The sequence below is a fragment of the Primulina eburnea genome, chromosome 18 (assembly GCF_022965805.1).
Source record: "Primulina eburnea isolate SZY01 chromosome 18, ASM2296580v1, whole genome shotgun sequence".
NCBI classification, from domain to species: domain Eukaryota; kingdom Viridiplantae; phylum Streptophyta; class Magnoliopsida; order Lamiales; family Gesneriaceae; genus Primulina; species Primulina eburnea.
In genome coordinates, this window is record NC_133118.1 from 1,490,325 (window position 1) to 1,611,433 (window position 121,109).

General features: G+C 35.4%; 8 protein-coding genes and 1 pseudogene across 15 annotated transcripts; 4 read left to right on the forward strand and 5 right to left on the reverse strand.

Annotated features, from left to right (window-relative positions):
* Positions 1–17,173: 17,173 nt before the first annotated feature.
* LOC140819429 (berberine bridge enzyme-like 22) lies at positions 17,174–18,976 on the forward strand. Its single transcript, XM_073179516.1, has one exon. The coding sequence runs from the start codon at positions 17,262–17,264 to the stop codon at positions 18,909–18,911; it is 1,650 nt and encodes a 549-aa protein (XP_073035617.1). The 5' UTR covers positions 17,174–17,261; the 3' UTR covers positions 18,912–18,976.
* A 122-nt stretch (positions 18,977–19,098) lies between these two features.
* LOC140819431 (peroxidase 60-like) lies at positions 19,099–20,496 on the reverse strand. Its single transcript, XM_073179517.1, has 4 exons — positions 20,235–20,496; positions 19,943–20,122; positions 19,714–19,873; positions 19,099–19,607 (listed from the first exon to the last, which is right to left on the reverse strand). Exons 1-4 carry the CDS (start codon positions 20,460–20,462, stop codon positions 19,195–19,197), a joined length of 981 nt encoding a protein of 326 aa, XP_073035618.1. The 5' UTR covers positions 20,463–20,496; the 3' UTR covers positions 19,099–19,194.
* Positions 20,497–24,931: 4,435 nt separating this feature from the next.
* On the reverse strand, positions 24,932–86,113 carry LOC140819432 (uncharacterized; the record flags this gene model as incomplete). The annotated part of the gene is made up of 4 exons (XM_073179519.1): positions 85,989–86,113; positions 85,734–85,827; positions 84,300–84,354; positions 24,932–25,032 (listed from the first exon to the last, which is right to left on the reverse strand). Coding segments are annotated over exons 1-4 (345 nt in total), but the record flags the coding sequence as incomplete, so codon positions are not given.
* Positions 53,929–55,056, forward strand: LOC140820119 (peroxidase 60-like). The gene is made up of 4 exons (XM_073180442.1): positions 53,929–54,192; positions 54,305–54,484; positions 54,554–54,713; positions 54,818–55,056. Exons 1-4 carry the CDS (start codon positions 53,965–53,967, stop codon positions 55,054–55,056), a joined length of 807 nt encoding a protein of 268 aa, XP_073036543.1. The 5' UTR covers positions 53,929–53,964.
* LOC140819745 (dolichol-phosphate mannose synthase subunit 3-like) lies at positions 63,180–64,844 on the forward strand. 5 transcript variants are annotated; one of them, XM_073179935.1, is made up of 3 exons: positions 63,180–63,384; positions 64,423–64,600; positions 64,675–64,844. In XM_073179935.1, the coding sequence occupies exons 2-3, from the start codon at positions 64,499–64,501 to the stop codon at positions 64,753–64,755; spliced, it is 183 nt and encodes a 60-aa protein (XP_073036036.1). In that variant the 5' UTR covers positions 63,180–63,384; positions 64,423–64,498; the 3' UTR covers positions 64,756–64,844. The 5 variants fall into 5 exon arrangements, with proteins under 5 accessions (XP_073036036.1, XP_073036034.1, XP_073036032.1 ...); XM_073179933.1 differs by having other exon boundaries at positions 64,488–64,600; positions 64,675–64,842; XM_073179931.1 differs by having other exon boundaries at positions 63,181–63,384; positions 64,494–64,600; positions 64,675–64,838.
* Positions 72,191–75,435, forward strand: LOC140819430 (berberine bridge enzyme-like 22; annotated as a pseudogene).
* Positions 86,114–86,676: 563 nt separating the features above from the next.
* Positions 86,677–89,571, reverse strand: LOC140819645 (O-fucosyltransferase 30). Of its 2 annotated transcripts, XM_073179812.1 has the most exons (3): positions 89,447–89,571; positions 89,273–89,375; positions 86,677–88,478 (listed from the first exon to the last, which is right to left on the reverse strand). In XM_073179812.1, the coding sequence occupies exon 3, from the start codon at positions 88,319–88,321 to the stop codon at positions 86,825–86,827; it is 1,497 nt and encodes a 498-aa protein (XP_073035913.1). In that variant the 5' UTR covers positions 88,322–88,478; positions 89,273–89,375; positions 89,447–89,571; the 3' UTR covers positions 86,677–86,824. The 2 variants fall into 2 exon arrangements, with proteins under 2 accessions (XP_073035913.1, XP_073035914.1); XM_073179813.1 differs by lacking the exon at positions 89,273–89,375 and having other exon boundaries at positions 89,447–89,523.
* A 486-nt stretch (positions 89,572–90,057) lies between these two features.
* Positions 90,058–97,602, reverse strand: LOC140819344 (protein PSK SIMULATOR 1-like). The gene is given in 15 exon segments (XM_073179386.1): positions 90,058–90,610; positions 90,612–90,849; positions 90,930–90,974; positions 91,554–91,630; positions 91,761–91,877; positions 92,058–92,152; positions 92,891–92,960; positions 93,101–93,198; positions 94,072–94,165; positions 94,628–94,708; positions 94,806–94,911; positions 95,044–95,369; positions 96,463–96,615; positions 96,617–97,004; positions 97,374–97,602. Coding segments are annotated over 14 exon segments (1,917 nt in total). The 5' UTR covers positions 96,779–97,004; positions 97,374–97,602; the 3' UTR covers positions 90,058–90,355.
* A 1,398-nt stretch (positions 97,603–99,000) lies between these two features.
* On the reverse strand, positions 99,001–103,790 carry LOC140819547 (protein-tyrosine-phosphatase PTP1-like). 3 transcript variants are annotated; one of them, XM_073179682.1, is made up of 8 exons: positions 103,411–103,789; positions 102,561–102,657; positions 102,394–102,476; positions 102,158–102,292; positions 101,572–101,706; positions 100,806–100,954; positions 100,590–100,731; positions 99,001–99,465 (listed from the first exon to the last, which is right to left on the reverse strand). In XM_073179682.1, the coding sequence occupies exons 1-8, from the start codon at positions 103,633–103,635 to the stop codon at positions 99,379–99,381; spliced, it is 1,053 nt and encodes a 350-aa protein (XP_073035783.1). In that variant the 5' UTR covers positions 103,636–103,789; the 3' UTR covers positions 99,001–99,378. The 3 variants fall into 3 exon arrangements, 2 of the variants coding, with proteins under 2 accessions (XP_073035783.1, XP_073035784.1); XR_012115234.1 differs by having other exon boundaries at positions 99,371–99,465; positions 100,590–100,726; XM_073179683.1 differs by lacking the exon at positions 101,572–101,706 and having other exon boundaries at positions 103,411–103,790.
* Positions 103,791–121,109: the final 17,319 nt, after the last annotated feature.

The following is a 121,109-nucleotide window of genomic DNA, read 5'->3' on the forward strand; positions in this document are numbered from 1 at the left end:
ACATGTTAAAAGAATTTCCAGACCCACACGAACACCACACATCAGGGAACAAGTAAATGGCTTTACTAAATCTGTCATGGGTGTTTTAAGGGTTCGGGTTTCATGTATAGAGGCTGGTGTGGGTAGCCAGGGTCATGGTAGGAGTCAGGGGAGAGTCCTAGCCACGCTAGGACTCGAGTTAGTTGGTTAGGGAAGAGCCCAAGAGCACAAGGACTCTTCCCCATGCCACCCGTGAGATGCAGAGAATTAAGGGTGGCGTAGGTTGCTGCTGTGTTGCAGGGAAGGAAAGGGGTGGCTCGCGGCTGGCTTGGGCGAGCCAGGCTAGGTCCTTAGGGTCCCAGGATGATGGGCATGGGTCGGGCCAGGGGCTGGGACAGATGGGTTGGCTGCTGGTCCAAGGAACGAGAGGATAGATAATGGCAGTAAGCTTGGGCGAGGCTGCTGTGCTCTTGGGGTGGCTCGCTGCGTGGGTTCCAGGGGCTGGGCTGGTCCGGGCTGGGTCTGGGCTTGGTCCAAGGAAGGTCAGGGTCATGGGGGCTCAGGTAGTTCGAGGCTGGAAGTGGTCCTAGCCTAGGTAGGAGTCCTAAGATCCCAAGGTGCTACACGCACAAAGCAAACAGAAATTGGGTCAAGTTCAGTAGGCTCTTTGAACGGGTTAGGGTCATGATTTTTAGCTGGGCTTGCACAGTAAGGTCCCTAGGTATGTTGGCTAGGTTTTGGTTCAAGGCGGCTCGGGCGTAGCTCGGGTAAATTAGGAGATGGCTCGGTGCGTTCGATAAGGTGTCAAAACGAAAATTAAAAAGCTAAATTTGATTCCATGGCTTCACGGGTGCGGTTCATGACTTGGAAAGGGAGAATAAATCTTAAAAATGCTTTGTTTAAAATTTGGGGTCAAAATAATGAGTTTTGGTATTTATTCGGGATTTAATCGCCGCACGAAACGCTAACGAACGAATTAAGAGAAATGCCTAGTTTTAAGCTTTATAAAATCATGAAAAATTAGGTTTAAGCTTAATTAATTATTATAAGTCCAAATTTCTAATTTGGGAATTTTATGCTAAGGTTTGGTTTAATTCGGGATTTAAACGCATTAGTACGTCACGTTTCAAGATTAAATTAAAAAGTCCGCGTTTTAAGCTAAATAAAAATATGAGAAAATTCATGTAAGCTTAAATAAATATTTGGGACATGTTATAATCAAGAAATCAAGAAAAAAAGTCAGAAACATAAAATGTCACGTCCAGGGGTAAAACGGTCTTTTTACACCTAAAATTAGTAAGGTCATGGCAGTGCCCTAAATGCAGTTTTTATGATATTATGTGCATTTTTAAATGCTTATGAAATGTTCATGATTTATTTATGATTTATTTTAAATGTCCATGAAATTTTATGATTAAAATTGACATTTAAAATACATGGTGCACGTTTGGTTTCAAAAGAAAATACATTCATGCATGATTTTATAAGATGATGAAAACATGAAAATATTGATGAAAGTGAAGTAATTGTGACTACGAGGATTTGAGGTTATGATCAAGAATAGGCCAAGGCTCAGTTGACGATCTTGTGTCGCTGATGTCCCCGCCGCCCAGTACTGTGGTTTCATGTAGATGGTACCATCGTCATGTCATGTCATGTCAGGAATTGAGGATTTGAGGTTATGATCAAGAATAGGCCAAGGCTCAGTTGACGATCTTGTGTCGCTGATGTCCCCGCCGCCCAGTACTGTGGTTTCATGTAGATGGTACCATCGTCATGTCATGTAATGTCACGTCAGGAAAGTCACAATTAACGATCTGAATTCAATCAAGAGAAAGATAATGTTATGATCATGAAAAGAAATCACGTCATCACGTCATGTTATTATATCATGTTATGATCAAGGAAAAAGGTAAAGGCTCAAGTTCATGTTATGCATTTCAGGAAAATATTTACGAAAATGTTCATGCTCAAGTTTATGCATTTTCATGAAATGATATTTTAAGTACAAGTATTTTCACTGTGCATGTGATTTTATATCTATTACTCGTTACAGAGATTTGGTGTGTTGAGTCATTAGACTCACTAGGTGTGATGGATGCAGGTGAGGTTGAGGAAGGGCTTGACGCATGAGATGACTGGACTGAAGGTGCACACAACCCGAGGACCAGCGCTTCTACTGTTTTTCCGCACTCATGATTAGGGATTATGATTTTACGTTAAAAGATTTTAAAATCATTTATTTATGCTTTAGAGTGGTTTTGGAGAGGAAAATACGTTTCACGATTATTGTTTTTTTTAGGTTCAGTAACTCATGCGATGATCTGATTTTTATGCCTATTCACTTGATTTTGAAAATGCTAGCTAGCGAATGTTCTAGATCATGGGAAAAATATTTTATTAAAATATTTTTATGTTGTCCGAAATTTTAAAAAAAAAAAAAAATCTAGTGCATTTTAAACACAAGAACACGAGACGAGTTAGTTGGTATCAGAGCCAATGGTTCTGTAAAGGGTTGTGCCACCATCAGTGCCGGGAAGATCAGTCGTCAAGCCTCAAAGTTGTAAGTTTAAATGCTTATTATGATTTTATGATGTTACCTACACGTTTACATGATCTATATGTTTGAGCTACATGTGCATACACGTTTTGAAGTGAATGACGTTGGTGTTTAAGGTTGCATGGTAAACGATTTTCTTCCTGCATAGTTGCATGACTTTGTTATGCTAAAAGATTATATGCTTCATGATTTTTATACGTGTTACGTTGCGGAATAAGAAATTATTCTATTTCAACGCATGTGGGATTTGTGGTGGAATTGGACTACGTTGATTTTTGGATTTTAGTATTGACATTCTACTTTTGGGTCATAAGTTAATCGTGAATATTATGAATGCTTTGGGGACACGTAGATTTTTTTTAAGAAAATATTTATGAATCATGGTTACTAGTCGAATAAATTTTTGGGAATTACTCATGAGAAATAATGATTTGAGGATTTGCAATGACTTGAAAATAAGAAAATGTATAAATTGGAATTTTAAGTTTTGATGGCATGTAAAATTTGTTATAGTCATTGATTTTTGAGTAAATAAGTTTAAATTTATTGAAATTATGTTATGGGAAACCGGTAGAAAGAAATTAAGAACGCCTAAATTTATGGGTTAATCATAGGATTTTCGAAAATTAAGGACCAATTAGGATGATTTTTGAGGAAATTAAGAATTGATTTTGCAAATTTTACGGAATTTGGGGACTAGCTTAGCAATAAGCAATACTTGAATGGGTTAACTGATAAGAATTGAGTTGATTTAGACTTTTAAAAATATTCAAAACCTTGGGTTATCCTGGTTTTAGTATTATAAGAAATTTTAGTCAAGCATTAGCGGATGCGTTTGGGATTTTAAGATTTAAATTTGATAAGTTGATGAGTATTTTGGTAAAAAAATAAGAAAGTAATTTACGATAAGTTTAGTTATCCATCTTTTATTAATGAGAATTTTAAGAAAAAATGAAAATTCGAGGTTATAATAGTATAGCATTAAGTAATTATGGGTCTTTTTAAGTTACGATTTAGAAATAAGGATTTAGAAGGTAAAATTAATTGGGAGCTAGTAGACGTAAGGACATTCTAGAACATAAGTTTTATCAGAGTAGCGCAGTGGAAGCGTTGATTTTTTTTGGGATACTAGAACTAAGTCTAAACTTTTGATTATCGAGGATAAGCGAATTTCGAGGACGAAATTCAATTTAAGGGGGGGAGATTGTAACGTCCCGAAAATTTAAAGGTCCACGCGAACCACATGCATTTGAATTATTAAATTCTTTGGTATTTTTAAATAAATATTTTAATTGCATGAGTTATTTATGTGGTGCATTTTGACATGTTTAAAATATATTTTCTGCATGGTTGCATTAAACTGTATTTTTAAAAAGATATTCAAGTGACGATCGAGGAACGGAGACCGAGGGCTAAAAAAATGTTTTAATTAAATAATTAATTTTAATTATTTAATTTAGGGGAGATGGCTTCTCGTATTTTTGAAAACTAGGAATTTTGCGGTGATTTTATACGCCGGGACTAATTTTTTTATCGGTGTTGGATTTTCAACTAAAATGCGATCTTTTAAGCCGTCCGGCTATTTAATTAATTATCGATTTTTATGAAAACCATTTTATAAATTGATTAAAAGCCTAGCTTGCACTAAGTGGGCTTAATTAAAAGTTTATTAGGCCTTAAGCCTATTTAACAAATTAGTTAACATATAAATAACAATTTAACCTAAGCCTAGCGCACATCAAACTCACGCCACTCACTGATACACGCCGCACAAAGGATTTTCAGAAAAAAACAAAACTCTCCCTCGGCGCTTCAGTAGTTGCTGCCGTAGGGGAGATAGCCTTTTTCCCTTCAAAGTTTTGAGAGTTACAAGCTTCGGTTCTTCCCGTTCTTCGTCGCCGTCGGTATATCGTGCGTTTACGACGCAAAGGCACGCCAATATCTTCCTTTTCTCGTCCATTACATCATAGTATTGATTTAATTTATGTATGTGCGAAGAACATGAAGTCTTATTCCAGAAAATTCGGTTTTTACGTATACGTGCTACGAACTAACGTTTTCATGTGTCGATTCATGTCTTACATGTTTCATGTGTTTAAAAAGGGCTGCCATGATGTTAAGAATTGATAAAATTGATGTCTATACATGTTAAAAGAATTTCCAGACCCACACGAACACCACACATCAGGGAACAAGTAAATGGCTTTACTAAATCTGTCATGGGTGTTTTAAGGGTTCGGGTTTCATGTATAGAGGCTGGTGTGGGTAGCCAGGGTCATGGTAGGAGTCAGGGGAGAGTCCTAGCCACGCTAGGACTCGAGTTAGTTGGTTAGGGAAGAGCCCAAGAGCACAAGGACTCTTCCCCATGCCACCCGTGAGATGCAGAGAATTAAGGGTGGCGTAGGTTGCTGCTGTGTTGCAGGGAAGGAAAGGGGTGGCTCGCGGCTGGCTTGGGCGAGCCAGGCTAGGTCCTTAGGGTCCCAGGATGATGGGCATGGGTCGGGCCAGGGGCTGGGACAGATGGGTTGGCTGCTGGTCCAAGGAACGAGAGGATAGATAATGGCAGTAAGCTTGGGCGAGGCTGCTGTGCTCTTGGGGTGGCTCGCTGCGTGGGTTCCAGGGGCTGGGCTGGTCCGGGCTGGGTCTGGGCTTGGTCCAAGGAAGGTCAGGGTCATGGGGGCTCAGGTAGTTCGAGGCTGGAAGTGGTCCTAGCCTAGGTAGGAGTCCTAAGATCCCAAGGTGCTACACGCACAAAGCAAACAGAAATTGGGTCAAGTTCAGTAGGCTCTTTGAACGGGTTAGGGTCATGATTTTTAGCTGGGCTTGCACAGTAAGGTCCCTAGGTATGTTGGCTAGGTTTTGGTTCAAGGCGGCTCGGGCGTAGCTCGGGTAAATTAGGAGATGGCTCGGTGCGTTCGATAAGGTGTCAAAACGAAAATTAAAAAGCTAAATTTGATTCCATGGCTTCACGGGTGCGGTTCATGACTTGGAAAGGGAGAATAAATCTTAAAAATGCTTTGTTTAAAATTTGGGGTCAAAATAATGAGTTTTGGTATTTATTCGGGATTTAATCGCCGCACGAAACGCTAACGAACGAATTAAGAGAAATGCCTAGTTTTAAGCTTTATAAAATCATGAAAAATTAGGTTTAAGCTTAATTAATTATTATAAGTCCAAATTTCTAATTTGGGAATTTTATGCTAAGGTTTGGTTTAATTCGGGATTTAAACGCATTAGTACGTCACGTTTCAAGATTAAATTAAAAAGTCCGCGTTTTAAGCTAAATAAAAATATGAGAAAATTCATGTAAGCTTAAATAAATATTTGGGACATGTTATAATCAAGAAATCAAGAAAAAAAGTCAGAAACATAAAATGTCACGTCCAGGGGTAAAACGGTCTTTTTACACCTAAAATTAGTAAGGTCATGGCAGTGCCCTAAATGCAGTTTTTATGATATTATGTGCATTTTTAAATGCTTATGAAATGTTCATGATTTATTTATGATTTATTTTAAATGTCCATGAAATTTTATGATTAAAATTGACATTTAAAATACATGGTGCACGTTTGGTTTCAAAAGAAAATACATTCATGCATGATTTTATAAGATGATGAAAACATGAAAATATTGATGAAAGTGAAGTAATTGTGACTACGAGGATTTGAGGTTATGATCAAGAATAGGCCAAGGCTCAGTTGACGATCTTGTGTCGCTGATGTCCCCGCCGCCCAGTACTGTGGTTTCATGTAGATGGTACCATCGTCATGTCATGTCATGTCAGGAATTGAGGATTTGAGGTTATGATCAAGAATAGGCCAAGGCTCAGTTGACGATCTTGTGTCGCTGATGTCCCCGCCGCCCAGTACTGTGGTTTCATGTAGATGGTACCATCGTCATGTCATGTAATGTCACGTCAGGAAAGTCACAATTAACGATCTGAATTCAATCAAGAGAAAGATAATGTTATGATCATGAAAAGAAATCACGTCATCACGTCATGTTATTATATCATGTTATGATCAAGGAAAAAGGTAAAGGCTCAAGTTCATGTTATGCATTTCAGGAAAATATTTACGAAAATGTTCATGCTCAAGTTTATGCATTTTCATGAAATGATATTTTAAGTACAAGTATTTTCACTGTGCATGTGATTTTATATCTATTACTCGTTACAGAGATTTGGTGTGTTGAGTCATTAGACTCACTAGGTGTGATGGATGCAGGTGAGGTTGAGGAAGGGCTTGACGCATGAGATGACTGGACTGAAGGTGCACACAACCCGAGGACCAGCGCTTCTACTGTTTTTCCGCACTCATGATTAGGGATTATGATTTTACGTTAAAAGATTTTAAAATCATTTATTTATGCTTTAGAGTGGTTTTGGAGAGGAAAATACGTTTCACGATTATTGTTTTTTTTAGGTTCAGTAACTCATGCGATGATCTGATTTTTATGCCTATTCACTTGATTTTGAAAATGCTAGCTAGCGAATGTTCTAGATCATGGGAAAAATATTTTATTAAAATATTTTTATGTTGTCCGAAATTTAAAAAAAAAAAAAAAATCTAGTGCATTTTAAACACAAGAACACGAGACGAGTTAGTTGGTATCAGAGCCAATGGTTCTGTAAAGGGTTGTGCCACCATCAGTGCCGGGAAGATCAGTCGTCAAGCCTCAAAGTTGTAAGTTTAAATGCTTATTATGATTTTATGATGTTACCTACACGTTTACATGATCTATATGTTTGAGCTACATGTGCATACACGTTTTGAAGTGAATGACGTTGGTGTTTAAGGTTGCATGGTAAACGATTTTCTTCCTGCATAGTTGCATGACTTTGTTATGCTAAAAGATTATATGCTTCATGATTTTTATACGTGTTACGTTGCGGAATAAGAAATTATTCTATTTCAACGCATGTGGGATTTGTGGTGGAATTGGACTACGTTGATTTTTGGATTTTAGTATTGACATTCTACTTTTGGGTCATAAGTTAATCGTGAATATTATGAATGCTTTGGGGACACGTAGATTTTTTTTAAGAAAATATTTATGAATCATGGTTACTAGTCGAATAAATTTTTGGGAATTACTCATGAGAAATAATGATTTGAGGATTTGCAATGACTTGAAAATAAGAAAATGTATAAATTGGAATTTTAAGTTTTGATGGCATGTAAAATTTGTTATAGTCATTGATTTTTGAGTAAATAAGTTTAAATTTATTGAAATTATGTTATGGGAAACCGGTAGAAAGAAATTAAGAACGCCTAAATTTATGGGTTAATCATAGGATTTTCGAAAATTAAGGACCAATTAGGATGATTTTTGAGGAAATTAAGAATTGATTTTGCAAATTTTACGGAATTTGGGGACTAGCTTAGCAATAAGCAATACTTGAATGGGTTAACTGATAAGAATTGAGTTGATTTAGACTTTTAAAAATATTCAAAACCTTGGGTTATCCTGGTTTTAGTATTATAAGAAATTTTAATCAAGCATTAGCGGATGCGTTTGGGATTTTAAGATTTAAATTTGATAAGTTGATGAGTATTTTGGTAAAAAAATAAGAAAGTAATTTACGATAAGTTTAGTTATCCATCTTTTATTAATGAGAATTTTAAGAAAAAATGAAAATTCGAGGTTATAACTCTCATTTAAATGGCTAGAATCTCTCATGTGGTTTGATTATGTGGGATTTTGTCTAACGACCTTCACCCCCTCTTTCAGGACTCAGCATCCTTGCTGAGGTTTACATCATCATCCCAAACCCACGCGGAGTAGCTCTGATACCAAATGTAACGGCCCAGCTCACTTGTGAAATTGTCCGCTTTGGCCTGTGGCCTCACGGCTTTAAAACGCGTCACAAGGTGCGGTGTCAACACACTGGCTCTGATACCAATTTGTAATGGTCAAGCCCACTTGTGATATTATCTGCTTTGGCCCAATTTCTCACGGATTTAAAACCCATCACAAAGTGCGGCGTTAACACACTAGCTCTGGTATCAAACGTAATGGCACAACCCACTTTTTATATTGTCCGCTTTGGCCCAGTGTCTCACGAATTTAAAACGCGTCACAAGGATTGCTACACGCTCATTTAAATTCCCAACATCTCTCCCGTGGTTTGGCGATGTGGAATTTTGCTTAAGAGCCAATGTAACGGCCCAACCCACTTGTGATATGAAGGCCCTTAGGCGAAATCCACATTGCCAAACCACGGGAGAGATGCTGGGTATTTAAATGAGAGTGTAGTAACCCATTGTAACGTGTTTTAAATCCGTGAGACACTGGACCAAAGCGAACAATACCACAACTGGGCTGAGCCGTTACCTTTGGTATCATAGCTAGTGTGTTGACTCCGCACGTTATGATGCATTTTAAATATGTGAGGAACTGAACCAAAGCGGACAATATCACAAGTGGACTGGGCCGTTACATTTAATATCAAAGAGACTCCGCATGGGTTTGGGATGGTGGGGCAAATCTCAGCAAGGACGCTGAGTCCCGAAAAGGGGGTGAAGGCCCTTAGGCTAAATCCCACATCGCCAAACCACGAGAGAGATGCTAGGTATTTAAATGAGCGTATAACAACTCTTTGTGACGCGTTTTAAATCTGTGAGGCTCTGAGCCAAAGCGGACAATATCACAAGTGGACTGGACCGTTATATTTATACTTGACAACGTGATTCATTTGCTTGTGGTAATAAACATGTAACAATTGTAAGGATTTATTTGTTTAATTTTCCATGAAAATATAGAATCTGTCCAAAGATAGGTTTCTTGTTTGTCATGTATTATTGTTAATGTTTGATTATTAAAAAAAGAGTACCACTTGTAAATGATATTATTGTACAAAGACATGATATTGATGTTGTACTAGGTATCTTGAGATGAGATTTGCCATTTATTTTTGTTTTATTTGAGATGAGCGTGTTATTTATGTTATTATTATGTTCTCTTTTCGACAAAAGTTGCTACTATGTCTGCTAATGTAAGTTCATTGCTGATCCTTAACGAGACAAATTTTAAGGATTGGAAGGAGAACATTCTTATTGTTCTTGGCTGCATGGATCTAGACCTTGCGATCAGGACAGAGCAACCTACCGCTCTTACAGATTCTAGTTAAGAGTGACATACCTAACCGCACGAGTTTTATGATCATTAAGCGTGGCATACCTAAGGCTTTTAAGGATGTGGTGTCCGACAATGTGACCAAAGCTAAGGAATATCTAAATGAGATAGAGAAGCAAAAGCAATATGGCGGAAACAAGCACAATTCTGAAGAGCTTGATTTCCATGAAGTATAAAGGCAAGGGAAATATTCAGGAATAATTATGGAAATGTCTCACCTTACATCATAGTTGAAGGAACTTAATCTTGAATTGTCGGATGACACGCTTGTTCATTTAGTGTTTATTTCTCTTCCAAACCAGTTTGGTCAGTTCAAGATAAGTTATAACTACCAAAAGAAGAAATGATCTTTTAATGAGCACATTTTATATTGCATTCAAGAGGAAGAGATATTGACGCAAGACAAGACTAAAAATGCTCATTATACAAGCACCTCAAAAGATAAGGGCAAGAAAAGAGTGAATGAGGCTGCTAATGACTAGAAACAAAAGCAAGATAAAGACAAGAAAGGTTTTTTCTCCTAGAATAAGGATGATCATGTCAAGAAAAATAGTTTTAAGTACCATGCATGGTGTGCAAAGAAAGGTACACTTTCAAATTTGGTATATTCTGAATTAAATTCAGCTTCGGTACTAAGAAACACTTGGTGGTTAGATTCCAGTGTTACTACCAATATTCGTTTTTCAATGCAGGTTGCCTGAGCTGTCGAAAGCCAAGTGATGTTGAAAGATGAATTTATGTAGGTTATGGCAATTCAGTCAAATGGAAGCAATAGGGCTTTTCAGATTTTTATTAAGTCATGGTTATTATTTAGACATAATAGATACTTTTGTTGTATCGTCGTTTAGACGGAATTTAGTTTCTGTTTCTAATTTGGACAAATTAGGTTTTTGTTGTTCCTTAAGAAACAGTCAATTTAGTTTATTTATTAATTCTAATATTGTTGGAACTTGTTCACTTATAATTTTTTACAGTCTATATATGCTTTTATAAATGCTTCTTATATTGAAACCCAAAATGTGGAATCACGTGGTACTAAGCGTAAATTTAATAATGAAATCTGGTGCATTATGGCACAAGAGATTAGGACACATCTAGAAATAGAGTTGAACGACTTGTATCAGATGGAAGTTTGAACTCCATTGATTTTACAGACTTAAAAAATTGTGTTGAATGCATCAAAGGCAAACAAACCAAAATAAAGAAGGATGTTGCATATAGAGCCACAGAAATATTGGAATTGATATATACAGATATTTGTGGACCATTTCCAACATCTTCTTGGAATGGTCAACAATATTTTGTATCATTTATTGATGATTACTCTAGATATGCATACCTAATTCTTATTCATGAAAAATCACAGATATTGGACATTTTCAAGTCATTTAAGGTTGAAGTCGAGAATCAACTATACAAAGAATTAAGAAAGTCAGATCTGATCGTGGTAATGGATGCTACGGTAGGAATGACGGTACAAGTGAATGATGTCTAGGACCTTTTTCTCAATACCTAGAGGAATGTGGAATCCTCCCATAGTACACCATGCTAGGCCCACCAAGCACGAATGGTTTAGTTGAACGACGAAATCGGACTTTTAAAGATATGATAAGGAGTATGATAATTCATTCAACCTTACTACAGTCACTATGGGGAGAAGCATTAAAAACAGTAGCTTACATTCTAAATAGAGTGCCAACTAAAGCAGCTACTAAAACACCTTATGAGCTTTGGACATGACGAAAGCCAAGTCTAAAACATTTTCATATTTGGAGATTTCCGGCTGAGGCTATGCCATATAAACCACATGAAAAGAAACTGGACTCTAGAACAATTAGTTATTGGATATTCTGAGCGATCATAGGGCTATAAATTTTATTTTCTCAAGGATGATTGTGTTCTTCAAGAGGAAATGGTTCATATTCCTATGATTGATACCAATACTGTTCAGAATTTTATTCTTCTCATTGATCAAGATGTGATACAAGAAAAAAAAAAGACATTGTCAATCAACTCCCAAACGAACAAACTCAACAACCAGCGTCTGAACGACAAATGTCTTTACGGAGATCCACTAGAGAAAAGAAAGAGTTCTATACCGGATGATTACATAGTGCTATTCCAAGAACATGATAAAAATAATCGTATGGGGAAGATGATCCAATCAACTTTCGTCAAGCCATGCAAAATTCAAATTCTCAAAAGTGGGTCGAGACAATGAATGAGGAGTATAAGTCAATGCAAGACAATAAAAATTGAGAACTTTCCCATTACCAGAAGGTTTGAAACCCATTGTATATAAGTTGATTTTGAAAACCAAATGGGATTTAAACGGTAATGTGGAAAGGTTTAAAGCACGCCTTGTAGCTAATGAGTATACTCAAAAGTATGGGATTGAATTTAAAGAGACATTCTTAAAAATGAATGAAAATGAAGTATACATACACCTTTATTCAAAATTTTATAGTTCTCTAATTTTTGAATATTTCTTCTGTGAACCGGTCTCATGGATATATTCTTAAGATGGGCCAATCCAGTCAATTTTCGAAGTGAAAAACAATTGTTTTTCATGATTAGGGTCGAATATGAGACATGTTTCATGAAAGCCTCATAGGAGTTTTGTGGCAATTTTTTTTTTTTTTAACTTGAGTAAATTAACATCCATTAATAACGTAAATAATACACGACTAATAAATTTTAAAACTGTAATAAAATTGTGTGATTTTACAAATATGTTCTTATCTTCGTTAAATAATATTAATAAATACATATATTTATTTCATTTTCATGAGTTAGTAAATTTTATAATAATTGAAGAAAAATGAAATTTTATTTTTTGAATGAAATTTATAGTCTTTTTAAAAAAAAAAAAAAACTATATCTTTAATGAAATTTATAATAAGCGACATAATGTCAGCAGCTTAACTCACGAGAACTTCTCAGTAGTTCACTCATCCCAGTACTACCATCACTCATGCACGTTTAACCCAACTAAACTGGATAATAGTGAAAGATTTATCTTTTAGTTCGAACGTTTCTTAATCTTCAGGTCAAAAGTTATATCTGTTACCCAAGACACGTTTTTGTTTTCTTATAATTGTGATTTATCTAGGTTAAGAAAAATCCTTATTCGTTCCGGGTAATCCATCGATGTGGAGTTTCTATTTCTTGTTTAATTTCTGGAATTGAATCATGCATGATTTCAAAATAATTTTTGTTCGTGTGGTTGAGGTTGTCTCTATTTTTCAAATTTTGTACCGAGTCAACATTTGTAAAGACTAATTTCTGATACTTTGTTCATATAGAGTCTATCATTCTTTATGAATCAAAAGATAAATTAACTTTTACAAAATGAGGATTTTTAAGATCGTTCTCAATGTATTCTTGGATTGTCACACACAAAAAAAAAAACTATATCGATAAAGTGTTTAAAAGATTTGGCATGCAAGGTTGCAAGCCACGTAACAGCTCAGTCGTTAAAGGAGACAAATTTAGTCTTAAACAATATCCTAAAGAAAGCCTCGAGATTCAGGAAATACAAAAGACTCCCTATGCTTCAGCTATAGGAAGTCGTATGTATGCACAAGTTTGTACGCAACCTTATTATTAATTGATTTTGTTAATAAAATTAAATGTAGGTTATTATTAAAATATTATTTTATAATTAAATTTTTTTCAAATAAAATTTATAATATATTATGGGTCTTCGACTCTCATCGATAATTATCATGTGATGTTTAATTTAATTATTGTTTTAACTTTGCATCGGATAATGTGATTCCAAAATTTACGACGATTCTAGCTCAAAAATGATATTTGAACTTCAAAACATCAATGAAATCTAGTACGCACCTCCAGCAGCTCAATCACATCAGCCACACACAGAAAGTAACCACATGGACAAGTTACTTTACCATAATGTTCTATGTTTTTTCTTGGGACTCGGCATTATCAACAATAGGAAACTATTCATAAAACTAATTTATTAATCTTTTTAAAAAATAAAACTAATTTATTAGAAAAAAAGTTAGATGTCGAATTTGCCTAAACACATCCAAATTCAACAAGACATGTGTGGGGACTCGGACACTAATCATAATCATAATCGTTATTGGGACTAATTAATCAATTATAAAACAGGGTCTAAATTTTTTTAAAAAAAAATGCAAAGCGGAAACGTAATGTAATTTACTTCAAATTACATATTAAACATAAACATACAATCATGTGTTATCTACAAGAATTCAACTAGGTTCACTACATATCAGTGTTGAATCCTAATTTGCTTCGAAGCCCGGATCTCCACGCTATCTAGTCCAGCCTCGTTCTCTTCTTGACCCTGATCCTATCCCACCTGTTGCCATGCACACATACAAACAAGACAACAGCCGGATAACTCCGATGAGAATTATATTCCCAGTATAATCAACGAAACATGCAATCGTATAAACAATATAAAGCATGTAACAGACATTCATAACATGTATCCAAATCAGAACATAAATCCATATCAAGAATAAATCATATTCTAAACATGTACCATCATCAGGAACATTAATCAAAATGAATCAATATAAACTGTCACTTAGACTGGTGACTCCACATTTTAGACTAGACTCAATCCTAGCCTAGGGATCCCGGTTTCCAGATGTGGTATTCCTATATCGACCAACAGTAATAGAAAAGACTCCAGTTCTATCCAAGTCGATATAACCAAACATCCAGTGTCCTGACATATCCGTCATAGACTGTGGTCTATCGCCAATACACTATCTTGTGACATCGTGCAATGTACCCGTGGTTACCTGCCACTATCAGGTACTTCTGTCACAAGATTACTCGTCTAATACATGCTCCTATAACTCCATAGAACAAGCATTTAATCAAATCATTAAACGCAATGATAACCATTAATAAGTATGTGATTTAGGGAAACTCAAGTACATCCTACTTGAGTCGATGTCCCATACACATTGACTTATACCTTTATCTTCTCGGTCTGACGAAGTCGAAGCCTCGAAGTCGAATTTGTCCCTATCAAATCTGAAATAACAATATCGAATAGACCGTGTCAATATACCGCTCAATTCAAAGCCTGTTCTGATCAATATACCAATCAAAACATAATCTGATCACTATCGAATTAAGACACAATCTAATCCATATCGATGATATCACGATATAATCGAAATCACTACTAAATCTGATCATAATCAATCTACTGATGTTTCAACGGTATAACAATACAGTTTCAGGAATCCCGCCAATTTCAACATCACAGATATAATAATTCAGCCCATAATCAATATCACTACGAAGTACAATCTCAGTTCTGTTCAGTCTCGCAGTACTGGCAATACAATATAAGTATATATGCACCAACAACTCATCTGATCCAAATCTGACTAATATCAATATATCCAGTGATACAGTATAAATCAGATATCAATTCCAGTACCACAAACTCGATAATACCATAATTCTGATATCAAATCGGTATAATTACAATCGAATAAACTTTGAAAATTCATAAAATTTCATACGGTATCTGTTCTTCAATCCGGTTTCGATTATACAATGTCTGATATCGCAAGAACAACATATATGAATTCTTATTCAATTCTGACAATACCATAATTTCAAAGCATGTCAAAACGTAACGAAACTTACGTCATGTTGTAGCCTACGTCGATAGGATCACAGTACTGAAGTCGAATTCAAAATCAGACGGGCGGATTGAAATATAAAGGCGTAAGGATTTTCTCCGAAAATCCTCGAGCTTCTTTCTTTTCAATTCTACTGAATTTTGATGGATTTGTACGTATATATACTCAGTTGCATGTATATGAAACGTGGCTCATGTTTCTTGAATCCCCGTCGGCGCTCGAGCGGTCGAGAATTACCGCTCGGGCGCCGAACAGTCTGTTCGGTTACTTGACTTGTTATCTATTGGCGCTCGGGCGGTAACTTTCTACCGCTCGGGCGCCACACTTTCTGTCTGAATACCATTTTGTTGAACACTGGCGCTCGGGCGGTAACATTCTACCGCTCGGGCGCCACACGTTCTGTCCAACTTCTTGGCTTATTATGCACCAACGCCCGGCTTTTCCTTTCACATCTTATTTTAACTCCTAAAATTTCTATTCTGTCAATTAATCAATATCTGATTACAGTGATTAAATATCGGGCATTACAACATGAATTATATGGTATCTATAGTGCAATCATTTCTAGTTTTAACTTATCTATTTCTCTTTGTGAAAGGAGAAATCCTGTCATCGTCTTATATCAAGATTTGTGTACTTCTGTTGGCATCATCAATTAATTTTTTTTTGTTCTGTTGGCATTGAGACTTGGACGTAGGGACCTGTTTTGTGTTTTTTCTCTTTACAAAAACAATAATCTTGTTATCATCCATCTGAATTTGTTCATTTGCACGGCCATACTCTATTTTTTGAGTCTCAATTGTATTTTTGCTCCGAGATTTGGTGGCGTGACCTTGTTTTGTTGAACTTATCCTACTTTCATCAATGTGGTTTGAGGAGTTTTTTTTTTTTTTGTTGAATTACCTGATTTGTTGAGTTTTTGCAAGGACTTTCTGAAATTTTTCAACTATAATAGGATAAGTTGCATTATTAGTCTGAGTCATTTTATTAAATTTGAAAATAAAATTGTATTCACCTTTTTTCTGGCATTTCAAATCATTTAGTATGCTGAAGCATTTGTATCCTGCACAAAACAAAACATGTTTTAGTTATAGAGTTTTAAAGTTTAGATGTTATTGTTAGTAGTGTGATTTGAACTAACCTCGTCGACTAAGTTGATATAATCTTTAATTGTACAACCAATAAAAGCAGCAGTCACTCTTCAAACATTATAATTCTTGCCTTCTCATTATCTTTTTCGACATTTATCGTCACTCGATATCAGTCCATGTGGCAGTATGATAAAAATATATTAATCTATGCTATTGTATTGTGTATCTTGGCACTGCTTTGACAATTATATTAACGCATTTGCTACAAGTTGTCACATCTTTTGTTTTAATAACTGTCATCGAATAACTGTTATAAGCTTGAGAAACTAATGTATAACGCAGTTTGCTCACCATATATTTAATTAACTTTTCTGATTCGGTGCATGGTGGGGTTTTGAAATATTGTAGTGGTATATATAGTGTTCTAAAAGGCGTCACCTTGGATCGTCTAGGCATTATGCAGTTGTCCACCGCTCCGATTTTTAGACAGTTGATATCTCTGGGTGTTATTAAATTAATCGATCGTCTAAACCTCCTAATTACCGCTTAGGCGGCTCAAAATCTGCTTCGGCAGCCGCGTAGATTAATATATAATTTTTAAAAAAATATTATCTGATATATTTGTCCACCAATTTGTATCAAATAAAGATAAAGATGTTATGAATTTTGTGTTTTAATTAGATAAAGATGAATTTTTAGTTCTGTTACTGATTCTTTAATTGCAGTTATTACTTATTAATGGTTTCAAGGAAATTACAAATAGTAACCATTATCACTCAAATCTTTGAAATTGTGTAATGTGTTGTGAATCTTCATATCTAAGTGAAGATGGGAAGCATCGCAATCTTTATGTCTTCCATTCTTTTCCTTTCAGTTTCATGGAGAGCTACATCCCAATTGCAAGTCGAAGAGAGGGTCTTTCTCAGATGCTTGTCACGCCAATCATCACGTCGTGGCGAGATTCTGCAAAATGTTTACACACCAAAGTCTTCTGAATACATATCGCACCTGGAATTTGCGTCGAAAAATCCAAGATGGTTCAATGAAACTAGCCAAAGACCATTTCTAATCGTGGAACCTGTGGAAGAGACAGACGTTTGGACTGCCGTCAGCTGCAGCAAAAGGCACCGTCTCCAAATCAGGGTCAAGAGTGGTGGCCACGATTATGAAGGCCTGTCTGTTCGCTCGGTGTCCCCTTTTGTCATGATTGATCTCAGCAATCTCAACTCCATTGACGTTAATCTTACAGATGAAACGGTCTGGGTTCAGGCAGGGGCCACTTTGGGACAGTTATACTATCATATCGCCAATAAGAGCAAAACTCATGCATTCCCTGCAGGATTATGCCAAGGCTTGGGATTGGGGGGGCACATCAGCGGTGGAGGATTGGGAACGTTGGTGAGGAAATACGGGCTTGCATCAGATAACGTGATCGATGCCCGATTCATGGATGTTGATGGTTACTTCTTTGACAGGAACGCTATGGGAGAAGAAATATTTTGGGCTCTCAGGGGTGGTGGAGGAGCAAGTTTTGGAGTGATACTCGCATGGAAACTCAAGCTTGTTCGAGTCCCCGAAAAGGTTACAGTTTTCTCCTTTCGTCGTAGACTGGATCTTGGAGATCTAAGTCTTCTCCAAAAGTGGCAAAACACCGCACATAAGCTCCCGAGAGATATCTTCATTCGAGTCCTCGTACAGAAAATAGGAAATGGTCGAGGGGACGCAAGTATCGTCCAGGTGACTTATAACGGCATGTTTCTAGGGCCTGCTGCGCAACTGGTAGAACTGTTGAGAGAACAGTTCCCTGAATTCGGCCTGGAGACCGAAGATTGTTTCCGGGCACCCGTTAAAGACAGTAACTGCAGTAGTATGCCATGCATCAAGAAAGAATGTTACGAGGTATCCTGGATTCAATCTGTGGTGTTTTTCAGCGGAGGGAAAACCGACCAGCCTGCAGATACATTGCTCGGTAAATTCAAAAACACCCGGTTCTTCAATAAGGGGGCATCTGATTTCTTGAAGGCTCCGATTCCTAATAAGGGATGGAGGATGATACAAAAGATGTTCTTGTCCGAAGATGGTCCTATCATGATTATTGATCCTCTCGGAGGATTTATGGACAAGATTGGAGAACATGTTTTCCCTTTTCCGCATAGAAAAGGAAACTTGTTCAACATACAATACCTGATAAATTGGTTTGGTGACAATAGTGCCCAAGTTGCTGAAAAGCATCTAGCTTGGAAGAGATCTCTCTACAAAAAAATGGCGCCATATGTGGCTAATTCGCCAAGAACTGCGTACTTCAATTACAAAGATCTCGACTTGGGCGAAAACGACAAGTACTATAACTACACTGTGGGGAAAGTGTGGGGCGAAAAGTATTTCAAGGGAAATTTCGAAAGACTGGCAAAGATAAAAGGAGGGATTGATCCACAAAATTTCTTCCGAAATGAACTAAGCATTCCAGTTTTGAAATAAATTCAAACTGAAACTTAAAATGGTGTAATTTCTAGTAAAAAATTGTCAATGTTCTGAATGAAGAGAATTCTGAAAATTGTATTATTTACCTGTACGTGTATCCTTTCGTGTGCTTGGTTGAATTGTTAACTATTTAGTGAAAAATATCTTAATACACGAACACATACATGATAAATTCAGAGAAAAATACCCATATAAAATTATCCATCTTAATTAACTTTTAGTGAAAAATATTACATTAACTTTCTTCCGTTATTCATATCAAATTCTTTACTGGTGAGGCTCAGTTATTTCTGTTGCAGAACCGTCTGATCTCTCCTTGTTCTCCGGTGAGGACTTGGACCGCACCTAGCTTGATCATGGCTTGGCCGAATCCCGTGGTGAAGTCCAAACCTTGGGCAATGGCGTCCACGGTTGGCCGAGTCCATTGATCAAGAGCTAATTCTTGATCAATCTGGAGAATTCCTCTGTTCGAAAGGATCTGTTGGTAGTAGGAATTATCTACGGTTGATGAACTTGAAGCATTTTGATCCAGGTCCACGGTGTTCTCATCACTGTCTGAATCTTGTGGGCATCTCGCGAGTAGCGTGTCACGCAGCGTAGAATCCATGGTTGGGTCAGGCTCCCCTGTGTTCTGGAAGTTGTATAGACGATCCTGAAAAGTCGAACAACGAGCAACGCCGATGGTGTGACCGCCTACACACGACAGTTGGAGTCAAATATATTGAATCTCATACAGAAGAAATATGAACAATTAATACTTTTAACGGAAATTAGTCGATGGCAACAAGTAGAAGTATACCTAGAAGATAAACCATGTCAGTGGGACTAAGGCCCTTCTCGCCAAAAACTTTGATCGAATCCGAGACAGATATTGAAGAAGCTGGCATATTCACATCAGTGGCGAAAGAGACGGTCCCATCCCGCCTCCCTGTCTGCACGGTGTATCGCCCTCCGCCACCCTGTATGATCATAAGCCATGAGACATTTATCATTCATGCATGCTTATGAAATATCTTATCTTTCATCACCAGGGAAACTGCATCTCTTGTGGCCATGACGATGATATCAGCACACGAAACGACCCCGGGGCAGACGGCTTCCACTGAGGATTTGGCGGCCTCGATAAGATCGTAACCTCGAATCATTCGATTAGACGATGATGTTTTCTCACTCTCGGGTCCGTCCAGCAGAATGGATGCATCGCATCCCTTGTTCGAAAATTATGATCATTATGCATGGTTTTTTAGATGATATAAAATTGAGAAATCACTTATCCAATTAAATAGTGATTGAGATATACTATTATATTGTTAATCTTACATGAATGAAACAATCGTGGAACTGCAAGCGAAGGAGAGCGGCAGCAACTGTGGGATCACTGTCGTAAAACGAGGCAACGACAGCTCCTACGGCGGCCTCAACGTCAACGTCTGCACATTTGCCATCGTAGAAGCCGACCTGAAGTGGTGGTGTGCCACCCTCCTCGCACCGCCCTCTCGAGGCGGCGCAAACCAGAAATGCCAAAGCCATGATGATTAATTTTGCCATGTTCTTTCTCACTGGAGTGGATTTGATTACTCTTTGGGTAGCTATTTATAATACAAATGGCCGTGAAGATGCATGCATGGAATTTGCATTGCATCCAATTTTTGGAACGATATTGTAATATTTGATAGGAACATAATGTATTATCCAAAAGCATGCCTAACACAAAGTAGCTAATGAAAGCAAAAAGTATTATTCACAATAATTAACAATCATGTGTCTTGTCTAGGTGAATATATAGAAAAAGGCCATATTATTGTAAACTAATGTACCGTCTTATACAATATTTTTTTATAATTCATTTTATTTATATTTAAATGATGATCAAAATGTAATTATGAGAAATGGTGATAGACTACATTATAATTTCAATATATGAATTAAAAAATAAATAGAAAAAAAAGAAAGGGAAAAAAGACCAAAGTAAGAATTGAAACTACAATTTAATGTATAGGAGACAAAGACTCTATCTACTAAGTTACATGTGACTTACTACTTTATTAATATATTTCATTATTAAAACAGACCATGACACCAATATTTAATTATTAAAACAGACCATGACACCAAAATTTTGACATCTAACGATCTCAAACTTAATAATATAGTATAGATAATTGGGCTTAAAAAAAATCCATAAAAAATTATAAAATTTTATCTATAAATCTTTTATTTTTGTAATAAAAAAATTTAAAAATAATGAAACTATATATATCTAAATCTAAATTGGTAAATTGACAAATTGGTTCATCAACTATTGTAAATTACTTAATTGTACATGATGCAATTAAAAACTCAATTTTACCCACAATCTAAATTGCTTTTTTAGCCCAGTTATTATTATTATTGTCCAAAAGCATGCACCTACACAATTAGAAATAGCTAATTAAAGTAAAATAATAACAATTATTGACAATAAAGACAATTATGTTTTCTTGTTCGGGTGAATATATAGAAACCGGTCACATCATTGTCATGTCATAATTTAATTTTCATGCAATGCATCTTATATTATATTATATATAATTATATATAATATAACTAATTCATAAAACTAATTAAAAAAGTTAGATGTCGAATTTGCCTAAACACATCCAAATTCCACAAGACATGAATTATATGGTATGGCCAAAAGGTCAAATAATTGATGGGAATATGATTGATTGGTTTTTTTTTTTTTTTTAAATGGGGATTCCATGCCTATGTGCATGGACTCAACTCATCAATAGGGTTTAACATCAAAAAATAGTGATGATAGGTTTCATCGTCATAAAAAAAATAATAGACTGACTTTTTTAGATGGAACAACGTGATGGATATTTTTCATCGACCATGGAAACTGATGAAGTGAAATTAATTTCTTAAAATCGTAAATTTTGTTTTAAATAATAAACTTTTTTTTAGCCTAATAATTTCAAATGAAAAAGGTTTTCACATTTTTTTTTAACATTATATTGACATCTAGTTATACGAAAAATGTACACTGTTTTATCATATTTTCAATTTGATATTTTATGAACCAGCGATTCGTGAAATCGAATTTAAGCATTATATTTTATTTCCAATTATTAAAATTTGATATTGAAAATTTTAAAATAGATTTTTTTTGGGTTAAATTTCGATATACCTATGTGACACTATCAAAGTTATATAATAAATATTACATATTGTGCAGTGAAACATAAAATACACTTTAGTGTCACGTTGACACACCAAAAAGTAGCTGCAACGAGGTGCTAAAATATTACTTCATATGTTCCAAATATCAATGTCACGTTCTTTTTTCATCACGGGTTTATTTCTCATATTTGTATCTTCAATGAAAAATATTAGTTTTTATTTTAAATATTAGCAAGGTTGATCTGTCTCACGTCTCACAGATAAAGATCCGTAAGACTATCTCACAAGAGACTTGCTCTTCTTTTTTTAGTCATCTCAAACATTTGGTTTCAGTTTTCATATTTAATGTTACTGTATATATTCTTTTGCAAATATATCTTTATCATTAACTACTTCTAATAATTTTTTTAATCTTATTAAAACATTAATTACATAAATGGTAAGATTAAAAATTTATTTCAAAATTTTACTTTTCCAATAAATTCATACACGTGTTTTTACATGCTCACATAATTTAATTATTTTAAAAAATATAAGATATGAGAAAAAGACATGTGAGCTTCAAGATAAATAGAAAAGAGTTGGAGAAAAAATAGTAAGAAAATTACTAATTATGAGTGGTGTTATTTAACACAACAAAATAGTTACTAAAATATGTTCAAGTATTATAGAATTATAAATATTTTTAAATTTTTAATTACAAAAATAAAAGATTTATAGATTTTTTTTTTTTTTAAGAAAAAGCCTTGCAGACACCCATCATCCGATCCCCTATATAAGATGTATTAAGTGAAATAAAAAAAATTATTTCAGAAAGGTGCATTTTTAGTAAATTTGAAATATTATATTTTATTTTTTAAAAAAATCAATAACAAAAATCTTGCATGTGGTCGGTTCTTATCATTTATTGTAACTAATTTTGCTCCTTTTAATTAGATGTATTTTACTTTGCTTGGCTACTTATGTTAGGTGCATCCTTTTTTTATATAATATTTTGTCCCGTTCAATTTGTATATCGTTCCATAAATGAGATGAAACCAAGTTTCAATGAAAATGTATCGGGACCTATCGTGCTAAGTCGGAGTGTAAACGAATCGAGTCGGTTCACAAGTTTTTCGAATCGGGTCGAAAAATATTTGATTCGTATTTAAATTTATAGAATTTAGGCCGAACTCGAACATGTTCAAACTTTTCATGTGCTGATTATATCATTGTCATGGCCACATGCAAGAGATGCAGTTTCCCTGGTACTAATGTTATCAGTCAGATATCTGATTAGATATTTTATAAACATGATAAATGACTCATGGCAGATCATATTATGATAATACAGGGTGGCGGAGGGCGATACACCGTGGAGACAGGGAGGCAGGACGAGACCGTCTCTATCGCCGTGGATGTGAATGAATATGCCAGCTTCTTCAATATCTGTCTCAGATCCGATCGAAGTTTTCGGCATACACCATCGGATTTGCTAGTTGTTCGTCTTTTCAAGAACGACTCTACAACTTCCAAAACAATGGGAGCCTGACCTAACTTGTAATCATCTTCTCGAAAAAAATAAAAAAAAAACATTATACTATATTGGATCAGAATGAGTATTATAAATTCAGTGCAAATCGTAGGAGTTAAATTATTAGATAGAAATTAGTTTTTTTCCCTCAAATTTACACTTTTTGATCTATGTCTAGCTAAACAAGCCACTATTTATATTGAAAAAAAAATATTTTTTCATAATATTTTTTCATGAGTCGGATATAATAAGATATCTATGTTACAAAATTGACTCATGAAACTATCTTATAAATTTTTTTTGTGTTTTTTTCTTAAAAAAAACATCGAAATTTATTTACTTATTTATTTATTTGACTAATCAACTATTATTGTTAGAATATTTTTCGTTGGATTTCTAATAAATGTTGTTTATTTGTAAGCTGCTTTAGCTAGGTTGTCTAGTCCAAAACTAGGATAGTGTATATTTACAGAAACGTTGTATGAAATATTATTCGCCACTGGAATTTTATCACCATACATTAATTGTGAAGTGATATAATAAGGAAGGGGATCGAAAAAACTAGTCATCGGGAGCATAGCCAGAACCATATGAAAGAGAGCTCATGCCCGTGAATTCTTGTGAGTGAGAAACAAAATCGATCTTAATCCAACGCCGACGTGAGACATCTAACAAATTTGAATGATATAAAAAATCTACTTATCAAGCTTGTTTGGAGTCACGAAATTTTCTAACCCATGTACATTCTCCTACAATCACTGTTGCAGACGTCTAAACAGGCTCAATCAATAAATTAGAAGAAACTATATCAGTAGGACTCCTGGATGAAAGGAAAGATAAGTCAGCGGGGAACCACAATCACACTACTCATTTTTCATCTTCGGTGGCACGGGGCAACCGCCATCCTTCTTAATTTTTCTATAGGTTTAGCCGTCTAGGTATTTTACATACTCCATAATAAATCAAACAAATATGACTTAGCCTCCCATATATTTTCCAAATTTCAATTTTTGTACCTCTTACACGAACCTCGTGGCTCCTAAACCATCATCAACTTTTGACAAACTAAAGGAACAAAAGATCTTCCACCATAGAACAAGAATCATGATCCATAATGGTATGATCCTGTGAAATTTGGTACGTACCTGCTGCAACAAAATTGCTTCATGTGGGCAAGTTGGAAATTGCATCAGGCCAGCTCCAACCATTAATAGGCCATAGCATCCAAGGGATACAATGAAGTACAGAGGCAGAGGCAGTTGTTACGCGTAAATGATAAGAATGGTACATAATGTATGATCAAATAATACAAGAGAGATTGTAAGAAGCTTACCAACCAAGTGTAGCTCCTTGGAATTATGGATGCCTGAAGCAGGCCAACCCAAAGAGCTGACAGGGTTACCAGCAATGTCAAAATCTTTACAATGTGCTTCATTGGATCTGCAACTAAAAAATTGATTCACTTCAATCTTTCTAAGCAATTGTACGAACATAAATCACAAAATACAATTCTGCAGTTAATATCTTGGAAGATCAGACACCTGCTGTTGTATCATATTTTACAGTTATATCAACATTGTAACTCAAATATTTAATGTTGCGAGTAACTCAAGCGCCACTGGCCCACTCTTTTATCACTGTCTCACATGACTAGCCACACAGAACAATGGCAGTAATTGTTGATCATATGAAATCAACAATCTCTCCCAACAATTGCTCGTAAAACTAATGAAAATTGAGCGGATAACTTTAGCTCTAAACACCACTTATAGGATCATTCATGCCACACAGAACCAAATGTTATACTAATGGCAATGATGTAATTCAAATCTTAACCACACAATATTTGGAACATTATGTTTCAATCAGTGTATTACATAAACAGTCAAACAAGACATTGAGCTCAAACATACCCAACATATCTTGTGTGGGAGAAGTTGGAGAAGCTATGCGACTCGTTTACTCAGTTTTAGACCCACTAAACCCACCCTTAACCTTTAAAAATTTGCATTGCCATAAGAAGGGATAAGTATGCATGTAGTGTCACTACCCCTTCCCATGCCTGCATATTCCATGGAGAAAATCAATGCTATAGTGCAATGACTAAACGTCATATGGCAGCTTAACTTCATCTTAAAGACACATTACTCGAGCTAACACGAGCAAATAATTCCTTTCTAATTCCCATCTCTTAATGATGGATCTGATTGGATTATTTTGTGCAAAGGAATAATGCAGATTGCTAGACAAAATTTCACATCAAAACATTTCAAAATCCCATGTCATATTATACATCTGATAAAGATAAAAAATTATAAACCAACAAAATATCAAATCTTTCTTAAGAACCGAAATCCGGATAAACACCTTCACTAAAACAAATCAACAAATAAGTGAAAGTCTGATTAATTTCATAACATAATCATTTAGATCGGTATTCAATCTCGCAAATGGAAAAAGTCAAACCATACCCAGAAAAAAAAAATCAAAAGAAAAATTAACAAAGCCCCTCAGGATCAAAACAAAAAACTGAATAACTACAAGCTAAACCACATGGAAATAAAAATTTTACCAACTCAAACAAAGGAGGTGTACCTTAAAGAGAGCAGAAAGAAACTAACACGAGGGCGTCGATAGCATATACAAGTGATGGGCCTCTTTTCGTGTGGGAACCCAATTCGATGAGAATCTTATAGGGTGGCGGAAGTAGTGGTGGCGCCGCCGTGTTTTATGTGGAAGGCTTTCCATTTTTCTTTTTCGTTCTTTTTAAGTTTGTATCGTTTCATTCAGTAATTCTTAATTTTTTTTATATTATGTACTTTATATGTATTAGTAGCATTTAATTATCATTTACAAATTACAACATATATTACATATTTTTGTTTTTATAATTTTTTGTGTAAAAAATTCTACCTATTATATTTAAATTAAAAAATTTAAAATAGTTTTTAACGATAGTTTCATTTCCAATTGGCGTATATTTATTTGAGTTAATATTGAGCGAGATACGAATGTTATGTTCTTTTGTGCCAAATCGGACATTGGTATGGAATGTAGTTTTCTTGATCGGCTTATTGTTGTTTTTTTTAGGTCGAGAGTCTTGAAGTAAAGTCGATATTGGATTATCAAGTTGGTATAGGTATGTTACAGCTCGGTAACATACGACGGTAAAACATAAATTATGTTTAAATGTCATTCTGTGTTGCACTGATAGTATCTATGACTTGTTGACTGTTGTAATTTGTTAAATGTCTTCGTTGTGATATATGTTTATTATTGTGACATATTATTGGCATTTAGCATAGGGCATACTGTTATGACATTCATGTTGAGCCCTATCATTTTTGTTAGCCTATTGTTGATATCCATTGTTATCTGACACTGTTGTTTATCTCGTGATCATAATGTGGCTGATAGACCTATACACATGAGACCGTAGATGCGATTGAACAATCCCGTGGTTAGTGTAACCTTTTGAGATGAGAGCTATGATTGTGTCATCTAGTTCGTTCTGTTGTGCCATCCTGTTATCGTATCAGCTGTAGCATACCTCGCATACTTGGCAGGGCGGTTTAGCTACATGACGATGTAGCTCCCCCATGTTGTTGCTCGAGCATTATTCCAGTTGTTATCGTACCATTTATTGGCTTCTGTTATCCCGATTATTCGTTGAGCCTTTCATGCATTACATATTACATTTTATTATATGATTATGCATGATTTATGTTTATTGTTGTTATTGTTGGACTGTTTCATACAAGAATCCTAACCTCAGTTGTTTTCTGTGGGGTGGGGGGGGTGGGGGGAGAACGGGGCTGATGTGGTTGCTATTGGGCACCATGGTAGATCTCCCGATTCGTTTTGCAGCATCAGGCCGAGGTTCCGCCAGTGGAGCTCGGGATTGAGGTTGGATTACTTGGTTATGTTCAGTGGAGTCTCCCAGTTAGTCTATATGTATGTCATGAGTATGTTTCAGTCTTGTATTATAGTTTATTTTCCGGGGAGATGCCCCGTGTATCTGTAGTGATATTTGGTTGTTTTTGTGATGTTCTGAGTCGACTCTGTGGTTCTTATGATCTGGTGAGTATTTGGTAAGTTTAATTTCTGCTTAGACCTGGCCAGTGCGGCTATAGGTTGTTGTTTGACTTCGGTTTTTGTTTTAATAACTCTACTTGGAGTATATTTTGATATAAACTGTTGCTTGAGGTTTTCGGGATGTTCTACTTGAAAGGGGATCGGTTACGGTGACCGGAAGCGCAACGGAAGTTTAAAATTTTTAATTTTTCATACAAAAATTCGGCCACCACAATCTTTGTGTAGCAAATACAAAAACACAACTATGTCATACATAGGGTGTAAGAAAATCGTTACCTATCAACCTATTGAGGTTGATGATGGCACCAACCAAGTTGTAAACAACTTGGCTCTTGAATGGAAGATAAATCTACAAGCTCTCCTCCTTTCTTCTTAAATCTTTCCTTCAAATTAAGCCCACCACAAACTAGGTAGATCCCCTCATATTTTGCACTAGAAAAATATGAGGATTTTTCAAAGAGAAGTGATTTCTTTCCTCAACAATTGAAGAAGAAAATTGAGAGAAAAATGAGGGAGAATGGAAGGTGAAATTTCGGCCATCTTGATGCTAGGAGAGAGGGAGGAGAGTTTTCTTGGTTGTGTGAAAAGTTGTGTCTAGCATGTGCAAGCCATGCCCTTGGTTGTGCAAAAAGTTGTCTCCCAACCTTTCAACTTCCTAGCATGCAAATCAAGTGGGCTTGTAACAATTACAAAGAGCCCATGGACTTTTAATTTAAAATCAAGTGGGCTTGTAACAATTACAAAGGGCCCATGGACTTTTAATTTAAATTGTCTCAAACACATTTGAGCCCAATTAATCCTCACTTGATTTTACTCAAGCCCACTAGTTTAATAATTATTTCCAATTGGGCTCTACAAGGCCCAATGTTATTTAATTAATTCAACACTTGAATTAATTTAATTATTTGGACTCTACTAGGCCCACTAGTGTTTAATTAATTCAACATTTGAATTAATTTAATTTAGTCCATAATAATGTCTATGAAAATCACAATTTTCAAATACATTATTCACTTGGCCAAATTTTAATTTAGGAACACTTCCATAAATTAAAATTTACATTTCTCTCATAGAAGTCATACTTCTATTTTTTCTTACGCCTATAAACACATTTATAAGCCGTTCAACACAATGAACTATTTTCTCCTTTATAGAAGTCATACTTCTAATTTTTCCTACGCTTATAAACTCTTTTATAAGCCGTTCAACACATTGAACTATTTTACTTCTCAACGGGATCTAGAAAGCTAGCACTTGTGTGGCCCTCAATGGTTCATTGATACAACTAGCCGTGGGTTCATATCTCCATGTGATTCGGACTAAACATGTCCTTATTCGAGCATACCCCAATTGCTCCATTCTTACTTATCAACTCCTTGATAACAAGAACGTCAGAACTCAAGTCTGATAGTACCCAACCAATCATGTTAAACGCCTAGCAGCATCGCTTACATGATTCCCTAGGTATCAAATGATAGTGTCTGCAAGAACCATTCAATTATGGTTAGCGTACAGTACGGTCCCTTCAACTCATATATCCCGACTGATTCGACAACCATTGGTATATCGAGAGTTGTCAATGAATCGATACTATGTGTCATGTCGTAGTTGCATCGATGGTGTAATCTATGAAACCCCTTTCATAATTACCACCATACTCTGGCCAGAGATTTCAACCTACATACACATGATAACACATATGATATCTATACCCGAAGGTAAGCAGTGAATCCCCGACTACAATGCATCGACTCCTATATGTTTCGACATGACACCCAACCTTGCCACCTGATGACCCCATAAGAGTCGGTAAACAAGTCAAAGTGAAACGCTAGCACATAGAGTTTCAATGTTGTCCCGGGTCATAAGGACTAATGGTGTATAACCATAAACTAGGACTTTTCCACTCGATAAGTGAGAACCACTTGGAAAGTCCTTTAATGGAGGGTTGTTCAGTGCACTCTACCAGGAGCACCTATCTGCATGCTCGGACATCACAATGTCCCCTACCAATGAAACATGGTACTCACATCGCAGATACTAGTCTCTAACTCGAGCGGCCTATATCCTTCTTAGTGGCGGCTGAATCGACTAGGAACTTGTTTAGAATATACAGTATTCCAAATATGAGTTTCATGATACTCATCATATGAGCATCTCATATTCTTTCTACTATTTGTAGATTCAAGGGTTTTATCTATGCAACTAGCATGGGTATACATATAAAGATGCGCCAAAATAATAATTTCAAATATTATTAAAATAAAGATTGCTTATACATAGAGTTTCATTGTGAACACTCGGCCAACACTTGGCTCGACGGGCACCTACTCCAACACTACTTAAGGGGAGATCATGCCGAAATTTTTCTAGGCTCCGAGGTCCGTTGTAAAGTATTTTAAAACTTTTTCCGCTGCAGCTTTAAATCAAATAATTATTGTTTGATATTTAATTGTCATTAGGATAAATGAGCCTCACATTCTCGGAACAGTTTTATATCCATCAAAATTTCTTTTAAATAGTAATATATATTCTTTATATGTTGTAAAATCTAGTATGAATGTCAAATATTCATCGACATCACTATTTAGTTCATATCATTTCAAGGAATTTCAGGGATGTAGCCAGAAATTTTTTGAACTCTGGGCCGACTAATCGTTAAAGTGATATAAATTTAATTTTTTAAAATAAAAATAATAAAAGACTAAATTATAATTAAGAAATACTTGCAAAAAGTTTAATCATAACTACAATATTGGTATATTATATACTGACGTGAAAAAAAATTATAAACTACTGAAGATATAATGTTTCAAGTAAACTAACTCTGTATAAAATGTTTGTGGTTGTTAAAAAAATTATAAGTTTCGTATATATAATATATTAAATTTTCTTTGTCAATAGAAGACATCCTTACAATATACTCAGAATAAAAAATATATATGATATTTCAAATAATAGAGTACATCTTGAAAACGTCAACCACTCAAAAATTATCTCATTAATTATGATAAAAGAAATGAAAGAACTTTAAAATGCAAAAATTTCCGTTTCCTAAATAAAACCAACAAAATTTATAAAATTCACAAGTAAATAAGAAAATGCAAAAAAGACATATAACTAATTTAAAGCCCACTTCACATCTAATTCCAAAAAATCCCACGGTTTCACATATCTATGAAATCAAGCAATTCAAATTGGCAATTCAAAAAACCATATTCAAATTGGGAATTTGAATATGGTTTCAACAGGAAAAACTTAGATAATTGATTTTCTTTCATTTCCAATTGACGGATATTTATTTGAGTTAATATTGAGAGAGATACGAATTTTATGCTCTTTTGTGCCAAATCGGACATTGGTATGGAATGTAGTTTTCTTGATCGGCTTATCGTTGTTTTGTTTAGGTCGAGAGTCTTGAAGTAAAGTCGATATTGGATTGTCAAGTTGGTATAGATATGTTACAGCTCGGTAACATACGACGGTAAAACATAAATTATGTTTAATTGTCATTCTGTGTTGCACTGATAGTATCTATGACTTGTTGACTGTTGTAATTTGTTAAATGTTTTCGTTGTGATATATGTTTGTTATTGTGACATATTATTGGCATTTAGCATAGGACATACTGTTATGACATTCATGTTGAGCCCTATCGTTCTTGTTAGCCTATTGTTGATATCCATTGTTATCTGGCACTGTTGTTTATCTCGGGATGATAATATAATGTGGCTGATAGACCTATACACATGAGACCGTAGATGTGATTGAACAATCCCGTGGTTAGTTTAACCTTTTGAAATGAGAGCTATGATTGTGTCATCTAGTTCGTTCTGTTGTGTCATCCTGTTATATCGTATCAGCTGTAGCATACCTCGCATACTTGGTAGGGCGGTTTAGCTACATGACGATGTAGCTCCCATGTGTTGTTGCTCGAGCATTATTCCAGTTGTTATCGTACCATTTATTGGCTTCTGTTAACCCGATTATTCGTTGAGCTTTCATGCATTACATATTACATTTTTTTATATGATTATGCATGATTTATGTTTATTGTTGTTATTTTTGGACTGTTCATACAAGAATCCTAACCTCAGTTGTTTTCTGTGGGAGAGGGGGGGAGAAGGGAGCTGATGTGGTTGCTATTGGGCACCATGGTAGATCTCCCGAGTCGTTTTGCAGCATGGGACCGAGGTTCTGCCAGTGGAGCTCGGGATTGAGGTTGGATTACTTGGTTCTGTTCAGTGGAGTCTTCCAGTTAGTCTATATGTATGTCTTGAGTATGTTTCAGTCTTGTATTATAGTTTATTTTCCGGGGAGATGCCCCGTGTATCTGTAGTGATATTTGGTTGTTTTTGTGATGTTCTGAGTCGACTATGTGGTTCTTATGATCTGGTGAGTATTTGGTAAGTTTAATTTCTGCTTAGTCCTGGCCAGTGCGGCTATAGGTTGTTTGACTTCGGTTTTTGTTTTAATGATTGTAGTTGGAGTATATTTTGATATAAACTGTTGCTTGAGTTTTTCGAGATGTTCTACTTACGGGGAGATCGTGCAGAAATTTTTCTAGGCTCTGAGGTCTGTTTTAAAGTATTTAAAACTTTTTCCGCTGCAGCTTTAAATCAAATAATTATTGTTTGATATTTAATTGTCATTAGGATAAATGAGCCTCACATTCTTGGAACAGTTTTATATCCATCAAAATTTCTTTTAAATAGTAATATATATTCTTTATATGTTGTAAAATCTGGTATGAATGTCAAATATTCATCGACATCACTATCTAGTTCATATCATTTCAAGGAATTTCAGGGATGTAGCCAGAAATTTTTTGAACTCTGGGCCGACTAATCGTTAAAGTGATATAAATTTAATATTTTAAAATAAAAATAATAAAAGACTAAATTATAATTAAGAAATACTTGCAAAAAGTTTAATCGTAACTACAATATTGGTATATTATATACTGACGTGAAAAAAAAAATTATAAACTACTGAAGATATAATGTTTCAAGTAAACTAACTCTGTATAAAATGTTTGTGGTTGTTAAAAAAATTATAAGTTTCGTATATATAATATATTAAATTTTCTTTGTCAATAGACGACATCCTTACAATATACTCATAATAAAAAATATGTATGATATTTCAAATAATAGAGTACATCTTGAAAACGTGAACCACTCAAAAATTATCTCATTAATTATGATAAAAGAAATGAAAGAACTTTAAAATGCAAAAATTTCCGTTTCCTAAATAAAACCAACAAAATTTATAAACTTCACAAGTAAATAAGAAAATGCAAAAAAGACGTATAACTAATTTAAAGCCCACTTCACATCTATTTCCAAAAAATCCACGGTTTTACATATCAATGAAATCAAGCAATTCAAATTGGCAATTCAAAAAACCATGTTCAAATTGGGAATTTGAATATGGTTTCAACAGGAAAAACTTAGATAATTGATTTTCTTTCATTTCCAATTGACGGATATTTATTTGAGTTAATATTGAGCGAGATACAAATTTTATGCTCTTTTGTGCCAAATCGGACATTAGTACGGAATGTAGTTTTCTTGATCGGCTTATTGTTGTTTTGTTTAGATCGAGAGTCTTGAAGTAAAATCGATATTGGATTGTCAAGTTGGTATAGGTATGTTACAGCTCGGTAACATAACATACGACGGTAAAACATAATTTATTTTTAATTTTCATTCTGTGTTGCACTGATAGTATCTATGACTTCTTGACTGTTATAATTTGTTAAATGTCTTCGTTGTGATATATGTTTATTATTGTGACATATTATTGTCATTTAGCATAGGGCAAACTGTTATGACATTCATGTTGAGTCCTATCGTTCTTGTTAGCCTATTGTTGATATCCATTGTTATCTGGCACAGTTGTTTATCTCGGGATCATAATGTGGCTGATAGACCTATACACATGAGATCGTAGATGTGATTGAACAATCCCGTGGTTAGTGTAACCTTTTGAGATGAGAGCTATGATTGTGTCATCTAGTTCGTTCTGTTGTGCCATCCTGTTATATCGTATCAGCTGTAGCATACCTCGCATACTTGGCAGGGCGGTTTAGCTACATGACGATGTAGCTCCCCTGTGTTGTTGCTCGAGCATTATTCCAGTTGTTATCGTACCATTTATTGGCTTCTGTTATCCCGTTTATTCGTTGAGCCTTCATGCATTACATATTACATTTATTATATGATTATGCATGATTTATGTTTATTGTTGTTATTGTTGGACTGTTTCATACAAGAATCCTAACCTCAGTTGTTTTCTTGGGGGGGGGGGGGGGGGGGGGGTTGGAGAACGGGGCTGATGTGGTTGCTATTGGGCACCATGGTAGATCTCCCGAGTCGTTTTGCAGCATGGGGCCGAGGTTCTGCCAGTGGAGCTCGGGATTGAGGTTGTATTACTTGGTTCTGTTCAGTGGAGTCTTCCAGTTAGTCTATATGTATGTCTTGAGTATGTTTCAGTCTTGTATTATAGTTTATTTTCCGGGGAGATGCCCCGTGTATCTGTAGTGATATTTGGTTGTTATTGTGATGTTCTGAGTCGACTCTGTGGTTCTTATGAACTGGTGAGTATTTGGTAAGTTTAATTTCTGCTTAGTCCTGGCCAGTGCGGCTATAGGTTGTTTGACTTCGGTTTTTGTTTTAATGACTCTAGTTGGAGTATATTTTGATATAAACTGTTGCTTGATTTTTTCGGGATGTTCTACTTAAGGGGAGATCATGCCGAAATTTTTCTAGGCTCTGAGGTCCGTTTTAAAGTATTTTAAAACTTTTTCCGCTGCAGCTTTAAATCAAATAATTATTGTTTGATATTTAATTGTCATTAGGATAAATGAGCCTCACATTCTCGGAACAGTTTTATATCCATCAAAATTTCTTTTAAATAGTAATATATATTCTTTATATGTTGTAAAATCTGGTATGAATGTCAAATATTCATCGACATCACTATTTAGTTCATATCATTTCAAGGAATTTCAGGGATGTAGCCAGAAATTTTTTGAACTCTGGGCCGACTAATCGTTAAAGTGATATAAATTTAATATTTTAAAATAAAAATAATGAAAGACTAAATTATAATTAAGAAATACTTGCAAAAAGTTTAATCGTAACTACAAAATTTGTATATTATATATTGACGTGAAAAAAAAATTATAAACTACTGAAGATATATTGTTTTAAGTAAACTAACAATGAATAAAATGTTTGTGGTTGTTAAAAAAATTATAAGTTTCGAATATATAATATATTAAATTTTCTTTGTCAATAGACGACATCCTTACAATATACTCAATATAAAAAATATATATGATATTTCAAATAATAGAGTACATCTTGAAAACGTGAACCACTCAAAAATTATCTCATTAATTATAATAAAAGAAATGAAAGAACTTTAAAATGAAAAAATTTCCGTTTCCTAAATAAAACCAACAAAATTTATAAACTTCACAAGTAAATAAGAAAACACAAAAAAGACATATAGCTAATTTAAAGACCACTTCACATCTATTTCCAAAAAATACCACTGTTTCACATATCAATGAAATCAAGCAATTCAAAAACAACAAAATCTAATTTAAAGAAACACAAAAATCCATACAATAATTGAACATTTGGAGCTCTTGAAAAAGAACTTTGAATGAGAAAATGACATGAAGAAAGGGAAGAGAGCTTCATTTGAAAACTAATTTAATAAATTACATATATAGTATAAATTTATTATTAATTAAAATATATATTGAAGCATGGGCTGAAACCCACCCAACCTTCTTTAGGTGCATTAATTTACAATAATATGGCATTTTTCTATATATTCACATGATTGTTAATTATTGTGAATAATACTTTTGCTTTCATTAGCTACTTTGTGTTAGGCATGCCTTTTTCTATATATTCTGTTCCTATCAAATATTACTTCCAAAAATTAAATGCAAGCAAATTCCATGCATGCATCTTCACGACCATTTGTGTTATAGCTCCCCTGTGTTGTTGCTCGAGCATTATTCTAGTTGTTATCGTACCATTTATTGGCTTCTGTTATCCCGATTATTCGTTGAGCCTTTCATGCATTACATATTACATTTTATTATATGATTATGCATGATTTATATTTATTGTTGTTATTTTTGGACTGTTCATACAAGAATCCTAACCTCAGTTGTTTTTTATTTGGGCACCATGGTAGATCTCCCGAGTCGTTTTGCAACATCAGGCCGAGGTTCCGCCAGTGGAGCTCGGGATTGAGGTTGGATTACTTGGTTATGTTCAGTGGAGTCTCCCAGTTAGTCTATATGTATGTCTTGAGTATGTTTCAGTCTTGTATTATAGTTTATTTTCCGGGGAGATGCCCCGTGTATCTGTAGTGATATTTGGTTGTTTTTGTGATGTTCTGAGTCGACTCTGTGGTTCTTATGATCTGGTGAGTATTTGGTAAGTTTAATTTCTGCTTACTCCTGGCCAGTGCGGCTATAGGTTGTTTAACTTCGGTTTTTGTTTTAATGACTCTAGTTGGAGTATATTTTGATATAAACTGTTGCTTGAGTTTTTCGGGATGTTCTACTTACGGGGAGATCATGTCGAAATTTTTCTAGGCTCTGAGGTCCGTTTTAAAGTATTTTAAAATTTTTCCGCTGCAGCTTTAAATCAAATAATTATTGTTTGATATTTAATTGTCATTAGGATAAATGAGCCTCACATTCTCGGAACAGTTTTATATCCATCAAAATTTCTTTTAAATAGTAATATATATTCTTTATATGTTGTAAAATCTGGTATGAATGTCAAATATTCATCGACATCACTATCTAGTTCATATCATTTCAAGGAATTTCAGGGATGTAGCCAGAAATTTTTTGAACTCTGGGCCGACTAATCGTTAAAGTGATATAAATTTAATATTTTAAAATAAAAATAATAAAAGACTAAATTATAATTAAGAAATACTTGCAAAAAGTTTAATCGTAACTACAATATTGGTATATTATATACTGACGTGAAAAAAATTATAAACTACTGAAGATATAATTTTTCAAGTAAACTAACTCTGAATAAAATGTTTGTGGTTGTTAAAAAAATTATAAGTTTCGTATATATAATATATTAAATTTTCTTTGTCAATAGACCACATCATTACAATATACTCAGAATAAAAAATATATATGATATTTCAAATAATAGAGTACATCTTGAAAACGTGAACCACTCAAAAATTATCTCATTAATTATGATAAAAGAAATGAAAGAACTTTAAAATGCAAAAATTTCCGTTTCCTAAATAAAACCAACAAAATTTATAAACTTCACAAGTAAATAAGAAAATGCAAAAAAGACATATAACTAATTTAAAGCCCACTTCACATCTATTTCCAAAAAATTCTCGGTTTCACATATCAATGAAATCAAGCAATTCAAATTGGCAATTCAAAAAACCATATTCAAATTGGGAATTTGAATATGGTTTCAACAGGAAAAACTTAGATAATTGATTTTCTTTCATTTTCAATTGGCGGATATTTATTTGAGTTAATATTGAGCGAGATACGAATTTTATGCTCTTTTGTGCCAAATCGGACATTGGTATGGAAGGTAGTTTTCTTGATCGGCTTATAGTTGTTTTGTTTAGGTCGAGAGTCTCGAAGTAAAGTCGATATTGGATTGTCAAGTTGGTATAGGTATGTTACAACTCGGTAACATACGACGGTAAAACATAAATTATTTTTTGTTAGAAATGAATTTTATTGTGGCGATGATAACTAAGACCAGCAGACCAGCAGACCAGAACAGTAGAATAGCTTATCAGAAGTGGCTGATCTAATAAAACTAAACCAGTAGAAAGGATAGTAATACAAATCCAGTAGAGGACGTTTCCTAACGTTGTCACCTTTATTGTTACCGTTAAAAAGTTCCTAGTACTAGTATTAATTGCAGCATTAAATACTATACGGAGTCATTTAATGCATTTTACCCAATTAATTATAAAACAAGACTGATTGTTTTATAGCATTTCTGTAGGAACCTTTTTTTGGTAATAAAGCTGATTGTATCAGTTATCTGAAGACTTACTCTGATTGTGAACGTTGAACTCAGTCGATTATATATACTTGGATCAAATCCTTATACGACACGACAGTTCGCATAATATCATTTTTCAAGGAACAAAGCTACTCTCTTATCAGACGAATCTCGAAATTCCTTGAGTACTTAAAGTTCAACTCAAAGAAAAGTAGCACACGCTTCATAGCTTATATCTGATCTTTTGAAAGATCATCTCGTGATACTGATTCTTACACTCTTCACAATCTTTACATCACTTACTTTATCAGGAAGAGTTTGTAATCTGAAAAGAGTCTTTTCAGAACTTTGTGTTTCGCATTTTTGTGAGTTGAGTAACTAAGAGTTTCAGTAAGGCCGAGGTGTAAGTCCTTCTGAAGTGGGTGTGTACAAGAGTTGTACTGTAATATCCAAAGTCTTTTAGTTATACCTTCTGGAAACAGGAGAAGGGGAGACGTAGAAGAGTTTATCTTCGAACTTCCATAAACAACTGTTGCCTACTGTTTTATTGTCTTTCAACTATTTCATCAGATTGTTTCCGCACGTTTTTTATTGTAATCAGGTGGAAGTATACACACAAGATAAACTACTATCCCTAACAGGATTTTAGTACCTCATCAGAAAGAAAAAACGAGTAGAGTTTATTCACCCCCCCTCTAAACTCAACTTCGATCCTCAACAATTGGTATCAGAGCGGGTTATTCTTGTTTGTGAAAAACTACAACAAATGGCACACTTCAGCAAGATTCTTATGTTCTCTAAGGAAGATTTTGATGACTGGAAGATAAGAATGCAAGCTCATCTTGCAGCACAAGATGATGACATGTGGTATGTTATCACAGATGGTCCACTGAAAATTTTAAAGCCTAACACAGCTGTTGCTATTACTGACGGTGCACCACAGATGGTCGAAAAATCAAGAAGTGAATGGACCAGTGAAGATAAGAAGAAGGCCAATCTTGACAATGTGGCGAAGGATATATTGTATAAAACTCTTGACAAGAACACTTTTAGCATGATCAAAATGTGGTCTACTGCAAAAGATATTTGGGAGAAGCTCATCCAGATATGTGAAGGAAATGAGCAAACGAAAGAAAACAAACTGTCTGTAGCAATGCAGAAGTTCGAAAATCTAAAAATGAGAGCTGGTGAAACTCTAAACGAGTTTGATGAAAGATTCAGCAGCCTGGTAAATGAGCTAACAGCTCTGGGTAAAGAGTATAACAACAGAGAAATAGCCCTCAAAGTAATGAGAGCTTTACCCAGAGAATGGGATGTTAAAACAATGGATATGAGAGTATCCAAAGACTTGAACAAGTTGGAACTGCACGACTTATTTGCAGATCTGAAAGCCTACGAGTTTGAATTGGAAGTGAGAAGTGGAGAAGAGCCTTCAAGCCTACCCACCAAGGCTCTTGCTGCTACTGCTACTGCTTTTACTGCTACTGTCACTACCTCTTCTACTGCTGCTGCAGTTGTACCTCAGGCATTACCGACTGTGATCATTGACAATACATTGGAGAAGACTGCTGAACAAATCAGTAGTGATGCTATGTTCTTATTTGTAAAGCAATTCTCCAGGTTCATGAAGAAGAACCATCGAACCTATCAGGGTCCCAATCGCAACTTCAAGAAAGATTCACCATCTGGTGATATGGGATGTTTTAATTGTGGAAAGATAGGTCACTTCATTGCAGATTGTCCTAAACCAAAGAAGGATGACCAAAAGAGAAAGGACCACAAGAGAAATGACAAAAAGTCTAGAAGAGATCGAAAAGCAATGATTGCCGAAGTAAGCAAATCCAAATGGGCGGACTCTAGTTCTGAGTCATCTGACTCAGAAAGTCATTCCAGTGACAGTGATGAAGAAGAAATCAAATTTCTCATGGCAGACAATGACTCAACCTCGACATCTGGAGAGGTATTTGATTTTGACTCTAATGAATTTACACGAACTGATTTGATTGATGCACTACATGAAATGGTAAAAGATTATTCCAGACTTTCTCAATCATTTGAAGAAGTTAAGATCGAAAATCAGAACTTAAAGAATCAGAACAGTAAGTTAACTTGCTTGCAAGTAGACAGCTGTAATGATTTACAAGTTAAGATGAGTAAATTAATAACTGAGAATGAAAGAGCCAAAGCAGATTATCAGAAGGTGCTTTCTGAAAACCAGAAGTTGTCGCTACTGGTGAATGCTTGGAACAAGTCTTCTGTTTCATTGGAAAAGATGCAAGAATTACAAAAACAGTCAGGAGATAGAAATGGTCTCGGTTTTTGTAATAATGAAGGCACTTCTGAAACGAATACTAAGCCAACGCTGGATATGTGCAAAGGGAAATACATTCACTTTGTGAAATCCAGCGTGGTACAGGAACCAGAAATACCTACTGCTTCAGTTGAAAGGAATGTAAATCAGACGAACAGAAGAATGCACTATGGTCTGGGTTACGTTAAACCTAAGGAAAAAGTTGACCAGAGTTCTAGATTCAGAAAAGAATTCAACTCTGGAAGACAATATCCTATGAAGGTTAAAAACTACCAGTACTACAACTCTAAAGCTGTTCAGAAGAGATACAGACTGGAAAACAGAAACAGAAGAGAGGAACAACATTTTAATATGCATACTGTTAGAAATAACAGACCTTCTATTGCACGTACATCTTTGGATACCCGAAGTACAAGGTCACCAAGAATTATACAAATGTGGGTCCCCAAAGGACTGATAAGGCTTGGACCCAAATAGATTTGGGTACCAGATACTAAAATTTATGTTTGCAGGAACAGCAGGAGAAAGCAGAAGTCAGTAACTCTACATGGTATCTGGACAGTGGATGTTCCAGACACATGACTGGACAGAAAAACCTACTTTCCGAGATAGTAAGTTGTACTGGACCAAAGATAACTTTTGGAGACAACTCAAAAGGTAAAACCATGGGTAAGGGTAAGATTATCCATGGTAACATAACTATTAATGATGTGTTATTAGTTGACAATCTTTGTTACAATCTAATCAGCATTAGTCAACTATGTGATAATGGTTATTCTGTAGCCTTTCAGAAGCATTCATGTATAGTTAGAAATTCTGCTGAAACTACTGTGTTAACCGGAAAAAGAGAAGGCAACACTTACAGAGTCTCTTGGAACTCTAATCATGTCAATACTCCTACATGCTTAGTTGCTTCTCTTAGCAATAAACACTGGCTATGACACAAGAAATTGAATCATCTGAATTTCAAGTCAATCAATTATCTCAAGAAGCAGAATATGGTTGATGGATTACCTGATATTAATTTCGTTAAAAATCATGTTTGTTCTGCTTGTCAGCTTGGGAAACAGATAAGATCCAGTTTCAAGACCAAAGATAGCAAATCAACTTCAAGATGTCTGGAACTACTGCATATGGATCTATTTGGTCCAATCCCCATCACGAGCTTAGGGGGAATGAAATATATTCTTGTTGTTATTGATGATTTTTCTAGATTTACTTGGGTAATATTTCTCGCAGGAAAAGATCAAACCAGTAGCCTCTTGATCAAGCTTCTGAAAAGGATTCAAAATGAAAAATCTACTACCATCATTAAAATCAGAAGTGATCGGGGTACTGAGTTCACTAACAAGTATCTTGAGTTATATTTGAATGAACAGGGGATTCATCATGAATATTCAGCTGCCAGAACACCTCAACAAAACGGAGTAGCTGAGAGGAGAAATAGAACTCTAAAAGAAGCAGCTAGAACAATGCTAGCAGATGCAGACATTTCTCAGCGCTTCTGGGCTGAAGCTATCAATACTGCTTGTTACACGCAAAACAGATCTATGGTCAACAAAAGACATAATCTGTAACGTACCGTACTTTTCATACTCAAAATTTGCGGAAAAATTAAAAATTTTCTTAAATACGAAAATAAAATCAATACGGTCGTCACTACATCATCCATTCCCAATAAAGATTTCGTTAAAAGAAAAGTTTTCTCAAAACATCTCGCATCAAACATAGAATCAGAGTAATTTAACTTTTGCATAAACTTAAACATTGCGGTCCTCGGGTTTAGCCTCCCGCTCAGTCCAAGTCTGCCCCTTGGTCGCCACCTCCTGTCTCCTCAACAACATACTTACCTGCATCGACCAAGTCTAGTGAGTCTAAAGACTCAATACGTATAAACTGGAAATAACGAGTAATACGTAATAAAACCACATGCAACTTGAAAATATGACATACATACTTGGAACTTGAACTTGCATAATAAACTTGAACATACGTACGTACATAACTAGACGTGCCATCAACATAAACTTTCATAAACATACTGCATACTTGAACATACATAACTTCATCATTTTGCGTAGAGGCATGTTTCAAAGCAAGTGACCCTTAACATAATAAATATCTGATCAGACAAACCACAGTACTGGGCTGACAGGGACGTATCCACTGCCACATACATGAGATCCCCGTTCATAATTTAACGGGCTGGTTGGTCCCCGTTCATAATTTAAAGCTTTCCAACCACGATCTAACCCGTTCATAATTTAACGGGCGGATTGGTCCTCGGCCACGTTCACCGACTTCCAAACTCATTCATAATTTGGTCACAAGACATTTAGCATACCTCAAAAAAACTTAAAACATTTTCTTTGCACGTCATACATACTTACTTGCTTGGCGTTGAGGGATTCGTTGGACTGCGATCGGGGTCGTTGTTGCACATACTAACATGAATTTTTAAATACTTAACTTGCATGTCTTAGACGTAGGTACTCGAGCTCACCACCAAAGTGAATAAGTAGCTTATGACATTCTAGTTCGCTCAGGACTTGACCTCGCATAATCATCGTACTAAACTATGGCATAAAACCACAAAACAAATCTTATATTTTACATAAATAAATTTTAACCAAGGTGCTAAACCATGATATAAAACCCCGAAGCAAATCCAAAAAAAAAAAAAAAAAATTTTAAATTTTTTTTTTTTTAAAAAGGGTGTACACGGACCCCGTGTAGGGGTCCGTGTACGGGTCCGGGTAGGCTCTGGAAATTCGTATTTTTGAAGGAAAGAGGACACGGACTCCGTGCCGGGGTCCGGGAAGAGGTCCGGGTACCCTCTGGACTTGCAAACTCACGAAAATTCACTAACTTAACCTTTCACACATTCAATCCAATCCTAAGGACCATGAACCAACATCTCTAGACTCATCCTAGGACGTTATTACATTGATTCAAACCCATAAAAACGCCCCAAACGTCCCTAAGCATCAACAATTAATTCCAACACAACAATAACTCGTAATTAGGCATCGTTTAGCTTCCTACGACTTCTATTACATCCCAAGCCAAACCCGACCCGAACGAACCACCAAATAACACCTAAATACATCTAGTAACATATATAAATGCAGTAGCACCAGCCCGGCGATGTCCAACGAAGCCTGCAACAAATAACTTCAAGAACACATTTTACATAAAAGTCGCAGCTTGAGCAGTCCCACGAAAAACGTCATAACTCACTCAATTTTCATCCAAAAATCTCGAATTTTATATCAAATCGAAGGCATCGAAAAGTTATACAATTTTCTAGTTGACAGTTTTCTCAAAATCTCGATTGAAAATTCGCAGTTTCGACCAGAACAGTAAAAACGGGATTTTTAGATCTAAAAAGGACTCCGAAAGCGATTTAAACGTGATTGCTCAAACTTCTACACAACATACACATGGTTTTACGCATAAATAACAACGCACGCATAATATGACATGATCGATGCATCAAGAACATAATATACGTGCCTTTTGATATTCGAAAATACCGTGACAACGATACCGAAGCGGGGAGGGATGCGAGGTTGATCCGGAACGAACGGGGCACTAAAATCCTCAAAGGAAACACACGAAAAGTTGCTGGAAATCGAAGAGGGAAGGGGCGGCTGCTCTAGCTTGAGGAACCCTAGGTTTTTCTCTTTTAAAAAAATATAAAATCTGAATGTGTAGGTGTGTGTGTGTGTGTGTTAAGGGTTTCAGGTGTGTGTAAAAACGTGTAAGTGTGTGTGGGTGAATAAAACGTGTGTGTGTGGGTTTTAATTAGGGATAAATTAGTGCTAAATTAACTAATTAAAAGTTAACACACACTACTTTAATCAAACTCCTTATTTAAAATAATTACACACTAATTTTAAAAGTTCTAAACTCTTAAATTGCTAAATACATAAATAAAGCTTTAAAATGCTAAACTAAATAAATTATTTAAAATGTCCATCTTAACTTAAAATAAAATACCACATTAAAATTGCCAACATCGTCACCGATTTTTTCCTCGCGATCCCGCATCGAATATTCGCCTGAATCATGAAACTCAAGAAAACATTTTAACGTGTACCCACTAAACGCATAATAATTTAAAATAATGAAAATTCATAAATCATGAATTAAAACACCGATTCATAAAATAAGCATGCATTAAAATCATTTAATAAAATACATAAGGAATTTAATAACTTGCACGCACGTGGTTCATGTGGACCTCAAATTTTCGAGACGTCACATAATCAGACTCCTTATGAAATATGGAAAGGGAAGAAGCCTAACGTATCTTATTTTTATGTGTTTGGTTGCAAATGTTTTGTACTAAATAATGGCAAAAATCATTTAACTGCATTTGATTCTAAATCAGATGCTGGAATATTTCTTGGCTACTCTGCTGTAAGCAAAGCCTTTAGAATCTTCAACAATAGAACTCTTAATGTTGAAGAATCGATTCATGTTGTCTTCGATGAAGACAGCAGTGCTGAAATTTCTAACATATCTGATTTAAGTAAGAGGTTAGACATGATTCATTTGGAAATTGACAGTGAAGATGATGTAGAAGCAAACATCAAGGATCTTCAAAATCCAGAACCAGACATTCCAATAGTGGAACCAGAAGTACAGACTTTGGATCTACCAATACCAGCAGAAGATACCCTAGAACCTACTACTGGTTCTGTAGAGAACAATCTTAACATATCAAATCAGGAAGATGTCCATTTAAATCCTTTTATCTGGAGAAAATCTCATCCTCCATCATTGGTTATTGGTAATCCAGCAGCGCCTTTGAGAACCAGAAGGCAAATGCTTAATGAATATATGCATGCTGCTTTTATATCTCAGGATGAACCAAAGAAAATTGAAGAAGCTCTTCTGGATCCTAGTTGGATTGAAGCCAATGCAAGAAGAGCTGAATCAATTCAAACGAAATGAAGTTTGGTTTCTAGTACCTAGACCATCTCACCAAGCTGTCATTGGTACTCGGTGGGAATTTAGAAACAAACTCAATGAAAAAGGCACAGTGGTGAGAAATAAAGCAAGATTGGTAGCTCAAGGTTTCAGACAAGAAGAAGGAATAGACTTTGATGAGACCTACGCACCAGTAACAAGGCTCGAAGCAATTAGAATATTCTTAGCCTTTGCTGCTTTCAAGAATTTCAAAGTATATCAAATGGATGTGAAAAGTGCTTTTCTGAATGGTCTCCTACAAGAAGAAGTCTACGTCGAGCAACCTCCAGGTTTTATCGATCATTTCTCACCTCATCATGTATTTAAATTACACAAAGCATTATATGGTCTAAAACAGGCACCTAGAGCATGGTATGACACTCTATCACAGTTTCTTATTGATCATGACTTTACCATTGGGGCAGTAGATAAAACTTTGTTTACCTTAGTCAAGAATAAGCATACTCTTTTAGTACAGATCTATGTTTATGATATCATTTTTGGGTCAACTAACCCCAAATTATGTGCAAAGTTTGGAAAATTGATGCAGGATAAATTCGAGATGAGTATGATGGGAGAATTAACATTCTTCTTAGGATTACAGATTAAGCAACTGGAGACTGGAATCTTTATAAATCAAGCCAAGTATACCAAGGAGCTTCTGAAAAATTTCGGAATGGAAGCATGCTCTGCTGCTTCTACTCCAATGAGCTCATCTATTAAACTTGATAAAGATGAAAGTGGTATTCCAGTAGAGGTAACTCAGTATCGCTGTCTCATTGGTTCTTTATTATACTTAACTGCCAGTAGACCAGATATCATGTTTGCTGTTTGTATTTGTGCTAGATTTCAATCTAACCCCAAACAATCTCATTATATTGCTGCTAAACGTATTTTGAAGTACTTGAAAGGAACTTAAAATGTCGGCTTATGGTATCCCAATGATTCATCGTTAAATCTTATTGGATATTCAGATGCTGATTATGCAGGTTGCAAACTAGACCGAAAAAGCACGAGTGGTTTTTGTCAATTTCTTGGTGATAGGTTGATATCCTGGTTTAGCAAGAAGCAGACTTCCATAGCCACATCTACTGCAGAAGCAGAATATCTGTCTGCTGGAAGCTGCTGCTCTCAGATATTGTGGATTCAAAAACAGTTAAGAGACGATGGAATTCAAGCCTCCGAATCACCTATATTCTGTGACAATACCAGTGCAATTGCAATCACAAAAAATCCAGTACTTCATTCCAGAACGAAGCACATAGACATCAGACATCACTTTATTAGAGATCATGTGCAGAAGAAGAACATTCGTCTGGAATATGTTTCTACTGATCAACAAACAGCAGATATCTTCACAAAACCCTTACCAGAAAATAAGTTTTCTTACTTTCGTAACTCTCTTGGTTTGATAGATTTAACTTGATTATCTTTTGTTATCCTAGTTAATTCTTATTTTTACTCAATTATTTATCGCTTTGAAATAACAGTAAGTTATTTGCAGAAAAACAGAAGGGAAAAGTCAAATACGCTAACTGGAATTTTATTAGAAACCATTTCAGTACATTACACAATGCAAAAATAAAAGCAGTAGATCTACAAGTGCTTCCTTAACCAGTAACTCTACATTTAACTTTTGCTTTCAGTAATATCAGCAGATCGTAGTATCTTCAGCAGGAAAAAGATTGTCTTCTTCGAAAAGATTCGAGCAAGAAAGGCTTAGAAAGAATCTAGCAAGCTTAGGTCTTGCAAGAATCTGGCAAGTTTGGGTCTTGTCAGCACTAATATATTGGAAAAAGGCTTGCCAAGACAAAACTGAAAATTTCAGTATCATCTATCCACCAGCACTCGCTGATTGCATTAGAGAGCCTCTGGACAGGATCGATACTGCATTTCAGACTACATAATAACAACAAATCCTTTTGATTGTTGGCATTACAGCTCCAGGAGTTTGATTCAAGGATCATTACGTAAATAATGATATCCTCAAACCTCTCTCTGAACTTTTTTGCTTCGACTCCTGGATCAGACTCTAACTCTCTTTTTACTTGAGTTTTCATTTTGGATTATACTTGTTTAACTTCGTTCAAGATGTGCAGGTATTTATAGAGGAAACAAAGACTCTAGTAACTGTTCAGTTTTAACGGTTCAGATTGAGAGATTGCCAAGAGTCACTTGTCGCTTTAATGACCACTTATTAATTGCATTTACCGAGGGGGAACAGTATCTTAGTCAGACTGAGAGTTTGACACCTCTTTCAGAAAACAGATAGGATGATTGTCTTTTCGATAAAACTACAAGTCTACTGGTTTTTGTCATAGTGCTCAAATATTTCAGCACCCTGAAACTTCCAGCAGATGTTATCATAAAACGACAAATCCTCTTCTGATTTCTTTAGTAACCGTCTGGACAGCCCGCCTTTTTCAAATTTTCAAAATCATTCGTATATCTGACAGTTTCTGTAAAACTTTTCAAACACTCAACCAAAAACATACTGACACGTGTCTTTATGTTTATTTGACGGCTGTATATTTATCTCAAATTTCACATTTTCATCTTTACTGTTTCATAACTATCGTTATTCAGCTACTGCTTTCTCTCTATCATCTCTAACTACTGCAAAATTTATCTGATTCTATCTGAATACAGAAATGGCTGGAGCATACACTCTCAACGCTTATCAAATAAACTTTGCTTCTGTTCTCAACATCAAGGATGAGAAACTCGTTAAAATGTTTCAAGACATTGAGAAATCGGGACTCAGAAAGTTCCTGGAAGCGCCAGCAGTGATTTACAAAAATGCTCTCCTGGAATTTTAGGCTAAAGCAACAGTGCATGAAGGAAAGATTGTTTATTCTCAAGGAGATGCATCTATCTCTATTGATGCCGCACATTTGGGAGCAACCTTCCTCCTTCCATTCTCAGGTACTTCTGAACTTTCTGATATTTCAAAGACAGATATGTCTGTTGCACTCAGCTCTTTCTCAGCCTCTGGAGAAGAAGTGTCTCCTTCTTGTCACAAGAAATTACTCAAAATAAAATATCAAATTCTGGCCGATATTGTGGCAAAAGCTATTTTGATCAAAGCTGGCACTTTCGACAAGTTGACGAAGGAGAAGGTTCAAGTGATGATTGCCATCACTAAGGGAATCAAAGTGGACTGGAGTCATTTTCTCTTTAGAATTATGAAGGATATGGTTGTCAGGAGAAGTTCTGGATTCGCTGTTCAAATCAGCGCAATGCTCAAGGATGTTGGTTTCGCCTTTACCAGTGATCAAGATGCTGCTAGAGTAACCATGATTGATGCAGCAAACGTACTTGCTTTAAGGCCTAAGCCAACCGTGGCGGAGTTTGTCGCCTTGAAAAAGGAAATTGGAGAAACTGTTTCTGAGGTTCAAAAACCTCGAAAGAAAATTACAAAGCAAAAGGTGATCATTTCGACTGATTCAGACAAAACAGCATCAGAAGAGTCTGCTGCTGATGTTCAACCACCGGTACCAACCCCAGCCAAGAATAAACCGCGCACCATTCTCAAAATCAAGAAGACAGCAGCACTGTCTGAGATTGAGAAAGTACCTATCAGATAGGTATTTCCAGAAGTGGTTCCTTCTGCTCGATCCACTGCTGCTACGACCGTACTAGCTACTGCATCTATTCCAGCACCTTCTACTGCTTCTGTTTTCAAGCCTTCATCTGGAATAGTAATTCGAGAACCAACAAGCGGGTCTTCTGCTTTCCGACCCATCGTGCCTATTTCATCATCTGACAAAGGCAAAGGAAAAATGATCGAAGAACCACCAGTTTTTTTTCACAAAACCACTATAACCACCGGCGTTGATCTTCATCTAGCAGAAATTGAGACCTCTGCAAACGATGACATGAATTTCTTTGATGAATGGCATACTGTCCGACTGTTTCATCCTTTTGCTTACTTCAAGACAAAAGGGAACTATGCCAAAATGATGAATGCAGAGAAGAAAATTTTTCAGCTTGCAAAAACAGAAAATATCATCGAGGCCTTGCGCAGAAGGAGTTTCATCCTCGATCAGCTGAAATATCAGAAACTAGAATCGGTTCTGAAAGTTCTTCAATCGAATTTTGATCCTACTGTTCCTACTGCTGTTCAAGATCAAAATGTTATTGTGATTCTATCTGACAGGTTAAAACAGATGCATGAGCAACTTATTGCTCAAGAACAAGGCTTTGGCGAGCCTATTGTTTATCACATTGGCCTTGTTCCAGACTTTCAACAAATTCAGACAGTTGAGGAAAGGACTACAGCCTCCCCAAAGACTTCTGCTATTAGTACTCCTGCTTCTCCAACAAGGCCCATTCCGTCCTCATCACTGCTATCCGTGCATGAACTGGCTTCAGTTGAGGAAGTCATTGAGTCGATTGTTCCAATAGTTTCTACTACTCAGGAAGCAGTTGCGGCTACTTCATTGCCACCTTCTGATTCTCCGACCCCAGGGCAACATATAGCAGAACCAGATGCTACTTCTTTATTGCCGAATTTAGAGATATTTTCTGCTGCTCATCAAGCAGAAATGCACATTCTTCTGGATCAGCCTTCTGCACCTTCTACTGAAGAACCATCAGACTTACAGGCTGTTATTGCACCAACGGAAGAAACTTTGGCCTCTGACTTGGCCGTTCCTACTGAAGAAATTGCTCTTCCAATGGTTGCTGCTGAACCTACTGTTTCTAAAATTCCAGAAGAAAGCACAGCAGAACCTGGTCCTTCTACTACTTTGGTGGATACTACTATTGTCTCTACTGCATTGACTACCTCTCATGCTGTTTCAACTCAGACGAACTCTCGTCTTATTGAGTTGCAGCAACGCATGCTTGAGTGAACTCCCTCCCCAGAATCAGATCCTTTTAACTTGGAATTTCAGATTGAGTCTCTGCAAAGGGAACTCAACAACGTATCTGATTTGGTGAATCGAATGTCCCGTGAAAACATTTCAGAATTCACTGGCGCTCAATCTTTCAGAGATCGCATGGGGAAACACATTTATAACACAGCAGAAAACATGAAGAGAATGCATGCAGAAGCCATCGTGTTCAGACAAGCTATAGCGCGAAATCACAGCAACATGATTCTTGCTCAAACTGATATACTAACCGAATCACTGAGCATGATGATCTCTTCCGATCACTCTCTACTTCTGTGGAACTTATGGATGCCAAGATTGACTCTCAAAATCAATCTATCACTGCATTGGATAATCGCATCTCTGCTCAAACTCCGTATCTGGAGATGTTAACCGATGGCATTCAAAACATATCCGGAAGACTGAATGATCTATTCGCCCATGTTATTGCCGCTGATGCCAAAAAGGGGGAAGAGAGAGGAGATCAAGCAGGAGCTAGGCAATCAGAAGATGAGGCTGAACCTTCTAACAGAAGACTTCAAGAACCTCAGAATGAAGAAATCATTTACAGGGATATTGAAACTGATTGATCACTTACCTTGATACTTTATTGACATTATCCTTTTGTTTAAATGATTATCTGCTTTATTTAACGACTTTCTACTGTTTAGGTTTTGGCATCACCACAAAAGGGGAAATTGTTAGAAATGAATTTTATTGTGGCGATGATAACGCAGACCAGCAGACCAGCAGACCAGAAAAGTAGAATAGCTTATCAGAAGTGGCTGATCTAATAAAACTAAACCAGTAGAAAGGATAGTAATACAAATCCAGTAGAGGACGTTTCCTAACGTTGCCACCTTTATTGTTACCGTTAAAAAGTTCCTAGTACTAGTATTAATTGCAGCATTAAATACTATACGGAGTCATTTAATGCATTTTACCCAATTAATTATAAAACAAGACTGATTGTTTTATAGCTTTTCTGCAGGAACCTTTTTTTGGTAATAAAGCTGATTGTATCAGTTATCTGAAGACTTACTCTGATTGTGAACGTTGAACTCAGTCGATTATATATACTTGGATCAAATCCTTATACGACACGACACTTCGCATAATATCATTTTTCAAGGAACAAAGCTACTCTCTTATCAGACGAATCTCGAAATTCCTTGAGTACTTAAAGTTCAACTCAAAGAAAAGTAGCACACGCTTCATAGCTTATATCTGATCTTTTGAAAGATCATCTCGTGCTACTGATTCTTACACTCTTCACAATCTTTACATCACTTACTTTATCAGGAAGAGTTTGTAATCTGAAAAGAGTCTTTTCAGAACTTTGTGTTTCGTATTTTTGTGAGTTGAGTAACTAAGAGTTTCAGTAAGGCCAAGGTGTAAATCCTTCTGAAGTGGGTGTGTACAAGAGTTGTACTGTAATATCTAAAGTCTTTTAGTTATACCTTCTGGAAACAGGAGAAGGGGAGACGTAGAAGAGTTTATCTTCGAACTTCCATAAACAACTGTTTCCTACTGTTTTATTGTCTTTCAACTACTTCATCAGATTGTTTCCGCACGTTTTTTATTGTAATCAGGTGGAAGTATACACACAAGATAAACTACTATCCCTAACAGGATTTTAGTACCTCATCAGAAAGAAAAAACGAGTAGAGTTTATTCACCCCCCCTCTAAACTCAACTTCGATCCTCAACATTTTTAATTGTCATTCTGTGTTGCACTGATAGTATCTATGACTTGTTGACTGTTGTAATTTGTTAAATGTCTTCGTTGTGATATATGTTTATTATTGTGACATATTATTGACATTTAGCATAGGGCAAACTGTTATGACATTCATGTTGAGCCCTATCGTTCTTGTTAGCCTATTGTTGATATCCATTGTTATCTGGAACTGTTGTTTATCTCGGGATCATACTGTGGCTGATAGACCTATACACATGAGACCGTAGATGTGATTGAACAATCCCGTGGTTAGTGTAACCTTTTGAGATGAGAGCTATGATTGTGTCATCTAGTTCGTTCTGTTGTGCCATCCTGTTATATCGTATCAGCTGTAGCATACCTCGCATACTTGGCAGGGCGGTTTAGCTACATGACGATGTAGCTCCCCTGTGTTGTTGCTCGAGCATTATTCCAGTTGTTATCGTACCATTTATTGGCTTCTGTTATCCCGATTATTCGTTGAGCCTTTCATGCATTACATATTACATTTTATTATATGATTATACATGATTTATGTTTATTGTTGTTATTGTTGGACTGTTTCATACAAGAATCCTAACCTCAGTTGTTTTTTGGGGTGGGGGGGTGGAGAACGGGGCTGATGTGGTTGCTATTGGGCACCATGGTAGATCTCCCGAGTCGTTTTGCAGCATCAGGCCGAGGTTCCGCCAGTGGAGCTCGGGATTGAGGTTGGATTACTTGGTTATGTTCAGTGGAGTCTCCCAGTTAGTCTATATGTATGTCTTGAGTATGTTTCAGTCTTGTATTATAGATTATTTTCCGGGGAGATGCCCCGTGTATCTGTAGTGATATTTGGTTGTTTTTGTGATGTTCTGAGTCGACTCTGTGGTTCTTATGATCTGGTGAGTATTTGGTAAGTTTAATTTCTGCTTACTCCTGGCCAGTGCGGCTATAGGTTGTTTGACTTCGGTTTTTGTTTTAATGACTCTAGTTGGAGTATATTTGGATATAAACTGTTGCTTGAGTTTTTCGGGATGTTCTACTTACGGGGAGATCATGCCGAAATTTTTCTAGGCTCTGAGGTCCGTTTTAAAGTATTTTAAAATTTTTTCCGCTGCAGCTTTAAATCAAATAATTATTGTTTGATATTTAATTGTCATTAGGATAAATGAGCCTCACATTCTCGGAACAGTTTTATATCCATCAAAATTTCTTTTAAATAGTAATATATATTCTTTATATGTTGTAAAATCTGGTATGAATGTCAAATATTCATCGACATCACTATCTAGTTCATATCATTTCAAGGAATTTCAGGGATGTAGCCAGAAATTTTTTGAACTCTGGGCCGACTAATCGTTAAAGTGATATAAATTTAATATTTTAAAATAAAAATAATAAAAGACTAAATTATAATTAAGAAATACTTGCAAAAAGTTTAATCGTAACTACAATATTGGTATATTATATACTGACGTGAAAAAAAAATTATAAACTACTGAAGATATAATGTTTCAAGTAAACTAACTCTGAATAAAATGTTTGTGGTTGTTAAAAAAATTATAAGTTTCGTATATATAATATATTAAATTTTCTTTGTCAATAGACGACATCCTTATAATATACTCAGAATAAAAAATATATATGATATTTCAAATAATAGAGTACATCTTGAAAACGTGAACCACTCAAAAATTATCTCATTAATTATAATAAAAGAAATGAAAGAACTTTAAAATGAAAAAATTTCCGTTTCCTAAATAAAACCAACAAAATTTATAAACTTCACAAGTAAATAAGAAAATGCAAAAAAGACATATAACTGATTTAAAGCCCACTTCACATCTATTTCCAAAAAATCCCACGGTTTCACATATCAATGAAATCAAGAAACTCAAAAACAACAAAATCTAATTTAAAGAAACACAAAAATCCATACAAATAATTGAACATTTGGAGCTCTTGAAAAAGAACTTTGAATGAGAAAATGACATGAAGAAAGGGACGAGAGCTTCATTTGAAAAATAATTTAATAAATTACATATATAGTATAAATTTATTATTAATTAAAATATATATTGAAGCATGGGCTGAAACCCACCCAACCTTCTTTAGGTGCATTAGTTTACAATAATATGGCCTTTTTCTATATATTCACATGATTGTTAATTATTGTGAATAATACTTTTGCTTTCATTAGCTACTTTGTGTTAGGCATGTCTTTTTCTATATATTATGTTCCTATCAAATATTACTTCCAAAAATTAAATGCAAGCAAATTCCATGCATGCATCTTCACGGCCATTTGTATTATAAATAGCTACCCAAAGAGTAATCAAATCCACTCCAGTGAGAAAGAACATGGCAAAATTAATCATCATGGCTTTGGCATTTCTGGTTTGCGCCGCCTCGAGAGGGCGGTGCGAGGAGGGTGGCACACCACCACTTCAGGTCGGCTTCTACGATGGCAAATGTGCAGACGTTGACGTTGAGGCCGCCGTAGGAGCTGTCGTTGCCTCGTTTTACGACAGTGATCCCACAGTTGCTGCCGCTCTCCTTCGCTTGCAGTTCCACGATTGTTTCATTCATGTAAGATTAACAATATAATAGTATATCTCAATCACTATTTAATTGGATAAGTGATTTCTCAATTTTATATCATCTAAAAAACCATGCATAATGATCATAATTTTCGAACAAGGGATGCGATGCATCCATTCTGCTGGACGGACCCGAGAGTGAGAAAACATCATCGTCTAATCGAATGATTCGAGGTTACGATCTTATCGAGGCCGCCAAATCCTCAGTGGAAGCCGTCTGCCCCGGGGTCGTTTCGTGTGCTGATATCATCGTCATGGCCACAAGAGATGCAGTTTCCCTGGTGATGAAAGATAAGATATTTCATAAGCATGCATGAATGATAAATGTCTCATGGCTTATGATCATACAGGGTGGCGGAGGGCGATACACCGTGCAGACAGGGAGGCGGGATGGGACCGTCTCTTTCGCCACTGATGTGAATATGCCAGCTTCTTCAATATCTGTCTCGGATTCGATCAAAGTTTTTGGCGAGAAGGGCCTTAGTCCCACTGACATGGTTTATCTTCTAGGTATACTTCTACTTGTTGCCATCGACTAATTTCCGTTAAAAGTATTAATTGTTCATATTTCTTCTGTATGAGATTCAATATTTGACTCCAACTGTCGTGTGTAGGCGGTCACACCATCGGCGTTGCTCGTTGTTCGACTTTTCAGGATCGTCTATACAACTTCCAGAACACAGGGGAGCCTGACCCAACCATGGATTCTACGCTGCGTGACACGCTACTCGCGAGATGCCCACAAGATTCAGACAGTGATGAGAACACCGTGGACCTGGATCAAAATGCTTTCCAGGCCGAATTCAGGGAACTGTTCTCTCAACAGTTTTACCAGTTGCGCAGCAGGCCCTAGAAACATGCCGTTATAAGTCACCTGGACGAAACTTGCGTCCCCTCGACCATTACCTATTTTCTGTACGAGGACTCGAATAAAGATATCTCTCGGGAGCTTATGTGCGGTGTTTTGCCACTTTTGGAGAAGACTTAGATCTCCAAGATCCAGTCTACGACGAAAGGAGAAAACTGTAACCTTTTCGGGGACCAAAACTTGCTCCTCCACCAGCCCTGAGAGCCCAAAATATTTCTTCTCCCATTGCGCTCCTATCCATGATGAAACCATCGACATCCATAAAAATAGCATCACACACGTTATCTGATGCAAGCCCGTATTTCCTCACCATTGTTCCCAATCCTCCACCGCTGATGTGCCCCCCCAAGCCCAAGCCTTTGCAGAGTCCTGCAGGGAACGCATGAGTCTTGCTCTTATTGGCGATCTGATAGTATAACTGTCCCAAAGTGGCCCCTGCCTGAACCCAGACCGTTTCATCTGTAAGATTAACGTCAATGGAGTTCAGATTGGTGAGATCAATCATGACAAAAGGGGACTTGGAGTGGACAGAGAGGCCTTCATAATCATGGCCACCACTCTTGACCCTGATTTGGATACCGAGCTTTTTGCTGCAGCGAATGGCAGCCTGAATATCAGTTTCTTCGAGGGGTGCCATGATTAGAAATGGTCTTTCTCTAGTCTAATTGAACCATCTTGGATTTTGTGACGCCAATTCCAGGAGCGACATGTATTTAGAAGACTCTGGGGTGTAAATATTTTGCATAATCTCAGCACGACCTGTTGATTGGAGTGACAAGCATTTGAGAAAGACTCTTCTCTCTTCGACTTGGGATGTAGCTCTCCATGAAAATGAAAAGAAAAGAATGGAAGACATAAAGATTGCGATGCTTCCCATTTTCACTTTGATATGAAGATTCACAACACATTACACAGTTTAAAAGATTTGAGTGAAAATGGTTACTATTTGTAATTTCCTTGAAACCATTAATGGACAGTACCATTAATAAGTAATAACTGCAATTAAAGAATCAGTAACAGAACTAAAAAATTTATGTTATTGTCATAATCCATATGAAATTTAAAATTATAGCATCGAATAATCTACACTATAAAGTTGGATGTCAAACAAAAAAATTAATTGTTGATCCATCCTGTTTAGAAAGGGTTCGATTGAAATCCACGTCTAGTTAGTGTTCTAAAAAACGATAGGTGGTGGGCTGGTGGACTGGCGGTCATCCACCATCTAAATGTTTAGGCGATTGCCTAGATAGTTTTTTTTAGCCAAAATATCTAATTCTTTGTGTTCATGATAATATTTCTCCAATAATTCATCTTTATCTGATTCAAAAACAAAATTCATAAATACTCTTTATCTTTATTTGATACAAATTTGTGGACAAATATATCAGATAATATTTTTTAAAAGATTAATAAAATATATATTAATCTACGCGGCTTCTGAAGCGGATTTTGAGCCGCCTAAGCAGCAATTAGGAGGTTTAGACGATCGATTAATTTAATAACACCCAGAGACATCAACCGTCTAAAAATCGGAGTGGTGGTCAACTGCATAACGCCTAGACGATCCAAGGTGGGGCCTTTTAGAACACTATATACACTACTACAATATTTCTAAACCCCATGACCATGCACCGAATCAGACAACTTAAATATATGGTGAGCAAACTGCATTATACATTAGTTTCTCAAGCATCAATTTTTTAATAATTGTAATTTAAAATGAACGAATCATACTGTCACATGGACAGATATCGAGTGACGATAAGTGTCGGAAAAAATAATTAGAAGAAAAGAATTACAACATTTGAAGAGTGACGGCTGCTTTTATTGGTTGTCCAATTAAAGATATATCAACTCAGTCGACGAGGTTAGTTCAAATCACACTTATTAACTCCAGAAAAAAGGTGAATACAAATTTATTTTGAAGTTTAATAAAAAGACTCAGACTAATAATGCAACTTATCCTATTATAGTTGAAAATTTTCAGAAAGTCCTTGCAAAACTCAAAAAATCAGGTAATTCAACAAAAAATTCCTCAAACCACATTGATGAAAGTAGGATAAGTTCAACAAAACAAGGTCATGCCACCAAATCTCAGAGCAAAAAAACAGTTGAGACTCAAAAAATAGAGTATGACCGTGCAAATGAACAAATTTAGATGGATGATAACAAGATTGTTGTTTTTGTAAAGAGAAAAACAAAAAAAACAGGTCCCTACGTCCAAGTCTCGAAGCCAACAGAACAAAAAGAATTTAGTTGATACCAAAAGAAGTACACAAATCCTGATATAAGACGATGACGAGATTTCTCCTTCCACAAAGAGAAATAGATAAGTTAAAACTAGAAATGACATACAAAATATGTCATTTGTGAAGATCAAACCAGAAAAAATTTGAACACATAATAAATTATTGCACTATGCTTTTTTATTTCTTTTTTATTTATGTTCTAAATTACAATTTATGTATAATAAATGTTCATGTATATATTTTTAATACATCTTTTATTTTCATTGATTGATTATATATTACAATCACATTATCTTATGGATAATAATATACTATTTGATTTAAGTTTAAGTCTACTACACAAAATTAACTTGGGCATTAAATCATCGAGAAACTTTGTGTAACGCACATGCTGCTTTCTATACATAAAATAGATTAAAAAAATTCAAATATAATTAAACAATACAATATTCAAAGAGGATATGAAAATTCAATCATTTCCTCCATAAATTGCAAATAGAATGTCACGCCCCGAGACCGGGGTTAGTCGACATCGGCGTTGTTTATCAATCACACAATTAAAAAACAACCAGCCTCGTAGCACAGTATAAACCGAAAACCAGTTTATTTCATAATTTCAGATAAAATAACGATTGTCTTTACAATATCGAAATCCAACGAAATAGTAAATAATGCGGAAGCGTCTTACAATTCTTTAAATTAGAAAATTCGGAATAAAATCTACTACTATTCTTGCGAATCACCAACCCCAAAACTGCTCGGACTCTTCTTCTTCAACATGTTCTTCGTTTTTATCTGGGGAGGGTTGTAAGGGGGGTGAGTATTTTTGGAATACTCAGTAAATGGGGGACTTTGAACACAACATAAAAGTTTTATAACATTTTCGAATCATAACATAGCATTCTTTTCATAATCGTAACATCATATTCATAACATAATAACACTGCGACACTGCAATTTTTCACCTTTCATGGTTTACTGACGTCAGTCCCTAAGTTTTAATCCTCTAAGGGGGCGAGACCGTAAAACAGTTCTATCCCACTGTTAAGGGCCATATGTTGGAATTCCACCCACTTTCAGAGAATTCTCACAGTGTCAAACATAAACGTACCAACTTTCGTAAAAACTTATAGACAAAACGACGGTACTCGACCGCATTTTTAAACCAAAAACTGAAAATTCATAAGCATAAAAACCGAAATTTAAAACAGCCCACTTACCTTGAATTCTTGAAGAAAAGAAAACGTTAATCGCTAAGGTTACTTGCACAGGAATTTTCGAAATTCCTACTTCTCTGGCTGGGCGGCGACAGCGCTTCGCTGTACTTGAAAATTCCTAAGAAGACTAGAGGAGATTCTCGAAATTTTGAGAGAATTTTAGGTGTGATTTTTGAGTCAGGTGGCTCTCTTATTTATAGGGGTTGGCTGCTATCTGGATCGAGTGATATCGCGTTGAAATCTGACTCAAATCTTTTATCTCGAATCGTGATATATCTATCCGTGATATTGTTCGAAATTTAAATCTTTTATCCCGGTATCTCAATCTCCACTTAAATCTTAGACATTTATCTGCGAATATTCGAAATTCCTTAATAAATCCTTAGATTGATAACCCAAAAATATCTTATATTCTGAATGATTTTAATATTAATATCCAAGATTACACCATCAAATAATTAATCTAATATTATTCTGATGAGATCACGATACTCTAAATTTCCGGGTTTTACATCCCTCCTTCCTTATGGGAAGTTTCGTCCTCGAAACTTGGGTTGACTTGGTCTATGAAGAGGTACGGGTATTGGTTTCTCATCCTTTCTTCTAGCTCCAACGTGGCTTCTCTTTCGGTGTGGTTATTCGAAATGTTCAGCTAGTGATTCGGCTTAAATCTTAGTTTCTTAGCAAATCTCTTAGATACTAAGGAATGTGTAGCACCACAATCAAATAACTCATAATCAGGCACTTTTTTGAATTAGGATGGTACCTGAAACGACTTCATTGGCGTCGTCGACCTCTTCTTGAGTCATAGCGAAGACCCTAGCGTTAGGCTTGCCTTCCCTTGGCTTGTTGGGGTTAGCTCCTGTATTTGGTCCAGTTCCCTTGTTGGGCCCGGCTGCCTGGTTGGCGGCAGTAGGACATTCGGCAATTCGGTGTCCCGCTTTCCCACATCCGAAGCATACACCACTGTTTCTTCGGCATTCTCCCAGGTGTCGTAAGTGACAAGTTGGGCAGGGCTTAATATTCTGGTAACTTGAGGTAGGCGGAGGCCCTTTAGATGGTTCACCAGACTGGTTAGGCTTCTTGAAAGTCTGATCGCTGCATGAGGACTGATTATTCATATGCCTTTTGTTCTTGAATTCCTTCTCTCTGCGCTGGATGTCAGTTTCAGCTCGGATAGCTGCGCCCATAAGATCTGAAAAATTCACGGGTTGGTAGACTGCTAGTGCTGATTGGATCCTGCTGTTCAATCCCTTCTTGAAGCGGTGCAATTTCAAAACTTCGTCTGCCATGATTGCTGGAGCATAAGATCCGAGGGCATTGAACTGAGAGGTGTACTCTACCACTGACATATCTGAGGCTTGAGTAAGATTTTCAAATTCATTCAACTTCTGCAATCTGACTTCCGCCGGATAGTACTGTCTCAGAAAAGTTTCTCGGAAGTTCTGCCATGTGACTGGTCCTGTGGCGGTCATGGCTGGCGAGACTGCTTCCCACCATTTGGCTGCTCTGTCTTCTAGGAAAGGCACGATCACATCAACTTTGTTGAGTGCCTCTGGAACTTACAATAGCCTCAACTGAGTCTCGACGCTCTTTAGCCAATTCTGGCCAACTTCAGGATCGGCGTCCCCTCTGAATGTCGGACACCTGTTCTTGCGGAGCGATTCATAATGGAACTTGACTCCATTTGGTGGTGGAGGTGGTGGTGGCTGATTGGCGTTCTGGTTTCCCAACCCTTGCAGTGTTGTCGCCACAATGGTGGCTATGGCCATAAGATCAGCTCGGCTTAAGTTGACTGCCGGCGGGGGTCCATTCCCTTGCTCGTTCTCTTGTCCGCCTTCACGGTCAGTATTAGCATAACGCGGGTTGCGGTTCTGTCTAGGGGGTCTGCCGGCCATTTCCTACAGATTGCAAGTTTTAAGAGTTTGTTGCATGGGTAAAATTCATACAATAGATTGTGCTGAAATAGAATGGAAATCAATGAATCAAATAGAACAAATTTTTATTGATTTCTAAAAGAAAAACATGACCAATCTAAAGAAAACAAAAATCGTACTGAATAAGAGTCAAGTATATGAAAATAATTTAAAATTCGAAAACTTCCAAAAATAAAAAGTTTTGAGATGGACATATGGATTCGAAGAGTATGTTGAGAGGATTCCAGAACAGTTGACGGAATCGAAATCGGAGTTTCCTACGAAAAAAATCGAAGGACACAAGCTAGCGGTCTGACTCGTTGACTCAGCCGAGTTGACTCGCCGGGTTGACTCACCGGAGTATGATCGGAGTAAAGGCGTGTGTCGGCGACGGCGTTAGGTTCACGGAACCGGTGGTGGCACGGCCAGAATCGGTCGGAAAACTATCTAATTTGGTCGGAACTCGCGAGAAATCGGTGGACTCACTCGAAATTGGGTGTTTCTGATTGGTTAATCCGATCCCAAAATGAATTCCTGGGAAAAGTTACCCATGGATTGTGCATCGTTTGGGTAAAATTAATTTAAAATCTGAGTCGTATTGGTAGGGTAATTGGACAATAAGAATTTCGGCATTTAGGGTTCATAGGCAAATTTCGTAGATCTGAAATTCCGGTTTCACACCAACACGAAATATAAAATTGATTAAGGGCTTTTGTTCGTCTCGTCGAGGCGGTTTTGGAACTGGTCGCCTAACGAAAAAATAGTACCGGAGGGCGCCGGAATCGGCGACGAAAGCGGCGGCGTGCGCGGGCGCTGTTCGCCGGAAAATACCCGTTGCATCGGAACACTAAATCTGAAATTGTTTGAGGGCTTTAGTTCGTCTCTTCAAGACGATTCTGGAACTGGTCGCCGATCATAGAACGGGTACTGGAAGCAGCCGGAATCGTCGGAAACGCGGTGGCGCGCGCTAAGGCCCTGTTTGGCCAGAATTCCGAAAAAGTTCCGAATTTTTTTTTTTTCCACTCGGATTATGAACCTGGCGGCTCTGATACCACTAAAATGTCACGCCCCGAGACCGGGGTTAGTCGACATCGGCGTTGTTTATCAATCACACAATTAAAAAACAACCAGCCTCGTAGCACAGTATAAACCGAAAACCAGTTTATTTCATAATTTCAGATAAAATAACGATTGTCTTTACAATATCGAAATCCAACGAAATAGTAAATAATGCGGAAGCGTCTTACAATTCTTTAAATTAGAAAATTCGGAATAAAATCTACTACTATTCTTGCGAATCACCAACTCCAAAACTGCTCGGACTCTTCTTCTTCAACCTGTTCTTCGTTTTTATCTGGGGAGGGTTGTAATGGGGGTGAGTATTTTGGGAATACTCAGTAAATGGGGGACTTTGAACACAACATAAAAGTTTTATAACATTTTCGAATCATAACATAACATTCTTTTCATAATCGTAACATCATATTCATAACATAATAACACTGCGACACTGCGATTTTTCACCTTTCATGGTTTACTGACGTCAGTCCCTAAGTTTTAATCGTCTAAGGGGGCGAGGCCGTAAAACAGTTCTATCCCACTGTTAAGGGCCATATGTTGGAATTCCACCCACTTTCAGAGAATTCTCACAGTGTCAAACATAAACGTACCAACTTTCGTAAAAACTTATAGACAAAACGACGGTACTCGACCGCATTTTTAAACCAAAAATCGAAAATTCATAAGCATAAAAACCGAAATTTAAAACAGCCCACTTACCTTGAATTCTTGAAGAAAAGAAAACGTTAATCGCTAAGGTTACTTGCACAGGAATTTTCGAAATTCCTACTTCTCTGGCTGGGCGGCGGCAGCGCTTCGCTGTACTTGAAAATTCCTAAGAAGACTAGAGGAGATTCTCGAAATTTTGAGAGAATTTTAGGTGTGATTTTTGAGTCAGGTGGCTCTCTTATTTATAGGGGTTGGCTGCTATCTGGATCGAGTGATATCGCGTTGAAATCTGACTCAAATCTTTTATCTCGAATCGTGATATATCTATCCGTGATATTGTTCGAAATTTAAATCTTTTATCCCGGTATCTCAATCTCCACTTAAATCTTAGACATTTATCTGCGAATATTCGAAATTCCTTAATAAATCCTTAGATTGATAACCCAAAAATATCTTATATTCTGAATGATTTTAATACTAATATCCAAGATTACACCATCAAATAATTAATCTAATATTATTCTGATGAGATCACGATACTCTAAATTTCCGGGTTTTACATAGAAGATTAATTATATTTCGCAATATATAAATTGCAATTTTTTTAACAATTATAAATGGTAAAAAAATTGTGTGAGACAGTCTCACGAGTCGTATATTATGAGACATATATCTTATTTGGATAATTCATGAAAAAGTATTACTTTTTATGCTAAGAGTATTACTTTTTATTGTGAATATCGATAGGATTGACCCGTCTCACAGATAATTATTCGTGAGACCGTCTCACAAGAAAGCTGCTCAATATAAATTGTAACTGTTGAAATAAGGTTTCAAAATTATTCTACCCAAGTAAATTTTTTATTGTTAAAAACTATTTTTAAATTTAAATATAGTAGGTAGAATTTTTTACACAAAAATATGTAATATAGGTTGTCATTGTAAATGATAATTAAATGTTACAAATACATATAAAGTAGATAATATAAAAAATTAAGAATTAATGAATGAAACGATATAAACTTAAAAAGAACGAAAAAGAAAAATGGAAAGCCTTCCGCTCAAACACGGCGGCGCCACCACTACTTCCGCCACCCTATAAGATTCTTCTCATCGAATTGGGTTCCCGCACCAAAAGAAGCCCATCATTTGTATATGCTATCGACGCCCTCGTGTTAGCTTCTTTCTGCATTCTTTAAGGTACACCTCCTTTGTTTGAGTTGGTAAAATTTTATTTCCCTGTGGTTTAGCTTGTAGTTATTCAGTTTTTTGTTTTGATCCTGAGGGGCATTGTTAATTTTTCTTGATTTTTTTTTTCTGGGTAGGATTCTTTTTGTGGAAATACTGGTTTTGACTTTTTCCATTTGCGAATCAGACTTGCACTTATTTGTTGATTTCTTTTAGTGAAGGTATTTATCCGGATTTCGGTTCTTAAGAAAGATTTGATCTTTGTTGGTTTATAATTTTTTTTTATCTTTATCAGATGTATAATATGAAATGGGATTTTGAAATGTTTTGATGTGAAATTTTGTCTAGCATTAGATCTATCATTAAGAGATGGGAATTAGAATGGAATTATTTGCTCGTGTTTGCTCGAGTAATGTGCCTTTAATATGAAGTTAAGCTGCCATCTGAAGTTTAGTCATTGCACTATAGCATTGATTTTCTCCTTGGAACATGCAGGCATGGGAAGGGTTAGTGACACTACAGGCATACTTATTATCCCTTCTTACGGTAATGCAAATTTTTAAGGGTTAAGGGTGGTTTTAGTGGGTCTAAAACTGAGTAAACGAGTCGCATAGCTTCTCCAACTTCTCCCACACAAGATATGTTGGGTATGTTTGAGCTCAATGTCTTGTTTGACTGTTTATGTAATACACTGATTGAAACATAATGTTCCAAATATTGTGTGGTTAAGATTTGAATTACATCATTGCCATTAGTATCACATTTGGTCCTGTGTGGCATGAATGATCCTATAAGTGGTGTTTAGAGTTAAAGTTATCTGCTCAATTTTCATTAGTTTTACGAGCAATTGTTGGGAGAGATTGTTGATTTCATATGATCAACAATTACTGCCATTGTTCTGTGTGGCTAGTCTTGTGAGACAGTGATAAAAGAGTGGGCCAGTGGCGCTTGAGTTACCCGACAACATTAAAGATTCGAGTTACAATGTTGTTATAACTGTATAATACGATACAACAGCAGGTGTCTGATCTTCCAAGATATTAACTGCAGAATTGTATTTTGTGATTTATGTCCGTACAATTGCTTAGAAAGATTGGAGTGAATCAATTTTTTAGTTGCAGATCCAATGAAGCACATTGTAAAGATTTTGACATTGCTGGTAACCCTGTCAGCTCTTTGGGTTTGCCTGCTTCAGGCATCCATAATTCCAAGGAGCTACACTTGGTTGGTAAGCTTCTTACAATCTCTCTTGTATTATTTGATCATACATTCTGTTTCATTCTTTTCATTTACGCGTAACAGCTGCCTCTGTACTTCATTGTATCCCTTGGATGCTATGGCCTATTAATGGTTGGAGTTGGCCTGATGCAATTTCCAACTTAGATATGAAGACACAGTTTCAAAGATTTGAGTGAAAATGGTTACTATTTGTAATTTCCTTGAAACCATTAATGGACAGTACCATTAATAAGTAAATAACTGCAATTAATGAATCAGTAACAGAACTAAAAAATTTATGTTATTGTTATACTCCACATGAAATTTTAAAATATAGCATGGAATAATCTCCACTATAAAGTTGGATGTCAATTAAAAATTAATTGTTGATCCATCCCATTTAGAAAGGGTTCCGATTGAGATCCACGTTTAGTCAGTGTTCTAAAAAACGATAGGTGGTGGGCTGGTGGACGGGCGGTCATCCGCCATAAAAAATGTTTAGACGACCGCCTAGATAGTTTTTTTTTAGCCAAAATATCTAATTCTTTGTGTTCATCTTAATATTTCTCCAATAATTCATCTTTATCTAATTCTAACACAAAATTATAACATACTCTTTATCTTTATTTGATACAAATTGGTGGAGAAATATATCAGATAATATTTTTTAAAAAATTTAGAATTATTATATATTAATCTACGAGGCCGCCGAAGCGGATTTTGAGCCACCTAAGTTGCAATTAGGAGGTTTAGACGATCAATTAATTTAACAACACCCAGAGATAATATCAACTGTCTAAAAATCGGAGCAATGGACAACTGCATAACGCCTAGACGATCCAAGGTGACGCCTTTTAGAACACTATATACACTACTACAATATTTCTAAACCCCACCATGCACCGAATCAGACAACTTAAATATATGGTGAGCAAACAAGGTCACGCCACCAAATCTCGGAGCAAAAAACAATTGAGACTCAAAAAATAGAGTATGACCGTGCAAATGAACAAATTTAGATGGATGATAACAAGATTGTTGTTTTTGTAAAGAGAAAAAACAAAAAACAGGTACCTACGTCCAAGTCTCGAAGCCAACAAAACAAAAAGAATTTAGTTGATGATGTCAAAAGAAGTACACAAATCCTGATATAAGACGATGACGAGATTTCTCCTTTCACAAAGAGAAATAGATAAGTTAAAACTAGAAATGACATACAAAATATGTCATTTGTGAAGATCAAACCAGAAAAAAATTTGAACACATAATAAATTATTGCACTATGCTTTTTTATTTATGTTCTAAATTACAATTTATATATAATAAATGTTCGTGTATATATTTTTAATACATCTTCTATTTTCATCGATTGATTATATATTACAATCACATTATCTTAATTATGGATAAAACAAGAAACCCAACGAAAAATATTCTAACAATAATAATTGATTAGTCAAATAAATAAAATAAGTAAATAAATTTCAATGTTTTTTTTTCCGAAAACACAAAAATTCATAGGAGATGATTTCATGAGTCAAACACGAATCTCTTATTAGATCCGAACCATAAAAATTTTTATTTTTTAATGTAAAAATTGTTCGTGGAGCCACACAAAGAGATCAAAAAGTGTAAATTTGAGGAAAAAAACTAATTTATATCTACTAATTTAACTCTTAGGATTTGCGCTGAATTTATAATATTCATTATGATCCAATATAGTATAAAATTCCTTATATTTTTCGACAAGATCATTGGTGCTATATATTTCACATTTTGAAAGATCAAATATATTTTTTTTTTGTTCTGATTACAAGTTAACATTCAATAATTTGATAATGTATGAGCTATGAACAAGGTATGACAAGTGATTACAAGAAATGCTAAGATTAATATTTTTATAAATGAAGATAATAATGTGTTGTGTCATTGTAATTAAGTATCTACTAAATGAAAAATTATTACATTGTAATAATCCTGACCCAACCATGTTCTACTCTGCGTGACACGTCAATGGCGAGATGCTCTCAAGATTCAAGCACTGATGACAACACTCTGGACCTTGATCAGAACCCTTTAAGTTCATCAACCGTGGATGAGTACAGTTAAGAAATCGAGTTGTTTTTACATATTGGTGACGACTTATCGGAAACTTTTAATCCAGCTTCTTAGTAACACCAAGATACAAAACCTCGACGTTTTTTACTGTTGTCCGATTTGTTGCGACAGAGGACTTCATGGTTATTGCGACACTTGCTTCTGCTATAATCGTCGTATATTTTCAATGCCGACATCATAATTGACTAAAATTTCTGAATCTGCGATTACGAATTGTCATATATGGATTATGAATTTCTGAATCTGATTGTTGCGAATCGTTGGTGTCACGTCGGAAAATTGACTAAAATTGTCGACATCATACTAAACGTGAAAAATCAAAATCGCAAAAAAACAAACAAACACATAAAACCAAAAACGCAGCTTTTCCTATAACGCAAATTGCTATTTACCGAAAATAGCGTTTTTGTAAATAGCCATGGAAACTCGGATTACCTTTGACTACACTTTCAATGTTTCTGTAACAGATTGTATCCATCATATATGAGAGTATGTTTCCTTTCAATTTTTGATTGATCTTAGTTGTTCCAGTATAGGACAGAACTATCCTATTCGATTTCTACTAAAATAGTTCGATATAGACAATTATTAAAATTAGTAATTAAAGAATATTTTAAAATATAATTTATTAACTTTTTAGTTAATTTGATTGATAAACCTTTAACTATAAAATCTAAATGAATTAAAATTATAATAGTAATCAACTAAAAAACTAACAAAAATATACTTAATTCACTAAATATTATTATATAAATTGGATGATATAAACAAAATTAAACTTCGATTTTTATCTCAGTTCTGTTTTGATATATAATCCCAATATTGAACCATATAAACATGGCTTTAACATTTGTATCCATAATAATAAAAAAAGACAAAAATTTGTGTGAGACGGTCTCACGGGTCGTATTTTGTGAGACAGATCTCTTATTTGGATCATCCATGAAAAAATATTACTTTTTATGCTAAGAGTATTACTTTTTACTGTGAATATGAGTAGGGTTGATCCGTCTAACAGATTAAGATCCGTAAGATAGTCTCACATGAGACACACTCATAAAAAAATATCGGTCTTTGATTTGGTCTCCACAACAATCAGATTCAAAAATTCATAATCCATATACGCAATACTCAGAAGATTTCCAAAAAAAAAAAATATTCATAAACATGAATACACTGAAACAAAACTTTTTTAAGAATTTGAAATAGAATGCTATGATACCAATGAAAAACAATGAATTAGGTTGAAAACTGTAAACAACGTTCTACAGATTTGGACCAAAACCATCTTTTCTAATTAAACAATATCATGCGTATTCTCTCAAAATATTGGTTATTTTTAATTTGTCCTCTCAACGAACCAGAAATATCATATATGATATCGACACAATAATATCGTGACAATTAAGTTCTTAAGTCAATTCTTACTCTAAATCATCAATGTATTACTTATTTAATCGATGACATTTAAATATTTATAATTAACACTAAAATTCCAACATGGACACAACATTGAAAAAAGGGAAAATGCTTTTTAGAAAATAAGGGTATGGTTTAGAAATTCGATGGTGTGTTTTAGAACAAAAAAGTTTAGAAAATGAACACCTATTGGCGCCTAAAGGGTAAAAAAACTATATATACATAATATATATACACCCTATAGTAAGACTTTGACGACGACGACGACGATGATGATAATAATACTTGTGTATTGTATCATATTTGTGTACTCTAATTAATTAATAATTATTACTATTATTATCATTAATTATTATTATAATTAACTACAATATTTATTTTCATTGAGCTTATAAATTGTTTTAAATATGTTTCGTCAAACACCCTCTAAGTTGAAATTTGTGTTGCAACAAAACATTTTAAATCGAAAAAAATCTAAGTAATTTTTTTTTTAAATCGAACAACTCTTCTAAATTGAAAATAATTTCGTTTTAATTGTTTAGTATAATTTGATCAAATTGAAAATAATAATAATAATAATACATACAACGGATGTGCTTCTTTTACTAGTATCTATTATGTGACGAGCTCCACAAATGTTGGACCAGGATCCTCTACTGTGGCATCCCCACAGTAGAGGATGTTGTGCCACAATTTTTTTTTTTAAAAGCTTTTATAAATATTTTTAAAATTTTTTATAATTTTTTTGGATTTTTTGTTTTAATCTTTTTTTTTTACTCTCACTCAAAAATTTTATTTTTAAATATTTTTTGCTCCTTTTAAAATATATTATAATTTTTTTCCATCTTTCTTATTTGCAGAACCAAGTGTTTACCACATTAATGAAAATTCGATGTTTTTTGGTAGAATTGAATGATGACGAAAACAAAACACAAATTTTTAATCTTGTTCGAGTATCGATGAAAATTGACGAATCGAGCATGCGAAAAGAACCAAAATTGAAACATAAAATATGTTTTATTTTCAAAACAAACCAGGTAAACAAAATGTCAAAAAAGAATCAAAAATAGAAAGAAAAAAAAATAATTATAATATATTTTAAAAAGAGCAAAAAATATTTAAAATTGAAAATTTTGAGTGAAAGTAAAAGAAAGATTAAAACAAAAAATTACTATCTAATTTAGTTCTTCTAGGAAGAAAAGGACATAGCTTCAAAAAAAAAAAAGGACGTGATAAATATTAACTTCTTTTTATACAGTTTTCATTCATTTATATTATACTGATCATAATATTTGATTTTTGTTAAGTAACCTGTGAAGGAGATATGTGAGTTCGACTTATGCTACACCTGATATGATTTTATGCAAAAACTTCATGTGGATCCTTACAAGAATTTTTATTTGAATTCAAAACATCAATTAATGTGCTCATATAAAAGGCAAAAACTTGTGTGAGACGGTCTCACGGGTCGTATTTTGTGAGACAGATATCTTATTTGGGTAATCCATGAAAAAGTATTACTTTTTATGCTAAGAGTATTACTTTTTATTGTGAATATCGGTACGATTGACCGTCTCACAGATAGAGATTCGTGAGACCGTCTCACAAGAGATCTACTCCGTATAAAATCACACCAGAAGCTCATGTAGCATAGGCCAAACCAAGATATGCACAACCCAACATCAACTTCTTTGTCATCGTTTCTCCGCCATTAAATGGGGTAACCATTTTGCCCTCGAACTGTTAAATCACAAATGAAACGTCTACTAGTTTTAAAAGTGCGGAATGTCTACTAGTTTTAAAAGTGCGGAAATATTTTTTTTTTAAAGCTCGCAATTACAAAGTAACACTTAAAAATAACCGTATTCATTTGCCAACAAGAATATCGCAGTTTAAAAAATATTTAACGTTATACAAACTCAACGTAAACGTAAACGTGTAAAAATCGTAATATCATCAATATATAAAAATGTTTAACTCCTCTCAATCTCATAAATAAATATGCGGAAAAATAATGGTCCTCGGGTCGTGTCACCGCACATCCCGCCTGCCTACCCAGTCTTCGGCACCTTCGATCCCTTTATCAAAATGCACACCTGCATCACACACGCCTAGTGAGTCTAAAGACTCAACACACATGTACCAGTAATAACAAGTACATATACGTAGCACACAACAGTGAAAAATAATATAATCAACATACATTTCATGAGCTTAAAAATCATTACTTTAAACCAAGCATGCACCGTATTTATCATAATTGCGTAAAAATCGTAAACATGATGCATAAACATTTAAAATATCATAAATTTGTGCTCAGGGCGCTGCCATGACCAAAATCTCACCCCGGGTGCAAAATGATCATTTTGCCCTCGGAAACCCAAAAATTTTCGTTTCAACCCTGGACCTCTAAAATTGATGCGAAGCTTACCAAAATCCTTAAAATGTCCCAAAAACATTTTTATAAGTAATCTTAGACGTAAACTCGAGCCAAAATAAGAACTTAACCGACTCGTTTAAGAACTTGGACCGGGGTCCCGGTTTTTAACCCGAATCGACTCGAAACTTAATCAAATTTTTCCCAAATTTTTACCATATCTTAAAAACAATAAAAGGCCCCTAATACTCTAATAATAGCTCCAAAACTTTCGGCTGAAGGATACAAAAAAAAAAGACAAACTCTCGGCCATCCTTATTCCATAATCTCATGACAACACATGTCCCCCGACTCACAACCTTTCGGTCCTATCTAATCCCACCAACTATCCACCCTTTAAAACACACCATTAGGAACCTAATGACCCCTCCTAAACTAAGCCAAAACCAAACAACAGCTGCTGCACGAAACCTTGGCATAAAACGGCCAAGCCTAACCCATTTCTTCTCGGCTAAGCTCTGTCTCCCACGACCGACTTCTCTCTCAACCAAACACCCATGGCTCATGTCCAACATCTTCCTAGACTCAACACGATCTGAAATGTGGCTGGGTTCGAACCCATGCACAGCCGAAGCCTCCCTACCTCGACCCACCCATCACCGAACCAACATATATTTCTCACCTCTCGACCATCCACGCTTCCAGCAGCTATACCACTCGAACATTTGACAGAAACGACCCTGAAACACTACACCAGCAGCCCCTTTACAACACAGATCACAGAAAACGTGAGTAGTGAACCCATGATGCATGTATTGAACAAAAAAACTGAAAAATCCCCTTTGTATGGCTGGATCGAAAAATCCTCATACATATATATACACACGATAGTATAAGACGTAGATGATGCAGAAATAATGGTACAAATGCGTGCCTTATGGTGTTTGATGATAAAAAACGAGAGGATTGAAGCTCCCTTAGCAAGAACAAAAGACCACCGACGGTTTTTTGTTGAAGAACAACACTGAAACCGAGAGAGAGCAGCTGGGAGAGGGGGTGTCGGCTGTTAAGAATTTAGGTTTAGGTTAATTGAGTTTAGGTGGTTAATTATATAGATAAAATATTAGTTAATGGGCCTAAATTGTTTAATTAAAGATTAAAAAGATAATTAAGCCCTATAAACTCAAAAGCAGGCCCATTAAGCCCAAACTCACTCCCGAAAAATATTTCGTGTTGAAACGATTTTCAAAATAATAGCCGAACCATTAAAAAGTCTCCCGATTCGATAAAATTTGCGTACCGTTAAAAATAAAGTCCTGCGAGTAAAAATACCCAAATAAAATCCCAATTTTGAGAAATACCCTTAAAAATACCTTAACTTAATTTATAAAAATAAATCGTATAGTAAAATTATTTTCCTGAAAATTCTCCGGTCTCCGATCCTCGTTTAAACGTGAAATGCATCTAGAAATTCTAATGCATGAATTTCATGAATTAGATCCTATCATGCATTAATTATGTATAAAATGCATAAAAAGATAAAATGCATAAAAAGAATTAAACACATAATTAATGAAATAAACATGCATTTACTGCTTTAAAACAATTTAATAAAATATCAAAAAATTTAATAACTTGCATGCATGTGGTTCTCGTGGACCTTCAGATTTTCGAGATGTTACAACAAAATTTCCTCGGATATATATATTTTCTTCTATTTTCTTGATTGAGCCTGTTCCAACTTCTGCAACAGTGATTATAGGAAATTTTGTGCCTCTAAACAAGCTTGATAAGTAGAATTTTTAGATGATTCAAAATGAAATTTCTGGGCAAGAGCTCTCTTTCATATGGTTCTGGCCACGATCCCGACCCGAGGACTAGTTTTTTAGACCCCTTCGATGGGTATTATATCACTTCACGATTAATGTATGTTGATAAAAGTTTCGGAAATAAAACTTAAGGCACTTGGCAGTTTACAAATAAACAACTTGGTAGATTCGAATAAGAATCGAAGTTGTATGCAGCTTTGAGGTAACACAGAATCGAAGTCAGTTTTGTAAGAAGTTGATTCAAGAAAACATCCCATTTGCATTATCTGCAAGTTATTGAATCCATCTGTTCCCTGCATAAACCTGTTGTTTGGCAGAGGAAAGATTTCGCCGAACATCATCGAAATGAACATAAAAGTTTCACATCCAACTTTATAGTGGAGATTATTCGATGCTAAATTTTTAGATTTCATGTGGATTATAACAATTACATAAAAGTTTTAGTTCTGTTACTGATTCTTTAATTGCAATTACTACTTATTAATGGTGTCCATTAATGGTTTACAAATAGTAACCATTTTCACTCAAATCTTTTAAACTGTGTAATGTGTTGTGAATCTTCATATCAAAGTGAAAATGGGAAGCATTGCAATCTTTATGTCTTCCATTCTTTTCCTTTCAGTTTCATGGAAAGCTACATCCCAAGTCGAAGAGAGAAGAGTCTTTCTCAAATGCTTGTCACTCCAATCAACAGGTCGTGCTGAGATTATGCAAAATATTTACACCCCAGAGTCTTCTAAATACATATCGCTCCTGGAATTGGCGTCGCAAAATCCAAGATGGTTCAATGAGACTAGAGAAAGACCATTTCTAATCATGGCACCCCTCGAAGAAACTGATATTCAGGCTGCCATTCGCTGCAGCAAAAAGCTCGGTATCCAAATCCGGGTCAAGAGTGGTGGCCATGATTATGAAGGCCTCTCTGTCCACTCCAAGTCCCCTTTTGTCATGATTGATCTTGCCAATCTCAACTCCATCGACGTTAATCTTACAGACGAAACGGTCTGGGTTCAGGCAGGGGCCACTTTGGGACAGTTATACTATCAGATCGCCAATAAGAGCAAGACTCATGCATTCCCTGCAGGACTATGCAAAGGCTTGGGATTGGGGGGGCACATCAGCGGTGGAGGATTGGGAACATTGGTGAGGAAATACGGGCTTGCATCAGATAACGTGCGTGATGCTATTTTTATGGATGTCGATGGTTTCATCATGGATAGGAGCGCAATGGGAGAAGAAATATTTTGGGCTCTCAGGGGTGGTGGAGGAGCAAGTTTTGGAGTGATACTCGCATGGAAACTCAAGCTCGTTCAAGTCCCCGAAAAGGTTACAGTTTTCTCCTTTCGTCGTAGACTGGATCTTGGAGATCTAAGTCTTCTCCACAAGTGGCAAAACACCGCACATAAGCTCCCGAGAGATATCTTTATTCGAGTCCTCGTACAGAAAATAGGTAATGGTTGAGGGGACGCAAGTATCGTCCAGGTGACTTATAACGGCATGTTTCTAGGGCCTGCTGCGCAACTGGTAGAACTGCTGAGAGAACAGTTCCCTGAATTCGGCCTGGAGACCGAAGATTGTTTCCGGGCACCCGTTAAAGACAGTAACTGCAGTAGTATGCCATGCATCAAGAAAGAATGTTACGAGGTATCCTGGATTCAATCTGCGGTGTTTTTCAGCGGAGGGAAAATCGACCAGCCTGCAGATACATTGCTCGGTAAATTCAAAAACACCCGGTTCTTCAATAAGGGGGCATCTGATTTCTTGAAGGCTCCGATTCCTGATAAGGGATGGAGGATGATACAAAAGATGTTCTTGTCCGAAGATGGTCCTATCATGATTATTGATCCTCTCGGAGGAGTAATGGACAAGATTGGAGAACATGATTTCCCTTTTCCGCATAGAAAAGGAAACTTGTTCAACATACAATACCTGATAAATTGGTTTGGTGACAATAGTGCCCAAGTTGCTGAAAAGCATCTAGCTTGGAAGAGATCTCTCTACAAAAAAATGGCTCCATATGTGGCTAAGTCGCCAAGAACTGCGTACTTCAATTACAAAGATCTCGACTTGGGGAGAAACGACGTGCACTGTAACTACACTGTGGGGAAAGTGTGGGGCGAAAAGTATTTCAAGGGAAATTTCGAAAGACTGGCAAAGATAAAAGGCGGGATTGATCCACGAAATTTCTTCCAAAATGAACTAAGCATTCCAGTTTTGAAATAAACTCAAAATGAAGCTTAAAGTGGTGTAATTTCTAGTAAAAAATTGTCATTGTTCTGAATGAAGAGAATTCTGAAAATTGTATTATTTAGTCGTGTATCCTTTTAGTGAAAAATATTACATTAACTTTCTTCCGTTATCCACATCAAATTCTTTATTGGTGAGGCTCAGGGGAGCCTGACCTAACCATGGATTCTATGCTACGTGTGCCATCGCAAGATGCCCTCAAGATTCAAGCACTGATGACAACACTGTGGACCTTGATCAGAACCCTTCAACTTCATCAACTGCGGATTATTCCTACTACAACAGATACTTTCGAACAGAGGAATCCTCCAAATGCCCTCAAGATTCCAGCATTGATGATGACAACCGATGTCGACCCCATTCTCTTTCAAGAATTCCTTTGCTTCTATGATGTCCTACATAACAAAACAAACTGTGAAATCTCCAAAACAAGACACAGTTTCAGCTTGTACCCAAGAAAAAAGTAAAGTAATCGAAACTCACAAGCCGTTTTTCATCTTCGGTGGCATGGGGCAACCGGCATCCTTCTTAATTTTTCTATAGGTTTAGCTGTCTAGGTATTTTACATACTCCATAATAAATCAATCAAATATGACATGGCCTACCATATTTTCAGAATTTCAATTTTCGTACCTCTTACACGAACCTCGTGGCTCCTCTAACAAACTAAAGGAACAAAAGATCTTCCACCATAGAACAAGAATCATGATCCATAATGGTATGATCTGTGAAATTTGGTACGTACCTGCTGCAACAGAATTGCCTCATGTGGGCAAGTTGGAAATTGCATCAGGCCAACTCCAACCATTAATAGGCCAAAATTGTACGAACATAAATCACAGAATACAATTATGCCGTTAATATCTTGGAAGATCACCTGCTGTTGTATCGTATTCTACAGTTATATCAACATTGTAGCTCAAATCTTTAATGTTGTCGAGTAACTCAAGCGCGCCACTGGCCCACTCTTTTATCACTGTCTCACAAGACTAGCCACACAGAACAATGGCAGTAATTGTTGATCAAGCTGGGCTTTCTACGTATGATGAACAGTCAACTCAGACATATTCTGAGATCGACATTGGTCATTGGGATCACCATATCACGTCTCACACCGAAGAAGACTATGCATAGGGGATGAATAGAACATGACAATGAGATTTTACTCCAGGGGGTTGGGATCATCATATCACGGTTCTCTCAGGAGTTGATGTTGCACTGGGTTCGAATAGAACACGACAATTGGATTTAAATTCATGGGGTGATGAAGAAAATACCACAAATGCTAAACATTTTGATAGTTCTACTAGGGCTGCAAATATCCCGCCTCAATTACAGATCACATGTATGAGCAAGATGATTTATTTGCGGACAGTTCTCATCATGTCATGAATAACGATGATGATTTGTATGCTACATCAATAGACGGAGAAGATGATGACCATGTTGACAAAGTAAATGTAGGCACATCGTCGCGTGTCCTGATGTCTGGAATGCACCGGAGCAACATTTACGTGAAATTCCCCAATTTTTGAATGAAGCATATGACGAACAAATTCCAAATTCATTTAGTCTTTCTTCAGCATCACGAACAAATTTTTACAATGCTGAGAGGCCAGACCTCGCCGTGAAGATGGTTTTTAAGAGCGAAAATGATTTAATAGCTTCACTTAAGAATTTTTATGTTCGAGTTTTGAGACGTGAATATATCGTTGTCCAAAGTCATGCGACAATTTGGAAGGTCAAATGCAATAACTGGTCCGAAGGATTGCGATTGTGGGTGGGGACTTCGAGTATCATTGAAAAAAAAATTACGCTATTTCATGATCACAAAATATGGTGAAGATCATACATGCATATCTAGCCAAGTCGGTATAGATCACCACAACCTTGACATCAACATGATAGCCAGTACACTTTTGAAATCGTGCATTGTGATCCTGCATACGAGATTAAATATGTGCAAGAAAGTATTAAAGCAAAATATGGGTACGATAGATCGTATGCTAAGACATGGCAGAGTTTGAGGCGTGCGGTGGAGATCGTTTATGGCACATGGGAAAACTCTGTAACTTTGCTTCCTAAATATATAGGTGCTTTGTCGAAGTACAATCCAGGAGTATTGGAAGCAACTTCGACCGTATGATCATTCACATAAAATTTTAAACTTTGTATTTGGTGCCTTCAAACCATGTATAGATGGTTTTTGACATTGTCGGAACGTAATCAGTGTAGATGATATCCATATGTACACCAAGTATAAGCACAAACTACTCATAGCAGTAACTTTGGATGCCGATAATCAGGTTTTGCCTCTAACAATTGCGTTTGTTGATGAAGAAAATTACGAGTCTTGGCATTGGTTCCTAAGTAATGTTGCACGACATGTTACAAAAAGGTACAGAGGTGTGTGCCTTATATATGATAGACATGCGGCTATAACAAGTGCAGTGCAAGATCTCTCTGACTTCAAGCCTATCCGTGGTGTTCATCGTTTTTGTTTGAGACATGTTCGCTTTAATTTCAACAGTAAGTTCAAAAACATTCATTCAAAAGACTTATGTTGAGAAGCAGGTATGGAAAAAAAAAAGATTACAAGTTGCTAACATAACATTTAGAAAAAAAATTTAAAGCATTCAAAAATTTAAAAAACTAAATAATTTGTCTACATACCTTTCTATCATCATGTCAAGCGTATCTCTCATGATACGGACCGAATGATAGGTCGTCTGTGTCGAAGAGAATCCACGTATCTACCAACTATTTAAAAAATACACAATATAGTCATTAAAATACATAACAAAATAATATTATATTATAAGTTAAATATTTCTGATTAGTAATGTGCGCCGTATGGTGGGAAACTGGGAATGGTAGACCCTGAAGCACATCTCCAGCCTGCTCTGCTGACATAGATATTTGTTGCACTCTATCAGGGTAAAGAAGAGTAATTTTAGACCAGACCCATATCTGCAATAACATACAACAGTAATTGTCAAATCATAAGAAAAATTAAGTAGAATAAATATAATGAGCGTAGAAGCGCAAACATACCGGCAGTATCTGAACAAACCCACACAAATCGACCTTTAAACTCATTGATGTGTTGCACAAGCGCTATGTAAAGATATGCCAACACAGCAGAACCTCAGCTTAACGTATTCACCATTTTTATGTTCTCGAGAAATTGCAAATACATAAGTTTCACAGCAGCACCTTCTGAGTCCGGATATATACAACCACCAATGATCATTAATGCCACACAACGAAAATATTGTGTCACGTCTTCTTCAGTGTTGTGATCATTAATCATATTATTTAGGTAGTGGTCTCGCAAAATGGTCAGATAAAGATGTGCACCTTTAATATTAGAAGATGTAGGCGTAAAACCCAACCAAGTTGTGCAGCGCTGATATAACATATGTTTGTGGTACGCAGTATCTACACCTGTGATAGGCATACAATCTATATTCAACCCCCAAATAAGTACAAAGTCCTGTAGGGTGATTGTTGTTTCGTCAACTGTAAGGTGAAATGTGTGTCTCACGATGCACTCTCTCAACTATGGCTGTAAGCAAATGATTATCATAATTTTTAATAGGACCACACTGAATGATAATATAGAAACTCATCCGTGCTAGACATAGGCGGACATAGAGGCGAATCCCAGCATTATGCAATCTCCAAAGACATTTGTCAGAACGACGGGTAGGTATGAATGCATCCATGTTTTCAGCGTTCATATTATTTGAAATGTGTCTACCCCGCAAATACGACACATTATCCGTATTTTCAGCCATCTTGCAAACAAAAAGTAAAGATATACAAATATTATATTTTTCATCAACAAAATATATATAAAAAATATAATAGTTGTTATATCCTAATTTTTTGTTTTCAACATGACTGAAAATACGGAATAATGTATCGTATTTGTGGGGTAGACACATTTCAAATAATATCAACGCTGAAAAAATGGATGCACTCATACCTCCCCGTCGTTCTGACAAATGTCTTTGGAGATTGCATAATGTTGGGATTCAACTCCGTGTCCGCCTATGTATAGCACAGATGAGTTTCTATGGTGTCATTCAGTATGGTCCTATTAAAAATTATGATAATCATTTGCTTACAGCCATAGTTGAGAAAGTGCGTCGCGAGACACACACATTTCACCTTACAGTTGACGAGACAACAATCACCCTACAGGATGTTGCAGTTATTTGGGGGTCGAATATAGATGGTATGCCTATCACATTTGTAGATACCGCGTACCACAAACATACCGTATGTTACAACAGCGCTGCGCAACTTGGTTGTGTTTTACGCCTACATCTTCTCATATTAAAGGTGCACATCTTTATCTGACCGTTTTGCGAGACCACTGCCTAAATAATATGATTAATGATCACAACACTGAAGAAGACGTGACACAATATTTCCGTTGTGTGGCATTAATGATCATTGGTGGTTGTATATATCCGGACTCAGAAGGTGCTGCCGTGAAACTTATGTATTTGCAATTTCTCGAGAACATAAAAATGGTGAATACGTTAAGCTGAGGTTGTGCTGTGTTGGCATATCTTTACATAGCGCTTGTGCAACACATCAATGGGTTTACAGGTCGATTTGTTAGGGTTTGTTCAGATACTGCAGGTATGTTTGCCCTTCTACGCTCATTATATTTATTCTACTTAATTTTTCTTATGATTTGACAATTTATGTTGTAAGTTATTGCAGATTTGGGTCTGGTCTAGAATTACTCTTCTTTACCCTGATAGAGTGCAACAAGTATCTATGTCAGCAGAGCAGGTTGGAGATGTGCTTCAGGGTTTACCATTCCCATTTTCCCACCATACGGCGCACAGTACTAATCAGAAATATTTAACTTGTAATATAATATTATTTTGTTATGTATTTTTAATGACTATATTGTGTATTTTTTAAAATTGTTGGTGGATACGTGGATTCTCTTTGACACAGACGACCCATCATTCGGTCTGTATCATGAGAGATATGCTTGACAGGATGGTAGAATGACATGTAGACAAATTATTTAGTTCTTTAAATTTTTGAATGCTTTAAAAATATAATCTAAATGTTATGCTAGCAACTTAATAATCCTTTTTTATTTTATTTGCTACAGTTTCTATCGACCGTTTATGATATGGAGTTACTTGAGGTTGCTAGAAATCTTGATGGAAATAGAATACATCTATGTCGGTCGACATGTGCATTGATCAATTTTCATATAGTTGAGATGCATAGACCAGAGCGGTGTCTTCGACAATTTGGAATGCATCAAGATATTCCTCTACCTGCTACTAACTTCGATAATTTCCATAAATTGACGCGACAAGGACGGGAAAATTGTGATTGGTCGACGTATCACAAACATTTTGTAGATATGTGGAACGACAGATATAATTTTGTGATTAATGAGGATTATTTCATACCTGGTACCCGACATCACAATGGATTATATTGGTTGGTATCATCGCATTTCACATATATTTTTCTCTCCAACAGTAGTACCTTCTAACGTCATTGGCTATTATCGTGTAGATGCAAACTACCGACAATTTATCGTAAGACATTCAATTTATCTGCATATGTAAATATATACATATATTTTTTTTTGTAGTAAATATAGCTGACATAATATATGCATCTATCTCACAAACACGCCGAGATCATATGCAACCTCCACCGACGTGTACACAAAATGAGTGTGATCAACTTCAAATACTGCATACACTACTCCGCATGCGGTTTCAAGCTTTCCATCATATAAGTATGGTTACCACATTCTATTTGTATTTTAATTTGATGTTAACAACTTGTACATGATGTTGACTACCTGGTCTTGCTCATTCGCAACGGATGATGTTTTATCCCTTTGGTCAAATTTTATTACTCGATGTTCAATTGACTTTTTTGACCACATATCAAATTTAGAGTATACAGAATCAGTCCATGGTTGATTTTTTTCCATCACTTTACTTTTTGGTGTTCGGCGTTGAATGAAATAGTATACGAATAGCTGTAAGGCCAACTCTACTATTGCGGTTATTGGGAGACGTCGAACCTCTTTCAACACACTATTAATATACTCAGACATGTTCGTCGTCATTATCCCTCGTCTTCATCCACCATCATGAGCCAATGACCATTTTTCCTTTGGGATGTTTGACAAATAAGTGAAATTTGCAGCATTATTTGTTCTAATTGCTTCAATTGTGACATTAAATTTTCCTATTTGGTGTTGCATACCCAACATAAGTCTTTCAAATGAATGTTTTTGAACTTACTGTTAAAATTAGAGCAAACATGCTTCAAACAAAAACGATGAACACCACATGGAGACTTGAAGTCGGGGAGATTTTGCATTGCACTTGTTATAGCCGCATGTCTATCAGATATAAGGCACACACCTCTGAACCCTCTTGTAATATGTCGTGCAACATTACTTAAGAACAAATGAAAAGACTCATAATTTTCTTCATCAACAAGTGCAAATGCTAGAGACAAATCCTGGTTATTGGCATCCAAAATTACCGCTATGAGTAGTTTATGCTTATACTTGGTGTACATATTGGTACCGTATACACTGATTACGTTGCGACAATGTCGAAAACCATCTATACATAGTTTGAAGACCCAAAATACAAAGTTTAAAATTTTATGTAGATGGTCATACGGTCGAAGTTGCTTCCAATAGTTCTTGGATTGTACTTCGACAAAGCACTCATATATTTAGGAAACAAAGTTACAGAGCTTACACATCTGACATAGACGATCTCCACCGCGCATTTCAAACTCTGTCATGTCTTAACATATGATATATCATACTGATATTTTGTTTTAATACTTTCTTGCACATACTTGATCTCGTATGCAAGATCACAACGCACGATTCTAAAAAATGTATTGGCTCACATTTTGACGTCAAGGTTGTGGTGATCTATACCCACTTGGCTTGATATGCATGTGCGATCTTCGCCATATTTTGTGATCATGAAATAGCCTAATTTTTTTTCAATGATATTCGAAGTCCCCACCCACAATTGCCACCTTCAGACCAGTTCTTGCATTTGACCTTCCAAATTTTCGGAAAACTTTGGACAACGATATATTCGCGTATCAAAACTCAAACATAAAAATCCTTCACTAAAGCTATTAAATCATTTCTGCTCTTAAAAACCATTTTCACAGCGAGCTCTGGCCTATCAAGATTGTAAAAATTTGTTCGTGATGCAGAAGGAAGACCGAATTAATCTGGAATTTGTTCGTCATATACTTCACTGAAAAATTTGGGAATTTCACCTAAATGTTGCTCCGATGCATTAGGAAAGTTTTGTGTCAGTGTTGCTCCAGACATCAGAACACACAACGATGTGCCTTCATTTGCATCGTCAACATGGTCATCATATTCTCCGCAATTGATGTAGCATACAAATCATCATCGTTATTCATAACATGATGAGAACTGTCCCCAAATAAATCATCTTGCTCAGACACGTTTTCTATAATTGGGGCGAGAATATTTACAGCCCTAGTAGAACTATCGAAATTTCCACCATTTGTGGCATTTTCTTCATCACCCCACGAATTTAAATCCAATTTTCGTGTTATATTCGAACTCCATGCAACGTTAACTCCTGAGGGAACTGTGATATGATTATCCCAACCCCCTGGAGTAAAATCTCATTGTCGTGTTCTACTCATTCCATGCAGTCTTCTTCGGTGTGAGGCGTGATATAGTGCTCACAAGGACCAGTGTCGATCCCAGAATTTGTCCGAGTTGACTGTTCATCAACGTGATACATAGAAGGTCCTGCTTGATTAAACCTACTATTCCCAAACCTTGCATTATTACCGGCATGACTGCCTCAAATTCATAATCACTTACGTTCTGCAACATTGGCGATGAATCAACATAAAAGTACATGCAATACAGTGTGAGAAAATCAAACATAAATTGTAGACTATCATCATCTGTGATATATATACATGCTCTTCAATGTAACAAGATAATGAGCTATAAGAATATTTCGTTGAGAATATAATGTCATACAATCATAAAAAATTTAATTATGAGTTTATTACACATATATTAAAATATATATTTTATATTGAATTAAATTCCAAGAATCACTTCAAAAATTATTATTATTATTATTATTATTAAAATAAATATTATCAAATCAATTTAATTACAAAATATATTTAATAAAACATATGCTTGTATTTATAATAATAAAAATATATTATGACTTATATTAAAAATTAAGATTTTGAACTTGTGTAATTATAATTTCTAGAGATATTAATTTTTTATATTAATAATTTTAACAATTAAGAGTATCAATAAATTTATAAACAAAATAAAACATAATAAAAGGACAAAATTTTCTAATTTACGATACAAAGTGATATTTTTTAAAATTGTTTTCTATATAACCACATAATAAAATTTGACTTTAAAAATTAATTAAATTAAACTTTTAAGTAAGTTAATTCAAACTATATCATTAGATAAAAAATATGTTAATTAGAATTATCAATTTCTTACATTACTTTTCATTAACATAAACATAATTAGAATATTATAGATTATATTAAATTGGCCGAAATTATAGCGTAACTATACACTTTTTCATATTAAACATTTAATAAAAAAACTTAACAAATGTAATAAAATATTTTAATATTCCACTAATATTACGTACACTAATATTAACTCATTCTCATACTAAAATAATATAATTATATTTAAAATACTAACCTTGAAAAGTATTTTCAAAAATCACAAATTTATATTTTTTTTATTAGTATTCCTATTATTATTTTTATATCGTGATTAATAATAAAATTATAATATTTAACAAATTATACGTATTCATATGATGCAAGTCAACAAAATTATAATTATATTAATACAATATAAATAATACAATTAAAAAATAAAAAATTACTTAAATTACCTTTTCAAATGTGGTTGTACGAAATTTGTAATAAAATCAACTAAGGGCACCCGCATTGGTGGGTATTATAACACCCACCATCTCATCAAAATCGTGGGGTCCACATGTCACATATACATTACATTAACACATCTATTCTCCCACATTCATTTTAACATTCACACTCATTATTTATGGGTCCCGCTGTCCACTAAATCCATTAAATAACATTAAATAAGGAAAATTCATCACGTGTGCGGGGCCCGCGTTTAGCGACGGTTTATGAAAATCCGTCGCCACGTCGCTAATTATCGAATTTTTTTTAAAAAAAGCTGACACAGGGGCGTTCATACATATGAACGCCCCACACCCTCTCTCATGTGAGTGGGCGTTATATAACGCCCACTCACATTGGAGGGTGGGTGTTAAAGGGGTGTTATAACACCCCTTTAACACCCAATGCAGGTGCCCTAACAATGTTAATATCTGAAATAAATGACAAACATTATCAGAGATATTACACAAAACAAAATATTTTCAATATTGAAAGAAAAAACAAAGATACCTTACACGAAAAAAAAAGGCAAAGAACTATTGACACTGTGATAATTTAAAATTTTCTTGTAAAATTAATAAACACTTTCTCTACAAGTCTAAATTATATACCACAATATTAAAAAAAATTCAAAAAAATTATTTCCATACTAAGAGAAATTTATAATTATAATATTATCAACAAAATAAAAACATTACCTTTTAAGACCCGCTCAAATGAAATGGATGACAAAATCAACGACAATATTAATACCTAACAATATTAAAAATTATAATCATAAAATAAGATTACCAAAAAAATTATTTCAGCAATAATATAAATATAATAATTACCTATGAAATACCTAAAAAACGCAATCCTAGTTGATAACAAAATTTATAACACAGCGCCGGAAAAACAAAAAATGGAGAATGTTATGTGTCACAGATTCATTTGAATCCGAGAATCTTTTTTTAAAAAAATTTTGAATCCGGATGATGTTCTCCGGATTGTACTACTTTTATAAGACTCCCAAATTTACAATATTTTAATAAATAAATTTTTAATTTATAATATTTATAAAAAAAAATCCTGATTCCAATGCACAAAAAATTAGGCCAAAACAGGAAAATTTCAGAGCAGGAATCGAAACAAAATGTAGACCTAAATTAGAAAGCAGCTTGCAACACACATTAAACTACTTAACTACGAAGCATTCAAATGACAGCAGAAAGATCAGATTTGCTATGTTGATGATCTTTCTTTACAACCGTACATGACACAATGCTAAAGTTTTGAGGAAATTTTCAAAGAAAATTCTCAGTGGAAAAGGAAATGAGACAGAACATCTCTCTACTTCAGACATGAGAGACATCAAAATAAATTTGGCATGACTTTGCAGAAGATGTGTTTCGGAATCATTTGTCCGGACTTCGGATAGATATACATAGGTGAATTTCAAATTCATGATCGATCTAACTTCATATCTTGTATTAGTAAGTGCTATATGATGGATTCCAAACGGATTCATGATGGATGTCGTTTGATATCCTAAGTTAAAAATCTTTTCTAGAATCAAATATCTTCGTCTAAACAAAATACATCCATCCAAACACAAAATAAGATTATAACTTATTCGACAGATTTCTGTATAATAAAGACGATGAGGATGAAACTTCAGATACTAGGTTTGACCATAAATCTCGTAAGAAAAAAACTCGTATCTCCAAGCCACACCCAATAAATTTTTCTTGGTATGACACAAAAAGTGAAACAAATAAGACAAAATCCCGTGCTATTCATTTGAGCTGATGGGATGTAAGATCCTAAAACTCCTTCCACATTTTCAGGAAACAAAGGAAACATCCAAGAACAACCCAAAAGTCCCATTAAAAAAAAAACAATCTTTCCCCAACTTTACACAGTTCCTCCTTTTAAACCCTACAAATTTTCAAATAAATTTCAGAAACTCGGTCAAGATTCACACCATTTATTTAGTCCTCAGATAAAACATCACTAGATCTTTAACAAAAAATTCAGTAACCAATAATTTTAGCATATTTTAAACCTCAAGATTCAGCATCACAAAGCACACACAAAAAAACAAAGTCAAGAAATATCAAAAGAACCAGAAAAAAAAAACAACAGTTAACTTCATCGATCCAAGCAAGAATCGTGGTTCCAAGTCGACCTGCCGGGTCCAAACTCAACCGTGTTAAAATCCAACCCCATGTAAAGCTCACATAACTGCATTCAGAATTCGACAAAAAAAAACATGTATCACTAATAAAAAATTATGTTCCACTTACCGTAATCGAGACTGCACATAGAAGAATGACGCTCTCAAGAAATTTTAGTCGATTCGACAGAAATATTCATCGGAGAAAGGAAAGTTAAACATTTTTTACCTCAAAAGAATGAACAGGAGAGCGACAGAGAAAATTGAGAACCCCAAGCGTGAAATGTGATTTTCCGATAAGGTTGTGCTATCGACATACAGCATATTAAAGCCTGGATTGGGCTGAGCCCAATCTCTCACGGATAGTATTTCGTGACACGGATCTTTTAGTTTGGTCATTTATGAAAAAATATGACTTTTTACGCTAAGTGTATTATTTTTTATTATGAGTATCAGTAAGATTGACTCATTTTATAGATAAATATTCGTGAGACCATTTCATTAGAGATATATGATCAGGTAACAGCAGAAGATGGTCTGACTTCCATAAAATTAAAACGAAAATTGTGTCAAAGAGCAATACTGAATCGAAAGCTCGCGGCTGCTTAAGAGATACAATGTGCAATTGTTTCAAAGATCTATCTGTTCAGTTCTCAGGCTAGTAACCACTCTTGATCCGGTCAACCAATGAAGCAACCAAGAAAATCATCGCATTCGTGCTTCGATTTTCTACATTTTCTAGGATTAGAGCAAACACCAACTGATGGGTAAGATATCATTAGCAATATGTAAGAATTTCTTTTCTCATCTTAAAAAAAAAGGAAAAAAGACCATCACAAAATAAAATGAGTAAAAATTCTCTGCAGAATTCCTATGCATTCTCGAAGAGAATCCCGACAACTTGGACAAGGATGTGATGTTTAAGCTTCCCCCGAAATTATATAAACTCAAAATATCCAATGCAACAAGTGAACTTGTTAGATTACATTCTTGAAGGGAGACAAAAGAGGTCTCCAACAATACACATACGCGCATGCATAAATCAGCAGCTAGCATGGAGAGAATTCACAATGAACATATGTTATTTTTTCTCATCGATTCAATACTTTCACCAATAGTTGATCCGGAAGTCCCAAAGAAACCTAAAGTAGCACAGCTGCATACAGTTTCTTCTAGGAATAAAAGTACATCAGGTAATGAAACAACATTGCACAGCTCCTCTTTCACATCAAAATTACTACCAGCAAATTGAAACTTCATACTATGTCTTGAATGTAAAACTTCCTTAGCAGTTTGGGCAACTAACTCGTCTTCCTCTCTCAGAAAAAATAGCTTGAAATCATCAAAATCTTTTGCCAACTCCCCCAAATAGCTTCCAGTCCAATTATGAACAGGAAGATCAGTCATCACGAACAAATGAATTGGGAGAAGGCTCTTCTGTATTAATGAACCCAACACCTGCTTAACTCCTAAAAATGTAGCTTTCTGGTGATACTTGAATTGTCCATCCAGTAATCTAAGCTGTACACAAAAAAATGGAGCCTTAATCGTCGCATGAGCAAAATTCTTCCCAGCATTTAAGATCTCAGGCACAAATGGAAGATATTCTATCTTTTGAATCAACCACTGTATCCTCTGATCTTTCGTTGTTTTGTGGATGTCAATATGGGATTCAGAACCCTTGTATGGTGCTGTAAAAAGGCTACCAAACGCCAGAACAGTCGCCTGACCAGCAGCAGAACCAGGACCAAAGGCCTTATAGACATCTTTTCTTTTCCTCACGAATGAAATTTTCTTTTTCTTCCTAAGTTCATCATCAGCCTGAAACGAATCCAAAATCCCATCTTTGTGGTTGCTCTGGTAAGTCCATACTGTTGTTCGACAATCTTCTGGGGAAGCATATAAACATTTATTCATGTCGCTATAATATCCAGATAAAAACGATCCACATTGATGCAACTTGTCATTTAAAGATGAATGTGAACTCAAGTCCTCACTGCAAATCAAGTTGAAATTCACCTCACACCAGATAGATACAAAGACTCTGAAATCTATAAATGTCACAGTTGAAATGGATGTTACAGATGAAAGATCAATTACATCAGCCATGGATATATATCTGTGTTCACGAATGAGCTGAATACTATGATTCCACACTTGGAACCTCATCTCATTGGGGCTCAAGACCCTAAATTTAGGGCAACTACCAAGGGCAACAGCATGATGATCAAGAATAGGAGGAATGATCAATGTCCTATTCAAAATTGCAGCCATTAAAACAGCATTCTTGAACTCAGAGAGCTGATTGCTAAACCCACTGTGAGGAGCATAAAAGAGGAACTTTTCTCCGGAGGCAGTGAAGCTCGTGCATCGGGCATGGAAGATGGATTCAGAATTTTGGAAGACAGGTGTAGGAGTTGAAAATAAGACTTTGGAGAAAATGAAAAAAACCATGCAAAAGAGGAATATGGCGGATGTGAAGAGGAGAGGAGTTCTATAATTGCGATGATTCATGGATCTCTTTTTCCATTTGTTGGTGTTGGAGTAAAGAGATAAATCCATTTTCTATGCTTGGAAAACCGCTTTTAAAGCGGAGGGATCAATGACATTAATGCAAAGCTGCTCCATTTTGTCACTATATAAAGAATATATCCATTTTTCTCGGATGCTCGAGAAGATAAGAATGTGACTCTTCACTCTGCAGAAACTTTCCCTATCCCTGAGAAACACAGTTGAGAATTTAATTGATCAGATTGACTAATTCATGATGATAATATAACTTAGAAGTTAGAAGTACGATCAAGATATCCAGATTAAAAGGATTAAAACTTCATTCATTCAACAAGTAAATAAGCAACATTATCATCATGGATACAGAATATTTCATTTCATTTTCTGTCAAAACAATTACTCTTCGCACGCAACAATTCACCAGATTACAAGCAATCCCGAGCTCAAAATGGAAGTCAAACTGAGACACTCTAAATACTTGAACTAATACGAAGAACTTAAAAAAGAAAGCAACTGAGCAATAAAATGTCTCTCTTTACCACTTGGCTTAGCCTTTGTATTAACACCACTCTCACCTGGTTTCTTTCTTTTCATGTTAACTAATAGGTTCATATAAAAAATTGATGACTAAATTGCATTAGTCGAGATCCAATATCATCAACAAACATTTATGAATCACTCCAAACATAAGTGCGTATTACTATCATAAAAAAAGTTAAACACGAGCATACAACTTGATTTAATGTTCGATGAAAGACACCGAAAATGCCCAATTAGGAAACTCTATAGTATCCATGACAAATTGGCAATAACGCATCCACCAAGCTCAAGTAAGGAAAAAAGAGAGCACGTAAAATTCATAAATAAAAACCAGTCTTAGAGATCGACTCCAAGCAAGAGACTTTAGACCCAGCCACGCATCCATTTAGTTTGACTAAATCACACTAGCAACCATAAGCCCGAATTGCAATTGTAACAAGAATTGAATCGAGAAACCCTCACCAATCAAAGATAAAACACTCCTCAGACCAAAATTCCGACGACAGGCATACGTTAAATCTGCAGCACCTTTTACGAAGATTGCGAGGTACGGATACAAATTCGCCTGAATTCAATAATAATACAAAAACAATTAAATTTATAGTAACATAAAAGGTACAAGAATAATAAAATTACCGCCGGAAGAGGACGCTACCACCGATTCCGTCGCCGCCGGCTACGTTGCTGATAATTGGGATCAATTTAAAGATCAGGTGGACCTTTCGCACGAAACAAATGGGCCTCATTGGATGGATAATCGGGATCCTTGTTTCAGTTCAATATTAATAGTAATGTTTAGCCCAAAATTTGGAATCCATTGGGCCCGTTTACGAGCCCAAGTTTTTACATTTTTAAGAAACTCCAAATTTTGTAATGACTTTAATTAGGATATGTTTTAAGAATCTCGATATAAAGATTTTATATAATCTTATCTATACATTTAAATTTGGACATTTTATGAAAACATAGAAAAATTTTATATGTAAACACGCATCACGTGCAAATGACGACGATTCTTTAATATACTGATCTTATTATCTAAAGGAAAAGCTAACAATATTAATGAACTATATGGTCAAGACAAAAATTTACATGATACGATCTCACGGGTCGTATCTTGTGATACAGATCTCTTATTTAGGTTATCTATGAACGAGTATTAATTTTTATTGTGAATATCGGTATGATTGACTCGTCTCACAGATAAAGATTCGTGAGATCGTCTCATAAGAGATCTAGTCTATTGTCAGGTAACAGCAGAAGATGGACTGACTTCCATCAACAACACTAAACTTAAAACACAAGTTTTTGGGAGCAGAACAAAAATCTATGAATTATGACAAAATAATAGTACATAAAAAAAGACCAAATATATGGCACATTCTGTACATCGACGACGAAAAATCGTGCAAAACAGAGGAACACAGCTCCTCCACGGCAGAAACAAGCCGAAAAACGAGCACCATAAAGCGACATTTTCATGCATAATCGAAAAACTTCGGCCAAATATGAAAAAGGTTTCTCCTAATCAGACCATTCTGTGCCTCAGACCATGTTCACTCTATCCATCACATCCAATGCCTTGCTTCGGTCAAGCTCGAAGTTTATGATAGGTAGGGAAGATGGTCGTTTTACAGGGAAAGGATCCTTCTCATTTTCACATGCTGGCGAATGGCTGCTACTCTTAGTTAGCCGATTTTGCTTGCATAACCTCATCTTTGAATTGTCGAATTCTTGACTCTTGCTTATTCCGGGCGTCAGTTTCCTTTTACTTACATCACGAAGCATTTCTTGATCTTCGAACTGTTAATGACGAGTTCGACTTGTGCGTTAACTGGATTATTTTCTGATTTGGGGACCTGATTGGTGATTTTATCGGGGATCTGACCCCATTCGCAGCCCTCGATTGGGTGGTCAGATGATGAAGCCACACCACCAGATCAAGAATGTAAGCTTCGGTTTTCTCCTTATCCGCATGATGCAGCGTTTCAATACGAAGTAGATCAGTCTGGCCAGTAGGTTTACTGTTCATTTCAGACCTAAGCAGAGCGAAGAATTCGATAAAAAGGAACAAAAAGAGGGTTGCTAAGATAAAAAAAGACAAGAGAATTAAACTCACCCGGTATTCGCCCATTCTCCAACCCAGCCAAAGCCATGGTGTGCCCTGTTAAAAAAATGCAGCATCAAAAAGATGTGCATAAGTACCCAGGAAGGGAAATTAGAATAGAAAACAGATGGATAACATTCATACAAGAAATCATATGGAAGAGAAGGAACAAGAACAGGGATGGAACCAGTAAAGGTAGAACCATAGAAGACAAGTTTTCATGTCCTGTTTACTTAAAAATGTCAACTTCAGTCCACCTCACTCAAATTGTTCATTTCACCTAGGTGTCGTTAGAAATCAAAGAACGTACTCTGAGATCACAGTCGATATTATTAAATCTATGTTGTATGTTTGATATGATTACTGCAATTTAGTTATAGAAATATTTCCTAAATAATCATCCAAGATATTTTCGCACATGTGAGAATAGAGATATAGCTCCTCATTGGGCATTGTGTCGTGAATGTAGACTTTGATGATCCAGCCACATAAATCATGTAGTGTGTTGCATTCTCCATTCACTATATTTCTACTATTTTAAACTCGCATTCTCCATTCACTATATTTCTACTATTTTAAACTCGTCGATTATTTAGAAAAGGTAAGGAGGAACTGATTACAAAAGCAGCAGTTTACTTTGTTGTATTGGTGGCCATGGGGACAAGCCACTGCAAAGTTTTCTCCATTTCTGCTTTGATCTGTGGTACTGCCAACTGCAGAACATCAAGAAGCAGAATGCGTAATTTCTATGCAGATGAATAAAGATCAACGAAACAGTTTACAGGCAATAAACAAAAAACAAGTAGCTGGGAAAAAATTGGTTCATTAGAATGATGAAAGTACCTCTTCCTCGAGATGAAACGATTGTAATCTGGGGCGCAGAGCTGATTTTATACTGGGAGGGAGTCCTTGGTATAAAGCATCTCTTGTACTTGATGGCCCCGAACCTGACCTTGTCACCTGATTAGCATTGGAAACATTATCATCATCCCTTACATCCTCGAAGGAAAACCAAACAAATGCTGGATAAAAATTATTGGTAGTTTGTTATTTAAGTCCATCGCTTCTTGTTGTAAATTCTGCAATCAACTCATAAATATATAAAATCTAATGAATTCACAAAGAAATGTGACAACTCACAAGAGTATCTATCTGTGTGATTATATTTGCATAATGCAGAGAAAGTCCAGCGGATCCCAACTTCTGATGGCTGTTTTTCGCTGGCTTATCTCCATCTACAACAATTAACTCCTGATAAATATGGTGTGTTATGAATAGTTCTACCTGGACATAAAATGAACCATGATAACTGGACCATGGATTTTTTAGGAACACACTCAAGTGTAAAAATAAGACCTCAATGTACAATTGCATCATTATACGAAGATATTTGATCATTAAAATGACTAGAAAATCATTTTGCCAACAAAGAATAAGAGCAACAGCATCTCTTGTTTTTAACATGTTACTTCATTTACAAAGGATCGGGAAACATTCCCATTCTGGTCACTAAGTGAACAAGTTATATACCAAACTCTTTACGTCTAGGAAGGGCTCTGAAGTAATTGATAGAAGATTCCATTCTTCGATTCCATAATGTTAAAAATAATCACTTATGGATTAAAAATTCTTATATCAGAAGAGATATTTTATCACCAACCATCATTAGAGAACTTGAAATAATCAATTTTGAGGTCACTTTAAAATCATTGGCATTCCTTATCCTCAAACTTTATTAAATGAGCCCTCTCAAAACCACTGACCATTTTAAACTTGTTGAGAACATAATCAAATTCACATGTGAACATTTTGAAACAGACAAATAAAGATCATCAAAATTTACACGTATACTACGAAACAAATACACAATCAAGAGTAAATCCTTTCTCCCATTTAGCACAAATATAGGTAGGATCTACAAAATTGCTGACAATTAAGGGTTGCAAAGATGCTGAAGTTTCTGAACACATTACCATAGCTACCAAACGCAGAATGGATCTCCAAATGGAGAAAATGAACAATGTCAGCAAGCTTCTCCATTACCTAAAAATAATAGTAAAATATGCATGTCATTAGCTGTATAGATTTTTTTACCAGACTTAGTAAGTTAACAGTTGTTTTCTGGTTAGAAAGCCAGTAGACATTGAACACCCAGAAGAAAGCTAAAATTACTAAGGCGATACCTCCTCCAAGATTTTAGACCACAGTGACTTCTTCTTCAAACTTTTTACATGTTTCTCTTGACTTTTCAACTCTGCTCTTAAAATTGCAAGGCTCTCACCTTCAGTGCAGCAAAAACGGATATTAAAACATGGTACGAAAAAATGACACAAGTGAAAAACAATGTAAACTTAATATAAGAATCAAGAAATAGATATTCATAGCAGACTCCATTAGAAATGTATACTAACACAACATAAAGCATCGGAAAAGATTCATTTTAGAATTTAAAAAAATACGCGTGGAAAACTTTGTGCCACTAGGACCAAACATTCAGAAGCCAAGACTTTTCTCCACATGCAAATATCTCTATAGAACATTTCACATCAGTCACTTCGCAGAAGAAAGATATAACCTAGCGATGCAGTGTTCATAAATGTTATAGAAGCTTATTAACTACATAAAAAAAGTGTGAATTTCATATATTGGAAAATATGATTGCTAAAAATAATCCAGATAAAAAATTACAACTTGTAAAAATTTTAGCAAGAAGGAAAAATCTGATCTTGCATGTGAGCTAGCCAAAACTATTAGTAGCCCAGGACAGTGTTAAAGTAGCCAATCTTCAGCTTGCGAACAAAAATAAAGAGAAACTTCAAGAACTAAAGGATCCATCGACACTTGGAATACTGGGATATTGTGGGATTATAAAGAGATGAAAGATGAAAGATGGGGACGTGACCCTTATTATTGATCATATTAATCTCTTTAAATCAACAGCATGTCAAGTCAAGTGAAAGTAACTGTATTCCTAAAAGTTAACAGTGTCCTAACGTTTCATAAATTTTAGAGCATAATACAGAAAATAACTCCTCAAATTCCACCCTGACTCAACTTATTCAAGCACCATTTAGCGGCTAAACTGTGGTGATTCCAAAAGGTATAATTAAACATTATACTAAATGAACAGTCAAATCAATATGACAATAATTACCTCTCTGTCCAGTATTAGAGTTCTCCTCTTCTTGAGCCTTGCGCCGACAGTCTTGTTCAAATCGGTCCAGTGCATGCAATTCGTGGTATAGTTCCTGAAACCTAAAAATATTAAGCATACTCTCCGAAAGTAAAAATACACAGCAAAATAGTTGGCACTGAACCTATTCTTGTTCATCATTCAGTAACAAGAACTGAGCTTTAAATTCAAGAGTGAACTGCTGTCGGACTTGACATGAATGTGAATCCAAAAACAGAAAACTAACGATACACATGCATCCGACATAATATGAGCCAACTGATTCCTATCTAAGTCAAGGTTAGGGCATTGCATATTATCAGTATTCTTGAGGGCATTTTTAATAACATCATTAAAGAACTTCAAACAGTTAGTTTTCAATAATTAGCCATCCCATATACTGATAGATGGAATTTCCATAAAGAAAATGTGCATTTGAAACGATAAGATTAACATGGAACTAAAGTGGTAAAAAAAATAAATATTCGAAGCGATGAGATGAAAATTGTAACAAGTTGGCAACAATGAGAAAACTTACAGCAGTGTACTGAACCATAGTCATCAATTGCTGAATCTCATTTTCTGCTTCTTCTTTCAATTGGTTTAGAGGCGTGAGTTCCTGTCACCAACCTAATATCAAAAAACAGAATTAAGCATCATGTTGGAAATTAGATTGATGGATCAACAAGAAAGTAATTAAGCAACTAAAGAAATGCAATTTGAAATTACTTCTCAAAGTAGCGGTCCAAGTTGTGCCACTGGGGATCCTTACATCGATTTCCGAAACGAACAACCTCTCCAGAAAAGACTTTTAATTCATCTCTGAGATATTTGTGCACTCAAATAAGCCACAACACCCCAAAAAAAAAGAAAGAAAGAAGAAAGCAAGAAATTCATATTGTGCAGATGCTTAATGGGAATTTATAACATATATAACCATTTATAACATGATACCTCTTGTCATATGCCGCAATTCTAAGGAGCTCATCCACATCTTTTGCAATTAAGTTATTCACACCTTCAGATCGGAGAACCACTTCTTTCAAATGGTTAATATTCTCCTTCGAAAGGGAATGCATTAAATTAGCACCTTTGACTATGGTGTTCGCTACTTCAAAAGCCAGAATAGAAATTTTAATTCCTTTTGTTCCCATCCCAGCTGCAAAACCACCACTAAGGTTCAAGTTCGTCATGCTACTACCAAGTGTATCCAACACATCTACTGCTTTTCCAAGCCCAGCAGTACCTGCTCTGCCCAAAAGCGAACTAACTTCTGAGACCTGGTAAAATTAAAAAGAATACATGTATTATCATATCCAACAGAAACAAGAAAATACTACATTCAACTGCCAGATGAACCAATTGGACGAGAATCACAAGGAGCCATTTTATTCAACAAGAAAAAGGCTTACACTTTCAAAAGGTTTTCCTATTTCTTTAATTAATAATGTTCGAGTCAATAGTATTAGACAATATGAGAAAAAATGACATTTGTATAAGACAACATTAACTTCTGAATGCGGTGGATGTTTATTATAAATGCCTTTAATCAGATCAATGTAAAGCCATAAGTTTTGGGTTTCATTTATGTTTCCATGCATTTAGCCACTGAAAAAGAATTCATATGTATGCAATTTGACAATGAATTTTAAATGCCTCAGCCATTTCAAATAGCTCGAGGTTTAGATGAGGTGATGATTCGACAAAATATCTGGGATGCCAGTTCGCTTATCAATTATTCTACATGGGAAGTACAAAAACAATCCAAATCATTATTTTCCACCAACAGATCCCAAAACTTTATCGTTTAGTAGGCCATCAATTAACTCATTGTTTGCAACTCTACCTTACTTCTTCATAGCAAATTGTCTTAAAACTGCTCTGATCGCACTGAAAAATAAGTTTTCTTTATAAAATCTACTGATTAGACTTGTGGATGGAACTTCATGCACTGAACATGTTCAAGCCTGACGATTTCAATTCTCTCCACTGTGACCTCTATTGCTCTCTCTCACCATTTAAAATTGATCTGGACAAGCTTTTGGAAAGCAATTCTAGATTTTAGCTTTCAAGAGAAAGAAGAATTCCGAGTAATTTGTCTTCCATACTCTCTACATGACTGTTCAATCAATTAGAAGTGATAGATTGAATTTATCTATGACAGCAGCACTGAGACATTATGTTGGGCAAAAGCTATTCTTGGTCTTACAGCAAGAATAATCTTTGCTTGCACTGGCAGTTTTTTTACCTTTAACACCAAAAAATCTACATTCGTGTAAATCAGATAATCCAATATAATTTGGCAAGATCCAAAACCAGAATAACAGGCACATAAAACAAAACAATACAAAATAATACTCATAGAGTACAAACCTTTCCAATTGCTACTTGCTTGGACTTTGTTGATCTAGATTTATGTGACAACGCCCTGGATAAACGAGGGATCCCATCATTAATATCATCGATATTTGTTCCATGACAGAGAGGCCCCACCTCTGGGAATGAAAAGGGTTCTCTCAATGGACTTTTCTCTTACTTCCATATCTTCTGCAACATTATTATCTCGGATATCCAATCCATGAGACTGATAAACTATTCCAGAGCCATAAGAAAAGTGGCCGTTAACATGTGGAATTGCACCAGCCAATGCACTGTCCTCGGTGGACCTTCTTGAGCAAATCCCACCCATTGCATACGTAATTATCACAACATTATATCCATCCGCACGATCATCCAAACAATCAGAATTCAAAGGCAGCAAGATACTCGTTCAAAAGTAATACCAGTACCAGAGCCAGTAATTCAAGGAGATACTGAATTTAGCCCTATCCATTCACCTACTTCAAGTCTTAATTTCACCATCGGGGAAGTTAACCAGAGTTACGACCATTACAATAGGATCCGGCAAGTTCAAGCTGCAAATCAAGAAATGAGGACCGATCGAATAAACTTCACATCAGAACTAATATCGAAAAGAAGAAAAAGAACGTTTTACAGTAAATGCGAGTCAAACTCGTAATACCTATCAGCATATGGCAAAGCCAAAATCAAAAAGTGGCCTAAAATCACAGGTAAAGTCCACAATACCAGTCAAAAAAACCCAAATCAAGCGACAATCCCCAAGATAAGGTAATAAAAACCCAAACTTTAGTTCAACAAATCGAACCTCAAACAGCACGCAAGAGAAACTAACAGCCTAGAAACCAAAGTTTTCCCACTAACGAATATTTATGCACACAAAAGTTCCAAATGCATTCCAAGTCCGCAAGAGGAGGGGTTCTTACTCAGTAAATATATCAATGAAACACAAAGAAAGATAAAGATGACGCCTCGGATCTAATAGGGAAAAAGAAAGATTCTTGTCTGCGTCTCTTTCTATTCAACAAGAATTCTTGTACTTGTACATACAGAAGATTCAGGAAAAGAGAAAAAGATAATCACAATACAATGATGATGATGATGGGAAACGAAAAGGGTTCGTAGATCAGCAGTCTATGATATAATATATATATATATATATAAGGCTTGTATCTATATCTATGCATACTTTAGGAGCAGAAATGAGCTAGACGAGGTTGGGGCCTTGACCCAATTCAAACCCATCAAGGGCCTCTCAAGTAAATCAAGAATCAAGAAAATTAAAAAATGAGTAGATTTGCTTCATAGGGGCTCTCACTTTTTCCCCATAGAATCGAATTCACAGTGCCAAATCAAATGCATCATAACTCAAGTAGGTTAGAAATTATAGAAGCCACCAACTTTCTCTTTTTGTAATAGCAAAAATTTATTTCAGAGTTTCTTTTTTCCCTTGTTTTTTCACTTTTACAATTTCATTTTCGGTTCAAGTCAACCGCAAGAAGGGTAAAATATCTTCATGTAATTAAATATGATGAGAAGCACCCAAGTCAAGTATGTCATGCGTGATCACCATTCCATAATCGTCACGCGACCTTTGACTATGATTTTCGAGAACACCATACAAAAATTTGGTTCAAAAACTAAAATAACGTAAGAATTTGAAATCTTTTAGCATGTTTTATTCTGAGTAAAACAGACATTGAAATATACAATACGTGAATCATTGAGAAATCACTAAAATCATACATTTAGAAAAAAACCTAATAAATTGTTAAATTTAAAATATAATTGACAACTCTTTCAACTTATCGTATCATCTTTTGAAAGTTGCCCAACATGGTAAATTTTTTTTTCTTCGGTAAAAGAATCGTTTGACTATTCGGTTTTCTGTCCAAATATATAATAATATTGAACTTCTAAAAAATCAAAGCAAAGGGTATGTATGGTCTTGTTATTTTACTTGCCTTGGACGCTTTATATCATTTTGATGATAACGAATAAAAGTTTCGTCCCATCTAACCTTGGTCTCTATAATATATTTTAATACACTTGGATAGATCATTTTTTAAACCAAAAAAAAAAAAAAATTGCCCGATTATTTTAAAAAAAATTGATCCACTCTAATTTTACTATAATCATAATTGAAAAATAATTTTGACATCATTTCCTTTCAATTTATTGTATCATTAATCATCTCATCCAATAGTCGAGTTGTGTCGCCCAATGAGTAGGTCTCATGTGAGACCGTCTCGTGGATCTCAATCTGTGAGACGGATCAACCCTACCCATATTCATAATAAAAAATAATACTCTTAGCATAAAGAGTAATACTTTTTCATGGGTTACCCAAATAAAGATCTGTCTCACAAAATACGACCCGTGAGACCGTCTCACACAAGTTTTTGTCATTGTTTATAATCCTGCTTAAATGAGATGATGCACAAAGGTAATATATATGATACATCTCACCTTGCTAAAATTACCCATGATGTCATACTATATTTCAATGCAATAACCACTAAATGGAATGTACATGGCTCCATTACATCACCCTTACTGTGACATGAAAATAATTCCCAGTAAATAAGAAACCACATAGTTCAAAGCTTCGGGACCTTCTCTTACAGCAAGGTCGAGAAGTTAGTACATTAACAATGAAACGTTCGTTAACAAGACAACGAAGCTTGCCTGGTCTTTATAGAAACTAGAGATCCTTTGATAACCAGAATGACTATTATTTAACGGTTTGTAATGACATACACGATATGTAGCAAAGAATACTACACCCAAAAGAAAGAGAAGAAATAGACCAGTTTATTTTCAGTTAACAGAAGGCTGGGAGTTTAACGGACAGTAATGGAAGTGGAGTCCTCAAGACAGTGTACGAGGATGATTTGAACTTCGGAGCATGAAGCTGTTAAACTTAAAACTTCATCGTGCACGACTTTGAGAATTGTTATCTGAAAGCATTTTTTCTAGTGCATCAACAATGACATCATAGCAGAAGAGATACTGCTCCTGCAAATTTAGCAGCCATTTGTAAGCAGAATATGTTATGAATTCACATTAGACTAAGAGATTGCTAGTGTAATCATAATCTTAACAGGGACTCTTATGCAGTAATTTTATCAACATCTCGACCTATAGCAACCCTCAGTACCTAGCTGAAAATCAGAGGACTTGAATTTGCATCCACTTTCGTTGTTAGAAGAGGTAACATTCGAAGTCCCAAATTAGAACGCTAAAAACAGCCTCTTACTTATACTTTATGAGTGGACCTGATACTTGATAGTGATACACTCATACATTACGTCAAAATTTAACAAAGACAGACCAATTTATATAAATGAATTTTGCGTGAATTAAAGATCTCGCACTGGGGGTGTGGTTTTGGGGAAGGAGTTTTGGTAAAATAATTTGGAAGAATTATTCGAAAACGCTAAAAGTGTCAATTTGAAATAGCTATAAGTGCCAAATCATGTCAGAAACAATTTTGATAAAATTGATCTAAAATTTTATAATAGAAAATTTTAAATTATCATGATAAAATACATGGATGGGGTATTTTTTGAAACTGATGAAAATTAGGAACACTAAGAGGAAATTATGGCCATGGACTCATTGTGTGCTTTGGTTTTAGAAATAGCCCTCTCCATATATTAAAATATACATAGAAGAAGGATCTATTGAAAAAAAAAAACACATACAGTAGGGCGTCCTATAAAATTCTCTCACACTAACAATAATGCTGGGAGACATAGGTGGGATTGGTTCGGGAAAAGGAGATAAAAATGAAAGATATATGTTTTCATTTTAGGAGACAGGAAATTGGTTTGGAAAATGATGACAAACATTAATTTGATTTCATCCAAATTCGTCACTCATCCATTATCTGAGCTTATGGTAACTCTGAAATATTGCAAAATTATTGGGTAAAAGAAGCAACTTATTTCAATTATGCTGACTGCGTTGAATACAAAATTTTTATAGGTTTATTTACAGGGTTAGAGGGGAAAATAATATAGGGAGTGTACCCATAAATGGTCAAAAGGTTGTTTGAATTGATGAGATAGACAATTTATTTTAGACTTCTTACTAATACTTTAAATGGCGAGTATGATGAAGTATTAAGAAAATTTTACCAGTGTCTGAACCATTCCTATTCGCTGCGACCTAAAAGTGGTTATGGTGTTCACAAGATCCAAAGCAGTCATGTCTCCAGCAAGAACTCTTTGGATGGTATTGTGAATTGCACAATAAGTACCTGTTCTACCAATACCTGCACTGCAAAAAGGAATATGTGTCAGACAAAATAATTTGTAAAGGTCGCATTTTAAATGCCACAGCTGAAGGCAGACCTGCAGTGCACGACAATTGGCCCAAGATCAGGAGGAACAGTATATATTCTATTGAAGATTTCACGAACAGCAAAAGTGTCCTTCGGAACTCCATGATCGGGCCATTCAGGATACTGAATGTGCAAAACAGACAACGGAGGCTCCTCTGACTGAAATAGTAAGAAGAAACACTTATAAAATGCTTCATTTCAAACGAGAGCAAACTTGTTTTATTGGGAGGGGGGCAAGGGCTAGTCTTAATTTTGGTACAGAACATAAATATATAGGATGATCAGTGATGAAGGCTGATGGGGACAGGATTCCATCGTATATTTACTGAAAGGTATAATGTCGGAGCAAACCAAGTCACACGAAATTAAACTCTCAAACATTTCCCCACCTATTTTCTTACTGTGGAAAATGTTTCAAGGTCATTACCAAAACAGTAGAAAAAATGTCAGTGAGGTTGGAGGTCCAATTATGATGTAACAATTGTAAGTGGTGATTTCTCTATCTTTATTTCCAAATCTCACACCTGGGTGGCTCAAACCCGTGATCATACCAACTCTTCACTTGAGCTAGCCGATTGACTACCAAAAGTGATGGTTAACGGATGATTACACCATTATGAAACTACAACTTCGGTAACCTTGACAGATGGGCATTCTGGATTTTTCGACTCAACACTTTTAAAATTTGTATTATGTGGTCTCTGGTTAACATATCACCACTTGTATTGCAATATTTTTATAAATGTTGATCACATCAACGCTAATGGGACTTTGACCTCTTTGTAGGACACCTCTAAGCATCGCACGATCAATGAAGCATCGGTCGTTTGCATCCACTTGGTGACGATGCATATATTTCCAAATTCTTTAGGCCCATTTTCCGCTTGGAAATAATCACCACATTTCACTGTCTGCATGAGTATTACTAAACAATGAGGAATGGCACAGAAAATTTATCAAGGAGGCTACGTGAAGCAAATAAGCATTTGTGTTGATAATCAGTAGGAAAAAATGCCCCTAAAATGACACGATGCTTACAAAAAAAAAAAATTTGAACATCAATTAGAAAAAATCATTGGACAACTATAAACTTTTGTGGACGCTTAAAGAAGAATCTAAAACCTCAAGTGGATGTCAAACGAACCAACATAACAATGTGCTTCACCCAAGAAAGACATGGATTTTTCTAAAATTCCACCTGACAGGCGGAAACAGCTTCGAATGTTAAAGTGGTCCATGCGGAGAATAAGAAAAATAATGCAACATGATCAATAATAATAACAATATAGGAAAAATCATTTGCGATGGAAACTATAGGGTCTAATCTTAGGTTATGATGATCAGAAAGATTGGATTGTTCACCTGGTAATTGTCAACCAACCGGGTGAGCATAAGTATTACAGGACATCGGTATTGTATTATCATTTCCCAGAAGTCTTCATAGGTGTGCGGCAGTGGACCTTGAGTCGCAATAAACCCAGAAACACTTTCAGAAGTCTGCAATTAAAAAGAATCAATCACAAATGTATACAACTAGATACCCAAGCACTCCCATAAGAGTATGCCACTAAATTGCATGTCAAATTCCAGAAAAGTACCCGGACAAAACTGGCGTTGATATATCCCCTTGCAGATGGTCTGTAATGTTTACGTTGCTTCAAAATGACCCGATTATCGTCAACTGCAGCAAAGAATTTCAGGAATTAAAATACCACAAAGGCGAATAGAGAACTTAAGAAACTTAAAATATCGTAGATCAGCATACACGGCAATACATCAGTGTATCGGTTCTTGCTGTGATTTGTGCCGTCCAGAGCCACAGTGCATCTATTCCTCATATCCAATGCTCTCATCCTATTTGCCTGCAGTCAAACCACCGTTCTACATCTTAGAATTAAGCAAAATAACTCGATAAGATACATCAAAAATTTCATTGTCCATGTCATAGTAGAAGGAAATGTTCAAAGAAACACAAAAAACAAAACTGATGGGATTTCCTATGGCAAGAGGTTGTCCCGAAGTGTTTCATTATATGATTTCGGAATCTCTGTCGCAGCACAAAGTCTAGTTCTGAATTGAGTTTCTTCCAGAACAGAACGCGACCAAAGGAACAACTTAAGTTCGCTCAGTTCAGGAATCATGCTGGGATACACTCATTTCTTTCGTCGACTCTCTAACTACTGAATTATCCTTTTGTTCCCCATTTAACTACTTCTTACTTCCTTCTCCTTTTTTGAATTATGGTCAAGGCATATCCAAAAATTTGCTTGAAACTCATATTACATAGATCATTAAACGTTAAATTTGAGAGCTCTGAGGCCTCCACCGCTGGTATTCTCGCGCCCATCACACTATCGTATATTATCATAATTAGTGATCATTAAGCTTCAAATGAATTTAAAAATAAGCGGAATTAACGAACTTCCCAAGCATATCAAACTTCAATCTCGTTCTTTCCAATAAAAAGCAAGTGTGATCTTAAGTAACAGAAATTTGAGTACTCAATACTAGCTCAACATCGAGCTCATTAAACCATCCAAATACCATACGATAGATAACTCAAATTCAAGGAAGAAACCATATCCTTAAAGAATGAGAACGAGTAATTTATCTACCTGCAGGATTTGGAACTCCTGACGAATCGATTGGGGAGAGTTGAATTTCTTGGCGCTGAAGCATTGAAGTGCTTCAGAGCAGTAGCGGATCTGGTCGCTGGTGAGGCGGGGTCCCGGCATCGTCAAATCCGGAGAAAAATCGAAGGATTTGGCCGCTGCAGAAGGTAACGTCGCGGTACCAGAGACAGTTGTCTTGGATGAGAGGTCCTTTCCGGCAGTGGTCATCACCGATCTCCTTCCACGACGGCACTTCGTGGCGGCGTTACCCGTGGATTGCTCCGAGGATTTGGAATCCACTGTTTTTCGGATCCTCCGTTTCCAGTTTTTCGGGTCCCCGATCGTCACTCTCTCTCTCTCGGTAAAGTAGACCCTACCCCTGCGGGCACTGCCCGCAGGGTAGATCTAACGGCTCGGATTTTTCCGAGCCAATTTTTTTTTTTTTTTAATACATGGTGGTGGGCCCGGATCACTCATGTGGAGTGATCCGGGCCGTTCCCTTCCCGTGCAGGCACTGCCTACACGGGCAGGGTGAAATAATCCCTCTCTCTCCTTGTCCTACCTTTTTTATTATTCATTACCTCGTACGTATTTATTAAAACAACTTATTTGTTTATTTTATTTTTTTATTATTAATTAAAAAGGCACATTTAATTAAATTAATTATATTTCTGTCTTATAATCTTATACTTTATTTTCTCTCAGCTTTTGCAAATAGAATTCCATCTGATAATACTGCTTCAAAAATTTCCTTCTAAATGTCTGCCAAGTAATTGGCTCATCCTCGGCCATAGCTGGCGATATAGTCTCCCACCATTTGTATGCTCTTTCCTCAAGAAATGGTATCACCACTTCTACCTGGAGTTCTTCGAGCACTTCCAACAGATGAAGTTGGCTTTATACATTTTTGAGCTATTTGTGGTTAACTTCCAGGTCGGGATTCCCATCATAGGTTGGGACTCGATTTCTTCAGCGGGATTCATAGTGGTAGTTTCGCATAGATTGAAAGCAGTGACAAGAGTGAGTTTCGAGATTCTATGCGGAAGAATAAGTCATCCAACTATGGAGACAGATTGAATTTGAGAATTTAAACAAATGGAGATGAGTATGATCTATCGGAATAATTTGGATAGAAAGGCTTCGTCAAATTTTGTCTATCAAATTCTCAATCGAATTATGAACCTGACGGCTCTGATACCACTTAAATGTCACGTCCCGAGACCGATACGTCGGTGAGATCCGGCATTGTTAATCAAATAACAATAAGCTTCGTAGCAAATAGCCAAATACCAGTCTATTTCATAAAATTCCATTGTCTTTACATGAAAGGAAAAATACAGAGGTTACGGAAGCGAAAAATACAAACATTACTAAGAAAGACAAAGAATACTAATGGGCTTGAAGATGAAGAACTTGAATTCCTTCCTTCTAATTCTTTACAAGCCCCTGCTCCTGCTCCTGCTCCTGCTCCTGCTCCTTTTGTTCTACATGTTCTCCATTCTCATCTAGAGAGGGATGTAAAGGGGGCGAGCGTTTTGGGAAACACTCAGCAAGCGGGGCCGATCGAATACCATAAAACATTTGATACATAAAACTTTTAAAACATTCTTCTTTTTACATAGCATAGTATATCATAGTTGAATGGACAGAAGTCAAACGTTGAACAAATTAGAGCTTCAGAGTTGGATAAACAGAAATCGAACTTAGAACAAATCAGAACTTCGAATCAGAACATTTCAGAACAGAACTTATCAGACAAACATATTATAATGATCATGGGTTATCCTTGATCTTGGGCTCCCTCTGGTGTCTTCTCCTGTAAATGGGCTCCCTATGGAGGCCTTTTCCTGCATTCGGGCTCTTTCTAGGGCATTTTCCCTCACAGGTTTTCCCGATGCACAATTATAAGATTCAAATTGATAACTTATCATTCAGAGAAAAACTGGTTCGAACTGAATGACACCAACATAGAACGAAACAGAGAAGCATAAACGAACAAACAGACGGAACGAAACGATTTGAAGCAACTTAGTGATTTTTCGAAATCCACACTTATTCACATCATGCAGTAGACGATCGAATTTTAAAACATACATAGTCTTTAAAATATATAAACTCACTTACCTGAAAGATTGTTCCAAAAATCTTGGAATGAACAAGTTGAAATTTGACACTGAAAAACCAGTCACCTTGCAAAAAATATTTTGTCTAATTGAACCGTTGGATCGATCTGAATTTTGGATATGTTGCTCCAAACATGTGTAGGTATATTCTGAACGGTTGAGATCGGATTTGGATTTGTAAAACAATAAGAAAAACTTTCTGAAATTGGGCAAAAATTTTGATACTCGAAAATTGCAACTTTTGGAGAAAATTTTTTACATTGTTTTGTTGTCATTTCACTAATTCCTTTGCCACTATTTATGGGCACCAATATGAATTTAGGTATTCCCCCTCCATGTCAAAGGTTGCATGATTTATGGCATATAATCACCAATATATCTTTGGTTCTTCCCCCTCCATGCCAAATATTGCATAGTTTATGGACTTAAATATCACTAATGTGACTTTAGGCCTTCCCTCTCAATGCCAAAAATTGCATGTAATTTTATTCTCCTCCATGACATAATTCATCTTCAATGCAAAACTAAAATCAACTTGGTACTTTGTCTTTTTGTAATGCAAAATTTTGGGTCTTCACACTTGTAATGGTCTGGTGTGTGCATCACGGTAGAACAAGATATTGTTGTCTTTAATCCGGTCACTAGAGTTGAAAGGCTAATACCCCCTCATCCGACTGGTGAAAAACTTACTTCCACTATGTACGGCTTTGCCTACGAAAATTCATCAGAGGATTATCTGATTTTGAAGTTGGGGGTGAATATGATCAGGAAAAAAGGGGATACAAATAGAGTTACAAAGTTTCAGTTTGAGATTGTCTTGTTGGGACGTGTTGGATTTTGACCTTCCAGATGGTTGTGTGGTCATGGGGGCGGATGATAGTCTTTACTTCCGAGGACGTATGCACTGGACTCTACGGACCGACATGGAAAAATGTTACAAGGTTTTGGCTCATGATTTGAGCTCTCAGAATTTTTCCCATTCCGTGGTCTCCAACCTACCATTAAATGATTCTAATGGCATCGGTCTCGCGGTAGCATCTGGTTCTCTGTTCATATGCTACCATTACGAAAAAAATGTTAATGTTTGGCGAATTATTGAGTACCCAAACTGGAAATTTGTACGAAAAGTATGCAGTGTTCCAAATCCCAAACGTTACGGTCTTCCAAGGCGAGGCATCTGATCTACGTCGATGAAGTGGGCAAACTGTCTGTTTTCACTAATGAACTTAGGTTGACACTGCGTCACTTATCGTGCAGAATGAATATCATGCCCAACTATATAGACAAGATAGTGGTGTATCAAGAGAGTTTGATATCTCCATTTTTCTCATTACCTTGTGCGCTAAATAGCATTATCATTTCAATTCGAAAATGTATTCTTTGTTTCATGAATAGATACCAATATGAACATTGAAAATGTTCCACAAGAATTTTTCCATCAGCTTTGTTATGTCCAGTTTTTAGTTTTGCTATGGAAAAAAATAATGAAAACTTGGATTAAATTCAAAGCTCCGGTACTATGTTAAATAAATGGAGCTCTATTAAGTTCGTATTGTTTTATCTGATTTGCCGTCGGATAATACTGCTTCAGAAATTCACTTCTAAATGTCTGCCATGTAATTGGCACATCCTCGGCCATAGTCGACGAAATAGTCTCCCACCATTTGCGTGGTCTTTCCTCAAGAAATTGTATTACCACTTGTACCTTGAGTTCTTCGGGCACTTCCAGCAGATGAAGTTGGCATTCTACATTTTTGAGCCAGTTGTGTCCAACTTCCGGGTCGGGATTCCCATCATAGGTTGGGACTCGGTTTCTTCGGAGGGATTCATAGTGGTAGTTTCGTATAGATTGAAAGCAGTGACAAGAGTGAGTTTCGAGATTCTATGCAAAATAATAAGCCATCCAACTATGGAGACAGATTGAATTTGAGGATTTAAACAAACGAGATGAGTATATATATCAGAATAATTTGGATAGAAAGGCATGTGCATTTGTCAAATTCTGTCTATCAAATTCCCAGCCAGATTATGAACCCGGCGAGTCTGATACCACTTAAATGTCATGCCCCGAGATCAAGACGTCGGTGACATCTGACATTGTTAATAAAATACCAATAAGCCTCGTAGCAAATAGCCAAATAGCAGTCTATTTCATAAAATTTCATTGTCTTTATATGAAAGGAAAAATACAGATGTTGTGGAAGCGAAAAGTACAAATATCTATACTATTTTATTAAGTTTGAGACACTTAGAGTAAATAACTTTGGTGTCATGGTCTGTTTTATTAAGTATATATATTAATAAAATGTTAAAATTTTAATGTAAGTTATATGAAGTTCAACTGATAGAGTCATTGTTTCTTAAGTTTTAGGTTATATGTTTAATTCTTACTGAGGTCATTTTTTTATTTTTCAATTTATTTATTAATTTATATATCAAAATTACAGTGTAGTCTTTTTTATTCTTTTATTTTTCAATTTATTTTTTAATTTATATATCAAAAATACAGTGTAGTCACACACTATTTTTTAAATTATATTTTATCCTCGTTTAAATATACATCAAATGAATTATAAAAAATATTATACAAACACGCAACGTCTGCGTCGGTGCACTAGTATATATTATATTTTTGTATATAATTAGGGTATATTAGGCCATAGTGTAGTGGTGCATTTAGCAAAATTCCTTTAAAAATAATAATAACTGAAAATGATGATTTTTCTAAATATTCCTATTATACCCTCATTGGAACGTTTCTTTTAGCGCACCATTTCCCTTCAAAAGCTGCAATCGGTTTACGTTTACATTATATTGGAAGAATTTGGGAGAAATCCACTCAAAATTAGAAGCATTTTCTCGGAAAAAACAGTGACATGTAATTCTCTTTGTTGATCTGCACACAGGAACTCTATTTTGTGTTCCTTTTTTAATTGAAATTATAAATTTGTTGCAAGTTTTTTGAGAATTTTAGACCGTAAATTTTTCAATAGGTAATTTTTTTTAAAAAAAGAAATGAGTTTGCTGACTGATTCATAGAAGTAAAAGATCATATCGTATTCGATACATCTGGTGAAGAGTGATTGAAGCTATTGGAATTTCACATGATACTGATTCTGTTGCATTGGGCTAGTTATGGAAACATTGTGATGTTATTGGTTCTTGTCATATTTTATATATTCTCCAAGAAATAAGACTAACTGAAGGTTTTGACCTGACATCTTCTAATTCTGTTACTGGATAATTTTCAAATCGCTTCATTAACTAAGATTTGTGTGATGTTTTTGCATCCTTGTGTTTTTTCCTACTGGGATATTGGAAATATTAGTGGAGTCAAAATAACTTCCTAATTTTGTTTGCCAACACATTTACGATTTTGGAGGCATCCTGACAGGCATTTCATAACTTCGTTGTTTAATAAATCATGGATGCTAGGGATATAAAATCAGAGGTTCTAGCTCTACAGAAATTTTATGGTCTTCTTAAATGCGATGGAGATGGTATGGAAAATCTAGCCTCTAATATGGTATGCTCTCATGCATTTTTTTCGTCTTTCATGTTTTTCTTTTATTTTTTCTCTGCCAATACTCCAGACTCTATCTCCTGAAGTTGCGAGCTCTTATATTGTCTATGAAAGTTTATGTTGAAATTTTATTGTTCTTTGCATAAAATGATGTTTTCTTATCGCGCTGCGGCAACTGCTAGTTATATATTTCTGAATCCAAATGTATCATTGGGATTTATTTCAGAAAATTACAAGTCTTGGTTGGTTTTTCTGCAAATATATTTGTTGTACTAGAACATGCATAATAACTTCTCCATTGATATATCAGAACCATGGATGAGGTTTCAGTTCATGTGGCTAGAATTGTGATCTCAATAATTTTTAGAATCTTAGAATCCAGGCTTGTTCTGTCATGTTATAGATATTACAACTGCCAGGACTTTTGTTAAAAGATGACACAAAGTTCATTAGATCTTTCCATATTATTATTTGTTATTATTATTTTTTGAACAGTTGGATGACCATGCACGCCTTATTTTAAAGCATATTTTGGATTCAACAACTCAGAGGGCACTCAAAGCGTATTCCGAAGTAATGTCCTTTATTTCTTTCACTTAATGTATGCATTCTTGTGCTTTCTTTTGGATTGGATTTCAAGGCAAACTTTTCGTGGAATGAGATCCATAATTAATTTGCACCAATTACTCGTCCTCTGACTCCGAGTTTGATTCAATGTCATAGATACTTGCTGGTCGAGTGGGAGTATTAAGGACACCATGTGCCTCTCATCTGCAGCAAACAGATAACATCATGAAGGAGCATTCTTCTCGACTCCATATGGCAAGAGAAGTAGATCAGAGTTACAGAAATGACCTGAGATCTGACAAAGAAAGAAAGGTGGATGGTATAGATTTCAAATTATGGAATGACCAAAGACTTGTTACTAAGAAAGGCAAAGGGATACTAATGAGCTTGAACATCTAGAACTTGAATTCCTTCCATCTAATTTTTTACCATCCCCAGAATTGTTCATGCTCTTTTTGTTCTACATGTTCTTCATCTCATCTGGAGAGGGATGTAAGGGGGGTGAGCGTTTTGGGAAACACTCAGCAAGCGGGGCCAATCGATTAACATAAAACATTTGATACATAATACTTTTAAAACCTTCTTCTTTTTACATAGCATAGTATATCAAAGTTGAGTGAACAGAAGTCAAATGTTGAACAAATCAGAGCTTCAGATTTGAACAAAAATCATAAAAACCAGTCACCTTGCAAAAATGTTTGCGCCTAAATGAACCGTTTGATCGATCTGAATTTTAGATATGTTGCTTCAAACACGTGTGGAAATATTCTGAATGGTGGAGATCGAATTTGGGCGCGTAAAACAATGAGTAAAATTTTCTGAAATTGGGCAGAATTTTTGGTACTCGAAAATTGCAACTTTTGTTGTTGTTTTGGTGTGATTTCACTCATTCCTTTGCCACTATTTATGGACACCAATATGAATTTAGGTATTCCCCCTCCATGCCAAAGATTGCATGATTTATGACATGTAATCATCAATGTGTCTTTAGATCTTCCCCTCCATGCCAAAGGTTGCATGATTTATGGACTTAAATGTCACCAATGTGACTTTAGGCCTTCCCCCTCCATGCCAAAAGTTGCATGTAATTTTAATATCCTCCATGACATAATCAATCTTCAATGCAAAACTAACATCAACTTGATACTTTGTCTCTTTTTAATGCAAAATTTTGGGTCTTTACACTTGTAATGGTCTGGTGTGTTGCATCACAGTAGATCAAGATATTGTTGTCTTTAATCCGGTCACTGGAGTTGAAAGGATAATACCCCTTCCTCCGACTGGTGAAAAACTTGCTTCCACTATCTATAGCTTTGCCTACGAAATTCATCAGAGGATTATCTGATTTTGAAGTTGGGGGTGAATATGATAAGGAAAAAAGTGGATACAAAACAGAGTTACAAAGTTTCAGTTTGAGATTGTCTTTTTGGGACAAGTTGGATTTTGACCTTCCAGATGGTTGTGTGGTCATGGGGGCGGATGATGGTCTTTACTTCCGAGGACATATGCGCTGGACTCTACGGACCGACATGGAAAAATGTTAAAATGTTTTGGCTCATGATCTGCGCTCTCTGAATTTTTCCCATTCCGTGGTCTCCATCATACCATTAGATGATTCTAATTGCATCGGTCTCGCAGTAACATCTGGTTCTATGTTCATATGCTACCATTACGAAAAAAAGGTTGATGTTTGGCGAATTATTGAGTACCCGACTGGAAATCTGAACGAAAAGTATGCAGTGTTCCAAATCCCAAACGTTATCGGCCTTCCAAGGCGAGGCATCTGATCTACGTCGATGAAGAGGGCAAACTGTATGTTTTCACAAATGAACTTGGGTTGACACTGTGTCACTTGTCGAGCAGAATGAGTATCATGCCCCACTATATAGTTAACGCAGTGGTGTATCAAGAGAGTTTGATATCTCCATTTTTATCATGACCATGTGCGCTAAATAGAATTATCATTTTTTCAATTCGAAAATGTATTCTTTGTTTCTTGAATAGATACCAATATGAACACTGAAAATGTTCCATGAGAATTGTTTCATCAGCTTTGTTGTGTCCAGTTTTCAGTTTTTCTATGGAAAAAAAATAATGAAAAACTTGGATTGAATTCAAAAATCTGGTACTGTTTTAAATAAATGGAGCTCTATTAAGTTCGTATTGTTTTATCTGATTTGATTCATGAGACAATTTGTTTCTTAAACTTTAAGCTATGTTTTATTTTAAAGAAACAAAGTGAAGTGGTATCTGCATTGAGTTATGTTTCTTCTAGACTTTAAGAGTCACCCCGAGACAAGCATTACTGAAACATGTGGATGTTGGAGGACTTTCGTCTCAGGACATTTTATCTCGAACGTCAGTGATCTCTTTCTACAGGGCCATGTTTTCTCATATGAAGTAACATTCAAAATCATACGTTCATTAGTGAATGAATGCATTTCCATTGATATAATCCCAGAATTATTAAGGGTTTGCTGTCTAAAATTCCCATCACAAAACATAGTTTAAATTTGACCGTGACTTTCTTCCGTAAGTTCTCCCTCTTAAAGGGAATTTGCATATACTTCGCAATTCAAAATTTCAAATATTACTCCATGAGTAACCGAGAATACAAAAGAATGAACTCATACAATGTCTTTGTATATACCTAAAAAATCAAATCCAAAACAAGCAATTATCAACGGAAAGACATTCATTCACTAATGAACGTGTGATTTTGAATGTTACTTCATACGAGAAAACATGGCTCTGTAGAAAGCGATCACTGGAATTCATCAATAAAGATAAAATGTCTTGAGATGACAGTCTTTCAACATCAACATGTTTCAGTAATTGCTTGTCTCGAGGGTGACTCTTAAATTCTAGAAGAAACATAGCTCAATGCAGACACCACTTTATTTTGTTTCTTTAAAATAAAACATAGCTTAAAGTTTATAAAACAAATCATCTCATGTTGTTTTCGATATTTCAAAAATATTGTTACTCAAAGGCATATGGGGCTAGTGAATATTAGGAAGTCCGTTTAAAATCACCAGTTTAGATCTTTTGATCCTTTTGTCCCAAAAAACTCAATCATTTTTATTCGTCTTTGTATTTAACTTAGATAATATAAGTTGATGCAAGAGGTTTCTGCAAACGATCTTCTTGATATTTGACTACTTTGTTAATGTTTTAGAATGATTTGGGAATATACAAAAGGAAATATTTGTGCTTTCGGTTGATAGAAGCAAAATCTTTGTCTTAAAATTGATACATCAACCGCATCCTGAGTTAATGTGGATGGGAGAAAGCTGTTGCACCTAGCTAAAAATTGCTATTGGAAGTTAATTTTTATCCATGCACCCACGATCAAGAAGAGCATGATAACATAGAGAAAAGGAAAATATGGTTTCTTATTAAACTATAGAAGCAACATAAAGAGTTTATATAGTTAAAGTTTACAATGAAAAGTAAATAGACTAAAATATTCTTATGCACTAATAAATATAATATAACTAATATTTTCCCTCAAACTCATGATGCTACAACGATAAGCATTGAGAGTTTGCCAGACAAGAAACGGAAGCGCGAAGCCGAGAGTGCTTTTGTAAACATATCAGCAATTTGCAGATGAGAAGAAACGAATGGCAATGTGATGGTGCCGATTTGTAGGTGGTGGTGAGTGACATGACAATCAATCTCGATATGTTTGGTTCGCTCATGAAAAACTGGATTGTGTGCAATTTGAATAGCACTCTGATTATCACATTGTAACGGAGTAGGGTGACAAAGAAAAATACCCATATCAGCAAGCAACCGACGTACCCAAACGATTTCACAGGTAGTCGAGGCCATAGCACGATACTCTGCTTCTGTAGAAGAGCAAGATATGACATCTTGTTTCTTGCTCTTCCACGAAACTAGGCGAGTAACTGAGGAAAATACAAAATCCAGTGGTCGATTTGTTATCCGTAGGATCACTAGCCCAATCCGCATCAGAATAAGCACGTAGCTCTAACAAAGACGTATAAGGGAACAAGAGACTATGAAACTGAGTGCCCCGAAGGTACTCGAGAATACGAAAAACGGCAGCCCAATGAACTGTATTAGGAGCAATGACAAACTGACTAACCACATGAACAGCATGCGCAATGTCGAGGCGAGTCACACTAAGACAAACCAAACTGCCTACAATGGTACGTTAGAGACTGGAATCTATCAAAGGAGTGTCATCCGACAGAGAGTATCTAGCATTATTCTCAAGGGGAGTATCAACAATCTTGTTGTCAGTGAGTCGAGTAAGCTCAAACAAATCAGTTATATACTTTGATTGAGATAAGAGATAGCCTGTTGGAGAATAGGCAACCTCAATTCCCAAAAAATAACGTAGCAAACCCAAATCTCTCATAGCAAAGCAACGTGCCAACTCAGACTTCAAAGACTCAATATCATCATAATCATCACCGGTAATTATCATGTCATCAACATACAAGGATAATAGAATACGACCTGCCGTTGTACGCTTGACAAATAATGCCGAATCGTGGTGACTAAGAAGAAAGCCAAACGAAGTGATCACTTTGGAAAACTTCTCAAACCAGGCACGTGGTGCTTGTGAAGTTTGCAAACTTTACCAGGTTGATGAGCTACACCAGGAGGAGACGTCATATAAACTTCCTCATTAAGATCTCCATTCAAGAAGTCATTTTGACATCCATCTGAGATATTTTCCATTGGAAAACAGAAGCAACTGCAATCAGAGTGCGAACAGTCGTCATTTTTGCAATAGGGGCAAAAGTTTCTTCATAATCCACGCCATACTCGTGGGAATAGCCTTTAGCAACAATTCGGGACTTGTATAGTTCAATAGATCCATCAGATTTGGTTTTAATCTTGTTCGGTCAGGGTTCGGTCTAGCATGGTTCGGGTGTGGCTCGAGAAAATCGGAACATGGCTCGGGGTTAACATTTATGGGTCAAGTTATGGTTTTCAATGAACAAATAAATCGAAACATGGCTCACGGGGTTTGAGTTGTGGTTAACGAGGGCTAAATTAATATAAAAGTCTAAGTTTTGAATTTAGGAATTTTATATGTAAGTTTGAAATTATTCGGGATTAAAACGCCTTAAAAACGAATAATAAATATTAATTAAAAAGTCTACTATTTATGCTAAATAAAAATATGGAAAATTAATTTAAGCTTAATAATTATTTGGGACATGTTAGAGTCAATGAAAGTAAGAAAATTAAAAAACGTGAAATTTTATGTCTAAGGGTAAAACGGTAATTTTACACCTGAAAATTAGTAAATGTCATGGCAATGTCCTGAATGCTATTTTATATGCTAATATTATTATTTTAAATGTTTATGAAATTTTATATGTTAAATTATGATTTTCATATGTTTATGGATTTTTATTATTTAATATTGACATTTAAAAGATATGTTGCATGCTTTGTTTAAAAGAAAAACGATATTATATGTATGTTTTTGTTAAGTGATGAAAATACGAAATGTTGAAGGACGTGAAGGGATTGTGACTAATACGATGATATGTGGGAGATATCGTGAGGGTTAAGGTCCCAGTGGGAGCCCGACGATCGTGTTTCCATGGATACGAATATGTTAGTATGTTAATACGTTGGCCAAGGCTCAATTGACGGGTAAGAGTGTCGACGATGTCCCCCTCGCCCAGTACTATGGTTTTATATAGATGGATCCATCACCCAATACGAATACAAGTCACAATCACGATCTGAACTCAACAAACACGAATATGAATATAAAAATGTTTATGATGAATATGAATATGTTGATATGAAGATGTTTATATTTAAAGTTTATGCCTTATAATGAAAATGTTATTTTATGTACAAGTATTTTTCACCATTGTATGTGATATATATACGTATTATTTGTTGTCAAGAATATGATATGTTGAGTCTTTAGACTCACTAGGTGTGATTTATGTAGGTGACTACGATAATAATGTTATTGGAGGTCATGATGGTTGACCTGACTGGACTGAAGGTGCACATAACCCAAGAACCAGCGCTTCTATTTTTCCGCACTCATGATTTACGTTTATATTTATGTTAAAGATTTTATGACTTTTTATTTATGATTTTGAGAGATTTTTGAGAGGTTTATAATATGGGTCATAATTTTCAAATATTGCTTTTTAGGATTGGCAAAACTTTGATGATTTCATGTTTTGACTATTTTCTTTGATTTTCAAATACTAGTTGGTTGTTTTATTTTTAAAATGGTGCAAAAAAATAGTTTACATATTTGTATGAGTGTTCGACCGACGCAAAAGTTAGGTTTTTTTTTAAAAAATATAAATTTCCAGTTCTTTTTAAGAAAACGAGTAGTGGACGTTTCAGTTATCATCTCCTTCGAGTCCATGCCAAATTTTGTGCTGGAACATTTCATATTCGCAATCTTGATTTTGATGTTAACAAAACTTGTTTATTTGTTTCTAATGAGTTTACCTAAGTGCGCAGTAACTGAAAATGATCAGGCTTCGAACTGATCAGCTACCAAGATTAAACTGAAGCTATCGAGACAAAACTGAAAGTGCCAACTGATTGATCGAACTGAACCAGTACAACTGAATTATCAAGAGCAGTTCAACTGATTGTCCAGTTGATAGGTGGTTCAGCAGAAGATCTTCAGAAACCCGACTAGCTGATGAAGTGTTCAACTGATGAAGAGCCCAACTGACCAGTTCAACTGAATCAGTGAAATCAGTTCAGCTGACGAGTCAATAATTTCACCTCACCAGTTCATTTGACCTGTTCAAAACATCAATTAGGAGCGAACTAGTTTGCAGATACGACAAGCTTAATCCAGCTGTGCACAAAGATACAAAAGATATTGTACGATCAATATACAATAAGAGACGTTGCAGCAGCGCTTAAAGCCAATTGTTCCAGATATCTATCTGGGGGAACATATTCAAACTGCAATGGATTTTTTCACTGAGTCTCACTGTACGTTCAGCCAAACGCCTATAAATAGAAGTCGAAGTTCAGTGAAGACGATGATGAGAGTTGACGAGTGAAAAGATAAAATACAGAAAGGACACGCACAATTCTTATCAGCTTTGAAGAAGCAATCGGCTCAGAAAGAACACTTCAACGTGTTATCAGCTTAGTTTTAGAAGCATATTTCTCTCAGTGTGTGAGAACACTTTCAGGTAGTTTTCAGATATCAGTTCTCTCACACACACACCACCACTCAAATTCCGTCTTGCTCAATGACTTAAAACTTGTGTATGTAGTCTTTGACACATAGACATTAAACAAGTGTTGGCTAGAAGGTGATGCCTTCAGTCTAGACTAGGAGTTCAGTTAGGCAGTAGGTAAGCCCTAAGCTGGGTGGGTTTGTACAAGTAGTTGTATAAATCAAAGTCTTCTAGTGGATCCTACCCGAGGTGTCAGAAGGGGTGACGTAGGAACAGTTGAAGTCTCCCAACATCCATAAACATATCTTGTGTACTCTAACTGTTAACCCCTAGCTTTAAACTGACTTGATCAGTTCGAGTATCTATCAGTTCAGTTCTCACCATAACTGAACTGATACATGCAAGAACGGATCCCCCTTATCTTCAGTTAATTAGTTACACAAGATTAAAAGCTTTAACCGATCAGTTTTCTTAACGAATGATTATTTCGAGTATTTTTCACTTGATTTAATTTCAAACTCGATCTAATTCATCGGTGTAAACATTCTTAGAACACGAGCTATTGCAGCTCATGATGTTTTTAGATGATTTTCCCGATCCAACATTTTGCTATCAGTCTTTTCAAGTATTCCTCTTCTGTAACATACATCAACCCTTCCCTCGGCCCCTATCTTTTTGTATCTGCATACCAATTATCTTTTGTGTATGACCAGTGTCTTTCATTTCAAATTCTTTGTTTAATTGGTCCTTCAGCTTTATAATTTCACTCATATATTTATATGACACTAGCATGATGCACGTGCGTTGCACGTAATTTCAATTATATTATAAAAATTAAAAAAAAAATATGATTTTCTAAAAAAAAAATTGAATCATTTTGTTATTTATCTGAGCTTAATTTCTTATCATATTAGACGATTTATAAAAACTTATATAACTTACTTTCAAAATTGTTTCCCAGATTAAAATTCAAGCAGTTGATTTTATGTTATATAATAAATTGTAATGAACATAATATATAAAACAAAATGAACTGAAACAAATTTTTTTAAAAAAATTATATATTCAAACACAACGTATAAATCATAATAACCTAAAAATCAACCAAATTATGTATTTTACCAATGTATAAATCATAATCTACAAAAGCGAAGCGTACTAAAGACAAATAATTATCAATTTAAAATCACTATGACTAACTCTTAAAAACAATATTAATACAAATGAAATAGTAATATTGATAGTAAAATATAACTCATAATATTTAATTTAACCTCTTAATTTTTTTTTATTTTTTATTTTTACAATTCTATAAATCATGGATAATAAATTCTATATATCGATCTTTCGTAAACTAACATTGATGACTGTTAATTTCTTGTTAAATAAGTTTTAAAATAATAAATCAATCAATATATGTAAAAAAACGGACATTCAAATAAGATTATATGATAAATATCAAATAAACTCATATAATAATTATTAAATATATATTTGAAACTATATGATTTTAGCCATTAAAATTTGAAATATAACAAAAGAAATAGACGTTCATATATATTTTTGTGATACTATAATTTATTACTTAATTAGAAATTGCAATAAAAATATAATTACAAAATTACAATAAAATCATTGGAAAAACATGTAGAGATAATTAAAAGGATAAAACATTTAAATGTAGTATAAAGATGAGTTATTTGATAAAATTAATTCATTGGAAAAACATGTAGAGAGAATTACAAGGATAAAACATTTAAATGTAGTATAAAGATGAGTTATTTGATAAAATTAATATAGGAGTTACATTCCAATCTTGAAGTGTGTATAGAAGGTTAATTAAACAATATTAATATAAATGAAATAGTAATATTGATAGTAAAATATAACTCATAATATTTAATTTAACCTCTTAATTTTTTTTTTTTACTTTTTATTTTTACAATTCTATATATCATGGATAATAAATTCTATATATCGATCTTTCGTAAACTAACATTTATGACTGTTAATTTCTTGTTAAATAAGTTTTAAAATAATAAATAAATCAATATATGTAAAAAAAAAAAACAGACATTCAAATAAGATTATATGGTAAATATCAAACAAACTCATATAATAATTATTAAATATAGATTTGAAACTATATGATTTTAACTATCATATGACATTAGCATATCATCCCCATAGAGTATAAGGTAAAGGAGACCTTCTTGAAGTACACACAATTATCAATTAAGTGAAAAAAAAATTGTGAACTCGAATATTTGAGCTCTCAATAGTAAAATAGAAGTCTAACTTTGAATCATCACTCACATGTTTATTAAAAACTCAATTAAGAGCAGGAATGTATTTATATACTACTAATGAGTTGAGTTGATGTAGTTACCCGACCCCAGTGAAGAAAGTGTTTTTGAGAATGAAGATATTCTTTCATCATCTCTGAATAAAAAAATTATCGAGATTGCAATATATTATATGTAAAAGCTATCGAAATAAATATTATTGTTATACGATCAACTCGTATTCTAAACATTTCAATTGAGTACTAACTCAAACGATATATAATACTCTTGCTACAAATAATAATTTTGTTATCTATTATTGTTAATTTAAAATTAAAAAAAACTTGTGTGAGACGGTCTCACAGGTCATATTTGCGAGATGAATTTCTTATTTTGGTCATCCATGAAAAAATATTACTTTTTATACTAAGAATATTATTTTTATCGTGAATATCCGTAGAGTTGACCCGTCTCATAGATTAAGATATGTGAAACGGTCTCACATGATACTCATTCTTTAAAATTTGAAGGTAAGGAGAATTTTTTGTTTTTGTTTTTGTTTTTGTTTTTTTTTTTTTTTTTTTTGAATAAAGTGAAATTGGCTAAATGAATGATAATAATAACTCGAGGTCCAAATGCAGAACCATTCTAAAACCCTGTGATGCATCTATTCCGCCGCTTTGTCTCGGCCCCTCTCCGCCGCGACTCCACCTTCCACCACCACCGCACTTCCGCCCGCGCTCTATACGATTCCGCCGCCTCGATAATATGCCCGCGCGACCGGGGCCTCGACTACGCCGTGGCTCGTGAGAGGCACCTCAAACCTGTCATCAACCTCAAAGATCTCATCATTTCGGAGCCCTCAAAGTCTGCTCCACTATCCCTAGTGACACAATCGAAAGAGACCCTCCAAATCCCTTTTCGACCTATAGAGTTCATTCGAAAATATCCCTCGACTTTCCAAGAATTCTGTCCCGGCTCTCTCAACGTGAACCCCCATGTCAAGCTCACCCCTGAAGTCATTGCTTTAAGCTCAGAGGAGAGATTGATTTATCAAAGTGTGAACTACAAGCAAGATATAGCTACCCGGCTTTTGAAGCTGTTGATGATTGCCAAGGTCAACAAAGTTCCAATCTTTTTGTTGGAAAGGTTGAAATGGGAGCTGGGTTTGCCTCAGGATTATGAGACAAGTGTGATTCCCGAGTTTCCTGATTATTTTCGGGTGATTGATGGGGGTCCTTTGGGTGATAATTGGAAAATGCTCGAGTTGGTTTGCTGGAGTGATGAGTTCTCTGTATCTGAGATGGAAAAGAAGAGGGATAAGGACGGAAAGATTCATTTTCCTTTGCAGCAATCGAAAGATTTCGAGATGGATAAGAAGTATAAAAAGTGGGCAGATGAGTGGCAGAAGCTGCCGTATGTCTCACCTTACGAGAATGCAATTCATTTGGCAGTAAAGACTGATGAATCGGATAAGTGGGCGGTGGCAGTTCTGCATGAAGTGTTAAACCTTTTTGTAGGGAATAAGGCAGATAGGGAGAACCTGCTTTCTCTAGGGGAGTTTTTTGGGCTGAGGTCAAGGTTTAAGCGGGCGTTTTTGCAACATCCGGGCATTTTTTATATCTCTAGTAAGATTGGGATGCATACAGTCATTTTGAGGGAGGCTTACAAGAGGGGGATGTTGATTGAGAGGCATCCTTTAGTGGATATGAGGTTTAAATATGTCCATTTAATGAATGTAGTGAAAGATGAGATCAAATCCAAAATCGAGCAGCAGAAGACTGTTGTTGGTAAAAGGAAAGGTGTAGAGGAATTGGAGGATGAAGGAAATGTGGAGGAAGATGATTCTGAAGTGGATGACTTATCAGATGATGATGATGATGATGACGAGGAGGAAGAGGAGGAGGGAGAAAATAAATCTAAAAGAGGAAGGTCCAAAGAGAAGAATGGAAAATTTGAAGACGAGAATCCTAAAAGAAATTTAGCTAGGAGAGCAAATGGACAACGAAGAAAGGATAGTAATTATAATGAT

Excerpts from the sequence above, each read along its gene's own strand:
- LOC140819429 (XM_073179516.1), top strand. The coding sequence starts at position 17,262 with ATGGGAAGCATCGCAATCTTTATGTCTTCCATTCTTTTCCTTTCAGTT.
- LOC140819431 (XM_073179517.1), bottom strand. The coding sequence starts at position 20,462 with ATGGCAAAATTAATCATCATGGCTTTGGCATTTCTGGTTTGCGCCGCC. Across the intron at positions 20,123-20,234 it reads TCCACGATTGTTTCATTCAT|GGATGCGATGCATCCATTCT; the intron begins GTAAGATTAACA and ends TTTTCGAACAAG. Across the intron at positions 19,874-19,942 it reads CAAGAGATGCAGTTTCCCTG|GGTGGCGGAGGGCGATACAC; the intron begins GTGATGAAAGAT and ends ATGATCATACAG.
- LOC140820119 (XM_073180442.1), top strand. The coding sequence starts at position 53,965 with ATGGCAAAATTAATCATCATGGCTTTGGCATTTCTGGTTTGCGCCGCC. Across the intron at positions 54,193-54,304 it reads TCCACGATTGTTTCATTCAT|GGATGCGATGCATCCATTCT; the intron begins GTAAGATTAACA and ends TTTTCGAACAAG. Across the intron at positions 54,485-54,553 it reads CAAGAGATGCAGTTTCCCTG|GGTGGCGGAGGGCGATACAC; the intron begins GTGATGAAAGAT and ends ATGATCATACAG.
- LOC140819745 (XM_073179935.1), top strand. The coding sequence starts at position 64,499 with ATGAAGCACATTGTAAAGATTTTGACATTGCTGGTAACCCTGTCAGCT. Across the intron at positions 64,601-64,674 it reads CAAGGAGCTACACTTGGTTG|CTGCCTCTGTACTTCATTGT; the intron begins GTAAGCTTCTTA and ends TACGCGTAACAG.
- LOC140819645 (XM_073179812.1), bottom strand. The coding sequence starts at position 88,321 with ATGGATTTATCTCTTTACTCCAACACCAACAAATGGAAAAAGAGATCC.
- LOC140819547 (XM_073179682.1), bottom strand. The coding sequence starts at position 103,635 with ATGACCACTGCCGGAAAGGACCTCTCATCCAAGACAACTGTCTCTGGT. Across the intron at positions 101,707-102,157 it reads GGTTGGTTGACAATTACCAG|ACAGTGAAATGTGGTGATTA; the intron begins GTGAACAATCCA and ends ATACTCATGCAG. Across the intron at positions 100,955-101,571 it reads TAGAGGTGTCCTACAAAGAG|TCAGAGGAGCCTCCGTTGTC; the intron begins GTCAAAGTCCCA and ends TTACTATTTCAG.